The 106485-nt window shown below is 37.9% G+C and overlaps 6 protein-coding genes across 13 annotated transcripts; 2 read left to right on the top strand and 4 right to left on the bottom strand.

Annotated features, from left to right (window-relative positions):
- Positions 1-2127: 2127 nt before the first annotated feature.
- LOC117414190 (CCHC-type zinc finger nucleic acid binding protein) lies at positions 2128-7707 on the bottom strand. 2 transcript variants are annotated; one of them, XM_034023981.3, is made up of 6 exons: positions 7540-7707; positions 5906-5947; positions 5095-5262; positions 4838-4900; positions 4443-4641; positions 2128-3157 (listed from the first exon to the last, which is right to left on the bottom strand). In XM_034023981.3, the coding sequence occupies exons 3-6, from the start codon at positions 5237-5239 to the stop codon at positions 3040-3042; spliced, it is 525 nt and encodes a 174-aa protein (XP_033879872.1). In that variant the 5' UTR covers positions 5240-5262; positions 5906-5947; positions 7540-7707; the 3' UTR covers positions 2128-3039. The 2 variants fall into 2 exon arrangements, with proteins under 2 accessions (XP_033879872.1, XP_033879871.1); XM_034023980.3 differs by lacking the exon at positions 5906-5947 and having other exon boundaries at positions 7540-7702.
- Positions 7708-19438: 11731 nt separating this feature from the next.
- LOC117414023 (RAF proto-oncogene serine/threonine-protein kinase-like) lies at positions 19439-47518 on the top strand. Of its 7 annotated transcripts, none has more exons than XM_058999820.1 (18): positions 19439-19746; positions 31256-31488; positions 31662-31774; positions 31985-32087; positions 32292-32449; positions 33815-33907; positions 35265-35418; positions 36439-36498; positions 37170-37194; positions 38412-38518; positions 38881-38998; positions 39103-39187; positions 39402-39578; positions 41451-41497; positions 42003-42121; positions 43739-43885; positions 45738-45872; positions 46214-47518. In XM_058999820.1, exons 2-18 carry the CDS (start codon positions 31282-31284, stop codon positions 46352-46354), a joined length of 1989 nt encoding a protein of 662 aa, XP_058855803.1. In that variant the 5' UTR covers positions 19439-19746; positions 31256-31281; the 3' UTR covers positions 46355-47518. The 7 variants fall into 7 exon arrangements, with proteins under 7 accessions (XP_058855803.1, XP_058855802.1, XP_058855806.1 ...); XM_058999819.1 differs by lacking the exon at positions 19439-19746 and adding an exon at positions 19764-19927; XM_058999823.1 differs by lacking the exon at positions 19439-19746 and adding an exon at positions 19765-19927 and having other exon boundaries at positions 43739-43870.
- A 1027-nt stretch (positions 47519-48545) lies between these two features.
- Positions 48546-58365, bottom strand: LOC117414169 (E3 ubiquitin-protein ligase makorin-2-like). The gene is made up of 8 exons (XM_034023947.3): positions 58246-58365; positions 57379-57507; positions 56844-57148; positions 54988-55304; positions 53568-53782; positions 52935-53045; positions 50663-50807; positions 48546-49457 (listed from the first exon to the last, which is right to left on the bottom strand). The coding sequence occupies exons 1-8, from the start codon at positions 58269-58271 to the stop codon at positions 49308-49310; spliced, it is 1398 nt and encodes a 465-aa protein (XP_033879838.2). The 5' UTR covers positions 58272-58365; the 3' UTR covers positions 48546-49307.
- Positions 58366-58646: 281 nt separating this feature from the next.
- On the top strand, positions 58647-61162 carry LOC117971372 (MKRN2 opposite strand protein-like). The gene is made up of 4 exons (XM_034919608.2): positions 58647-58984; positions 59402-59451; positions 59983-60145; positions 60469-61162. Exons 1-4 carry the CDS (start codon positions 58767-58769, stop codon positions 60692-60694), a joined length of 657 nt encoding a protein of 218 aa, XP_034775499.2. The 5' UTR covers positions 58647-58766; the 3' UTR covers positions 60695-61162.
- A 493-nt stretch (positions 61163-61655) lies between these two features.
- On the bottom strand, positions 61656-70617 carry LOC117413687 (tRNA-splicing endonuclease subunit Sen2-like). The gene is made up of 12 exons (XM_034022931.3): positions 70594-70617; positions 68510-68608; positions 68339-68405; positions 68126-68165; positions 67266-67779; positions 66813-66890; positions 66246-66296; positions 65567-65705; positions 65054-65090; positions 64549-64660; positions 64085-64148; positions 61656-63847 (listed from the first exon to the last, which is right to left on the bottom strand). The coding sequence occupies exons 1-12, from the start codon at positions 70615-70617 to the stop codon at positions 63648-63650; spliced, it is 1425 nt and encodes a 474-aa protein (XP_033878822.3). The 3' UTR covers positions 61656-63647.
- Positions 70618-72331: 1714 nt separating this feature from the next.
- LOC117413933 (peroxisome proliferator-activated receptor gamma-like) lies at positions 72332-104667 on the bottom strand. The gene is made up of 7 exons (XM_058999826.1): positions 104384-104667; positions 85093-85326; positions 84528-84697; positions 82111-82249; positions 80125-80324; positions 78238-78697; positions 72332-75344 (listed from the first exon to the last, which is right to left on the bottom strand). Exons 2-7 carry the CDS (start codon positions 85316-85318, stop codon positions 75097-75099), a joined length of 1443 nt encoding a protein of 480 aa, XP_058855809.1. The 5' UTR covers positions 85319-85326; positions 104384-104667; the 3' UTR covers positions 72332-75096.
- Between the last annotated feature and the right edge of the window lie 1818 nt (positions 104668-106485).

The raw sequence follows: 106485 nt of genomic DNA, 5'->3' as shown, positions 1-106485 counted from the left end.
TTCCTGTCTATTTAAAGATATTTTAAGATACCTGTAAATTACTTCCTTTTCATTTAGAGATATCTCTAAATAATTTTAAGAAATATATATAAAAAAACTTAATTTAGAGGTATCTCTAAATCTTTTTAAGATATCTGAAAGTAACTTCCTGTTCATTTAGATATCCCTTAATCATTTAGAAATCTCGAAATAACTTCCTGTTCATTTAGAAATATATCTAAATCATTAAGATAACGCAAAATAACTGTGTTCATTTTAAGTGAACAAAGGTATTAAGAAATATCTGTAAATCAATTTGAGATCTCTAATTTCATTTTAGATATCTCAATTAAATTATCTTATATCTCTTATTTAAAGAGATCTCACATTTACTTAAATATTTCTGCAAATGATTTAGATATTGCTAAATATTTCACAATATCTTAAAATGCAATTCAAGATATCTCTACATGATAATTTGGCTTGTCATAAACACTGCTTACACAGGTGTCTGTTTCAGTTACTGGAAGAACATACGTGGTATACTGTGTCTACTGTGGAAAGCATTTTGCACTGCAAGAGCCCTTTGAAAAATGTATTTTAAGACCGTGCTTTTCACATTAGGTATCTAAATATTCAGAAAACCTTTAAGATATTCATCAGATAAAATAAACACTCTATTTTATTCAATTAAATAAGTATAATGACTGATCAGGTATTTTACAAAATATCAGGCATCTCTGTAGGAGCAGCTGCAAAGTGGAACAGTATTAGCTTACCTTTTTGTTCTTTGAGAACAAGAAATACTGACCAGCAAAACCAACAGCCCAGACAATCTATTCTCTTTATTACAAGAGAAAGTAGAACTCATTTTTCAACAAAATAGAAATACACTATCCCTGAAATGCAAATATGGTATTGACGTCTTAAGATTTAATTAAAGGTGAACAATAAAATGGTTAACTGTTCTGTATATTCTACATGTATACAAGAATAAACTACCAGCATTTGACATGATTTTAAAAATAATTACTGCAGACAGGGTAGTGGAAACTTTTTTTATGGTGACTAATTTTACAGTGTGTGTAATCAGTAAGAACTTCAGTGCTGAACCTGATCCTACAGATGAGATGAAATGCGTTGACTAATGCAACATTAGTTCAAATGGCATTTGGACCTCCTTTGCAACATTCTTATTTATATTTGTGGGCTTTACCGTAACAAGAACAGCGGGTTTCAAGAATCAATTACCACTAAACTTGGACTAACATACTAAACTAGTCCAAGATCAATGCTAATCAGGTTCTGAAACCACCCGAATAACCCATAGCATATTACACTGCAGTGGTAAAATAACCTAGGTATGCCGTATTCATGTATCGAAATTAACCAGTTATATTGTACAGGGGGATTAGAAAGTTAGTTTACCACATTAATGATATGGTGCGTTGATATGGTAAACTTACTTTCTAACCGGCCTGTATATAGAAAGGCATACATTTTACTTTAGGCGTAATAAATTACTATCTGTACTGCAGATTATATATATATATATATATATATATATATATATATATATATATATAATCACTTGAATTAACAGGAAACAAAGCAACCCCCCCCCAAAAAAAAAAAAAACTAGCTTGTTTTCACCCATTACCTGACCATATCCACAAACCTGCATAGGCTTTATTCCACAACCACCACAAAGATTATATATATACACAGTAAACTTATATGTTTGCTTTTATATTTTAAAAAAAAAGCACTTCTGCAGATTACAAAAACTTAAACATTTACTTTCTACCACCAGCTTTCATAGAACAGTGTAGTTTTCTACAGCAGAGAAATTTTCTGCATTCCAACGGATTGTATGTTATCCAAGGAAAATGTGCTTCACAAGACTCACCCCTTCTTACTGTTGTATGTTGAGTTTAAATTATTTTAAGTAACCTTATTTTACTTTTTCAATAATTCACCAGAGATGACAAAACAAGCATGTTTTCTGCTGCAGAACTGAATCCCAGAAGTGTAGTCATGATTTGATATTAATGTGACAATTCAAACCTTTTGTGATGCAGTACCGTGCTCACACAAGAAAACCACCAAATCAACAAGAATAAAAAAATAAATAAAACAGAAAAAACATTAGTCTTTCTCCCCTTTCTCCTCCAGCTTTATTGATAGTTTAAAATTACATTTCTATGTTCTAGGACTTCAGTTGCATTTACCTTCCGACTTAAAACTGAGTACAAGCAAATGATATTTTTTACAGTAGTCTAATTGATATATTGTACAAAAATAACATTTTGATTTCTGTGAAAACATTCTTCTTACTCAAGTAACTTCAAATGCCGCTTTCTGTTCTTGAAGTTTTGTTTTTTTTCCTCCCAGGGTTTATTCATCTAAACTACTTTGAAAATTGTGACCGAAACCATGACCTAATCTGTGTCTCCAACACCGACGCTGTAGCTGCGAGCGGCTTGCTTTTATAAAAGAATTGATCCTTTTTTTCTCCTGAAAATTAAACAGGTAATATATAACTTTCATATTCAGTTATCTCCCACTTAGCTGTGTACTGCTTATAGGGCCCGAAACTGATGTAACTCGTGTTGTGAACTGCTTCAGAGGTTAAACATTCCAAGGCCTAACATTTATTTTTCCACAAAAAAAAATTAAATCATATATGGAAGTTCCTCAGAAACTTCCAAGATTTATTTTTTTTCCCCCTCTCACATATGATCACTTCCAAGAACTCGGAGAGGGTTTTTTATCTGACATCTCTTTACACTCATGAATCCCTATTTCACCAGTGGCATGGAAAGGGGGTTCTTTAACAAAGCATTATACATAACACCTCTACCAAACTAAACATAAACATTTTGTATTAAATGCAGAAAGTCGATTTTTTTTTTCCACCCCTTTCCTCATTTTACATGTCAAGTAAAGCTCACTGGCCTGGGACTAGCCTCTATCTGCCAACCTTGGGCCAGTGAAGAGGATTCAGAGAAAATAATACAACCATCAATCAGAAAAAGGAGGGGCGACAAAGGAAAAGGATTAAGCTGTAGCCTCGATGGTGCATTCTCTTGCCAGGTGCCCAGACTCGCCACAGCGGTAGCAGTTGACTTCACTTGTCTTGCTGCAGTTGATGGCAACGTGACCGGTTTCACCACACCTAAACAGGGGAAATCACAATTAATCTGAAATTCCTTATGGCGAGTTGAACTGAAAATCCATTTTAAAATCATTAACCTTTAAAATGTTACTTAAAAATATATATAAAATTCAAAACATAAAAATAACACTTATTACCATAGGCCAACTCAGATGCTTACTTTGGGTGCTGACTTGTACCAAATTCCATAGGCACGGTGAAAGGACTTGTCCTAGAGTCAAAGCATGTCAAGCTAGGATTCATAATTAATCTTTTAGAGAAAGACGACTACCCCCTCAATCTCCTGAAAAAATGAATACCCATTATATTGTTTCGGTCAGATATTGTCTAGCCGTAACAAATATTCTGTTGTACGCAAAAATGTGCGTCAGATTGATCTTGGATGCATTCACAAAATCGAGTGGACCACGGTAATGAAACTTTTATGAGGGAGAGTATTTATCTATGTGTTGTTTAGTGCAAGTTCCTGTTTTTTTACTCTCATGTGTAAAGAGAGGGAAGAAAAACCTATTGCTTACAATAAAAAATAATAAAGCTGTTGACAGATCCAACTGTAAAATGTCCCAAGAAAAAGTTGCATAGTACAAATTATTTGAAGTTGTGTTTTACATCACCTTTGTGCCTCAAGGGAACGGTTACTTCTTGACAAACTGAATCTTATTATTTAAAACAATTCATACACCAAGGTACTCCTACAAAACACGAATATAAAAGGACCTCCACTTCCTAGGAGGTGCATCAATTGTCTATTTTCACTATTCTAAATTAAAAAACGTAGTTTTTTTAAAAAGGTAGAGTATACCAGTGAAGATAACTTAAAAGTTGTTGAATTCAGTAAATAGCTATTGATGTGGAGTTTATTTGCTAATCTGCAGGTTGTAACAGTATGCTAGGATTCAGAAGATTTGAGACCATGGGTTTACATGTAGGTCCAAAATCCCCAAGAGCAAAGTCACTGCTATAAAAGCAATTTGGCCTTAAGGGATCAACCCTTTATACAAAATGTGTTTCACTGATTTTAAAGCCAGGTTCTCTCCCCACCTGGACACACTTTCACCTTAATATATTACCTCTACATTAGAGGTAATTTTGTAATGTGCTTAGTATACAAAGCAGTCAAGTCATGTTGAGAAGATCTACTTTATTAAAGACACATTGTATTCAAGACACTCTTCAAAACAAAATTACAACAATTGAGATCACTGCAAGGCACTATCTCTTCCTGTATTAAAGCATCACTTTAGCCTGCTTTACTGTAGTCTTAGCAAATGGTATTCCCATTTACCTGTAGCACTTCACTTTGGTGCAGTCTTTCTGGATGTGCCCAAACTCTCCACAAGAATAGCATTTCTGCTCATCTGCATGGTCGCAGTCACGGGCCAGGTGCCCTGGTTTGCCGCAGTTGTAGCATAACTGCTCCCGCTCCTTCTTGGGCTCCTTGCAATCCTTGGCAATATGACCACCTTTGCCACAGTTGTAGCAAGCTAAAAAGAAAAGGAAGAAAGTCTTAAAATGAGACAAGTAAGCATTATTACACAATGGCCTTTTGAAAACATTAACTATACTAGCCAGTATATTCACCACTGAAGCCTACATAGCGACACAAGAACAAGCATTTATTTTAACATCAGTTGGATATGTTTTTGCTGTGGAGTTAAAACAGCAGGTAAATGTACCTACCATCCTCCTGAAGTTCACAGTCCTTAGCAACATGGCCTGATTCTCCACAGCGATAACAGATGTCTAAAAGAAAAGGAAGAAAGAAAGATAGTCAATTTATGCACAATTAACTCGACAGTGATCTATACAATGTGTTTTGGCTGTTGTAGGCTATTTTACTCTATCCAGATCTTCAGCAAGGAAAAAACATTTAGTAAGCTATCTAATGTCTTTTCAGTTTTAGACATTGGGAGCCAGCCAAGTCCCCCCCAGATTACCTCTTGCAGAACTGTATCCGGCTCTTCCGCGGCTCCTACCCCCACGACCACCACGTCCTCCGCCACCGCCAACGCCACCACCGGTGGGGCATTCACGGGCCCAGTGGCCTGTGCGGCCACACTTGAAGCACTCGTTGCTGCTCATTTCCACAGTATGTGAGCTGAAAACTAACAAGACATTCAATGAGATTTAGCACAAGTACCACGCTGAAACATTAAAATATATATTATAGAATGCAACCAGCAAAGTAGTAAATACAAGCTGCTGGCTTCTGTATTTTAATTGAGGGGCATGTGGGAACAACAAAAGCACAACAAAAAATAAATTGAAACAACTCCATTAAGACAATACAATGCTAATCTTCATACTATCCTGGGGTTCTTGGGGGAACATTCGTTTCAGAATGACAAAACGCATTCGTCTATAACCAGTTACAAGTATTTCTTTTACTCTTGCTGTCTTAACCAGTGCAAGGAAGGGCTTCTAATTTTTTTTTTAAACTTTGGATAATTAGACTCAAGATGCTGGGCAGCAGTGTGGAGTACTGGTTAGGGCTCTGGACTCTTGACCGGAGGGTTATGGGTTCAATCCCCAGTGGGGGACACTGCTGTTGTACCCTTGAGCAAGGTACTTTACCTAGATTGCTCCAATAAAAACCCAACTGTATAAATGGGTAATTGTATGTAAAAATAATGTGATATCTGTATAATGTGAAATAATGTATAATGTGATATTTTGTAACAATTGTAAGTCACCCTGGATAAGGGCGTCTGCTAAGAAATAAATAATAAAAGATGCTCATTAATGCACCTGTTTCTCAAATCAGAGGGTTCAACAGCTGTTTTTTCTATGCTGCAATCAAGAAGACCAAGGCAATAAAGTAAATCCATACATCCACCTATAACTGCACAACAATGGCAATTAAACTAAAGTGCAATAGACATTTTATACTTCTAAAAGATTCACAAAAGTATAAATACAGTAATGCAGATCAGCCTACACAAGCACAGATACTGGATGCAGTAGGTAGGAGTTATAAATTAGTTTTTACTCGTTTAAAAACACATACTAAACTGAGGCCTAATTATGTCCTTGTCCCTACATTTGCATTTCAAAATGCTATTTAGTCTAACCTTGCTCAAAAAGGCTCCAGGCACCAAAATGTTCAGGCCGAATTCTGAATCGTGCTTTTTAAAGTGGGCAGCTTTTAGATCACACAAGGGTCAAAGTACCTTTGTTTGACTCAGAAAAAACGATAACTACAATGTAGTAATGTTATAGTATTTAGAATATATACATGAATATTAGCAAACACAGCAAAACAGATGCACTTTTCACAAATACCAATTAATGTCAGCAAACATCGCGCTGTTAAAGTTACTATCAATTAATGTGTACATTTAAGAAACTGTATTCAAAGTTAAGCATTCGTGATGTGCCATACAAATTCTGATCGAAACTAAAACAAAAACGGATTGATTCCTTGATTAGAGTCGAACGTTGTAGGCCATACTAGGCCCATTTACTATCAATTCAAGAAAACTAACACTGCTGTATTACAATATGCCTTAATTTTCACGAGATTACAATTCAAGTGAAAATTGTACATCAGGCGATTCACGAGGTTAAGAAATATTATACATGACATAGTATTTACACGTGGTAAGATTATGTCCTGCTTCTGTAGTAGTAATAAGATCATCAGTGCCCAATAATAAAGACGTGTTTCGAGATATCCACGTCGAACAAAAAAAAAAAAGAAACCCGTAGTAAATGCTAAAGTTAAAATCTCGATAGTTTAATCTCACCTATTATTCCCACGGACGAACTGTGAGATCACGATGAGACATATGGTCAACACACGATGGTAAAAATTTGCCTTTTCGTTAGATTTACAACTTTTATCAATGCATACCCACATTTACCACAAAAAGCCTTGGTATTCAGTTATGTTTGTGTAATTAAAATACCACGATTAGTGCTCGTTTGTCCAGTTAAATCAACACCACGCCGTCTTATTGCAGCTAGTTCAGCGAATACTATCTGAACGCGCCGCCCACCCACGCCCGGGGCCTCACATAGTAGAATAACTCAACCTTTCAAATAAGTCACGGGCATTCAAATTCGCTTTTTAACTTATCTTCGCGTAAAAAGATAACACAATCTAACACAAATACCGATTACTGAAATGCAAAACTAAATTTAAACGGTGCTTGTAATCGGTTAAATTTGCCGTGTTTCCCGCGCGGAGCCTGACGCAGCAGGCCAAAGTGCGCCGTCAGAAATTTTAGTTGTTTACCTTCTAATTTTTGCTCGGTTACAACTCACATGTTTTGGCTTATTTCTTCGTGTTTCTCACTCGAGGGGTGCTACAATTAATGCGACGCGGAAACAGAATTGTAAAATCGCATTTTTTCGCGTCTTTTGGCCTTTGGTTCACTTACCTTTGCTACGTGACTCGCCGCTGTTTATTTTCGGTTCCTCCTCTCCCCTGCGCCACACGCGGTTTGCACACGGTCCTCCTGCGCGCCCCTCCCCCACCAAGTCTCACTCTGCACACGGCTCGTTGCTTCTCAGGTACCAATGGCAAGCGAGTGTTGTAAGACACAAAGGGGTCCAATCAGAGATCAATTCCCTGCCTCTAATAAACCAGCCCATGTGTGGCACCACCAAGTACGACTATTTGTAAATTAATCGCTGGTGCAGTGGTTAAGCCAAAGACATGAAGGGCAAAAAATCTGGGTTTACATTAAACCAAATAAACTCCAACATAACCCATTATACCGTTCCCATTTTCTTTATACAACAATGTATTAATCATAGTCTTTATAACAACCAAAGACGTGCTTATGCAAAACAAAGATGTGCTTTTATAATTTATTTATTTTTTGCTTTTATGTGTACGGTACCTAATTACGCTTTCGCGATTCTCAGCCTTAAAACTACACATTATAGGTGTGGTTGGATTTTTTTTTTTTTTTTTAAAACACAAGGGCTTTCCATTACAAACAATGTGCAGTCACAATGTATAGTTCTCCTGGCGAGGGCGTTGATCAGTCCACAGAATAAAAAAACGGTGTTCTAAATTTAAATAACCCGAGCCCTAAATCTACAGAGAAGTTTGTACTTGGCAGTGAGCACAACTTGTTACTTCCTATGAACTACAAATCCCACCATACTTTACTGAAAGAATACATTCCTTTGCGTAGTCTATAAGAGCAACGTGTAGTAGCTTACAAAACAGATTTTCTGTACATTACTGTGCATTTGACTTTGCACGTTGTAAATGACGGTCACGGAGAAACTGCCAACAGATGGTAACGTTTTACAGTGAGTACAAGGTACTGTAAGTGCAGTGCATTATCAAACAGCTCTGAAATCAGCAGTATATGACATAAACCCCACCCTTTGCTCTGATTAGATTTCAAGGTTACGTATTATACCACAGGCACAGATGAGTGTGATGTCCATACATATCTTTCAAAAATAAGTTTGAACTACACAACGTGGCAAGACCATCTCAGGAAGACAAAGTAAATACATAAAAAGGTTTCTAGGCAAACAGCTTCATTACACAGGACGAGTACTATATAGACACAAGTGTGTCTTATTAAACTCATGGTAAAACCAGGAGTGGATCAGTCTGCTATGCAACGGGAGTCTTATTTTCATCCTTGCATTTTGATCCAAATGCCTCCATTTGCACAAATCCAAAGACAAGAGCTGACAAACAAGATGGATGTGCCCTGATCGGTCTATAGCTCTGTATCTGGGGTACATTTTAAAGCAAGTAAAAAGATTCACTATGAGCGGTGAATAAATCAGCTCTCTGTACCCTACATTGTATCATATCCCAGAGGAAAATTACACTTCAAAGCACTTCAAGGCAGACGATGAGCTAGAAAGGGACACATCTCAAAGTTAAAAGTGAGGGTTTGAATGATAGTTTTCCTCTGAGCACTAGAAATTAAAAGTCAAGCAGTGTCTGCTTTTCTTAACATTATCCTTTTTACTAACAGTGGTAGGGAATATGGCAAATATGGTACAATTACGCATGGATCTAGAAATGTGTGGTGCATATATTCAACTTACTAGAATTACTGCATCATCTTCAATCCATGTAATAATCTTACTGTACACATGCTGTAAAGCTGCTTCATAAGTAAAGAATACGTCTTCCTTAGCAGCAGGTATTTGTGCAGACACAAGTATTAGTAAAGATTATTCAGAAATCAGCAATTAAAACATTGTTTTCTGATTAATAATTGGTGTATTGTTTTAATAGCATTTGTTTGGTTCAATAACAACACTTGCTTTGTGTCCACCAATAATAATAATAATAATAATAATAATAATAATAATAAAAACGCTGCTTAAAAAACCCCACAATATTCAGTCGAAAAATCACACAGCCAAACAAAATGTTTATTTTTTAAATCTGAGCTAGAATCGAGGAGATTGGAGTTTGGTAACAAAACAGCACAATGCCTTGTCAGCGCATGCAAGAGACCTGCTCCATCTATCTAAGGAAGGCAGAGTTGGGTTAGGAATGTCAGAGGGAGATGCGTCATTTAAATAAGAAAGGGGCCAGGATTATCTGAATACGTGAGAAGGGAAGGTTGGGGTGTGAATGGAGTGCACGTTTAGCATGGTGTTATGAGCACTTCCCCCAGTCCCGCCTCTGTACATGCATGAGGGCTGTGTGAGATATATAAGGTAATATTCAGAATTATAACCGCAGTAAATCATGGCAGGCTTCTTGCTAAAGTAGGCCAGAGGTCAGAAGGTACTGATTTTTCACATGCATGCATTTGACCACACTGGCAGCTGCAAAGCTTTCATACATCTGCTGCTATCAGTCTGAGATCTTGCTGGAGTAAGTGAAAGGCAGATGTTGTCATTCGACACCCCAAAGCTAAGAGATCCTCTTCTGTGCATACATTTGTTTATGGCGTTCACTAATTTGCGTACCATAGTTTGCCTAAAAGTGTTGCACACAGATTTCTTCGCTGCCTTCCAATAAAGAAAATGTTGCGTTGGTGATTTCAAATTAATACATTTCTGTAGTCTTACACTGACTTTCAACTGATTAATTTCTAACCAAGCAGGATTTTCCTGTTACCTAGACAGCCACGTTTTTGACTAAGCCACAGCCATATGTGCGTAGCACGAACCTGCAATTATGCATTAAGAAGTCACGCAGACTCATAGGTGTGTATTGCATTCCTAATTCAAACAGTTTATCGTTATTATTATGATTATTATTTATTTATTTCTTAGCAGACGCCCTTATCCAGGGCGACTTACAGTCGTAAACAAATACATTTCAAGAATCACAGTACAAATAATAATACAATTAAGAGCAAGATAAATTCAATGACTTTGGTTCAAGCAAGTACAAGTGTGACAAAATACGATTAAAAACATTATCATCATGTGACACAAGTGTCTCCAGTTTCTTCAAGTCACTTGTATCTTTACATTAATGATCATTTCACTGATTTCTAATTAGTGCCTTGACAGGGCTATTGTATCTGTGTTTTAAAGAAGGGCATTTTATTACATATCCTCATGAGGAAATCACGAATGTACCAGTAGACAGGAATAGCGTTTCTACTTTGATAAACATTTAAACAAACAGTGAACAATTTTATTAGATTTATAGTATAGCTATGGAATTAATTTAGTTTGCATATTGAATTAAAGGTTTTACTTTTAAAAAGTTTTACTGTAATTAACTTGTAAAAAAAATAGACAGACTTACTCTGACCTATAGTTTAGTGAAGTTTAACTGCGCTACAGTTACTATGCTATTATCTCCGATTACAAAGCAGTTTAACAGTAAAGTATGATGACAGGACTTAGCATCTGTTCATGGTACAGCTCTTTTGTATGTGTTCCTTTTTCCTGTCTTGATATCTCTTCTCATTTCAATCCATTTTTTAACAGTGACCCCTGCTGGAAAAGGAAGATACTGGAGCGGGCAAGAGATTTCTTGGCAAAAAGTCTGAGCAAGCATGTGGCACGTTTATGCCTTTATGCCTTAAAAAACAGGTGTTTGGGTGCAGCATCTGTACTCAGTTCCACCCTAAACCGAGCAAACAGGCTCATGAAATTACTCCACAAAGGAGGATAGCTTGTACCTGTAAACTGAACTCCAATACATGATCACAGACTGTTAAAATAAAATCCTTTCAGATTATCTTGGTATTTAATATTTTGCCTTTTTTTTTTTAGCTCTTTAATTTTGTATCTATTAAGATGGTCTTACAACACAATGGTTGCCATACCTCTCTCTCCATGAACTCATAAACAGAATGCAACATTGTTGTGTGATCAATACCTCTTAATACTAGTGTTACCTGTATGAAGCTGGAATGTACAGTTCTAGCAAGTATTTTCTCTACTATCTACGGTGCAATAGAAAACAGACTCTCAATTTTAATGGGTAGTACCTGCAAGCAGGCACTTGGAGGAGTTGAATAGCAAGCACACGCTTTTTAATGAATTTCCACAACCTCTCTTCGCAATTCATTATTTAATAGCATAGTACAGTAGTACAATTAAAAGCAAAAGATCTCTCTCTTGTTATGAATTATGAATTTCCAATTCCATTAATATTGTATGAAAACATTTTCTCTGTTGAAACAGGTTGAAAAAAAAAAATTACCAATAACCTTTTCAAGAAGGGCAGTTCATTATTGACTTACGTGAGTGGGAGAGAGGGATACTCTGGAATAAAAGGACACTTAAAATGTTGCTATCCATCCAGAACTGGTGATTATTTCACATGGGATGATGCTACTGATATGAAATGACAGCGTGTGAGAAGAGGAGAGCGCTAAGTGTCCTCTTAGCTCTGTAAATTGACTTTGTCTGACTGTAGCCAAACCCCCCCACAAGATAAGCTATATATTGAATCATCTAAAAGGTACTTGCCAGGGTTGCAGATTGCCAAGGAGAATCAGTGTAAAAAGAGCATGTCCGAAACCCCATGTCCTGAAGCTCTGCAATGCGTCAAGTATACCCTTCTTATTGGAGTCTGACTTACAGACACATTGGATTTGTGTACCTATATTATGCTTGCATAATATAATGGCCTGGAATGGGTTGATTACAGATCTATGGTTCTATAGACAACATGCTTGGAATACAATGATAATCATGCACATCATAGAAATGCAAATAATGCTGCTGTACCAGATAGGAGTGGTATTCATCTCACAGTATGGAGCAGTGCTTTGCCTTGGTCTGTGTAATTTCATTCAGCCATGAAAGAGTTAAAAGCCCTGTGTGCTGTTACTAGGCTCCCACTCTGGAGAGCAGTTTAAGTACTATGACTTGTTTATGTATGAGTCATGTCATTGATTGATCTTCAAGGAACCCCTTTAGTCTCTGCTAACCCTTTTCAACTGTTTGGAGATCAATAAAATTACAACGTGGTTGTTTAAGGTGGTTTGCATTCTGATGTCCAAAGTAACTGCACTGCTATGTAGACAAGAATGTGTGATCACTGTTTGCAGATCTGGAATTGAATGTGACTGCGCTGTATTTATTACTAAGATTTTTCAGTCAAAGACATGATTTAAAACATCTTCCAATTAAAGCCAGTGTATAATGCATACACAACTAGATTTGGATGATATACTGTACTGAATTGAAATGCAAGCGCATCTTCGATGTCTGTGTTTCCCTCCTTCTCCCCTTGTTGCTTCTGGAGAACTTGTATCCCGTGCATTTATCAGACTGAGAGGCTCAAATATATTCCTTCAGAAATCACACCCTAGCCTGAACACAGCTTGATTTACAAGTACCAGATTCATTTTATTGCTGGTTTTCAATGACTCAGCCTAAAATAGATTCCACTAAATGACAAGCTACATTTTGTTTTATATATATATATATATATATATATATATATATATATATATATATATATATATATATATATATATATATATAATTTTTTCCCCACACAGAATCCAGTTTACAGTTGTGTTACCAGCTGATAAAACGAAAGCTGCTGTACCCCTTTAAGAATGTACAGTAATAGGAAAAGCCATGGTTGGGGAACACCTTAAATATCCCCTCTGATTCTCTCTCACAGACAGCAGCTCATCATCATCAATCCATAACCATGTGAGCTACTGGCATTGTATCCTATGAACCTGGAGGATGATGGGTAAGTGAGACTCCCCAACACTTTACAGAGGAGATGACAAACGGAAACCTCTTTCATAGAAAACAGTACTTAACTGGCTCTGGTGTTCAGTCTGTGCAGCGTTCAGCTGTCTTTATTAAGCCAACGCATGCTTGAGGATGCTGCTTTGCTTTTGAGGAATCATTTGCCTGACAAGGAAGCAGAGCGAGTAATGCAAACAGCGGTTCTCCCTCAGCTCAACAATGCCAGAGCCCCCTGCAGTTTGTTATTGTCACCTGTTGTGGGGGGATTTCTTCACTAGTCATGCTTGCCTTGGATATTTCAGGTGAGTTGTGAAATAAACCTGAATTGCTTGTGCTACAGTGCACCTATTTAATTAAACCTGTTACACTAATAAGTCGCTTTTGACTGGCTAGCAGCCTAGAAATGATGACATCTGATATCTTAGTACTGGCATTCAGTTAGGGTGTGTGATAGATATCCCTATATTACCTACTTTAACAGTCCTGGAAGATGACACTGGGAGATATATTTCTTTAAGCAATTGTAAACAGCTGTGCGAAGGTGGGGAGAGATTTTTTTCTGAAACAGCAGAATAGGAGAAGGTTCTGGTTATTCTCAAAATGTCCTAGTGGATGAATTAAATGACTGCTTTCTTAAAATTAAATTGAGAGTTTTTTTTTTTAATTTACAGAAGAGGGCTGCTTTGTACAAGTAGGAGCTTTCTGGTGATGGGAGGAGTCTTGTTTGCTTTGTTTATTGTCTATGGTGTGCACGCACAGGATAATATGCCCACCTGCCTGCCTCTGAACCTGTTTCCGTCTCTAACCCCAGAGACGTGTCATTTAAATTAGTGATCACCAACCCCCTTTCCCTTGGGACAGCATGTGATGTCAAAGGCTTGTTTGATAAGCCTGTAAAGAACAGATGGCATTTATATAAAAAAATAAAAGCAGACAAAATGAAAACCCTCACTTTGATAGTGTATGCTCTGAACTGCAGTTCAAGTTTTTGAGCTGCATGTGTGTTACTACTGTCTCTGACTACCGTTACTACTGTCTCGAGCACCTGTTTGTCGCCATCCTTCAGTTTCTGTCTTGATAGACCATGCAGTGACATATCATGAGTCTCTGTAGGGTTATAAGGCCTGTGATTACCACATGTATCTTCAGCAAAATCTAAAGCTGCTTCGCCATGTGTACTTGCTGAACTGAAGCTAAAGTTCTCAAGGATTGCAAGCCACCTATATTAAACTCTTCAGCGAGCTGGATTTCCACTTGGTGTTGTATAAATTTGGGATTCTTTCCACACCAGGTGCCAAAACGATGCAATCGGATGAAGTTTGTGCAGGAAGACGCTGTAGAATTAAAAAAAGGCCCTGCTGAGCTACAGATTGAGAGTGATTGGATACAACACTGATGTTAGTTGGATAGTGAACAGATTCTATTATTTATAAACAGAATAATAATTGGCTAAAAAATAACTCGGAGACACTGGAGAGAGAGAGTGTGAGAGGAACGGAATACCTTTTTAAAACATATGTTAGATATTAAACCATTGAAGAGGCATGGTTGGACAATTAATCAGGTACTGTTGTATTTTGTATCCTAGGAAATAAAACTAGACACACTGAGGCTGTGTTATGCAAAGGTTACATGTAAGTAATTACAGTTTGCAAAGCACACAGCATGCTATGTAAATGTTACATGCCACGTGATTGTGCAGTACAGTTTACAAAGCACAGAGCAGTTAGGTGTTAATTAGCTGGACATAAGTTATGAGGAAGCACTTATTATTATTATTATTATTTGTTTATTTAGCAGACGCCTTTATCCAAGGCGACTTACAGAGACTAGGATGTGTGAACTATGCATCAGCTGCAGAGTCACTTACAACTACGTCTCACCCGAAAGACGGAGCACAAGGAGGTTAAGTGACTTGCTCAGGGTCACACAATGAATCAGTGCCTGAGGTGGGATTTGAACCAGGGACCTCCTAGTTACAAGCCCATTTCTTTAACCACTAGACCACAGCCACAGCAGCAGCTACAGACATGTGTGGGTTTGTTTTGCTACTTACAAGTAGGTGGGTTTGAAAAGAGCTTTCCAATATGCCTGTGGGGCTTGCTTTGCAGATTTAATTGTGGTTAATTACTGTGGTGAGGCTTCCAAAAGGTAATCATAGCAAGTGACATCATAAGGAGAGGAACACCTTTTATCTGTTTGAATAAACTGAATCTTCACGATCTGAAGTGTTACATTATGTCCTGTAAGTGGCGCCCTTTTTCATTCCAGTGAGCAAAACATATCTGTGTCAGCGTGCACTCTGTGTAAAAAGCACAGCAGCAGCTATAGACATGTGTGGGTTTGTTTTGCTGGGTTTCAGTTGAATGCTTGAACAGAGTCTGCACTGTACAGCCAACAGTGCTAAACACTTACACTGAATAGAGTTACCTAATACTTTAATCAACAACTCCTTATCTCTTCAGCATCTAGTAATACACTGTTGTGCTAAATGTAAAGAGCCCGATGTTTAGCTTGATCAGGGCATTTGGGGGGTGGGGGGTGAACACCCAGTCAAAGGCTGTGACACCTGGAAAGCTTTTTGGATTAGCTGGCCGATTTAAAATTGTTGTTACATGGTCTATTAAATAATGTGAAAAAATAAATAAAAAAAATAAATGATGAAAGACTTCACACATTTGCTGTTTTTCCATATTCCCAGCGCTTTACCCTGTGTTAACTATTATTCTCTACACTTTAAGGGGTGAGTTTGAAGTATTATACAGTACGGTGTCAGCATACAGGTACTGCAGTGAACAATAGGTGATCGCAGCCTTCAAAAGCTGCATGTAAGGGTTGCCCTTGTTTAGGCATTGCAGTTTTTATGACTTTGTATATTCATTTGCAACAGATCACACAGACACAGCCTTACTAGCCAAACATATGTTACATGGTTTAAAGGTAGTTAAAAAGAGATACACTTGTGACAGCCTAACACTTGAGAGAGGGTGTAAAATGTTTTCACAGTGGTAAAAAGTAACAGGGCTAGTCATCTAGGTGTGGTCCACAGTTTCTATAATTAGAGTGTTTAACTCAGTGGCTGGAAATTGTTGCGTCATGCCTTTACTAATCAGCATCTGCAAAATTCTCCAGAAGTTAAGAAAGCGTAGGCCCTTGCTTAATGAAACAGTTGATGAATATTGACAAATGCAATCAATATGTGTTTTTACTAACGTTGAAATTATATTGAAAACAATTTACCTTCAAGCTGAAATGTCATAAAATGACCCTGAACTAACACCTTTCCTGTTGAATTCATACTGAGTTTATATGTGTATAACATCATTCCGTGACACATTGCACATTCATATTGGTGACTTTTGAAATATGTGTTTATTCACAATGAACTGAAGCCAAACTGTGTATGTCACCTCTTCTCAAGTTAGTTTCAGCTTTAGACACACAAGCTTCCTTGTGCTTCATCTTAAGAAGGTTATACATGGGATCTGCGAGTTCTGTTGAAACAGATGACAGAAGTACTGCTAGTACGGCACCTGGAAAGGCAAAGAGATGCCAATGGTTGTCTGAACATGAAGACCGAACTGCCCCTCTCACCCTCGGGATATCTGCCGCAGGGGCTTTGGTTTCCTGAGCACCAAAATCCTTCAGTAAAATACAGGACCTTTATTTTTGAATGCCTGTACCTTTAAATAGCCTGATGACCCAGCTTAAAGTGGAACCGTGAGATAAAGTGCATTGCAAGGGGCTCTGCTGCAGTGTGCTGCTGAGTGTGGTGCAGTTGCTAGTCACTGAGCACTGCTCATGCTCTCTAATTGCAGTGCAGTGGTGGATGGGCTGTTTATAATGACAGCGTTCAATTTCATCTCCACAAGCTTTCTTGTGGTTCCTTGTTGCCCTGAAATGAACCAGAGTCTGTTTGTCATCTAGTGAAATTAGAAATGATAGTGTTGAAGTCTTGGAGCCTGAACAGCAATTTTTAAATGAGGGGAATATAATCATCTGCCATTGCATTATTGAAGAGGAAATCCCCTGGGTGTTTGTTGGGAATTAATATAGATGAAATTGAATTGTATGAATGGACAGCATGTAAAGCCCATCTGTGTTAAAAGCAACACATTGTACTGTAAGCGTGCTTTCTTTACCCATTAGTTACATGTTTAATGGGTGTTTCTTGAAAGGTTACATAAAGTATAGTATATCTATATATGTTGTTAACACTTTTTTTCAACAGTATCAATAATAATAGGTAGACCGATTGCAACAGATATATGATAGGCATATTTTACTTCAAACCGCATGAAATAAATCACCTGATTCACAGTCTATCTCTTTATTACAGTATATTTGAATGTACAATTTAAGTATAACATAGCAAGAAAAAAGTACAGTAAACTGATCATGTTGTCTATGATATGAGGGTAAAATTAACTATGCACATCTCCATGTCAAATTCTACTTGAAACTAAGTCATTGTAAACATTCTGTATGGTAAATGTTTACAATGACTTAGTGGGCGTCGGGTACAATTAGGATTACAATGTGTTCAAGTCGTGGAAGCATGTAACTCAATACATTGCCTAGTGTTCTGCATCAGGGCACAATGCCCAGCACTCTGTGCCAGCACCCTTTTAGTCCAGCAGCACAGCGCCTTTCAACTTCCAGCCCTCTGGTCAAGTCAGACCCTTCAGACAGCTGGCAGCAGTGTCTGCCTGTCAACAACAGTCAGCACCTATATCAGCACCACTTGCGATTCTGCTGATCTAATGTACATCTGCTAAAAGTGTGAAGATATGCAGGTATCAAGAGAAGCCTAAACAATATGTAAGCAGTGGCGGCTGGTGGGCAAAAAATAAAATAAAATAAACAGTGGGGAGGCACAAAAAACGGTTGTGGTCCCCTTAAGCCCCCAGCAGAAAAAAAAAAAATCTTCTTAACGTCATATCTTAACGTTTTACCCCAATTCAATGCTGTTAAACGCATAGAGCGTCAATAGTGTAGCTGAGGACACTATTACAGTTACCTTTTAAAGGGAGCCTCATTAAAGTGTCTTATCTTGAGGATTGACTTTATTCCCATGAACTGTATACAGTACAAACAATATATAGCTTGACTTGTAATGAACCGGCGATGCCTTTGTTTGGTTTAAATGATCTGTAAGACTTTTTATTTCAAACTTGACCACTGTCCGTCCACGGGCCAAAGCTGCTGTTGTCGAATCGGATCTGTATTCTGGTCAGTGCTTTGCGCGTGCGTGCTGCTTCCCAGGCTCTGTCCCCCTTTCAGACTAAGCCACTCCTGCAACACCTGTGTTTAAGATTACCAAACCATCTTTATTATGGTGCAGGCAGAAGACTAGACACTCATCTGTTATCCTTACATCAGTATGAGCAACGTTTGATTGTTTCTAAGTACCACCCCGAAGACTTTGAGCAATCTTTCTACACATTTACGTGATTTGCATGAGCTAATTCTATTGATCCTGCTGTCAACATTTCTGCTTCGGTACGAGTAAAAACAATAAAAAGTGGGGTAAATTTGGCCGAACAATAACAACACCACCATGGCAAATAATTACATGAACTACTGTTACACTAGCTGCTGCAATTGTAAATACCAGTACATAAAAGGGCTTAATCTGAGGATCATTTAATCAAAATGAGAAAATTGCAGACATCCTAAGAATAAAGCTCGAACGATTTACAGATGTATTTATTATTACAATATAAGTAGAAATATGCGTCTGTAACACATTTAAAAAAATATGATAGCCGATGTGTGTGAGGAACTACCGTCACATGTATATAAAGCAATGTTATTACTTATCCAATAACTAAAGAAAATATTCCTAATAACTGACAGCAATGAAATACAATATACCAACATATGAAGACGAAGCACTTGCAGTTTTTTCTTATGGATGTCTTGCACCTCTCAGCTATTTCCAACATTGCAAGAATTGTTCATCTATTTCTATTATTGCAGTGTCCAGAGTTCTAAGGCAAGGTAAACAAGAGAGATTGCAGTCGATAGCTTGTGGCTGGTGCCAAATTGTGTGCCCTCTTGTAACGTGCTGTACATGGCTGCAATTCTTGGTCCTGAAAAGTCAGGGATCCAATTTCACTGGCGTCAAGCAGGCGCACTAGGCTAACACACATAACCCCCGCCTAACCTTCTAAAAAGCGACCTGAAATGTGTAAATCGTGCAATCTTGGTTAAAACATTGAAAGACTGGATGCGACTCGAAATACAAGGATACAAATTGCTTAGACTCAGTTCAATACATTGAAACATTGAAATCCACACACCACGTAATTTGTTTTAGCTCCTGTTACCCATGTGACACACGCTCAAACCATGTATGAGGGCTCTTTAATTCCAATCTAAAAAAGTAGCGCATTGCAAAAGAAGCCAGGTTACAAGGAAGACAGATCAAGTCCGAAAGGAAGAATTAAGTACATTAAAAAAAGGTGATGCATTTGTGTTTTCTTTTCTGAACTCCCACGCGATCTACTTTATCTGGAGCTCTGATAAAAACAGTTCAATACACAGACGCTTTCTCTGTCTCTGCAAATATGATGACGATGATGTCACCGAGTCCTTACTTTTCCTTCTAGTTATGGCGGAGCTGAACTTTTCAGAGTTTCTTTGGTAAGTTTTCCCTTGCAGTGCCATTCAACGGTGTTCATTTATTTTGTTTGAATTTTTATTTTAATCGACAAAGTCGCTCTTGAGCTGGGGGATCGTGGACATATAAATGTCATAGACTTTTAGTTAGTAGATTAAACAAAAAAAAAAGTACTGTTGTACATAGTTTTATAATTGTCTTGGCTGTGAGAGTTTGGATCCGATATAAAAGGGCCTGTAGTGTTAATAAAGGCTGAAGTGCAGAGAAACGGTGTATCGTTTCAAGTTTTTTATTTGCGGTTTAATGCCTTTACACAGATAAAAACAACTTTGTTATCTTCACTCAACACGTTTACGCGTTACATAAATCGTTTTCTCACAAATCCAAGATTTTGGAATATATTATTACTGGACCGTGGGTGCTGTAAGCTACGCATCGTTGTGGTTGCTGATGTTTTTAACTATACGTAATATTATTACGTGTGTAGCATGGAAAAGTATTGTAAAGAAAGTAAAGTCGGGAAAGAGTTGGTTGTTTTGAGTTACCGTCTGACTCGATATTTAGAAAATAAATGTGACCAAATAAAAAAAGTGTTTATATAAATAGAAACTGTATACCGGCGTATGATGTAACTGTGTTTTTGGAATTACATCTTTTTTTATTTGACTGGTTAATCGTTTAAACATGATGGACTGTTTTGAACGTTATATTTTTTAACAGCATTTGTTTTTAGATGTTTGTTGTAGGAGTGTTCTTAAAATACAACAGTGGTGAATATCATTAATGTGACTCACTATTATCCCCAGTGTCGGCCAGAATAAACAGACTTGCAGGTATTGGCTCTGTGAGGTTAAAGGTGACTAATTGTGTTATTTAATGGGAATTAAAGACACCGTGGCTTTTTTAAATGCTACATTTACATTTTTTACCTATATTTATAATGATAACTGCACTACAAACTGAGACAAATTTTGGTATCGACATTCGTAATAAGATGATTTTGTTTTGAGGATATCATAGATAATGGTATCCTAGTTTTGCAAACAAGTTCTGTCCTCTAATTGGATTGGCTAATGAAGCCGAAAGTTTTTCTTTTGATGCATTTGCCTGAGTTTGATGACATTGCCCTTTACTTGTTTTGAGATTGTATTCACATGCTCACCTTTTTTCATAGTACCTGGAATCCATTGTTTACATTGTCGATAGGGATGTACAGGCTGTGTAAAAGATTGCTTCGCATGAGATTCATTGGTTTATAGTTTTGTCTCTTTTAAGACAGCCCAATCTATGCTGTCCTTTTATTATATAAACTTTTATCTTCATTAGGACATGCTTTTGCAGACTGTCCTTATGCACATGTGTCACACCTACATTTTGACTTGTGTGAAGAGAACCGATTATCCAGTCTTGATATACAGTAGATATGACGTTCTGCAGTAAGATAACTCCCTCTGAATGTGGTGTTCTCTTGATGTGCTGAACCAGCAGCTTTACAAGCTCAAAAGCACTTTCACCTCATTCAAGACTATGATTTTTATATTTACAGCTGTGACTGTGTTACTAAAGCATTTGTCAGGAAAATATTTCCTGCATTTACCATTTTTCCCTAACTCAGTACCTGAATGAAGATATTTCATTTTGATTTGGTCCCTGGGGCCCTAAGGGATCCCGTGTTGATGACAGCGGTGCTGAGCAATTCAGATGTCGATAGTTACTGATACCCTTTAGGAAATGCAGAATGTTGCGTTTTACAGTAGTCGTGTTAACACGAGTATACAAAGAGCTTTGGTTGCTTATACTGGACTAGAAGATGCATGTCATCAATATATTGTAGTGTTACCAATGTACAGTATTAGATGTTCTAGCCTTGTGTCTGTTGCTGTCGCATGTTGCTAGTGTTTTATTGATGTCTGGATCTATATGGTTTCCTGCGTCTATGTACTCGCTGCTTGTTTAACAGTCTCAGCAGAGTTCTTTCTGGACAATGTGGTTTTCTGTGCTACCATCCAGAGGACACAGATCAGTTGTGTTGTTTGACACCAGCTACCTAGTAAGGCTTCCACAATTGTTTCTGCCAACCGCTTTTGTATTTGTGGCTTTCTCCATTCTGACACTCTGTAGGCAGCACGTTTGTGTACAGCTTATACAGAATACCCACCACCACATTGAGTCACCACATTGAGTCAGGTGCTGGACTATTATTATTATTATTATTATTATTATTATTATTATTAATTAGTCATTTAGCAGATGCTTTTATCCAAAGTGACTTACAGAGACTATGGGGTGAACTATAAATCAACAACTGCTGCTGCAGAGTCCTTACAATGAGACCTCAGTTTTATGTCTCATCCGAAGGACGGAGCACAAGGAGATTAAGTGTTTTGCTCAGGGTCACAAACAGTGGTTGAGCCTGGATTTTAACTGGGAACCTCCTGGTATCAAGCCCCTCTCTTTAACCACTGGACCACCAGTACCTTCCTCAGTGCTCCCCTCCCCCCCTCTCTCTCTGTTGGCCACAAAGCAGGAGTAACAGTAAAGCAGGATATTCCCCTAAGCAAGACTGCCTCTTCATTGATGAGGTAACTTTTCAGCCTTTGCTGTTTGTCTACAGGTTGTTTCCACCACACAAGAGAACACGTTCTGCGGAATAGAAAAGAGAATTTTACCGATCGCACACAGCCTGACAAAGTCACATGGAGGAATATTAACACTATTTCCCACAGAATTCCCACAAGTTCTGATGGGGATCTGAAGACAAGCCTGAACATGTTTACCAATGAAAAGATATTGGACCTAGAGGAGATTATGCAGAACAACATGGCAACAGTAAAGGTTGTTGAAAGTATTTGAACTCCAATTTTTATTGCTGAAGTCATAAAAACCTCCCCCTCCACACACACACAAAACACAGAACAATGTGTTTGGCAAATTTCAGGCTGTTGCTTTTTCAAGTATAGTACTTAAAATAATTGTTGGTATTTTTTAAATGAGTGAAAGGTGAGCCAAAATAACCTTTCTACCTGTCTTTTCTTAATGGGGTGCTGCATTGTTTAACGTTGTGACATCTTGAATGGATGTTGAATACCTAGGTTTGCGTGCAGTGTTCATATATTTTCTGCTTGTAAACAAGGATTTGCTTTTTGGGAGACTGGTGGCGGTGAATCACTCCCATGAAATTGCAAGAGCAACTGCATTGGGACATTCTTGCTCTCTCATGATACTATTTCCAGTAACATGTACAGTACAGTGCAGTAGGCTTAGCATCAAATTGGTTAGTTTTTTCAGCAAGATAAATATTTATTTCAAGAACTGCTTGTCCAATCTTTTTTTGATTATATCAGAATCTGGGACTATGTGAAGGCTGCTCGGCTGTCCGTCTGTGTGTCAGTTTTTGCATTTTTGCATGTAGCTAGAGAAGCGATTGTGATGAAGTTTGTTTCAGAAATTCTTTAGCTCAGTATATGCTACTTGTTCATAAGGTAAGCCGTGGTAATTTTTACTTTTTTATGATACTGATTGCTCAGCATTTGCATTTACAGCCACAGCTGGGAGTGAATGAGAATGACATCCAATACATTTCTACCCATGTAAAGTACCACTAAGAATTGCCCATTTGCCCTGTTCACAACAAAACTGGGTCAGCCTGCTATTCATTGGGAGTCTTATGTCTATCAGTGGAGTTTTTTTTTTTAATAATTACAATACAAACCTCTGATGCTACAAGTCTTGTTGATAACAGTTTCAGTGTTTGTTTTGCCATTTTGTCTGTTTAATGTACACTGTTTATTAAAAGGTCAAACTGTTTTATTTTTCTCCTGTTCCCAGCAGTCGATGGGAACAAAAAACCCTGTTCTTGTTTGCAATAAATTTGTCTTGCTTACATTTCAGTTCTAGGAATCCCTGCTCTTAAAAATGAACTCTCTTGGTGTGAACCCAGCTTTTGGAGGTTTACATTTCCAAAGCTGCAGTAGTCCCGTCCCCCCCTTTTTTTTTTTTACTTCTCCTTCTAGGTAAACATTTTGGTAAGCAGTTAAAAAAACAAACCGAGTGGGGGTTTCCATAGCACCTACATTCTGTAATTTCTGGTAGGCTGCTGGGAAGTTAAGCAAGCTTCTGTATTGTAGTGTGGATACTGGAGATCTACTTTCCATACTTCAACAAAATCTAACGTTTCATAAACACAGTGTCCTATTATCAGAAACACTGTGCTGCTTTGCATTCATGGACCCAGGAAGAGCTGCTAAAGTTACATTTATAACCAAGCTGTCATAACCCCCTAACTCAAGATTAGTTTTGTAATTTTCTGTTTGTAATTTTCATTGCTTGCTCTTTTCTCAGGGATGAAAATAAGACTGCCATTGCATAGCATTTTGATCTATTCTGGTTTTTGCTATGAGTTCAATAAGACACACCTGAGCTTGTTACCAATGCACTGGGGCTAATCAAGCTCGTAGTAAAACCTGGATCGGGTGAAACTGGTATGCTATACTAGGAGTCTTATTTCCATCCCTGTTTCCAGTTAGGTGCTTCCAAGGAGTGAGTCTTTGCCATTTGTGAAACAAAAAAAGCCTAAGTTTTCACCTTAATAGCTCTCCGACTTGTAGTTCTGACTGTTACCAGATGTTCAGACCATTGGAAATATTAATAAAACTATAACCCCGACACATTCTAAGAATGATGGCATTTAGTATAATGAAAGTATTGCTTACCTCATTTTCGTAGAACGGCTTCTTTAAGAAGTATTTATGTAACGCTTATTGGTTGAATGTTACTATGATGGGTTCAATGATACATCTAAGTACATGACTTTGAAGGTGTTTTGTTTAACTTATGGTTTATTAATCAAGTGTGGCTGGAGCTGCTTATCCCTTTAAATTTCCACCCACAAATAAATACCAGTGATGATAGATAGACATGAGTGTTGGGAATTAAAAGCAGTGTATATGTGAAGTGTTATTAGCAGAGATTTTAGAGATCGTTATTCTTCTTCTTCTTATTTATTTCTTAGCAGACGCCTTTATCCAGGGCGACTTACAATTGTTACAAGTTACCGAAGTGAAAGGGCCAGAGTAAGCAGTTGTATGCTGCCATTTGAGAGGAGGACGTCTGTTTTCACTGTTTTAAAACTTTTACTGGCATTGTGGAGTGTCTCCATACTTGTGATCAACAAGCTTGTGCATGCTGAGTACCCATGGGCTTATACTGCTGCCAGTGGCTATCAACACTAGACTAGTTGACTTGGAAGGCATTTAAAGCAAATAGCACTTACAACCAGTGGTGTAAGAGACAGTGCTGGAGAAATGGTACATAGGCTTGTTTTGCAAAATGTCACTGTTTTCTGCTGATTCTGACTGTTTCAAAGTCTGCAGATTTCACAATAATAAGGTTTACTAAAGATTAAGAGGCTGTTTTTAAAGTGGGTGTTTGGGGGAAGTTAAAAAGTTCCTTATTTGTTAGGAGCTTGCAGTTAAAGAGCAAGTTCGTACGGGTGTGAGAGATCAGAGTTATCAAATGTATTTTTCCTGTTCCTCTGATTCACTTTGTATCGTTTTCTATTTCAGTCATCACATCCTGGTGACATTTTAAAACTTGAACACCCCTTGGGTCTAAATATACTGTAGCACTGTCCACCAGGTACATCAGGTACACAAAAGTGTATCCATGAATCTCTTCCCCAGCAGTACTCTGCCTCTGGTGGATGTAAGAAATAAACGTGTGAGTTGTACAAAAAAAAGATTTAAAGTGTCTAAATACAAGAACAATATATTAGTTAAGGTAACCAGGAGCAGAAGAGAATTTTTTGGGTTATATAAAAAGGGTGCACTTTCTGCACAGTGAACTTTTTTGGGGGGTGAATCTAACCCCTTTTTAAAGGTTCCTTTTGAAAATGCCACTTCCTAGTCCTCATGCACTTCAGCTTATAAAATGCTATTCAGGACTGCCAAGGTGAGACTGGATCTCTCCAAACTTCACTCACCAGCTGAGCAGGTTTCTTGGGTAGGTAGCTGACTGGAATGTTACTACACAGCAGAAAAGGTTTTCTTCTTTACTCTGGTAAGTTAATCATAGTTTGGAATGCATGTACAGTAAGATAGAGAGAGTTATAAGGCTGTTTTAAGGCATAGGCAAGACTTCATATGTGCATCCTGAAGAGGCTATATTTGATACATAAACTTTCTGAAGAGTGCATTAATACTACAGTTTGTAATGCTATGTATAGTAATGGAATGGTGTAGGATGCTGTAGAGGGATGGAGGCTGAATGCAATGATTTTAGAAGTTAGCTATCATTTAGCACAAGCAATCTAAATTTATAAACCAGCAATTCTATCTGTAATAAAAACAAAACCAGGAAGTCTAGATTTAATTAGATCAGTACTTGATAATAAATGTACACAATCTTTTCGATGAGTCTTGTCAGTGTCTTCTGTGTTGTATAATACTGATCTTGCATTCCTCTTTACATTGTTTTTGATATGTGAAGTGCAGTAAAAGTCTTAATTATAATAATGACCACATTCTTATTTCAGCATTGTTTCCGGGAGTGGTTGGCAAACGGCAGTGCCAAGTTGGGGTTAAGCTTTTCAGGTCCCTTGTTTGAAGTTGATATCGGCTGTACCGCAGCACACAATGAAGGGATATGTAAATACCGAAAATGCATCTTGGCAACTCAATAATTTCAGGGAATTTGTGACCCTGGTGAGATTAAAAGATTAGCCATAAGAAGGCTGATATTATGTGTAAGCCTCAGACAGTGAAGCCTAAAATTATGGAGAAAAAGGGAAACCATTTGTAGCACAGGCTAAAAAGAAAAAAAACAAACAAAAAATGTTTGAAAAACCCCTCCCACTGTTGGAATGCATGATTAATTAGCATTGCTAGCTATATTATTTTCTGACTTTTTCTCTTGCTTTGCACACCACACAATGAGAAATGTCCTCTTGGCAGAGTTAACACCAATACAGTGTCGAAACATGTTGTGAACCCACGAAACAAGGTTCTGCAGCTGCTTGTTGTCCTAGGCTGTCACATCCTTCAAAATGTTTTCAAATGGGCCAGCAATGGGAGGCAGTTACTGTAGCACACTGGCGTTGCCTAGCAACAAAGGCCTTTAAGACATAATATAAACCATCTAGAATTCCCCTTCCAGGACCACTGGCCTGAGTGGTTTGTGGGCTCATTTGCAGATTGTTCAACCATAACTGCACACACAGATATTATTTGTCAAAACTCGCTTAAATCCATGGGTGATAAAATAGGTGACTGACATAATTTTGCAAACAAAAAGTAAATAACACCACATGTTTGTGTTGCTCCAGCCTTAAGCCAAGCATCTATCATTTATTTATTTATTTATTTATTTATTGTTCTGTTCTAATCAATACAGAAAACCAAATTGGTTTGTGGATTGGCATTTAGTACTGACTTGGAACAGCTGAAGCGACTCTGTCTTGCAGATATGCCTTAAGCCTTTCAGCCTTTCAGACTCTCATGTCTGAGCTCTCCACGTTCACGACTGGCTGCAATGTTGCTCAGTGCCAGTTGTATTCAGATTGTGTGCTGGGGTGCTTGCTAGAAAGGAGACTACCAAATCCATCTTCTGGTGATTTTTCATTTTCCTGGGCTTTGGGTTTTCTCAACCAAAAAAAACAATTCCAGATGAGAGAATTAAATTCAGGCAACAGGGCGTGGCCCTGAGTGAAGAAGGGATTGTGGGCAGTGAAGAGGATTAGAGGGATATTAGCAGTGGGAAAGAGACATAATCCATAGAGTTGGGATCTGGAACAACTCCACTTTCCCAGGAGAATTCAAATATTCCCAAGCTTTAAATGATTGAAGTACAGCAGAGTTTTACAGGGGAGCAGGTCATTTCTGTTCTCAGTTTCTCTCCAGTCATGAAGACCCTGCACCTTAGTGATGTTTGGCAGTGCTATTTTTTTATTATAGTAGAGGGTTCTCTGAAAATGGCATGACATTAAATCACAACTTTGAAGTTGTGTTCACAGCTGTCTTCGCACACAGACACAAAACAAACAAAAAGCCTATTGAGAGCGCAGCCCCTCTGAATCTTAAACTAGACCCTATGCGAGTCTGAATGAAGAGATTAACGTTTTCAACTGTTGTCTTCAGATTTTGGTTTGACAGTAAATTATATTTGATCCGTCTCGGCCTCGTACAGTTGGCACATTCCATCGTTGTTTTCAATAACCCTCAGCAGTCACACAGATGGCTTTTATTAGAAAGAAAATATCAGCAATAGTTTGAGAGTATTAAAAACCGCTCCTGTTTTCCATTAGTGTTCATTCAAAACTTCTCGTCTGTCGGTGCAAGGATGAGAACAGAATGCCTTCTCTATGATTGCAAGCCTATTCACTGGATAGATTAAGAGTGCACAGCTCATTTATTTTTGATGGCCATCGTTTCTGGCTGGAAACTGCTGTATTAACAGATACATCGGTTTACAGCAGCTGGAGATCAGTGAATCTCTGGAGGAACTGTTATTTTAAAGGTATGTAATGTCTCAATGATTCTGGCACAGCTGTGTGGAAATTAAATTCTGCAGCATTTTAACTGGTAGATAAACGCATCTTAAGATTCAGGTTTGGATCCCGTTCTGACAGGTGAAATAAAACACTTCTTGACGTGAGTATTTTGAATATTCTGTTGTTCAGTTGAATCCTGCTTCTCTGATGCAAAAGCCAGTTTTCTGTTTCACGCACCAAGAGCTCAAGCACCAGTTTGCTAAAGAATTGTATTCGAGGAAAACAGAAAATGCAAGTTTTCTGACATGTTCTGCAAGCCACCATTCATACGTAGCTATGCAAAGTCGGTGTTACCTTTAAGTGTGTATCAAGGCATGCTATTGAAATGACAACATTTGTCTATAGCCTATATATTTATATTGGGCATTTATTGGCTTAAGACTTGATTTGAAGCAATTGTACTCAAAAACAGAAGTTGTATGAATGTATGTATTGTATTATATCAGTACCTTTTTGAATGACTTGATTTGTTTGGAAGAAATGGTAATGAAGTGTGAAAATGTGAAGTCCATCACGAATGTGAAGAAACACGAGAGATTGCAGTATGGTGCTCTACTCTACAGTCCCCACTGATTCCCTGTCAATTGCAGCCCTGTTAACATTTATGCTGTATGACTACTATGCTAGCTTAAAAAGCTTCTCCAGGGCTTTCTTGACTCTGTTTCGTGTTTCCACGCTTGTTTTAGGCAGCGCACCAACATAAACATTGGAGGGGCGGAAAATGTAGCAAATGATCAAGATGCTCGTGGCTGGATGCTTCTTCTGTCGAAGCTGTGGCCTGGCTCCGGCCTGTCAGTGGCATGTCTCTCGTGTCGTGTGTGGAGAGGTGCTGGCGAGCTGGGGTTCATTAAAGGTTCATCCCCCAGTTAATAAAGATCAGGACTGTGTGTGTTGGGGGGGGGGGAGGGAGGGGGGGATTCTTTGGCACACAGCCAGAGACCACACTGCTAGACGAAGGGCACTCTAGACAAAGCGTCATCTGTTGCATTGAGTGCTCTGCAGCTCTGGGTTCAGAGAAAATTGTGAATTCTTTAAGCTTAAGTGAGGCAGGAATCGTTTCTGGCTTTTGTATGATCATTTCTGTGTGTATTCTGTGTGTATTTCTGTGCCCCGTATACTAGAGTTTGCTTTATGAGATCATCCCGGAGGGGGAAAACCTGCAGTTAAGCTGTAGTAAAATCAAGATCAGTCTAGGTCTTCTCTTGAATCTCTGCCATTGCTGTTTAGTTGTTTTTTGTATTTGTTTTATATAAGCTGCAGATTTTATTGACTTATTTAAAAAGGGTTTTTCTTGGAACCAAACTGTTACTATGGACACAAATTTGATACACGTTTTAATGACTAGCTTAATAAGAAACAGTGTCCACTTGAGAAAGCCATAGCTCTCTAATACTGCAGACTGGAGAGCAGAGCCAGTCCCAAGCTCCGTCCAGCTGGAATGATTGGGGTGGGTTCTGGAGGCTGGCAGTCAAACTTCACAAACATGGCTGGTTTTATGAGACTGGTCAGCACTATTTTGGACCACCTTCCCTGGGGGGTTTTCATTGGTGTCCTGGGCTCTCATCCTAGGTGTCTGATTCAAGTCTGAATGCCTTCAATGTGCTGTACAATGAGCAGCTTCATCCTGCCCTTTCTGCTCTGAGTGCTGTGGGACTCCTTAATATTCTCTAAACAGATTGCATGTGTATTAGAACCGTGTTTCTGTCTGCGAAAGCAAGTACCAGCGAATGAAAGACGACATGGAAGTAGGGCCTACTAAAATGTGAGCCATTGTATGGTATGTTTTTCACTAACCTCTTCTTTGCTGGGATATGCTGACAAAAGCATCATGCCAGCACAGATGGCTTGTCTGAACGCAGCTGTAATAACATGGTGCATATATATATACAGTACAGTCCCACTCCTGAAGTGGTGTAATTTGGGCTCTGTGACAGTTTGCAGCTCACATAAACTAAAAGCTCCATTTATAGCAGTTGAAACATATACTGTAATGTTGCCTAAAGACTTTCATAGTTGACAGGATTTAAATATAAACATTGTCTCCTTAATAGTACGAAGTTCATCATTTAAATACATATAAAACATATAACTATAATAACCATCTACCTACAGTACTATTCCAGTCATGCTAGTTAACATTACACAGTTTCTGAGGCTGCAGTAAGACGAGATGTAGGTATAAAGTTGCACTTATCTTTGGACTTATATGAGAGCACCAAACTGTGTTCATGTACAGTACTGTGACGTTGCCACCTTACTTGCTTGCCTTCCTGTCTTTCCTTACTGGTGTTGTCCTCCTAAAGTGTACTTCTTCATGTACAGAGTGAGGCGTTGAAGGGGCAGGGGCATGGCACCCTTGGTGTAAGAGGCTGAGCTTTGTCTACTCCTCTCACAACTGAAAGGTAAAAAGTAGCAACACACTGAAGGGTACAGAGACTCTTTGAACCCAAGCACACAGTACGGAATTGGCAGCATTAGTTAAACAGTCTGTTATCAAATAAGTTCTGTGTTACAACATGAACCAGAAGCTGGGTCGATTTGAATCAAGAGCAGGGACTCTGAAGGGAACCCCTTTCAAAATAAACTTCATAAGGAACATTGTTGTGTGTGTGTGTGTGTGTGTATACTGTTTACAGGATTACAGAGATCTTGCCTTTTCTGCAGGCTTTGTGCTTGTCATTACTCCATCGTTTTTATCCATGGCAAGTTAAGATGAGATACATTCTTTTCAGCCTACCTGGGAAGCAACTGAACCAATTTCCACTGACTTTTTTTAACGTTTTACTTCCTTTTTTTTTTTTCAAAGATTTAGAAAGTCCTCATATATTGTGAATGGAGCACTTTCATGAAGCGTGGAAGACCCTTAGCAATGGGTTTGGGCTCAAGGATTCCGTGTTCGAAGATTCTCCTTGCATGTCTCCCACCATCGCCCAGCGGTTTCCCTACCAGCGGCGCTCTTCAGATGAAAGCAGAATCACAGACTCAAGCAAGACCAGCTGCACTATCCGGGTGTACCTGCCCAACAAGCAGCGCACAGTGGTATGTATTTTTAGCGCCACAGGAAGGAAACATTTGTAAAGGTTAAATGCAGCTTGAAATGGAATTCAGAAACTTTAGGCATGATAATTTGGTGGGGGGAGGTTAATGGACAAGTGAAAATAACGTTCAACTAAAAATGTTGTTGTTGGCGTGTTTCTCTTCTCCCACCGCAGGTGAACGTGCGGCCTGGCATGACCCTCCATGACTGCCTCATCAAGGCCCTCAAAGTGAGGGGGTTGCAGCCACAGTGCTGTGCTGTGTTCAGACTGCACCATGGGCAGAGAAGGTGATTCTTAAAAATGATCTCCGCTGGTATAGCATCTGATGTGCTTAGCTGTAGGAGAGCCATTGTAGAGGCCCCTTTCAGGTCTTTCCTTCTCAGATCTCCTTACAATACCTCCTGTTGGGATAATCTACAAGGTGTTTCTCAGACCTGTTAGCCTGGACAGACTGAAACTTTAAATTCTGTTATTGACTTTTTTCTTTCCCGATACAGTCGAAACTCCCGTATGGATTGGAATACAGACGCTACCTCATTGATCGGTGAGGAATTACTAGTTGAAGTTCTAGACCATGTTCCCTTGACAACGCATAATTTTGTAAGTTTTTTCTAAATTATTATTTCTTAATTATTATTTTTTTTATAACACAATTACTTGTGAAACAAATTTTGTTTTTCCCAGTCATTGGACAAACCCCGTACATCCGAAACAACAAAAACAGATGTATATGCCAAGAGCAAATTGAACCATTTATATGAACTTGCTACGTAAGAGTAATACATTTTCTGTTTTTGCCTTCAGGTTCGGAAAACATTTCTGAAGTTGGCTTTTTGTGATATTTGCCAGAAGTTCCTGTTAAATGGTTTCCGGTGTCAGACCTGCGGATACAAATTCCATGAGCACTGCAGCACTAAAGTACCGACTATGTGTGTAGACTGGAGCAACATCAGACAACTGCTGTGAGTGTCCTGTCACGCGGAATATTGTGCTAAACTACACTATCTAAACGAATCGTTATATATTTGCAATTTTGAAATCAGTTGGAGCTCAAAGGCCAGCCAATGTGGGATCCACGCTTGCATTACCCCTCCTGCACTATCAACAGGGCCCTTGCTAAGTCAACCAAATTCTTCAAGCATTAGTGAAAACAACTAGGTAGAAAATACATAGCAATTAGTATGACATGATTCTGTGATTTAAACTAATATGGTATTGCAATCTGCTTTCTACTTCCTCATGTCTGTTTTATTACTGTAGAAAAAAAACTGTCTGGCTGTATCTTTATACGTTGAGGTTTACTAGTACCACCCAGCATAGGCACTGTGGATCAAACAGACCGCAAAGGAGAAAGCAATGGAAAGCCTTTATTATGGAAAAGAATGAATTCATTTCTTCACCATTAAAGAAGTGCTAACCAAGGCTTTGCCGTACGCTTTCTTACCTCTTTTAGTTGTTTGTTTGTATTGTATAATTGAATTTGAAACATGCAGATCTTTTAAAGACCTCCCATTAGAAGTTACCTTTGCTGCAACTGTGGATCAGTTTCACTCCTGTGGTCTAGCTGCTGTTGGGTCAAGTGAACCGCCTACAGATGATCTTCAAAACGAGAAAATGGGGAGCAGTGACAGAATGAATTTTAAAAGTTTAGTTGGCACACATTATACTGACATTATACTCACTACTACCAGCTTACCTAATGGTTGCTATGTATGGAAACTATGCAAGCTGTTGTATCTGTGGTTTATAGAAACTTGCCATATATATTACAGTATTTAGAATCACCAGCACGTTTTGATATCTCTCACGATCTCTGTGTCCACAATTTAAATTGTGGCTCTGTGTGTGTGTGTGTGTGTGTGTGTGTGTGTGTGTGTGTGTGTGTGTGTGTGTGTGTGTGTGTGTGTGTGTCTAGTCTATACTAGACTCTGTGGGGGATACAAAAAAAAAGTATGTATCTGTGTTCTGCAGACAGTGATGGAGTTCAAAAGAAGTTTGCATAAAGGACTTCTATTGATAGCCCTGGTTCTTTGCACATTTTTATCAATGGAAATCAGGAGGCCTCTGCATAGTGCTCCTTTGTGCTCCCTGCCTCCATAGGCAACACTATATTTCTATGCATTCTGATGGAGACTGATGACTGATTTGATTTCCCCCACACAGACCAATTGCTGAACTTTATTTCTCCAAGATATATTTTTAAGAGTACCTCTGTGCGTTTTAAATCGGAAGCATCCCTTCCCTATACACAACATGTTTATAAAGCTTTTATCATGAGGTATATGGCCTCAAGTTGTGTGTAGACTCTGACTGGTTCATTTCCTCAGGTTGTGTCCGACACCAGGTGAGAGTGGAGGCCCCTCCCTGCCACCCCTGTCATCACGACGAATGCGAGAGTCTCTCTCCCGATTCCCTGTCAGGTAAACCTTATCTAATATTGTATTTAGGAAGGTAAACCGGGAACAATTACTCACTGAGACTAAGATCTCATTTCCAGTGAGGTACCGGGACAAGAGGCTACACGTTACAACAGCTCCAAATATCAGAAAATAAAAAACAAAATGCATTGTGACAAGTCCTTGTTTATTTAACAATTAGAATTACATTTTAACCTAATATTCAAAAGAAGGAACAGAGCATGAGTGAAGTTGAGCCAGGTTTAGTTCCGGTTCTTGGGACAGAAATTAGTTTAGCTCTTCTTAAAGCGTAGGTCGATGTAGTATGAGACATGAGGCTGTTTCACAGACGCACCAGTTTTTGTCTTTCCGCACTTAATAACCCTCAGCAAGAGAGCTGCCTGAGCTGCAGATAAAATGGTCTTTACTGTAGGGATGTATCCTCTTTGTTATTAATTATTAATGAGTCTTAGCTCACGCTTTTATCCAAAGCGACTTAGAGACTAGGGGATGAACTATGCATCACAACTGCTGCTGCAGAGTCACTTGCAATAGGACCTCGGTTTTGCATCTCATCCAAAGGATTACACATATGCTCCGATAAATGTGCCAGTTTCTTCATAATTTTAGCAGATTGATGTCGTGCATGTATATTTCTAGATTGGAGAGAGATAGCATTTAGTGTTTCCTCTTTCATGTTTAACCACTATGGTTGGCCTGCTTTATCATAGTTACAGTGGCACATTGCGACCGCATAAGTAGCTAGTGGCATAGTAATAGGGGAAGGGTGTGACAAACAAAACAAAATTGAAAACAAAGCTGTTGTTAGCAGCACTAACAAAAGCTTTTGAGAACGGGGCACTTATTACTTAGTACAGGATGTGGTATTTTGTCTAAACAAATTCAAAGCTTTGACCATAGCTGCATGTGCACCAGTGTGGAGTAGTGGTTAAGGCTCTGGACTCTTGACCGGAGGGTTGTGGGTTCAATCCCGGGTGGAGGACACTGCTGCTGTACCCATGAGCAAGGTACTTTACCTAGATTGCTCCAGTAAAAACCCAACTGTATAAATGGGTAATTGTATGTAAAAGTAATGTGATATCTTGTAACAATTGTAAGTCGCCCTGGATAAGGGCGTCTGCTAAGAAATAAATAATAATACTATGGCTGTTAACCACGCTCTTGTCTTGCAAAACTATATCTACACTGCCGTAGTTCCTTCCTTTAATGGGGATTAGTACAATTTAGTTCTGTTTTTATTCTCAAAAGCATTCAGCTCCTGGCTCTTTTTAATGCTGTCAGTTTATCTTGCTTTGTTCAAACTTGTATTCCAAGGGTATTGCTGCTATTCTCTCACCATTGCTTTGTTTGTGTCTTCTAGCTCCCAGCACAGACATTCTACCCCCTATGCATTTAATGACCTCACAGCCTACCGTCCCACAGACTGCTCCCTTTCCCAGAGGCAGAGGTCCACCTCTACTCCCAACGTTCACATGGTCAGCACGACCATGCCAGTCGACAGCAGCGTCATAGAGGTAAGGGTCTGTGTGAGCTTCAGTGCTTCTCTTCTTGGCTCGTTGTGTCCTATGAGAAGCAACCCACAGAGGCAAGGCTTAAAATACCAGCAACGTGAAACTGAAGTTCTATTTTAAACGCAAGGAATTCTAAGGGGATAGGGAGCACAGCAGAGTGATTCCTTGCTTTACATGATTCCAAACCAAAGGGACTTCTGCAGAAGACAAAACGCTGCAAGATCGCTGAACTACTAAGCTAGTGTGTGTCTTCATACACCTCACCCCAGTCGTATACACCATTGTAATGGTCTTTACATTTCTTGACATTTCTTGAATCTCCCTATTCTATTGCTATTATTTCTTTACAGTTTTATACAGGGTTGGGGGGGTACCTGGGTGTCCAGCCTTTTTTGACCTCACTATCTGATTCTTTACAAGGAGTCTAGCTGTCTTCATTTTTAACAGACAGAAATTATAATCTTAACTCCTTTCCCCTCTTAAGAGAAAACGTGCTAGCTTTTTAAAAGCCATTGTCCTGCTTCACATAGGCTTCAGTGCCATTTTCACGTCGTGAGGCTTTCGTTATAATGCATTTTGTGTTTCATAGACTGATTCAGATCATACAGCGGTGTGCCCTACTGGCAGTTACTATGTATACTGACTGTGAGCAAGACCCGCTTCCCAAAAGATGGAAATCCTAGTACAATTTATTAACAGCAAAACTATAGCAGAGTTAAAAGAAATAAGGAAGATTACAGAAAGCACATCTTGAATGCTGCTGCTGCTGCTGCTGCTGGAGGTCATGTCTATTCTATACACTTTGTACAGGTACCAGAATAGTTTGGGTGCAGAATGCTCCTTCGGCAGTTAGATTTACAGGGGAAAGGGGTTCAAATGTAACCTCCAAGATACACCCTGCCCCCCGCCCCCCTCCCCTCTCTCTCTTTTATTGTTTTCCTTTCTTTCTTTCTTTCTTTCCTTTGCCCTCTTCACTGGCCTCTTCTCTCCTGTCTCTCTTGGTTGGTTCCCTGTGTGGAGTAGGTAGATTGCCTGAAAGCTTCCCCCAGGTCCTGGTGCCGGAGGTTTTGCATGAGAGGAAGAGTAGGTATTGTTTGCTTCTCTGCTTGAGTAGAAGTTGCCCCCCCCCCCCTCCCCAGTTCTGTCAAGTCTGTAATAGAATACTAATAAAAGGTGACCAATGGAAAGCAAAGATGGTGAAGGCCTTTGGTAGTGTAGTAATAAGTCACATAAATTGCTAAAAGGGTTCTTGATCTGATTTACCCAGCATACACATGGGCATCAGATGTAGGTTAATGATCACTTTCAGATTCACATTACTGCTTTAAAGCAATTGTTCCTGTCAGTGTACTGCTTTCAGGGAGAGAGGAAGTTAAAGAACAGTGTGTGTGTGTGTGTGTGTGTGTGTGTGTGTGTGTGTGTGTGTGTGTGTGCGTGTGTGTGTAAGCAGCATTACAAGTACAATAATTCAAAATCATCTTAGATTTTTACTATCTGTGGTTATCATTTGAGGCAGGTTGTTTGATAAAATTGTGACGTTTTACTTGCTTTGACATTCATGCACATGTTGCATTCATCTAAGTATAAACTTACAGAAATAGAACTTAAATTGTTCTTCTTTTAATGCCTGATTTGCATGTTGAATATGTTCTTCCAAACCACTTGGGGGGGGGGGGGGGGGGGGCGGGGGGGAATGAAAGTATAAAACACCATAGAACACTTAACTTCAGTTTTTTTTTTCTTTATTTTCATAGGATGCAATTAGAAGTCATGAATCAGGTGAGTGTTAGGAAAACCTTTTAAACTTAATTTGTTCAGTAAGTCTGTGACTCACTACCACTGTGTGAAACACTCTGCCCCCTGTCGGTGAGATGAGGTTAAAGCCCAGGTCACACCTGGAACGATAACGATAACCATAAATCGTTTACGGAGCCGTCACACCCGAACAAAAAAGGGCTCCCATATATTGTACAGCAAATGCCAATCAACTTTTTAGTACAATCCCACTGTTATTTCCAGCAAGATGAGGGACAGTGATGAGAAACATTAAGAAATACTCCTGTTGTATTAGATCAACAGAAGGCATGGAAGACTGAGAAGACGAGTGTGGGTACACAGAATGCTACAGAGTAGGGAGGAGTTAGGGGAATTCCACACGCTCATTGGTATAGTCAAGTGCTGAAAATTACGCCGTGGTATTGCCTCAAGGAAGTATGCACGGTCGCCTTGGGTACAACCACTTCCCATTAAAGTAAAACAGACAATAAGAACATGGTATGTATCGTTCATTACACCTTACTTAATATGACGTTAGATGATACTCCATAAATTATGTATATATTTATACTTATTATTATTATTATTATTTAAAGCAAAAAAAACTACAATATGCGGACTGACATGTCTTTATGGAGTATATAGGATCATACATCGTGCTTGTTCTATAATTATACATTAATGGCTGTTTATCAAATAATTTATAACACAATTCAAAAATAATAATAAAAAAAGATTCCTGATGTATACTAGGACCAGTTTTCCGACATGATGTTCTGTGGTGGAACACTGGAAGGCAGTCTTCTTTGTAGTAAATCATTGCAGTGCCTGTATTTACTGTTTATCGTGTTTAAAATAATATGTAAAATAGCACCAGGTAGGTGGTGATGTCACATTTAATACAGCCCTGATTGGCCAGGAACATTTATCGTTATTGTTGTAGCAGGAAGAAATTGCTCTGAAAGCGATGGAAACGATAGCTATCGTTATCGTTTACAATGATCGTTATTGTTATCGTTGTGGTGTGACCACCTCCATTCATTTGAACTGGAATGGTTTTTAAAAATCATTATCGTTATTGTTCCAGGTTTGACCGGGTCTTAAAAGCTCTAAAACCACGAGTGCAGACAAGCCTGGCTCTCTTGCATAGTGGATAAGAAGCTTGCTTGTGGTTTGCGCCCAGCCTCAGCCCTCTTACACCTCCCTGACATTTCTTTCAGGGAGCCCTCCCAATCTCAGTCCAACAGGCTGGTTCCAGTCAACAATGCCAGTCCCTGCTCACAGAGAACGAGCCCCATCATCCAACACCCAAGAAAAAAAAAAAATTGTGAGTACTACTTGCTACTGTTTTGCTTTATTGTCTTTGAAATTGGTGTCCCTTTTAGTGGTGAAGCAGACATTTGTCATTACCTTCTAACTGTAATGCTTGGTAGTAAATAAATAGTGAAGACTAAACTATTTGCCCTAAATAAGTACTCATTGTCTGTTTATAACGTTAATATGAAAGAAACTGCTCAGTGTCTCCAGTTTTTTATTGATTGTTTTGGATAGAATTATCAAGCTCCAGTAAGTGTAATTATATTTGCGCTATTTATAATCAGCAGTGCAACCTGCTAAAAGCACTGGAGCTAGTCCAAGAATCTGTTTGATATGCAAGCACATTTACATGTTGGCTACATTCTGTTCCAGAGGCAACGAGGTGAGAGAGATTCCAGTTACTACTGGGAAATTGAAGCTAATGAGGTCATGCTGCTGTCCAGGATAGGGTCTGGCTCGTTTGGGACCGTGTACAAAGGGAAATGGCACGGTAAGTACATCATTCCAACGTCCAACGCATTCGATTCAAGGTGGAACAGCGTGTGCCAGGCTAGAATCAACCAAGCACAATCAATTCAAAACTCTTTTCCACAGGAGATGTAGCTGTGAAGATTCTAAAGGTGACCGATCCCACGCCAGAACAGTTCCAGGCCTTCCGAAATGAAGTTGCAGTTCTAAGGTCAGTGGAATGAAGTTTGTAACACAAATCAGTAGTGAGGGAGGGTGTTGTGAAAATAAGTTAAGTGACCTTAACTTGGCCTTCAGTGGACAGGAACTTGTTGTCTGTTCCATATTTAGAGCAGATCTGCCTTTGTCCTATTTGGAATGCCCAGTAAACTGATCCATAGATCTCGAGCGTGTCTGAATAACTCCTCTTTTTATTTGTGTTACAGGAAAACAAGACATGTCAACATCTTACTGTTCATGGGTTACATGACAAAGGGAAACTTGGCCATAGTGACTCAGTGGTGTGACGGCAGCAGTCTTTACAAACACATGCATGTTCAGGAGACAAAACTCCAGATCTTCCAGCTGATAGACATCGCCAGGCAGACTGCGCAAGGCATGGAGTAAGTGGTGCATGTCCGATACGTGTGTGATGTTCAGAACCTGTTTGCAAAGTCAGTGTTAGTCTGGTTCTGTTAGCCCTGCTTTTTATAGCATATATTTTTCGCAAGTGAGTTCATTAAGGCTATTGATCTGTCTCACACATACTGTATCAGAACCATCAATTGCACTTTTTTGGAAATCAAGGCTTGGGTAGACTCACCAGTGTTGTGTTGTTTTTTTTAACTTGGTGAAGTTCTCCTTCATACACAACAATATCGAGCTGCATTTTTGAGTGGAGTTCTCTTTCCTAAACCTGTGTACAGAGTTATTGGTTTTGATAATTTATCCAGTATCCAACTTTGCTTGTGGTACTGCTGGATTATAGGTCTTTTATTTTACCCAAGATATACAATTAATAAAATAACAGTATTCCAGGCGCTAAAGATTTATGGCAAACTTGAAGAAGAACTTCACAGAGTTCATTTTAGGACACATCTCCATGCAAGTGCTGAAATGGCCAAAAAATATATGTGGAACAATTAGGAATGTTCAGTGATGGTTTTATGCCAGCTTGGATGCCAAGACATTCCAAATTATAAAATACCATATCCACGAATAATAATTTTACAGTACTTTTACAAACCAAAATGTTTATACTTCCGTCTTATTTAACTTTTTCTCCGAAACGTACACTACACAAAACTACAAAATGTAATGCCTGTGAAACGCCTGGGCTTCAGAGCGCTTGTCAAACACAATATTCCTCGCAGGTTACAAAGTGTGTTTCAGGTGGACATTTCTGGCTTAATTGTTAAGGATCATTGTAAACCTGATCAAGACGTTTAATCTGCTTCCAAAGTACCAGCCACTAATGTTTCACCTTTTGATAACTGACACAAAAAGCGCTGTTTGGTAATTTTTGGTACATTTGTTTTTGCTTCACTCTCTAAGCCTCCCCTTGCGTTCTGTGTCATGCATAGTTTATAGCTGAGTCACATCCTATTGTAAGACTCCCTGCCATTCAGTATGGAAAGCCAAAGTCACTAAGCAGCACATTCACTGTACAGGAACTGCAGTCCCTCCCCTTCCGCCACACAGCAGACCTATAGACTACAACTGCTGCTGTTTCCTGGGTATTCTTTGTTTGAAAGGCTCAGCATTGCAGTGGACTGGCATACAGTACCTGTTTTGTTTTGCACAACCTTTATTCTGTCTCTTCTATTCATCCAGCTATCAATTATTATCAGAATGAGAAAATCTGATATTTTAGGTTTGTTAGGGTCCCCGGTTTCATTAGTAAAAATGCTTTCAAAATCTTGTCCAATGTAAGACTCTAAATATATGTTTTAATAAATTAAACAAGCAACAAACGTGCTGTGAACAGTGCTTTAAATGATTTAGCGCTTTGTGAATGCAAAATAGACCTCGTAGTCATCTTTTGTTTTACTTCTGTATTTTGTTTTTAGAATTACATTTGTTTTCAAAAAATAATTTCACTGCTTTACAATGTATTAAGATGCAGTACTATAAATAGTGAAATTAACATTCGTAAAAGTCTATGCTGTTAAGGTTGTTGTTATTTTACCATTCTGTGTGTAATAAAGGCTGAATCCATTTTTTATTACCACCAGTCCTTATTCTGCATTTATGCACATACAGCACCATGCTGATGTCAATCTATTCTGTGCAAATGAAGTGTTGATAGGATTTGTTTTCTAACATTTGGAGTTGATTTTGGAAATGCTGGTGTGTTTTATAAGTGCGGTTTTTCTAATACTTCTTAAAGAGGAGGAAGCTTGCCTGCCTATCTTCTCATTACTCTGTTTTTTTGTGTATTTAAGAAGCTTGTGGTGTCATGTAACTGTCAATGTTTTTTTTTTCTGTCTCTACAGCTATTTACATGCAAAGAATATTATCCACCGGGACATGAAATCAAACAGTATCCTTTTTAACACAAATGCTACCATGAGTCGACCCAGAAAGATAACTTGATCGTGGCAGCCAATTGGCTGTTGTGTAAATCCAGGAAGTGGAAAAGTGAAGGGCTGACTGTGTAGGAGACTGGAGCACACTAGAAACTGCAGAAAATCTATGATAGTAACTTTACAAAGACCAAAAAAACTCCCAGTAGAGGCTTATTACCCATATACTTTGGGCATTAAAAATCACATGGCACAATTTCCAAGAAGTTCTCCTATAATGACACAAAAGACATACCATGATGGTATAAAACCAAAAATATATTCTGTATATTCCACATCACCTAAGCCATTTTTATAGTTGATTGGACTAATGCAGCTGCTTCTTATTCCTAGCCTAGTCTTTTATTTAATGCTGTGGCTGTTGCACATGTATTTGTTTGTATATATTCTGATCACAGTGTCTTCTGTATAACTTGACTCATGTTCTGGTTTTCTGTAATGTTTCCCTTAACTCATATGTAGATATATTCCTACATGAAGGCTTGACAGTGAAGATAGGAGATTTTGGCCTGGCCACTGTGAAAGCGAGGTGGAGTGGCTCCCATCAAGTAGAGCAGCCGTCAGGATCGATCCTCTGGATGGTATGTGTAAAAGGAGCCTGCTTCAGCCTTGTCTGTCAGAGACACGGTTTGACCAGCAGTGGAGCTTTAAATAGGGTTTTATTTTAGGTTATTTATTTATTTTGAGCAGCTGTTCTCCATATAGGCTGAACCAGAACCAAGGAATACAAAATCCGGATGTGCGTACCTGCTGCCTCTCTCACACCCTCCTGAATGTCGTTCCTGCTTCAAAATAAGCATGTGTACGACCCTGGAGATGGGCCTGGCTAACTTTCATTGGGGGCTCAAAGAGAGCAGCTTTGAGTACGCATCTGAGCTTCATATGAAAGAAACCTCTGCTTTTCTGCATTGTGGGTGAAGTCCTGGAAACAGTCCAGAGCTGCTCCTTTAGCCTGGATTCTAAATTCAGTACAAGGCCAGCTACGTTTGATCCAAATGAAATAATTTTGTTTCAGTAAAGATTTGTTTTGTTTGATTTTTTTACATTCTGTAGATTTAGGGTAGCATGTCCACCACCTTGTTTTTCGCTGTCATTCTGTGTGTGTGTGTGTGAGTGTGAGAGTGAGAGTGATGTGTATAGCACAGATCAAATCTGGCCAGGGCTTGGAGTCCTGCCATTGCCATGGTGCAGTCATAAGAACACATGCTCATTGTTTTGGTTTTTAACTTGGACAACATTTATCAGAGCGCCAAGAAAGTCTCCATTGTCTGTTTTGCTGGCAGTTTGGTGCATCGTCCAAACTTTTTCTTCAGAAACTGTGGGTATTTATTTTCAGTTCAGAGTGCATCTTATTAAAATATTTGCAGAAATGTACAAGGTGATTTTAACCCTTTACCCTTTTCATAGCTACTGCTACTGCTAGGCGATGCATTTCAACACAATAAATCTCTACATGTGGGTTGGGCAATCTCCTCACGCTTGCATTTGTTAACCAAGTTCAGTTTTTAACAAGAGTAACAACTTATTTAACCAAGGTTTCTAAACTATCCCAATGCCTGTTGGATACTTTATTTATGGCTGTTTTCCACACCATGGGCATACTCATCCATCTTTGTGGTTTCGGAGTCTTCGGACACAGTGAGGCACTCGAGAGTGTCTGGTTCTATAGACAAGTGAACTAACTGGGAATATGGGTTCTATAGATAAGTGAACTAACTGGGATTATGGGTTCTATAGATAAGTGAACTAACTGGGAATATGGGTTCTATAGACAAGATAACTAACTGGGAATGTGGGAGTTGGAGGATCAGAGGCAAAAGAAGCACCAACAGGTTATTGCTGTTTGAGCTCATAAGCAGTTTAATGTAGGCTGAATGAATAGCATCCATTCCTGGTTTTACTACTACTGGAGTGGGTGAAACTGCTATGCAATAAGAGTCTTATTTCCATCCCTGCTGTGTGTGTTTGAAGATGTAAACCAGGTTATGGAAGGAGGGAAGGACAGCTGTCGGATAAGCAGGCTCTGTAAAATAGTTTCTTGATGGCAATTTCTTCCCTTCCTCAATATAGCTAGTCTGCAGGTAACCTTAGATTTTAAACTCATTTTAACAAGCTAACATAATGACCCTTTTTCACAGTGCAGAAGAAATCTGCCTGCATAGATAATGTTGTAAAAGTGTGTGTTTTGTCTTTCATAGGCTCCTGAAGTCATTCGGATGCAGGATAACAACCCATACAGTTTCCAGTCGGATGTCTACTCCTATGGGATTGTGTTGTACGAGTTAATGACCGGAGAATTGCCGTACTCACAAATAGCCAACAGAGACCAGGTAACGACATTTACTGTAAGCCCTATTATATTTTTCCTAACATATCAAGTTTAAGTAATTTTAAGGTATACATCATTTAATAAAGGTGCTGAAGTGTTGGGTATTGTGGGGTAGTAAAAAGAATAAAAATATATTCGAGTTACGGATAATAATAAAAACGTCCTGTCGTTACTGTATGACTAAATAATACTGATCTGGTCAAATGGTTTCACTGACTTCAGCTGACTTGGCTCTTTCCAAACTGTTTCCCCATTATAAAAGCACCACTATGCTTTTTGATGTAATCATTATCAGAGTTACACTTTGTTAAAAATCTCCCACAAGTTCCTATCATAACTTTGTTTGGTTTGCTGTGGCTTTTGACAGAGATGGAAATGGAAATAGAGATGGACTCCTACTGCATAGCACTTTCACCCATTTCAGGTTTTACTACAAGCTTGATGAGCCAGTGTGTATAGCAAGGGTAGCCAACGTTGGCCCTTCCACTCCTGGTCTTTGTTCCAGCCCTGTTCTTAATTGAACCAATTAAACCTCGATCCAGACACTGATGTAGTTATTTAAATCATTTTACCTGTTAAACCTGGAGTGGAATGGCATTCCAAGACCGTGATTGGACGCCGCTGGTTTATAGGTAACAAGCTCAGGTATGCGTTATTAAACCCATACTAAAACCAGTAATGGATTAACACGCTATGCAATGGGAGTCTTATTACCTTGCCTGAGGATTGGAGTTTGGATTCCGATCTGTAAAATATTGATCTGTTCAATGGAATGCTCAATTCTTAAGGGTCTTATAGACAATGACTCCTGTCTTATCAAGCAGGAGTAGTGAAACAGACTGGGGGCCTTCTGGACCTCCTCCAGGTCTCGTGAGTAGAAGTGTTACATGTGCCGAGGCAGTGCAGAATGTGTCACCCTTGTGTCCCTTTTCTCGCATTTCACTCTAGCGTCTCCTCATATGATAAATGCAGAGGTCACATTTTGTTTTTGCAGGTGTATGGGATCGTTCTCGTGAATACCCAGTAAAAACTGACAAGCATCGTACAGTAATTGCACCAAAAACCAATGACTGACCGACATGCAGAGAAAATAGATATCTTGAAATTGTTTAAACTGCTCCAGTAACTGCTGTCTGTGTTTAATCATCAAAATCAAGTTTTGTTTGAAGATTCTATCTGGAATTTCCCTTGTAGAGCCACTGTGTACCACATACTATATACGCAGTTAAAGGCGCAAGATGTTTTTCGCATTATTACTGGATAAGCATGTTTAGCCCAGTGGGGGTGGATGGCAATTTATTATCTTCATGCTCATAAAATGGTAAGCAATCGTTTGGCTTAAGTGTCTGAGTTTGAGGTAAATTTTGTTTTTAAAATTAAAAATAATTTGAATTGTATTTCTGAGGGCAGAACACCATTATTTTACAATATCAGAGAATCTCTTGACTTGCTTAAATTCAAACAATCAGACATTGTTTGCAGAGACTGATCCCTGTCCAATGAGAAAATAACTTGCTGTCCGTCAGCCCATGATATGGCTAAAAACTAAATTTAGTTTAATGAGGTAAAAATGCTGTGGCTGTGTGAGATTCACAAGCACAGTGTAATGACCCCAGATTGCTGCCTGTTGGTTGTATCGCTATTCCCACAGAACCTTCACAAGATCTTTTTTAACTCTTGGCTCAAAACCTACATGTTGTTGTTGTTGTTGTTGTTAGTAGTAGTGTTGATGGAAGCATGCATTCCAAAGCCTTTATTTACTTGCCCCACTCACTCGGTCCCCCATTGCCATGGTTAAACTACTGACTTTACTCCTTGCAGTGAGAACATATAAATCAATGATATGCCCCATTTCTGTTTCCGTCCAGATCATTTTCATGGTTGGTCGAGGGTATTTATCACCAGACCTCAGCAAACTATATAAGAGCTGTCCAAAAGCCATGAAGAGGCTTGTTGCAGACTGCATCAAACAGAAAAAGGACGACAGGCCTCTCTTCCCTCAGGTAAGGAAGAACAAAAATAAATCCTTCTGACAAAAAATAATCTAATGTTCTTCTGTCGGAAACCCTGACGACATTGGAGTCAAGTTAGCAGATTTATTTTCTTCCTACTTGTTTTAACCTTGTGTTGGTATGCAGTTATGCTTTCTATTGTTCTATTATTTGTGATTGTTGGACCGGGCCATGATTTGTTGGCTGGTTTTGTGGGTAGGCCTAGTGTGCATTTTTAGAATAATTCAAAGCAAATCCTGTTCGCTGGTGTTTTTTTCCATTCACCCTTGTCAGTATGATTGTTGAAAGAATGTTTAGAATAGTGTTTGAATCATTTTTTTTTTTTACCGCAGATTTTGTCATCTATAGAACTGCTGCAGCACTCTCTTCCCAAAATCAACCGCAGTACCTCGGAGCCGTCGCTGCATCGAGCCACCCACACAGAGGACATTAACTCATGCACTTTGACCTCGATGAAGCTGCCAGTTTTCTAGGACACAATCACCCCACCCCCAGCCAAAAAATAAAATAAAAAAACTGCAAGTCTGCTTTATATATTTTTAAATTACTGCACCCAAGGACAGCAACGCAGCACCAGCTTATATATACAAACCCTAAAGAAAAAAAAGCTGCTATCAAGATCAGTAAAGGAAACCTATGTTTTTGTTCCTTCAGTCTTCATTTTCATTTTGAAGTGTGTCCCCTTTCATAGAGTCATGCAAGCAACTGATGCAACACAGATGGATTTGCATGGATATTTTTGATTGATATTCTGAATTGACAGAGGAACAACTGCACGTTTTTTTCTGTTGGGAGATGAGAAAAATGGTTGAACGCTGCAATATTCTATTTGTTGTACTCAAGAACCAGGGAACTATAGAGGAGAAGCATACATTTTGTTTTATACATTTTTTTTAAACAGATGTGTACTTAACAGAAAACGTTCCTCGTCTCATACTCTGGATTCTTACCTTTTGAAAAATGAAGCAAATTTGGATTTAGGCAGAAATCAGCATCTCCTGGAGCTGATTTTAAATAGAAGGGACATGTTTTTTTTAGTGTAGTTTAACAGTATTGCATCTGCTGTCATTCATCAAACTGTTCTAGAACTAAGATTCTTGCTTAACAGTAACATTCTGTGATTCACCAATACGTGTTTATGAAGGGGGCAACAAAACTGTTTTGAGGAGCACTCTGCTTATTCAATGTTCTCTAGCTAATTTTCTCCCAGATGCATTTACAAGTGTACCAGTTTTTCCATACACAATATCTTAAAACATATTGATGAGATAACTACAGGCAGATGCAATTACTGTAGCAATCTCTCTTAAAACTTGAAAAGGTTTTCTCATTATTCTCTTCTGTGTCTACCACATGGAAACAAAAAGCTGGCATTTAGTTTTGGAATTCAACTATTTCTTTTATTTTTAAATTGTACTGCTTCTAGGGCTGTCTTAAGTAATAATCAGTGCAGTCTGTTAGAGGTGCACTGTATTGGGAAAATGTAAGAGTATATGATATGGTTTTCTTTAGTGACTATAAATGATTTGGCTTTTTTTTTTGGTCTTTTGTTGCTCTTGACAGAGGATACACATTTTATTGTAAACCTGAAGATTGTTTATCCTACTTATTTTAATAAAACTAAATTAAATTTGCAACTGTGTACTGTGTGTATCAAGTGGAATGGCTGGAACACTTGAGCAGATGAAGTGCAATAATTTGGTTTATTTGGATAATGGAGCTGAGGTTTCACAACCGCAGGGTGGATGTGATGCCCGTTTTTAATGCTTTGTTTTTGTCAAGTCCGTGGGATCAAGCTGAAATGGTTTTGAAATCAGTTCTGTTCATTTCAATAAGTTTGTGTCAATCTGCTGTCACTACTGTTACATCAACGACATGCTGTGACAGAGTATAAAGCAGTCTACCAAATGTAAAGACAACAATATTCTCTCTTAAGTTCCATTACAGTCTGTGTTTAGTAAACATCAGCCATTTCACTGCCACATTTCTGCATCTCTAAATTTCAATGATCCAGATCTTTACCACAGATCCATTTGACTTCATGTTTACAAACCATTTGATCTTCTGTGCCATTCCCCTCACACTGTGCCACCAGGGATTATACATTTTTGTTCACAAAATCTCCCATTTCTAGTTTTTGTGAGAGGTACTGTGAGCATAGGTGAACATTAACGATTAACAACACAGCACGCATTCCCTTATGACTTGTAAATGTGCTTTCAGTGCTGCTGGATAAAGACATTCCACCTCCCTTGACTTTAATGAACAGCCAAGCCGGTTTCCCAGGGGACAAGAAAATCAGTTTCATAGGATTAGTAAACACAAAGATGGCCCACATTGCATCTCAGTTCTAAAATATATTTACACCCTGGGAAGGGGAGGGGAGGTTAAACAAAAACACTGCTACTGCCACAGTAACACATTTATTCACTTCTTCTAGTGATCAAAAACCAAACCGCGGAGATGGATTTCAGCAGTTGCCAGGTTCAGGGTTCTGCTGAATATGGGAAGTGAAAATTTAAAAAAAAAAGCTGTGATACAAATACAGAAAAGGGCTTAGACCATCCTGTAGGAAAATGTAATACTATTAAATCCCCCTACTCATGCATTTTTTGGACACGTTTTCTGCATCCAGTAAGTATACACTACTACACCACGTACATATTAGAAACTCATTTTAGTGTGATTCTTTAAACAGTCTGTCTTCATCACACAACACAGAACATTTTGTTTTCCCTACAGTACAATGCAGTTTTTATTTTTATTTTAACCCTACAATTAGACACTGATGCTGTAAAGGCTTGCCATTATCACACAACAGTTAAGATTTTAATTACAAAGGTCAACACTGCAGAACAAAATCTAAAATGTTGCACTTCAGAATTTATTGACAAGGAATCTTTGTCCACGCTCAGTGAACGTTATAGTAACACACTTGGAAAGCATTCTCTCCTCAATGCTTAATTAGTCATACACAGGGCTGTCTACAAAGGAAAGAAGTTCTAGGAATTTATGTAAATTTTACTTAGAAATTCATTGCTAAAGGAAGTTTATTAAACACTATTGCAGAATTGGTGTCACCCTAAGAAGTTACCAGATTTGTAGTATATAAAGCCAGTTATTTAACATTTAAATAATGGGTGCATTAACAAACAAAATCAATTTTAGGAAGTTTTCCCAGGATTTGTATATGCGTCTAGCAAAATATTCTAGAAAAAAAGGCTCCAAAACCAACATTTGGGTCGCAGGAGCTTTTTTCAATTGTTGTTGTTATTATTATTACCCCACTATATGAGGCTGCTCTTCTGAATCTTAACATTGCCCAAATATCTAGGTAATACACGTGTGTATTAATGAACAGGTCTGACATTTGGTAATGAAGATTTGCTGGAGGTAGCAGGAACATTTTCATCCAGCTGGCAGTGGTCACTGTGTGGAGGTAACGCTTGCTTCCTGGTCGGCCCCCGAGAGCTGCATGAAGAGCTCCCCCAGCTCTGAGACCTCATCTTCATGCTGCCGCTCGCCCCTGTGCTCCCTCTCCTGGATGAAATCCCACAGCCGCACCGAGTTCAGGAACTGCAGGGGGAAAGGAAGGGCTTGCAAACTGCATTTCATCTACATAAATCATTTCAGCATGGATTTCAGGAACCTGTGGCCAGTAAGGTAATTTTGCATTTTGAGTCACCTATTTACAAAAAGCTGTCATGTAATGGCAGTAACCAGAATTACCCATGTCAGTAAAATTGCAAAAGGTTATGCTTGGATCAAGCAAGGGTCACAGAAAGGAATCTGCAATACTGACTTGCTCGGTAGAGTATATTGTATTAACTCATTTTTCAATTTAAAATACAAATCAACTGTCACAGTACTCTTTAAATCCATACATACAAATTGATTTTACCCCAGCGCAAGCAAGGAAGGCCACATAAAAGGTCACATTTCCTGAAGATTCAAAATCAGTAAGAAAACAAAAAGAAGTGCTTCATTTGATCAGATAAAATGTGATGGGTTTGCTGACAACATTGAAACTGCTCAACTGGTTTGTGGTTTGAGCATTTTTTTCTGCAGATAAATTCTAATTTCTAAACTAAAGAATAATAATAATAATTTTAAAAAATGCCTGTTTGACTTACCCATACTGTACAATTGACACTTCTAAAACACAACTTAATTATTTTGGTGAATCGGTCAATCGACATTTTAATCGTTAGCAGCTCAAAAGATCAAAATGTTGTTTAGCGAGGGCTCAGAGACTGAGATATGGTAAAGGCAGCAATTAAGCCTGCTCTGTGGTTGCCTATACTGTTGGCAACCTGTGAATCACTCTTGTAATGGAGTGTTTTTTTTCTGTGAACAATGAAAATGGAATTTTAATGGAGCATATAAACAGCATTGCGCTAGGTCAACTGTGTGTGCCATGTTAGCCAAGAAAACATCAGTAATAGCACTTCTGAAATATGTGTTTTGCTCTTTTCTTGTTAATGCACAAGGGAAGTGGGTGGTCCACAAACTGACTTGTCAAAATGTAGCGGCAGACCACCCAGCATGATGGAGTCATCACATTCACACTGAATCTAAATATTACATGCAAAACCCCCAAAGACCTAAGACCGATTCAATGTCCTTGAAATGCTCTGTTTTAACTACAGTTAAAAATGAGGGTTTCAGCAGCCAGGTAACAATGCACAATACAACACAGCCAAGTGGATCACAGTGTGTATCTAGAAGTGTCTGTGGTTAGGATTGCTGGATCCTGCACCACACATACAAGAAGATCTTACCCGAACGCTCCCCTCTGAACTCATCTGCTTGCGAGGCTTCTCAGGCTCAGCTCTCGTCCCATCCGGATAAGCATGCATGTAAAAGCACTTTCCACCAAACGGGCACGTCCCTCTTCCCTGGTCAAAGTACTTGCAGGCCTTTTTGCTGGGAAAGAAGATGGAGTCGCATGATAAAACGTTTATCCATTTTTTGACACTTCAACCAATATACCGGTGTTTAAAAAAAAAAAAAAAAACACTCTTCTTACAGCCCGAGTCACCTTTAATACTTCTCTTCGAGAGCATATGCACTTGGTTTTTTGTCTTCCTAATGCTTCTTTATTCCTCATGTTCACTGTACTTCCAATGGTTGCTCACCACGGGATGGTTTATAATGACTTGCACCTTCAATATATTTTAACAATGCAATATATGAATGTATTTATTACCATGAGTAATTTGTATTAAGTACCTTTATGCTGTCATCTCCCCCCCCCCCCCCAACGCTTTTACTAACCTGGCTAACAAAGCCAAATCATTCAAAAGTTGTTTTTTTGGCCCAGCTCCTAACAGACTTGATCCCACTATGAAACTGGAAAGACTTATTAAGTAAGCGATTATCCTGCTAACCGTTCAATTCCATCAGTGAGTGTGCTGGTCAATAATGCTGGATGCCAGAAGAATAATGTAAATACAAAATCTTGAAGAGTAAAATACCCCACCCCTCTCTACTGAAACAAAACACATACATATATGATTGTTGCAAAGAAGAAAAAAAAGATCCACTGTGGAATAAAATGTAAACAAGAGAAAATGGGCTCTGCAGCAGTAAAACTGAAATGGTACTTATTCAACACAGCGGCTGAGGACACATCGGTACAAAGTTTAGTGTGCACTGAACATGAAAGAACTGTTTGTTATAGAACCATCACTCTGAACTCTCTAACACCACTTGCATATTCAATCTATAAAACACATGTTCAGGGTATTTTGGTTTTGAAAACAAGGTATTCTTTCATAAAAAAGAAATACCAGTGTACATCAATTTAAATTAAAGTGATTAAAAAATGAAATCACAAATAATGTAACCAGATATACATAAATGTGTCACATAAAAAATAAAAATTAATCTTCCAAGCCATAAAAGACCAATGCAAGACACTTAAATACTAGTGAAGTCCTGCCAATAGCTTTGCAGTGACCTTTGTGGTTCTATTTTTGTTAAGGGTTGTTAAAAGGCACAGTTAACCTTGAACACACCTCAGTAAACTCTATGCATGTTTAAACTCTGGCAATGTTAACCATAATCTCACATGACATGGCTTAAATGTTGTCTACAATGATGGAAGAGCCTTCAGCCAGAATGTGGAACTCAGTAAGAGGCATCTGTGACAATGCCTCGTATTACAAACTTAAATCTGAACTTCTGTTGGCAAGGGATTAACAATGAAGTGTTATGGAACATCCCATGACTTTTAGAACATTATCCAGAGAAGGTTGCTGCCTCCCTTCTGTGATGTACTGATCAATGCAAATTTCTTTTGATAACAAAATTGTGTTTAAGAATGCACCTAAAAGAAGGGTTTATGATGAAGGCCACTATAGACCCCACAGGCTAGGAGTCTAGTGGCCACATTCGTGATTCGTGAATTTCAAGCAATGATCTGTTCTAAGATGGGTCACCCCACAACTCTGTGAACACATGAGATTAACATTAACAAGGAAGAACAGCTAAATTATTCACTGTAAAAAGCTACAGCTCGTTCTAGATTAATATTTCTATCCTGTTTATCAATTTAGTATCTGTGACCTTCTCAGCCACAAACTACGTGTGTTACTGACGGATCACTGCTGCAGTTACCTGGCACATGGCAGTGTGTATTTTATTGCTTGGATTGTTTTTCATGACATGCTTGTTGTATTTGCATAAATTGTTGACTCTCTTGCAGTGATTTTTGTCTATGTATGACCGATTTTGATTACATGCCGTTTCTGATTTCTTGTCCAGGTCACAATATATGAGGACTTGTTCTCTATTGGTTCTTACTTGGTTATTTAAAGCTACAGATTGATTCATGGTATCTAATTTAGGTCCTACAAAAAGGACAAATTAACTGAACCAAAGGCTCATAAGTGATCAGAACATTACAATTACGAATGTGCTTTCTTGTGAATGCATAATAGCCAATTTAGCTTCTGTATGTTTTTCAGCACAAAAAAAATTAATCCAGATATATTTACTTTGGGTATATGATTCAGTACTTTCTAAACAGGATACAGTGAATCCTCTTACCTCACTCCTGTTTTGAATTCTTCAATAAGTCTGTTCTTCTCTTCTTGGTCCTCTACCCAGTAGACGCTGGGGATAACAAACTCCGATACCACACGGCACTCAGGACACGATCTACCAAAAACACAGCAATACAAAAATAAGAAGTCAGCATTAGTCAATAAAAGCATGCCAAAATCCCGATCTGTCGTGACAAGCCTTTATTCCATGCAAGTTCTGTTTACAACCTTTCAGTTTCACTGGTCTCAAAGCATTTCCTGACTCCACTATATACCATTTCCCTTCGCACTGGTTATGAATGTGTTATTTAGACCTGTCACACCGGACAAAAAAAGAAACAACATGAAAGACAATGACAAAGACTTCTTATCAAAATGTTTGTCTAATTTTGGAATCAAGTTTCTTTTTAGAACTGGAGAAGGGGAAAAAAGAACAGGACATGTCACTAATTTTAGATGAGGGTGGTAACACCCCATATCATAAATTTGACGTGGTGATCGGCCATTTCTTGCAAGCTAACTCTAAGGCGCGCAACCACAATTTAGCAATCTTGTAAAACAAAGCCAACACCAACTTAAAGCGACGCTCCATTGCATTGACTTATGTTTTGAATTGTGTTGTATGCACAGCACTCACTTGATGATCTTGTTCTCAAACTGCTTGGCGCACCGCCATTGCCTGATGCAGGGCAGACAGTAGGTGTGATTGCAGTTCGAAAGGATTCCGAAGCGTCTCTCTGAGGGCGATGCTTTCTCATACACCACCTCCATGCAGATGGTGCACACCTTGTTCTGGCTGAACTGCACGGCAAACGCCTTCTCCATATCCAGCTCAAATGCCACCATACACATCTAGGGTTTTTTGCATCAAAAAGGTTATATAAAATAAAAAAAATAAAATAAATGGGGAAAGGGGGTATGTAACTTTTCCAACCTAAATACACAAAACAAAATGCCAGTATCTATCCATTTCTGATATGTGGACATTACTTTTACAAACATCAAGGTGTTACGGGTCTAGGCCATCTATCTCTACGTCAAAAAAGTAATCCATCAATTTTAAAATATTCCAAGGTAAATTCCACATCAAATATCAATTTGGGGGAAAAGTTAACTTGGAGTAGTGAAAACCTGTGTTTAAAAACAAATATTTGCCTCAAAAACAGTTAACTAAAAACATCAGTCACTGTCTATTAAAGTGCAAAACATATTTTCTTTGGCACGGGAACTGAAACTTTTAGCATTTACAGATTTGGTTTGTTTTCTACTTCTGACCATAACAGTTTCTAAGCGTCTGTATTTTATCTACATCAGATTGGTGCTATGGAGACACAGGATTCCGTTTTGCAAGAGCAGCAGACAGAAGAAACACATTTCAAATAAGATAGCATCACATTTCTTTGCAAGATAAGTATGTTTTCTTTTAGACATGGTTAGCAGCCTCCTCCAATACACTTAATCTTTTCTGAGAAACTGCAAACTAGAAAAGATTCAGTTGCACACAAGGTTTTACTTAATAGTAGGTGTCCTCTGGACAATCCCACCAATATGAAACTATAAGCAGATTTTAATTATTTTTTTTTTTTTTGGAAGTAGCTCTTTGCTGCGAGTTACAGAGTACGATTAACAATCTTAACAATGAAACTTGTTCTTGCTGCCACAATAAATAAAAGCCGAACAAGGTTTTGATTAAAAAACATTTACAGGTCTAACATGCCAAAACATCAGTTGGTAGACTGAAAAACATTGCCCAATTACAGGACAAAACTAGGACAGAATGTTCAAACAACACGACTGGCATTCTGGACTGGACATTCAGTCTTTGCTAATCAACGAACTACAATGTGTGGCCAACAGCGGAGCTCAATTGCAAACATGTTCTGTAATAATAAAAAAAATATATTATATGGGGCACTGTTCCTGTAGTGGCAATTGTATTTGCTTGACACTTTAAAGCTGAAGGTTTCAGGCGGCAAATGAGATCCAGAATCAGCAGAAGCTATAAATATCTATCACTCCCTCGTGTAGCCTGAAGCTCACGGCATGGGTCTCCTCACCTTCTCGTGGGCTTTCCTCTGCTCTAGGTCAAAGGGGTGGAGCACCTGCAGCGTGCAGATCTCGCACACCTCTCCATGCAGATAAGCACAGCTGCTTCCAAAGTGGCACTGGCCGGCAGCTGCATAGGGACACAGCTGCTGGGGGTCTGCAAAAGAGCTGCCTGCAGCTGAATCCTCCAGCCCGCTTCGAATGGCTTCCAGATAAGAATGGGGTTTGATGTTCAAAGCCTCATCCTGGTAACCCCAGCATCCAGACTCGGGCGTCTTATAGTTGTCTGCTCTGTACTGTGGTGTCCTTTCATCTGAAGTGCACAGTGCTAAAGAAAAGTTCAAAGAAAAAGCAGCATTTTTTTTTTTAAATTAAATCTTAAACAATTAGAGCGCTGCTTCATCTCCATGTGACAGGGATGGGATTTAACCTGTTCTGGACCAAGCTCGTTTGGCTTGTCATCACAATTTTACCTTTAAAAACAAAAGTAAAAAAAAAAGTGTGTGAAAATAGTAACTTAATGCCATCTAGTGTCAGTTTAATAGATTTGTAATTGGTTGAAATAAACTTAAATATAATGGTTAAAGAAATTACACAAATGTAGCTTAAGTTCGCAGCCACAGATGTTTGGGATTTTCCAGCAGCCAGTGGGAAATGTCTGAAGCAGTTCAATATAAAATGCTCGCCTCTTACAGCATTATGTATTAGTGCGTTTTAAGTATGTTGATTTCTGTCTCTTCTCATAGTAGATTTTTGAAAGATTATATGCAACAGCACTGTTCGTATTTACACTTGGCAAGGGTAATACAAAAGGGTATTGGGTTTTACAATGTTTATTTTTAGAATTAAACCCGATCAAACTCAAACGCAAGACATTGCTCAAAAAATGTGAAGAAAAATACCTTAAAGCCATTTGCTACCATAAAATTCCTGCATTTATTATCCGAGTCCTTATAATTGTATTCCTTCCATACCGACAGAACATTCTTCCCAAGTGTATTCTCTCTCATATATACACAGACACACACGCTTTTATATTTAATTGCTGGGAAACACACATACAGAGACCGCCTTGAATCTGACGACTGTATCTTCGGTTCAGTGCTTGACTGTCGGTTTGTTTCACTGGGAGGTTATTCCTCAGGTTCTCTGTCAGTGACCTCTGGGGTGCCCCAGGGTTCTGGGCTGGCTCCACTTCTTTTCAGTATTTACACACACTCCCTCTTGGGCAGGTAATCCGGAAACATAACATGGGCTTTCATTTCTATACTGATGACACTTCTGATAAACATGCTTCTTCTGCTCTTTCCCTTTGTCTCAGTGATATTAAGTCCTGGATGAGTAACAACTTTCTCCAGCTTAACTGAGGTAAAACTGAAGTCTACCATATCACGACTTCAGCTACTACAAATCTCTGCTGCGTGCCTCCTAACTTGTACCAAATGAAGACAGCGCATTAGCCCTGTCTTGGCTGCCTGTAAAGCAGATAATTGATTTTAATGTCCTAATCCTGACACATAAGGCTTGTAGCGTCCAGATTACATTCGTGAGCTGGTGACACGGTACACTCCGGGTCGCTCCCTGCGTTCCTCCAACTCAGCTCTGCTCTCTGTTTCTTCCTTCCACCTCGTCTCTACAGGTAGAAGAACTTTTTTCTAATTATGCGACCAGACTCTGGAACTCACTCCCTGAGAATATCCACCAGGCTGACTCGCTTCTGATTTAAAAGTAGGATAAAAACGTTCCTTTTTGATATGGCTTATTCTTGATTGTACAGCGCTTTGTTGTGAAAGGCGCTATATAAAAACCAGTTGCATCGCACTGTATTGTAGCAGTGGGAAGAAGAACCTTAAGCAGCGAAACTCACCTCTGTCCCTCAGCACCAGTGGTTTCTTTCCATGTTGCCCAGTTTCTACTGGGTTGCTGCCAATGATTGGGGCTGAAATGTGGCTTCCTCCTAGGATAGGGATGCCTATGCTGTTTCCTCCGATGACTGGGATGGCAAAGTTGCTTCCACCAATGCCGGTGGCTGCAATGTGGCTTCCTCCAATGATGGGTGGTGCAATGCTGCAGCTTTGTGGGATAACTGGTGGAAGGGGTCGATTACTGTATTCTCCCTGTGCCCCAAGGACACCTATGCCCCTTCCAGCAGAGGGTTTAATATGATCATACCTACAAGGCAAATTCAAATCAAGATGCTATATTAAACAGGTAGATTCTACACTGCAGATTCCAGCTCTTAAATGACTGTACCTTGACCCCGGTGTGCTGTTCGAACTCCAATTCTGGCTTGATCAATAATGATCACATTTCTTATATGAGACTAGGGCCAATGTAAACTTCAATGATGGGGGTCTTCTGTACAACAGAGATGACAGGAGGCCATAATCAGAACTCCTTACCTGCAACGGTCTCCATAGGCACACTGTCCTTTCTGGTAGAATTTGCAGATGGTGGATGGCTTGCTTGTAGTTAAATCATGAGAAAATAAACATCTGCTCCCCTCACGACATACACCATGCAAAAAATACCTTAAAAAAAATGTTGACAGCTATTATCTAAAGTAAGACACCCGACACTATGACAGGAATTTTTTAAAAAAGCAACACAAAGCTTGCACTGAAAGTTAACTGCTATAACAATGTTAATGAATTGAAGCCAAATCAATAGGGTTGCCACCCATTCTGGTTTTGCCTGGATTGTTCTCTTTTTGAGGCAACTGTCATCAAAGTATATGATTTTATTTTTTTATTTTTTGTACGAAATGACTCTGGTGTCCCGGTTTTTTGTAAATCAGAGGTGGGAACCCTACAAATCAAGCATCTCTCAAAAAGAACTATATTCAGTTCACGTTATACCATCACAATGTGTGTGTGTGTATATATATATATATAATTATATATCATCACATTTAACAAAACGTCAGAAATTCTAAAATTAAAATGACGTATAAATACTTCAGAATTAAACATACACAGTACTACACATCAGCAATTAAAGCTCACACATTACGTAAATAGAAACTAAATAAACAGACGTGTACTGGGAGAAACAAATTAACTTGTGGGTCTTTTTCAGTAACGTACATGAAACAAGGGCATGGTATTCCATTTGACAGAACGCACATCGTAAAAAAGGTGTCAACTGGAAAAAGTACGTTTTTAGAAATAAGATATTCACTAACTACGAGTATATGTTTTTTACAGTAAGTATTTGGTAAATAAAAAGCAGGGATAGAAACATGTTTTAGTTGAAATAACGGCTGTTACCGGCAGGTGACTTGCTTTGTGTTCATGTTGCGTCTTCCATACGTGCATCAATGTTTTAGCTCCTCCAGTTACTTTTGGTGCAACCTTCAACCACCCCCTCCAAATCACGGACGCAATAAAAAAAAAGGTTCTGCTTATGACAACCGACAGTGGAGCGAATGCGTTTCCTGAGCTATTAAATTAATGTACAGATGACTGTAATTGACTTAAACGATATATTTAAAGGATCGATTTAAAGTTTTTTGAAGAAAAAAAAAATATGTGCATCATACATGGTTTTGGTATTTCGGTCAATTAACTGATGCTGATAATTTTGTCAAACAAAACTAAAAATAATGAATGATTTCAGCCCGCTATGCTGGAGACGGCATATCATATTTAATCCCGGGCTGTGTGTGTGGTTGATTCTATGTCCTCCTGAATGACGTCACTAAGGATACATTACTTTCTCGGAGCCACAACAAGCCACTTGTTACGTTACGTTTGTATCGCCAGTTCCAGTAAAGCGCCCAGGAGCCCAAATGGACATGGACAAAGCCGGCGTGATCAAATTCCGTCATTGTGGAAAGGACATTTACTGTTTTTTTGTCCCAGAATATTGTCCTGTTTGTCGGGAGAGTTTAAGCTCCAGGACTCGGAGGCTAGAAGAAGCACCTGTCAGCATTCCTAATCCTTTTATCAACGGACACAAGGTAACAAGTTCATTTCTGGTAAAGCCTACCAAAGGAACATTTCTCAGGTAGGTTTTTATTTAAAATTATTATTATTATTATTATTATTATTATTATTATTATTTGCTAAACCCTGACTTTGCAGCAGCCAGCCTTTCTTCCGACTCTTTAGACTTTGTTACAGTTTGAACACAGGCTGTTTTTACTTTGAACTTCACAAACATTAAATCTAGGCGTGTCTTCGTCCGAGAAGTTTACAACAGCGCCACATGTGATACGATATATCTCTCAGGAATGAAACATTATTCATTCATTTAACTATGGTATGTTTTTCATAATAGCTAGCAACAATACATCTGTGTAGATAAAAAATATCTATTCTGTTTGTGTTGTGCTGACAAGATACGTTTTTTATATAATAATAATAATAATAATAATAATAATAATAATAATAATAATAATAATAATAATATATTTTTTCAAAGAGAGTATGATGGAAGTTCAGATCTTCATGTGGGAATCACATGTACTAAAGGTAAATGCATTTTATTCTTAAATTCTATTAAACAGGAGACAGATGAAATTAGTATAATTATTGACATCTGGTTTAATAAAAAAAGTTTAACCCATTAAGCGCCACTGTCCTCTACCTGTTATTTAAATGTTCTCTTAGTAAATATATTGTTATGGTAGCCCCACATTTATTAACCGCAGAAGTTAGGTATAAATGTAATGTATCTATGGAATTGCATAAATACAGATTGTATTCAGATTTTTTAAAGACAAATGGATTTGGTACCTAACTGGTTAATACAAAAATAATAATATGAATAATTTGCTAATGCATAGTTGTGCCACAAATTCCTTTTTTTTTTATCCAAGCACAGCTGTTTCTTATACGTTTTACCCTATAGTCTCTACATGGACTACATTCATCAACTTTTACATCAGTCTTGTTAAATATCAAGTAATATTTTTTGTCTAGCAAATGAAATAACACTGTCTGCACTGGCTTGAAATATACATTCCTTCACTGTACCACTGTGTGTGTGGGGGTTTCTTCCAGGTGTGGTGTATAATTATAATGAGGCTGGAGTCTGCAGAGATGAGCATGGCTGGGAGCAGTCTGTCAGCATCCCCCTGGTACAGCCTGATATGTACAGTCTGATAAACCAGTGGGATTGCTACCTGGAGCAGTTCTCATCGACTGACATGTGGGATCCTCAAAGGTTAGAAAGACCAGAGCACATTTTCAAGTCCACGATCCCTTTTCGCTTTTTATTTTATACTAAAATATCCTTGTTGGCGTTTGTTTATTATATTCAATTTCAAGTTTAGCCTTTTCATGCAATCATTTTCATCAGCAGTATACATCTGTCATCTACAATCTCCTGGATAACTTTGCAAGCCAAATAAAAAAAGCAATTGGTGGTGCTGTCTTTGGTAACAGTAGAAGGATTGCAACCGATCTATCCACATTTTGAAACACTTCATACAACACTGACTCATTAGTAACTAAAGTCCATTATACTGTATGTTTTGTGTTTTACAGATATGAAGAACACGAACACAACTGCTACACCTACGCCCTGACATTTATAAACTGTTTGCTCGCCACGCAGGGAAAGCGGCAGCTAACGAAAAGTGACTTCACAGAGAAGTTTGTTCTTCCGCGAACGAGGAGGGCTTCCAGATACATCACACTCTATCAGGAGATTTCCCACAAGTCTTTCTATATTGTGGACAGCTCCCAGCGAGAAGAAGACAGCTATGTTTGAATTGCAGGTCGATCTAAACAGCGGATATTCCCCTGGGTAGGAATGCATTGAAATCACTGCTGGTCAGTCACAAGAAGCTGAAAACTGAAAGCATGTGTATAATGCGTTGTTCTGGTGTAACTGTGCAATGTTTGCTGAGACCACAGTGCGTGTCAGCTGGGCACATTAATGTACAGTACTGTATATTAGTGTATTGTATGATTTTATGTTAGAGTTAATCTAAAAGCAGCAGTTACAAAAAATATTTCTTGCTGTTAACATTTATTGTAATATTCTCTGAACTATTATAACAGTGGACCTAGGCTAGGTGACATTGTACTAGTTATATCAAAAGTGTTTATGTACATGTAGGTCTTGTGTTTAAATGAAACTACAAATTAACCAGGTTTACCTGACCTGCTTGTGACTGCTGCACTGTGTTCAGAACCTTCTTGTGATTGCATAAACGATGTAATGCTTTTGAAAGAATTGAATGATGTTGTATTTATCTAAGGAGAGCTGAATGAGCATGGAGTCTCACAGAGTCAACTTGAATTAGGGTTTTGAATCTGATCTGGGGTTTCAAGAGATGGTACAATTGATTTCATTAGGGGATGTGCTTAGTTTTAACAATGTGGTGTGACAATTCAGTGTATGGGCGGTGGTGAGTAAGAGATCTCTATGTATGAGAGGTATGGGATTATGCCCTGTATCCTAGTTCATTACGGCTAATTGATTGATTAAGATTGACAGGTCCATTGTCCCATCTCTAAAACCACACACATCTTCACATACAGTCAACACTGGGCTGCTGTAACCAGACCTGATATCCATTATCAGTAATACGTTTGTCACAATAAGAGTGAATTGCTGCTCATTGCAACTTTTGACACTCTCATGGTAGAGTTTCACATTCACAAAAGAAGATGCTAATTTAAGTAAGGAAGCATAGAAAAAACATTTAAAAAGAATAGAGAAACAATTGTGCAATGGTCAAAGAATTTGGTTTGTCAATTTAGAAGAATACTGAAAAGTCCAGCATTGAATTAAATTTTTTACAAAATGAACCTTAATGTTAACACTGTGCAATCTGTAAATACATTAGTTTTTCATATTGAATTAAAAAAAAAAAAAGTTGCCTTTCAAATCTGGAAACAGGTTAACATACCCTTAATAAAACAATTAACATTTTTTTAATAACAAATGGGAGTTTCCTTACAGATTGTGTTTCATACTCTTATTTCAGTAGGTCACGTTACAAGCTATATCACCAATATACAGTAGAAGTTTCCTGTAACATCGTAGCAGAAAAACCCTGTTTGGATAGAAGTTTTGTTCTCAGCTTCTAAGCCTCCTAATTCTGAACTAACGTAACATCAGTCAGCAGGTTTCATTCGACTTTATGAGGTAATTCTATAGGGTGATGCAAAGCTTTTGGCCATAGCTGTAATTTAAAGGGGTGCTCCTCTCATGAAAGGTTCCATTTCAAACTGTTGTACTACGATGCCACACAATTAATTAAATGACAACAGTGGGCTGTAGCAGCTGTGCATGTCTTGAAGTTTGCTTTGGCAAGCCGTAAACATAGCAAGGGAGTTTCAATGTTTACACAGGCACACAAGATCATTTTTGCTTTATTATTCCATCATCTCCGATCACAAAAAAGAGAAACTGTAGTTACAAACCACGTATCATTCTTCATTGTGTGTTTCAAAAATTCTAGGCAGTGAAAGTCTTGTTGCTTAATATGTGTATTACTTGGAATGCATCTATCAGTGTGTGAACAATGGCTTGTTTGTATATTAATTGGACCTTATTTTTGGTTTCTTCAAATCATTTCCAATTAGTTTCAATTAGAGTTCAACAATCCATATACTAGCAACAGTATCTAATGTAAAGCAATTATCTTTCAATTCACATTGTGGTTTTCTTGCAGGCCGGTAATTTGCCCGTCTCCAGGTTAGTTCACGTGGGACGGATATGAAGCTATAGAGTTACTGCGAGGATTCTTTTGTCAGTCACAATGACACTTGTGTTTTATAGATTGCTCACGTTTCCTTTGTGACCATGAACAGCCCAACAAGAGTCCCGTGTCCTTGTCGCAGCAGGTGAAGTGTTCTTGATCATCCAATGACATATCAGCTGTCACAAGTTTCCGCCGAGTAAATTAAAACCGATAAAACTTGATTTCAATCAAACGGTCCATTAGGATTAGCGGATTAAGAATTAAATATACATTAAGATATACGATGTCAACTTGTCCAGGGCAGGCTTTTCACAAATAAAGAAAAGTAGGAAAAGTATCACCGTACTTAATTTTAATACATGTCACAGTTTCTGCTAGTCAATCTTTTTTTATTTTATTAATACTGTATTATAAAGTACACTTTACAAGCAGATAACAATTATTTTGCTAATGAATCAAAATAAGCTTTGAAGTATTTATTAGAAACCAAAATGATGCAAACTCAGACACCTGAAACTTTAAACATTTTAAATTTTCTTTTCTTTTCCACAAGAAGTATTTTGCGTGCCGAGTGTGCATTTTCTTCTAAATCATGTTCAACTTGCAAGCTGGTAAACACTCAGCTCGGTAGTGTGTACTGTCCTCTAATAGGGATAATAATACTAATCTAATATCTAATAATACTTCAACAGCAAGTTCCAGTATCACAAAACCCCTTGCAGTGTGTACAACACACATTATCTTTGCTGTATCCCATTTTTCCAACATATTATGGATAGTTTTGATAATTGCGTATTTACTCATCACAGGTAAATCAACTAAGTCATTGCATTTGGAATGAGTGGCGTATTGTGGGAACAGAAAACCATCTTTACTGCAGGAGGGAGTGTGATTTGGATACACTGCGTCCCCTGGAAGATTTTTGTTTTCTCCTGTCGAACGCTCCCGAGTAAATGTTGATAATGTTTTGCCCAGTTGATAAAAGTTTCTAAAGAGTTGGCAGTAAGTTCAATAATATAACCTTGCGATACAGACAACAAGGGACACAGCAAAGGTAACATAATGTACTTCTAGTAAACTTTGCAGGGTGTTCTGTAACCCTAATTCAACAACCACCACCACCATCACCACCACCATCACTCTGCAATGTTTTACATCTCTTGTTCTGTACGTTCTCGTGAAGATATCCAGCGACTCACAATAAGCTCCTGAAACACAAAATTCAACCAATCAAAAAAAAAAAAAAAACCTCTAGATGCATTGTAAGGTTTACATACCTCAGATATAACATAATAACACAATGAGACACTTTGGTTTTGGGCAGACATACAGTATGCATATTACTGAGTGATACACTACTCTCTTTGAAAATAAATATTTGGCAATGGAACCTTTTGGGATTGCACCATTCGCCTTTATTAGTACAATAAAAAAAATCATCACACCTGAACTTTGATCCTGTTCATACATTCTGGGGAAGACATTTCCTCCTCTGTCATATCTGATGGTCTAACCACATAACAAAACATCAGCTCCTGAAAGTAAAACAGAACAGAACCAATATCCTATTTAAAGAAAGAAATATTGCACACAATTGGCCTTTAGAGGAATACAAAAACAGGCAAAGGCTGAAAGGAATGAAAAGGAATCAAACTATCCCAACAGTATAAAACTGCTCTCAACAATAACTGACCTGCTCCTAACTAAATGGTACAAGAGTACATAAATCTGGACAGACAAAAAACAGAAAGTGACCCCGAGCCTAAACACAAAGCAACTAGTTTTCTTCGGCTGTAAAATTAAAAATAGCAATTTTCTCTTGACATACATATTCCAGAGTTTCATTTTCCATACTGGCGTAGTCATTTTAACAAATTGCAAACCACAGTACTATTGCATGTTATGTTACCTTGGAAACGTTAACTGTGATTCTATTGAGAGCAGCAAGGGACCTCCAGCTGAACGGTCTGAGGGGTTTTCCTTGGAAAGTATCGTCAACCATCTCCACCACGACTGAATAGCTAGAGGAACAACACAACCTGGGCGTCAGACCTTCGAAGAGCACGCTGTGCGCAGATTCCATTTGTATTTTCTTATTGACAGGAAGGCAGGACGGTGCAACCCAATCTATTAACCAAATCATACAGTTTACTACAAACTGGACTAAACAAACAATTTCTGGGATAGTGCATATTTTCTGCTTATGTACAGTACTACCAACTAAAAATATCCTGGTTTGCATGTCCAGTTGACCAAAAACTTTGTTATTAAAAAAAATTAATTGTGCATTTAGTTGCATGTTAAACTAAGTAAGAAGTGCCAGGAGAATTGAATGGCTGCTACCTGCACATAGATAGGATAGATAATGCATTCCCCCACAAATCAGGTTAATAGTGTATTTCAGAGAAACAAACCTTGCATGGTAAAATGGAGGTCCTTTTCGATACAGCACTGTCCGAAAAAATAAATTGGTACAATGAAATAATCATTAGTCATGTTTGTTATTGTGCAGCTACCAAAACTAAGAAATGGACTCCCTGCAAGCAGCAGCATGCAAGGACAGGATTGTTTGTGATCTAGGAATGTAGAAGTTAGTAATTCAAGCTGCACATAAGAAATCAACAACCTTTGTTCTTGTTTAAAGTAGGTCACCGGGAGTCAGTTACCAGGAGATACTTAAGTGGAGGAAAGCATTGATAAACAGGAGTCAATTATTCAACAGCAACTGAGCGTTTTGTTATTTAAATCTCCAGGAAAAATATCTGAAAATGTTCAGGGGTGTGTCATCTCACACACTGCTTACAGACAATCATTTCTTTAAAATAATAAGTAGTTAGATCCATCACTACTGTTAATCATTCAAACATAAAGTAACGCAGAAACTGTCTTCTATTGGGTTATCCTGGTTTCTATGCAGGTTTACTTACAGAGGTCTGTTCCATATTTCATTCCCACTTTTGGCACCCATCCTTTGCTCCTGAAGTGGTGGTAGGCCATGTAGATTGTTTTAAAACTAGGCTGAATTACACTGAAAGCTTGCCAGAGCTTAACAATGGACAAAGGCTCCTAATGTTGAAGAAAGAATGTTAGCTGACACATGAACGCAACACAGGAGCACAAGTACAGTGTACATCAAAGGCAACACCTGAAGATTCAATTCTTAAAATAGAACCCATGCAATAACTATACAGAAACACACTACTGAGTGAAACGCAAACTGTAGAGTCTGATTTTCAAATTCAACAAACACAAAATACAAAACAGTCACTATCGCTTATGCCTGCCTAGTGATTCAGTTACCTTGGAACCAATTTTGGAGCCACAAGATTGCCTGGTAGCCATATATCAGATACATAACCGTGTCAGATAAACCCTTCTTACTCAATGTAAGCTTTTACTACACAAGGTTAGGTATCTGAAAATGAAGCTATTAACCTTATTTAACCCGATTGGTCCCTAATCTCTGATAAAGGACTTTGAATGTTGTTGTTCAAATTATGTTTAATATCTGTTCCAAATCAATCTGCTGGAAAATACACAAATAGAGTATTCATTAAATCCCTGTTGGATTTAGAAATGTCATCAGCCAACATAAAAGCGTCTCACCTCATTGTAATAAATGGACAAGCATCCCAAGGCGTACGTCAAGAAAAAGGCCTGAAAAATAAAGTAACAATTGGTAGCAAAGACACAGTTGCCAAATAAGCAGGTATTTACAGCATTCATGTTCCTAACACAACTCAACACTGACCCACACAAGCACCCCTTATATTCCAAACAGTATTTCAAGTTTCAAAGAATGCTAAAAGCAATTATTAGAATCATATACAATAGTTAAAATAGTTTTCTATTAGTTTAAACCATGTTTTCATTTACTGATAATGATGTAATATCGAAGTGTAGTATGTATGTACCTGCTTTATTGTTACTGCATTGGAATCTACAGTATCAGTCATATTTTTTCAACCAAATACTGTACATACAATATATCCTCTCTGTGGGCTTCATCTTTGTATCTGAAGAGCCCATCAATTGGCCTGCTTCTTTTGAATTTGTGATTTCTACAAGACACAACCTATATAAAATACTTTAGTAGAAATACCTAAACAATAGTGATTTGGCTACTAGACTACCACCTAATCATTTGCATGTGGGACAGACAACTCCCCTTACCTCTTCTAAAGTAAGCTGGAGGTATTCAATAATTCGAAATGGGTTGATTCTGCAGACTAATCTTGGCGTTTTCTCCGACTGAAACAAACAAAGCCTTATGTTTACCAGGTGATCATTTTAAAAGGTAGCACTGCATTTGAGTTTTGAAGAATAACGGCAATGGATTGATTTGTACTGTTTGACAAAGAAATAAAATACATCCTTACACCCTCATCTTCTTTATGGTCTTACCATCACAGGTCCCAAACGTAATTCCTTCAAGGAGTGCTAACCAATCTTTTTCTTACCTCTTAATTATGTTTGTATTGTGCTGTAAAGCTTTTTTAAAAAAACATGAATTCAGAATATTCACATATTTGAAATGCAATTCTACAGTTAAATGTACAATATGGTAGGTCCTGATAACACAGTGATTCTGGATTGAAAATGGAGCTGCAGCGTGTTGATATTTACACTGTCACAAGGATTCTCCTCATCCTCCTGCACCAGCACGTACTCATGGCCAGGGGTGAAGGATGGTGTTGGAGGTGCCGTCGCATTGCTGAGCATGTCGTCTATGATGCTGTCCTTCAACCTGCACCCACAGTGCATAATCAGGTCGTCATGCTTATGACACTTCACAGTAGATAGGGCCTCTTTGTCAAGCACTGCGGGCTCCTCTGGATAAATGTCAGCCAGAGGATCGTACTGCAGATCCCCCTGTCTCCGAGGCTTCTTCCTCTCTGGACTCCCTGACTGGAGTTCAGAATCTGAAGGTTCCAGATCTCCATCACTATGGTGAGTGGATCCCTCTGCCTGCCCTCTGTCTGCTGCAGCACAGCAATCCATTTGCTCATTTTTGGAGGTGCTGCCTGCACACTCCAGCTCCACCGGGTCTGTGTATTTTTTAAGGGTCTTTTCTATTGAGTCTTCATCTAGCCCCTGCCCTTGCAGAACTCCTCTAGCCCAGTCCAAATGCAGCTGGTACCTAAATAAAACAAATGACAAATTAGCGCAAATATTCAAAAGGGGTATAACATATCACATAGTTCCCTCTCACAAGTTATAGATTGTTATTAGTAGGTTATTTGTCGTCCCACCAAAATTACTTGGAAATACAAAGCAAAGTTTGTTACCACATGCTAAATTTGAACCATTTTATGGTTGTATGAAAAATGTTACAAACCTGCAAGAAGCAACCAAGGGGCATATGTTTATTTGAACAATGTAACAGAAAAGCTGAAGAAAGTTTTCTTTTCTTATTAGAAAAAAAAAAATGTCAGGAAATTCTTTGTGAATATGGACCTTGTACTGTCATAGATGAAAACACTTACTTGGCAGAAGAAATTACAGGCATGCTCATGAAATTGGCATCTGTAACAAAATAAATAAAGACACATGGAAAAATGTAAAATCTGGTTATTGTTGAAAACGGTTTCTTAAACAACAGACAAACAAAACGTTTAATTCACCTCTATCAGCAGAACTTAATCTGTCCATGTCTAATAATAAACTTAATACCAGAAAACACAGTACAAAATACCTACCGCTCCATTTGTTTGAAATTCTATATTCAGGTCTGCTTCTTGACAATATACCTTTCCCAAAATAGCCCTTTAAAAATATAAAATTTGAAAGAATATACTGTATTTAAAACAGATTTGAACAAGATATGAGTTTTAAGTTATAGAACATCTGTTAATAAATACAATAAATACCCTTCCATACAAGGCCTCTATTTCTTCTGGATCTCTCACAATGACATGCTGGTTTATAATCTCAGCTCTGTAAACCCTGAGCTCGGTTAGGCCCGCTTCCTATCATTACCCCAGACTGCATACCAGCATTTGTAGCCCTATGCAGACAAAAAGAAGAATTTATGAATACTATATTTTAACTAAATGCAACAGAAGTTTTTATTTTTAATTTTATATAATTATAGATCCCGTCCATATAAATTTGAATACCCCATTTTGTAAATATTTTAAAAGAAATAGAAAAGGACAGAATGCACATTCTTAAAGGACTTAAGTAACTTTCATTCATTTTAATTAAACCGATGTTTCATTTATTATTTTTGCCTCACTAGCAGTTTGCAGCTATACCAATTATTTTATTTATGTAACGTTACATCACAAATACCTCTCTCTCCCCCCCCCCCCCCTCCAAATAAAGTAACAGTACAGCCGTAGTTTGTAGGGATTTTACAAACAAGTACTTTGTACATTTTTGTTTTATAAATAGCAGCAATACAACTGTTATCCTGTGTAGAAACTATGACGTTGACATGCTACAAGTTTAAAATAACAACTTGAAATCGTAACGTGCGTCTATATCGTAGTTATTAAATACTATAATTTGTTATCCAAAATTCAGTGTAACTAACTGTATGTTTGGGACTCGGTATGTTGCCTGCACGTATTGAGTACAGTATTAACCAGTACAAATAAATCATGTTTTATAAAACGACAGATTTATTTTATTTTACAAATTAAAATCGAATGACAATTTGACAAAAAGTTATTTTTAAAAAAATTACCGGTACGCCCAGCAACCAAAAACACACGTGGGTATGTTGTTGCTACAAGAAAGTACCTCCGTTCAGAAACAAACTTTTCAACATTGGTTCCCAATCTATAGCTGTCTTATTTTAATTATTGTATGTATTTTAAAATATGATATATTATAATTGTTTGACGATTATAACACATCAGAATAAACGGCAAGTTTTGATCTGCATTTCATGCATTTGAAAATGTACATTCTGCAAGTAAACAGACTACTTCCATATATTGTATTGGTTAGAGTTGAAAGACCACTTGCTTGCTACTTATTTGAGGCATGAAGTAGCAGATAAAGCTGATGTTTAAATAATAAAAAATGACGACCATCATCGTGTAACGCAGCAGGGTTTTGTTTTTGACAGCATTCTTTCATTAGTTCTACGGTCGCATTACACGTGTTTTCTCAGCAGATGGAGCCCTTGAGTTATTATAGCATCCCAAAGGCTCTGTTCAGAGGTTTTGCTAAATTAGTTTCAGGATTTGATGTCAATTCGGATTTCCCGGGTTCAGGACAGCAAAATAGTCTAATGTACTGATGAAAAACCACCTGACCCACTTCCTGCAATTACATCCTGGGGCTAGCAATTCTGGGTAGCTGTCTGCTAAATTCAATTCACTCTAAGATAGCTTGCTAGCCGAAGTGCTAGCAGTGTTTTGTGAAACTGGCCCCTGGTTCCTAGTCACATACATGTTGTATGTATGGATGAATAAAAACTACTTGCAGTCGTTTTTAAATGAGAAATTGTGACTATACCAGATTAAAGTTTGAAAGGTTCTGGGCCACTGAACGTAGGAAACAGTAACTGAGATAATAGTTTATTGACTGAGTCTCAGCCAGTGCTTGATGTATGAACAGTGGTTTGCTTTCTGTGGGTAGAGGGTGTTGACTGCCACTGCACTGGTCTGTTCCATTGAGTCAGCATGTCAATCACATAATACATATTAGATGGTGCGTCTAAATTTGGTCAACAGTGGTTTTAAAATCTTTCTTGAGCTATCACATCAACACCAACATTACATTAATCTATGTATATCCCACTCATTGCAGAAGCTCGTTGAAATACCATAATTACAGTGGTCGTAGCTAAAAAAAAGTCGTATCTTCCAGTTCATGCACATCCATTTGCTTTACAGGTCTACAATGTGCAGTTTTCAAAGAAACATGTTATATTACGCATATATCAAGCATATTGAACATGATATCTGGCACTATGGTAGTTTAAAGAAATTACTGTTACCGCAAAGACAGTGTTTAATGACATCGCCTAGGAAATAAAACAGCAACAGACTTCCTTTTGTTAACCTTGTATCGTACCAGTTAGTATACACTGTTAAAAAATAACTTCATACAAAGTATTTATCTAAAGTTAGTGGATAACATTTTAAAGCAGTAAAACAAAACCATTTTTACCCTAAAATAATAATTTAAAAAGTCTTATTACATGGGCACTTGTAAGCCATTATAAGCAGAAGCACAATTGGTCTTTTCTCGGCACAGGGTTTATTACAGTTCTTATTGCAGCTCTCCTTAGTCATCACTGAGTCCTGTCTCTCTGTCCAAAACTCCAGGCTGAGCCAAAGCATGTGCTAACCCAGCTGTGGGTGATAGACTTTCCTGAACTTTTTATTTATTTATTTTTTTATTTCGCAAGATTTCACTAATTCTGATCATTCTGTAAACATCTGTCCTGTCCTGTAAACCGCGTGTTGCTTCTCGGCAGTTTTTCCCTGAAGCACTGTGGCATGCATTTGTACACTTTGTAAGTTTCTCATGTGTTAAGATTGTAAACCAAAGACATTCCACAGCCAAGGGACATTCTACCGAACACAGTGAAGTCAGAGTGACATTCTTACTTTATTAACTAGAGAATTATCCTTCTGGGGTGTGTGGGAGGAGGACAAGTTTGCTTATAGACTTTTTACTTATCTTGTCTTCAGCACAGTTGAACCTAGTCAGTACTTTTATAGGAAACCACAATAAACCTGAGGTGTTATTGGTATCTTAAAGGCCAGGTTGGGGTTCTGCATCAGTCTAGTTTAAATATTATTTGACTGTATATGCTGTGATGAATTTTGGCACACAGAAAAGTACCTGATTTACCCAAAGATCAAAGACAGCATAGACAATGGCGATGTGAGTTTCGTAACCTCTCCCTGCAAGCGTCAAGCCTTCCGCCCTCTTACAGGGTGTGGGATGGGAGTAACTCAGTCTCCAAGGCAGCCCGGCCACCAGACACTGCCTGCAAACTGTTGAATTGTGGGATGGTAAATTGCCACTACCAAAGCCATTTTACTAGCATGCCGGATTTGAACCTTGGTCTTCAGGTGGAAAATACTAGCATCTCTTGCACCACTAGCCTGTCCTGGCTGGTTTAATTAAAGAATACTGCCTGTCCAGAGCCTGTAGAACTGGGAACTAGAGATTAGACTTTAGGTTTATTCCCTTATTAAAGGTAGTGGATATGACAGGATGTGCCTTTTTAGTTTCCATGTACCTGTCATCAGGTACTTAAAGATTGTAAAATGTAGTTTGGCTTTTCCAGCAAAACCAGTTTTTAATGTGTGCATTTTTTCGTTTGACTGCAATGCATGACCTGGCAAATCAGCATACAGGCTAGCTGTTGACTTCAGGGCATGGCAAAGGTCCTGACTGCTGAATGAAATGAAGACACTCTTTCTGAAACTGCTACAATTGAGGCTGAACCTTCTTTTTCATTGAATCATGACAAAAAAATACATTGTGCTCTAATAGTTGTTCAAGTGGGTGTTGGATTAATATGCGGCAGGGCCAAGCATTGCATACACATTGCAAATCATGCTAAGCACCCACTAATTCAGCATAGTTGGTGTCACTTAGTAAAACAGATTAACAGAGCGAATTACTCAAGAATACAGAACCTTTTTAACCTCAGTAATGAAACCAAGGTCAGTAATTTGGCAGCAATGTGTGATAGAAAAAAAAAAAAATCCACACAGTTTTGTTCGAAATACAATTTTTATATTAAACATTTGGCAATAGAGATAATTCTTTATTCTAGTTATCAATAACAAATAAACATCTGCAACAGAAAAATTGATTTTATAAAGTCCCAACAATTGCAGTATTAGATTTGCCCTTTTATTTGGTTATCTAAATTGATCCCTCCATCCAGTTGTTTGACTGGTACATATGCCATATTATTCACATTAACAAACACATATGAAAAAAACAATTAACATCTTGTGTGACCATTCATTTATGTTCAGATTACACTATCCCTTTAAGAAGCCAAAGTCATTTTTTTATTAAATTGTAATATTGGCAAAATTCCAGTAAATGTGACAGAAAAGGATTCTTTTAATGAGACATAACCATTACAGGATATTTCTACTGCTTTTGTTACAGTCAACCCTTTTTATATATTAAAGGTATCCATGTAAACACTGAGCACCAATACATATAAATATATATTTTTTGTAACTTTTTAAACTGGACAATTAGACTGTGTAACAGGAATAGCACATCTTTCAGGAAGCTGCATTTCAAAAGACTATAGAAAATGTTATCTTAATACAGTATTGGGCAAGTGCATATTTAATACCAAGTATGCATACATTCACTGAAAACTATGATTAAAGAAAAATCCATTATACATTATAAAAAAGGGTACATTGTAAGCCCCTTTTTAAGTAAAGCATTTCTTAAGCAGACTGATGTGTACAGCATTACCCCTTGTTATTTTGTGTACTTCTTTTTTTATTGTTTGGCAGAGTTTATTTGAAATCTGGCAGGATATATCCAACAGAGAATTAGTACTAACAAACTAAGGATATGCTGACACAACAGAAATAAACCATTTAATCATCCTCACAAGCACCAGGATCATGTCCAGGCACTGCATCTGCCAACTTTCAACATTCCCTGCGAGAGCCAATCGTTTGCTTTGTTTCCCTTTCCACCCTGTCATTGGAGAGCAGTCTTGGTTACCCTGGTCTCATTTTCAACGTCTGAACTCAAGTAAATCATGTATTCCATTAACCCCGAGGCTCACTGGGCACCTGGCCAGTAGGGGACGCTGTACCGCATGGTAAGCAGAAACGGTCCCTGCCGGTTTTGACTCCCTAACCCACTGGAGTGCCAGAACCAATCCGATGACCCCCCTGCTGGCTCACCCTGCCGGTCACAAGGCCACGCCTTTACCAGTGAGACCCTCTTCTTTGACAGTACTTTGGAAGAGTGGGTTGCAGGATGAGTTGAAAGAGTGACTGGTGACTTTATTCACAGCATTCTGTGTTGATAAAATAGCAATAATAATCCAGTCACTAGGGAAGCCAAAACCAACTTCCTTTGAATCTCAAGCTTTTCCTCGCTCATGGAATATTTTTTGCTTTCACCACCATCACAGATCCCCCTTTTCATAGAACTCTGTGCCAATCCAAATAAATCTCATCAGTTACTTCATTTTTTACTTAGCTAGAATCAGGCAGAGGAACAAACAGCCCAATATGGTTGTGACCCTCAAATTCTTACACCTGCAGCCAGGCTTGACTCCAAGCTCCACCTGCAATTACACTGGATTTTGGGGGCCTCTATAGACTTCTGAAAGAAGAGAAATAGAGGTTTAGCCAACTGCACTATTGGCATCACTGATAAGCAGCAATCATTGGCTGTGGGTTCTATATAAATCTGCCAGGCAGAGTTTGCAGACAGATATCAGATGGGCACCAGTGTAAACGGGATATTCTTGTAACCTGACCAAAAACACCTCTTCAGCTCTCCCTGTGTTGTTTAGTAGTATGACCTACAATTGTCTAGATGCTAAGAAGACACCTTGTCAAAACGCTTATCTCCTGGAATACATTTCATTAGTTTCATTCACATTTTTTGGTTCAGTACTCTATTACCTACACTGTACCATGCATTTTAGAGCATTAGTAAACTCTCTTTTGTTGAACAGTAATAGTCCACTTTATTCTTTGGGAGAAGTAGGATTGTGATAGTACTGTAAGTGCTTAAAATGGCATTACAAGTCCTGTGAATCATAAGATTGAAAGCATTGTAATACTACTTCCACACAAATATCTTCTTATTTACTAAATTAATGTATATACTTTATTGGACTGGATCATTTTCTGTGGAAGTAATTTGAAGGAATTGTTGTTCTTAATTACAGCTTATGAGCTGCAAGACAAAGTTTATTGTAAATATAAATACATAAAAAAATTATAAAAAAAAAATATTTAAAAAGTCCAGAGAAAAGTTCTGATTAAGAATGTTTTTGAGGAACCACTATTTCATTTTACCAATAAAGTCTGTAAATATAAGGGGATTAACTGAAGCACACGCACGCACGCACACACGCACGCACGCACGCACGCACGCACAAGGAAGGTCTGGGGGCACTTATTCAAAATAAATTCTGGGTGATTCCCCAATGCTGTAAAATGCTCCAAACAAATCCAGCAGGTTACCCCTTGCCATTTCATTCTGATATTCAATTTTTTTATCCATGTTTTAAGACTCATTCGAATAAGCTGTTACAGAAACTCATACAAACATGGACAGAAACTGAAGCTAACTGCACCCTATGTCTTAAATGAAAAAGGGTCATTCAGCATTTATATAAACTATTTACGTATTCACAGTAATTTCACAGGCATGTACTATGTTTCCCTCATAATGACATAGTGCAATTTATTAAAATCAAAACAAAAGAAAGGAAAAGGGCTACAGAGTGGGCGAGGAGATGGAATGTAGTCTTCTAGTACAAGTCCTTGATTATTTCCTGCAGAAGCGGGTGGATGTCCATATCCAGTTCTGTTTTCTTGAGGAGCTGCAGAAGCTGCACATGTTCTGTTACGATCTGCCGGAGGTCTGTCATTTTCTGGAGCAGTTTGGCAAAGAGCTGGGGGGAATCTGGGTGGTTCATTTTGAGCTGTAGCTCCAGTGCTTGCAGCATGTTATCCTGTAGGTCCTCGATGGGCTTTACATTCACCAAACCTGGGCGATCTGAGAGACAGACGAGGGAGAACAATTCAATTAGGAATGGTGGAAAGACCTTTTAGCTTTCCATTGAAGCAAACTATAAGGGTTTCAATTTCTTTTTTTCAGCCTCCTTAAAAGTGGTTAGAAATATATATATTTTTTACGCAGTTGTACTCATATAGAAAACATTTAAAAGATAACTCAGGTAAGGTTTCAGTATTACTCAAAAAGTAGAAAAAAAACTGAAAATCAACTATGAAAGCACGAAGTGCCAAACATTGCTGCTAAATTTGCTACTGCACGTAATGTGTTGGTTGAAAAGGTATGCAGCAAATGTACAGTCCAAACATTTCTATTAAGGTTGAGATATCTAGAAATAATAGAATAAACAACAATTAATCATTTACAAGATAAGATAATACAGTAATTATCAGATCAACATTATCTTGATTATCACAATAATGGGTATTGCATTTCCCAACGCTGCCAGAGAGAGACAAACACAAACACACACTCCTTCAGTGGCAGTCACGAAATACCCTTTCAAGTTTAATGTTAATGTTTAACAGGCCTTCGTGTAACGGCTGATTTCTTTCAGACAGTGGACCTGGTTCAAGGACAAAATAAAACGTCACAACAAAACACTGCAGTCACCACCCATAAATGTAACTTAGTGAATAACGTTTCGGTAAATATCAGAAAGGACTGTAGCCCTTTGTTATTTTAATGATTTACCTTTAAACAACATGGTATTTCAGTTCAGTTTGGTTCAATTTAAATAGCCCCCAAATACGTCTTTGTGTGCTTATATTTTATACCAAATTTACTGCAGGGTTGAACATTTTTACTAAACACCCCTTATACTCATCTCTGTAATAGAAATAGTTTAAAAAAAAAAGGAAAAAATAAATCATAGTCTCTTTTTTTAATACTTAAAATATAGGGCAATTTTGAAGTTCAGTCACAAATCCTTCAGGGGCCAGAGGTGATCAATCACGACGGACTAATGGGGAACAGGGGGAACACTTCCAGCCTGTTGACCCTCTTCACCACGGGTCAAAGACTTGGTGAGCGATGGATTTTGAAACCTCCACTCTTCTACTGTACATTTCTTATACACAGCCACGCTACAGGAAAGTCACATGTCATCATGGGTGAAGCAGTTTTCTTGTAGATAATATTCTGGCAGCGAATCACGCAAACATATATTTGAAGCACAACAAGAACAACCCAAGGCTGGTCTGGATGGCACTCCTTGATGATTTGCTGTGATAAGAGTATTGTAAACATACAACGTGAATACATGGTTCATTCATATTGCACTCAGCAAAGAGAGTGACTAATGAGACTGCTAACGCCACTGTGGACGTGGGGTTACTTTGTCAGGCTAGAAATAAACAATCCAATAGGATTATTATACTTTTGCCTGGTTGGTGTATTTCTTTACTCATATTTTTTGCAATAATCTGAGCGAAATTGATGGGAAAAAATAGTTTGTACAACGATAAAGGCTGATATAATAAACACTAAACAACTAACATAGGCAACTTCGGTCTCTATTGTATGCATTGTGTTCCCCCGTATGTTTCTAACGCAAACTACCACCTGTGCATGTTTCCTCAGTGCCTACAACTGATAAACTCATTCACCAGATCAAAGTACACCGTTCTCTAAATACACAACTGTATTGTAATAGCCTTAAACTACTTCCCACGTGGGGCCCAACATTCAGTTTGATACTATTTACATTATGTTATAAAATACTCATGTATATGCACTTCTGAATGCTTACAGTTCTGAATGATGACAGTTCTGAATGCTTACAGTTCTGAATGATGACCGTTCTGAATGCTTACAGTTCTGAATGATGACAGTTCTGAATGATGACAGTTCTGAATGCTGACAGTTTTGAACGATGACAGTTCTGAATGCTTACAGTTCTGAATGATGACAGTTCTGAATGCTTACAGCTGCTTTCTATGTCAGTGAATTTTTTCAGGGAGACAGAGGATTATAACTTGATATATGTACCGTAATAACCCTGTTTTTAGTATGATCTTGCCTGACCACCACTATCACTTATCTTATCACTGTACCAGCAACAGTTTCTAGAACAGATAATTCTAGAATAGATAACTCTAGAGTAGATGTGTGTGGCAGGGTGGAACAGAGCCTTGCATGTAAAGAGGGGGCAGGGCAAAACCCTGCTTGTAAATAAATGTATTGTGGTGTATTGCATAAATATTTAAACAAAAACAAATCTTGAACACAAACACGCAAACAAATGCCTTGCTGGTCTGCCCCGCACGAGTAGCAATTCCTTTCTTTTTTTTTACTTTCATTTTAGATTTTCATTCGCTCATTCCTCCTTCCAAACACCCACCCATTTAAATAAACATAAACACTACATTTGAAATCATAATACATTCTCCAGTTCCCAATAAACACCAAACAATACATTTATTTTAAATAATAATACAATACACCACAACACATTTGCCCTGCCCCCCTCTTAACATGCAGGGCTCTGTTCCACCCTGCCACAGATACTCATAGAAATCTAATTCTAAAGACATTTAAAAGCGATACCTAGAGGATCCTTCGGCTGACATGTAAAACCAAGGTCCTATTGTCAATGACTCTGCAGCAGCAGTTGTTGGTGCATAGTTCAACCCCTAGTCTCTGTAAATCGCTTTGGATAAAAGCCTCTGCTAAATGACCAATTAATAATAATTTATTAGCGATCCACTGTAACTTTCTGTGGGTGTTATACAGTATGAAGCTTACCCAGTATGAAAACTTATAACACTGTATTTGGCGATGTTTTTGCCACCAATTATTAATCACTACGATAAAGTTTAAAGGCTTCCCCCAGCTTCTTCCTTCTTAGAAAGCAGCATGGGGAAGCGGTTCTCACCTCCACTGAGAATGATGACAGAGATGAACACTGCTAGGTCGCTGTCGTCCAGCTCCAAGGCGTTGAACTTCACAGAGAAATCAAACTTGGGCTCCATGAGCTCACAGAACGGCTTGCGGAGGCTCTTGAGGAACTCGCGGGTCATGAAGCCCTGTCCGCAGGAGACCAGGGCCCCGTCCTTGTTCATGAGGGAAGCCAGCATGCTGAAGATCACCTCGTGGACACCGTACTTGAGGAGAGTCACCTGGTCGTTGAGATCCAGGTTGACGAAGCCCGGGATGCTCTTGGCGAACTCCGTGATTTCCCGGACTGCCTCTACTGAGCGGAACTGACAGCTTTGGAAAAGCCGCATCTCCATGTCCTTGTTCTGTTGCTGCCCCTGCTCTGGAACAGGGGGCTGCTTGAAGCTGATGTAATGCTCTCCAGCCTTCAAAGAGTTCATATCGTGAATCACAAAAGGCTGTGAAAAGACATTGGAGACACATCAGGATACAAAGTAACACATTCCAGCTGTCTGTACCATGCCTATCAATATAGCTGTTTGTCTATCTATAAACATTTTTTTTTATTACATGTACAAAGTTACATTTGCGGTACGACTGTATAAACAATGCAGAAAATAGAATCCATTTTAGTCAAATGTAAGACTAGCCCGTTTAAAGAGCTAGAACAAATCAACTCCATAGAAATCTCCACTGGTAAAAACAAGTTTTGACATAAAACACCATGGAACGAATATTAATAATAATAATACCAAAAAAAAAAAAAAAAAAAATCAAATTTGTCATAATTTAAAAATAATGCTGTTGCTTTTTTCCCCCCTTCATAACTATTTTGGCATTATAAGCAGTCCTTAAACAAACAGCTGTTCAGTCTCATCCACCCCATATCTTTAGTCCAAGTAGTCAAAACAAGCTTAAATAAAGGATATTCAACAGCCTTGGCCGAATATCTTCTCAGTAATACACTTAGTCATGTGTTATCATTAACTGCATGGAATGAGCCGTTACAATAATATGAAGCATCTTCTTTAGAGGACACTGGTTACCCCTCTACAACAACCAATCAGTGTCTTCAATTCGAAGGTGCAGTTTAGTACAAGGTTATGTGCAAACGATGGTGTGTTTTAAAATCTAAACTATATTTATCAAAGGGGTTATCTTCCAAGTACTTTATCTGAATGCTTGAAGTCTCATTAGGGTTTGCTACGTCTTATCAACTCCCGACTACAGAAAAATATGTATTACTGTACTTTAGAGGCTTGAGAAATGCGACACAAATTTTTTTCGGGGAATCCGGGCCTTTAAATTCAACTGTTCTCAATTTATTTTTAAATTTAAAAAAAAAAAGAAAGTAAGGTATTACCAATGCAGGAAATTATATGTTTCTGCTTCTACATCAAAAGTGAGTGCCTTTTTAGTTAATTGCATTGTTTATATTTGAATCTGAAGTGTCTCCTTTATAATGTATGTTAGGGAAAAATACAGTAAAACAACCACGACAAGCAGAAGTTTAACTTGCTGTCCGTCTTACTGGAACACTATTATTCACACAGTCCAGACACAATGTCTAAACCGCAACAAGAAACAGCTTAATGTTTGCTTAAGACAAGCAACATCTCATTCAGCCAATCAGAAGACAGGGTTTCTAGGTTGTGTGGCATGGCAGTATTGATAACCATGACATTTTGTGATACCAGACACATGCACTAGACACATGCACCTTTCTTTTCAGTGATTTACAACATGAACTTTAGCTCATCTCAGTCCATATTTACTATCCAATCCCGTTATAAAGCTCAGCTCATAAAATGTGTAGCGAATTGCAGGCCAGATCTTGATATCACTGGGTCGTGAGGTACTCTGAGGCAGCGTAAGAGGTACTCACGGCTTTATCTCCTGCCTTTCCCGTCAAGATGGCCCTTGCCTTGGATTTGGTGAGAGGAAAGGACTTGAAATATGAGTCATACAAGTGCTTGGCAAGGGCTCGGAGATCAGCAGACTCGGGATTCATCTGGTCAATATCGCTGGAGATCTCTGCCAAAAGCTTCTCCTTTTCAGCCTGGGGCATTCGGCCAAATCGTATGGCTAGGGAGAAACACACATCAATTCGACTTCTATGTCATTTTCAATTTATTTGAAAGTAGAAAACGGAAGTATTTATTTTTTTGCTACCGCTGTGGTGCTAAAAAATAGCACCCAAATGGAGATAATGAACTACCTGTCGCTGTTTCCATTGCACTTTTGCTAGTATTGTAATATATAAGGGAAAGCAAATGACATGCTGCCATAGCCTATGCTCTATTTCTGAAGTACTTGGTAGTTTTCGCCTTTGAGAAATGTGTTTTCCACTGCCATTGTACTGTATGTTTCACTTTTCTAATATGTTTGTCACTTTTTAAACAAATTAGCCTTTCAAAACTGTATTATTCATTCTAGGGTTCAATTTCTTTAAGGGAGGTACCACATGCAAACCCTGAATCTATTTGTCACTTGAGGTTTCAGCTGAGATTTTGATTCTATTACATAAGGTTAACATAATGATGCCACATCAATTCAGGCTACCTGAATCTTTAAAAAGTTGTATTCCAATTAGTGATGATGGGTATATTCTGTTTTGTTTATTTATATATATAAAAAAGGTCCAAACATTGTCATCTTTACACTGTCTATGAAAACAGTTTCCATTCTTCAATGGATAAAACTAAACCCTCCCCTAAAATCACTCTAGATTCTCCTTTTAGCACTGGGAACGTTCACATTGTCCAATGGTCTAATTACATACTCCACACATAATAACATACTCACACCTTTATTAAACTTTTTCAGCTCATTCTAATCAAAGCAACATGTGTGGTCCCTGGCAACTCTCAGATAATATTTTAGTTTCAACATAATCTCTGCTTTATCGTGGGAAGAGAACCTGATCACTGACTCATAGAAGTTACATTGAAAGAAAGCTTTGCTTTACTTCACAGAGAATCTGTTACTATTATTATCACAAGAAAAGTGGCTCAAGAAACGTCTTGCACTCCTTTTTCAGATTTTGTGTAATCTGAATGGCATTAAAACACATTTATCACTGTCTGATAAGTCACATTGACAAAACTAAGGAGTGCCTTGCTCATTCATGCGATTCTTTAAAGCATTTGTTACATTTGAAAGCTACAGTACATACAGTAAGAAACATGATGGGGAAACATATTTATCATGTTAGTAATTGACAGGGTACTCCAACACATGGGGGAGGGGAAGGGGGAGAAAGCAATTAAGCTAATATTTAATTCAGAGGCTTTTTTAAAAAACTTGTTGAATACTGTTTTATATTCACATAAACTTTAAATATTTTAGGACTAACTTTAAAAACAGTAAGCCTACTATAACTAATTCATCTTTTGAGTCATATAGGGGCATAGCTGAGGGTGACCAGTTAGCTGCTGTGTTGATTGGAGTTATTTTTTTCCAAGTCTGTCGTTTATTCATCTCAAGACCTCTGTAGAGGTCTGCAGTGTTTAAAGAGTTAGAAACAACCAGCTTCTGACTCAGCCCTACACAAATGCCACTTTTTACCTTTGCTCTGTTACCAAGCACTGACAAACATATATATATATATATTTTTAACTAAGACCTGCACCTGTTTTTGAGAGACTGGCACACCAATTCTGCTCTGTAATCAGCCACACAGGAAACAACATTAGCTTTTATGAGAATGCTATCACTTACATATGTGACACTCAAAGGTGTGAAAAGGAAATCGCAAGTAGGGCACACCTATATTCTCTAGGACATGAGGTGCCTGAGCAGCATGTCTGCAAAAACATTTTGTAGTTTGCTTGAGCATGAAGCTCCCTTCAGCCGACACTTGTATGCCTACCGTTGTGTGACATGCCCACCATGAGACACTTCTGGAACCTGCAGTACTGACATTTGTTTCTGCTCTTCTTGTGAATGCGACAGTTTAGGTCACACCTGTCATATACCAACTTCAACCTGATTGTTCTGCGGAAGAAGCCCTGTTAATAACAAGAGAAAGAAAAAAAAGGTTTTAGCAAACGGTCCATATTAACAAAATCTCAAGACCATGGCGTCGATATTCCACAAGGGGACAAATTCCCCACGTCATACATTTACTATGGAGTAGTCAATTTGCCTGCAAGTATAAGAAAATATTTTATTAAAAAAAAGACATGTCAGTAACATACAGTACATATCCCTCACTAATACAGATAACACATAAAGCACCTGTAGTAAATATTAGAAAAAGAAAGTAGAGAGCAATATCTGTATTCAATTAACTGCATTTTGCTGTGCATGCATAATTGAAAAGCTCATTATCAATGGGTTTACAAAAAAAAACACATAATATGGTAGACAATATAAAACACTCCTGATATCTGGGCCCCCTCTGTGTTTACTTCATAAATCTTCCACATGCATGTTACGAAGCAATGATATCCATATTGAGGAGGAGACTGATAATCTTACAGATGGAGAGATGTGGGTGTGGATTATCACCCCACCAACCACTTATTCTCACTTCATATTCTGGTTGTGAAACCCAAACAGCAAAAGCCTATGTCTGCAAAGTCATCTGGAAACTCTCCAATCGCTTGTGGTTAAGGTGACAGACTATCGGCTACTGGCTACCATTGTTTCAAGTTTCCAAAAGAAGAACTCATTCGCATTTTTTTTTTTTATCGCATACATTTTCCACCTTGGTCAAACATGAGGGCTGGGCAAGTTTCTCGCAATCTTTAAAAAAAAACAAAAAAACAAAGTGGAAGGAATACAACTAAGTATTTGTTCTTACGGACAGTTCAGATGCAGACTTAACAGAATAATCTGCACATTTAAGCTTTTTTTTATGAAATTGCTTAAAATCCATAGCTCACATTTCCGACAGGTTTACAGTGTTTGCAGTAGAATTTGCCAATCTGGACTTGTTACACAGTCAGAAATTCTTCGGTGAAGTAGTTTACATTAACCCATTGCCCCACTCCCCCCATCCCAGGACTCATTAATCTAGAAAAAGCTGGAGAAAACACATAGGTTTGTAGTTTTGATTTAAAAGGAGGAAGTGTATCATTGTTTCCTATTTCTCTAGACAGTGAGTTCCAGGGAGGTGCATATTGGGCAAACCCACCAGAAGTGATACAGTTATTCACAGGAACAGACAGAAAACTGCCATCTAAGGATTGCAATGAAAATGGGGTCAGCAGTTCTAATACATTTTGTGGCTCCAGGTTTTATAAGAAGGATCTTTTAGTTAATGCGAGAGTGAACTGCAAACCAGGGTAACTGTACAACAGGGTTTAAAAATGCAGTCATCAAAAAGACTACTTTTTTCAGGATCCAACTACAAAATCCCCTTTTTTTACTGCATTCATTTGCAGACAGTTTTCAGACAACCAGGAGGTCAGAGATTCCTGCCCATGACTAGAGGAGTATGCAAGGCACACAATATAAAATGAATAAACAAGGCCAGAAAAGTTTGAAACTCAGTCTTTTGGCATGTCACTTTCCAAGTGTTTTGAAATCAACTCGTCAGGCACCGAATTGGGTAAACATAAGGGACTTTCTCGTTATCCAATACAAGTGAGATTACAAATATGTTCCAATGGAAATGTCCAGAAAGGACCCTTTCAGGACAAGAAAAACAATGTGTATCCATGCAGAGATTTTTTCTTGATCGAGTTACTACTGTGCAGTAAACGATAAATATTTAACAGATGTTTTTTTAATACCGGTATGACTAGATTTAGACACTAAAGATAAGCCGGGTTCGACTAAGTAGACAGGAGGGCTCTGTAGAATATTTCACAAGTAATAGGAATTACCTTAATAATTCTTCCCAAAGGTACAAAAGTCTGATTAATAAAAGCCACCAGTGCCTAGATAAAAAAATGACTGGAAGGCCCCTCCTTGGAATGAAACTGTTTAAAAATGGCCAATCCATACAGTATTTCAGCAATTTTAGCAGAATGCACAGAGATCTATTTCACAACGCATCTCATGTGAAGAAGGACCTAAAGGTCGGATACAGTGGGAACGCTCACTGTATTTCTAAGGGAAGAAGATGTTAATGTTTACTGTTAAGTTGCATGTTTGAATGCATGACAATATATTTGAATAATAATGGCAATAACCGTGATTCCGCTAGCATTCACATGGATTTTCAACCATTATTATATATATTTTTTCACTACATATTTATTATTTTTAATAATACTGATTATCACTATTATGATTACACAATGCATTAAATGAGACTATGCAATACTGAAGCCATACCTTGCACCCTTCACATGCATGGACTCCATAGTGAAATCCTGAGGCCTTGTCCGCACAGACTCTGCACTCTACGGACAGTGTGGAGTTCAATGGGTCCTCATGCAGTTTTGTATATGGAAAGCTTTTGTCCGAGTACTGAGGTGGAGATGGTGGTTCAAGTTTTATTGTGCCTGGATACAAAAATAAGAAAAAAGGTACAGTGACTTTTACTCACAGTAGTTAACAAAACCTTAGAAACAATGTCATCTTTGCCAGACAATTCATGCATAAAAATACTAATATCCTGGTTGTATAAATACACTAATACAGTATAGGACCTGTTAATTATCCCCTAATTTTGTGGAAAGCTAATGTAGAAAATTCAAGAAAATAAATAAATAAATAAATAAATAACTACTTGGTCACGTGTAGATTAATTGATTCTGGCAGGGATCTGACAAAAAATTGTTCAAAGCAACAATTAATCACCCCGATCCAAAGATACTATTGGATATTGATCACACTACTCTTAACATGATGGCTGAGACAATTCTTGAAGTTTATATATGAAAAAATGGTGGCATACTTGTATGATGGTATTGTTGTAATTTAAAATCATATTTGCAGTCTAGCTCTGTCAGGTTGCCTCTCTCGGGAGGGCTGTAGTCGTAAGGCCGGTTGGAAATGCCGGAATAATCCACTGTCGTGTAGGGCTTGATGTCAAAAGAGTGGGAGTGGTCATCTAGCTCTGCCATGTCCACTGGATTCAGCCCAAAGCTCACTTGCCACATTGGCAGCTGTGTATCTACCATGGCTGGTCCTGTAAACAAAGGTACAAAACAAAAAAAAAACTTTTTTATAATGCTCTGGAGAACATCACACCATTGAAGTTACTGCACAGATGGCCATATTTATCAAGCAAGAGCAACCTCAAGGTTATGAGTCATGGTGCACAGCAAGGATAGCCAGGACTTTGTGATATTTGCCAAAAAACAAACTGCATTGTGTAAGCTTGAGTTTGTGCCAAATTAAATTAGTTGGTTACAACTTATTTATTGGCTGCCATAGTTTTGAAATAGAAACTTTTTATTACTCTTAAATTTTAGAAAAAGTAGTGATGGCATGATTGTACAATGTGCTGCATAATCAAATCAAAGCTAAAAAAAGTCTTTGTAGTCATTGCAAGTTCTTACTCAAACTAACAGTGCACAGGACAGCCTAAAAAACACAAACAGGTTACTACTGTCCATTGACTTCTCCGATTGGGTGGGTGCTAAAACTGTACTGTCTGAAAAAAACAGCTAGCAACCCATTGCAACAATGACATCAGCTCTAGCAATCTTTTGTTAACTCAAAATGATAATGGTTAGGAAATATTATATGATTTATAGTTCACTTTATTAGGACCTAGTAGCAAACAAATTTTTACACCACAAGAGGCTATGATGTGCCACATGCTCCACTGTGACATACACTCTGCAGGTCTCAGAGAAGTTATAGCTGCTAATTAGTTTACTTGTGAAATGGGTACAAACAAAATGGCCGGTGTGCCAGAAGACTGGACTACTACTTGGATGAGGGAATCCAAACAAAAACAGGACAAACAATAAATTACGAAGCCATGACAACCCCAGTTTTCACCAAGGGTGTAGTGTAGTGTAGTGGGGGCTGCATGTGTAGCAGATTGGTTTTCCAGCATTGGTTGAGCAGGACAGACAATATTAGCTTTTTCTTGACCTCAACTGAAAATTGGTTTGTCCTAGATTGCATAATAAGGCCATCGTATCATCTATACAAGTCCATCTTTGTTATGATTGTATACATGTTATGATACACGTGTGTGACGGGGTACGCCCGCCCCTATGTTGATTTGTTTTATTTATTGTGAATTATTATTGCTATTATTTAAATGTATTTTGTATTGTTGTTGGTGTGGTTTTGGGTTGGCAGGGAAGCAGACAATTATCTTCAAAGAGAACATGTGCAGAATGTGGCCGTCTCCAAATTGGTTAATTGCTTACCAACTTGAGGACGGCCACCTGTATAAAAAGTGTAGCAGCTGAGCGCTGCAAGAATGAGAGTTAATAGGAACACGAGAGTGCAAGAGAGATCCCTCACAAAGTAAGATAAACAACTGCTATCCGGCTGGCTGCATTCCGGACGATATTTGTTTTATTTTCCGTGGTCTATTTGTTTGTTTGGCCATCGTGCCTTTTTGTTTGTGTGTTCATGTTATTTTTGGTTAGTTATTTAATAATAGTCATTGGCGACTCACCCCGTAGTGCTTTGCCTGTGTATTTCCTGGTCTGACGTCACTCACCAAGCCAGCCTGCCACAATAACTGTTTTAAATAGGTTGTATATTATAAGGTTACTACAGTATATCTCAAACTATTACGTACATTTGTAACTTTTTTTTTCCAGCCATTGACAAACAAGATCTTTCTGTTTATCAGGTTCTACCAGTTCACACAAACGCATAACTTATTAGTAAAACTGCTGTGAGTGGCCTAGATTCCTCTTTGTTATTTTTCATGGTGCATTCCTATACATATATAAATGGATTCATGCTTGGAAATAACAGCACAGCTATCTTTATTTTGTGTATAACAACACCCTCATTTAAGACCATTTTTTTCCTCTGTGTTGAAATGCCTGTACTTCAAAATATGATTGATATTGGTACACTGATGATGCTAAAGAGCCAGACTGGCACCTTTTCTGTTGGCTCGCACATCACTTCCTGTCTGTCTCTACAGTTTCCTGTTGCTGAAGCAGGAATAAAGACACAAAAAGAAGGGGGAACCCACACTGGCGCCCCCCCACCCCCACCCACACCCATTCATTAAGTTAACTTACAAGTTTAAACCTCTTCCAATACTGTACAAAGGTAACACACATTATTGGATAGTCTCCTTAATTAGATTTAAGCAACATCTTGAATATCAATCTGAATGTTAATTACCAATCTAAACAGTGCCAGATAGGAATGAGAATTGTAAACAGGGCCCTTTACTCGTAACATACAAAACTACACTGAAGCACTTCGGAAAATAAAAATAAAAATAAAAATAAAGCTCAGTCCACAAATAAACAGAAAACTATTAAATCATGAAATCCCCAATGTGATTTTTCAGGGTGAGGACACAATCAAATAGTTTCGAGGCAGAGGTGTGTGAAGCAAAGCCTGAATAAAAACGTTCTTATCCGGCAGGATGCACAAAATTCAAAAGGAGCTGCTAGTCTCCGAGTTCCTGATTCCTTCATGTGGGCATTGTAGAAAAAAGAAGGAAGTAGAAAGAGATACATATCAGTATGAATATCTGCGTTTCACCTATTCTGTGAACCTGCAAGCAGAATTTGCGAGGCTGTGTGGTCCAGTGGTTAAAGAAAAAGGCTTGTAACCAGGAGGTCCCCGGTTCAAATCCCAGCTCAGTCACTGACTCATTGTGTGACCCTGAGCAAGTCACTTAACCTCCTTGTGCTCCATCTTTCGGGTGAGACGTATTTGTAAGTGACTCTGCAGCTGATGCATAGTTCACACACCCTAGTTTCTGTAAATTGCCTTGGATAAAGGCGTCTGCTAAATAATAAGAATTTGCACTTCAGCAACCCTGATACACTCATCTGACCTCATCCTGGAGTATTTATATAATGCAAGGCCACCTGTGAGATTGAGAAGAGATAAACCTGGTATCTCACTTGCTCCTTTGCCAGGATTGTGAGTTCATAACCAGTATAAAAAGATGTAAGCCTAAAGCCATGCTGACATTTAAACTTGGTCAATGGGTATTTTTGTTGATTAGTTGTTTTTTTTTTTTGCTTCATAATATCTGTAATATATTGATTCACTTTTAAAGCAGTGTTTTATTGGTTGTCAAAGCCTGTGTTTTCCTATTGTACAAAGTGCAACCCCAATAGAAAACAATGGCAAGTATTCTATAACAATTTACTCTCTATAGAATATAAAAGAAGAATCATATAAAACATGTATTAGCTGCTTGGTTGACCCCAGGTGTGAAAAAGGGGCATTCACAATTACAATGTGTATTAAATATATGTTCATTTATTTCCTTTAATTAGTTACTGTTCAACATGTTTACTAAAAATACTTGAGTCTAACATACACGATGAACTTACTTCACATAATACCGTGTCATATATACAGTGTAATATATTATGTCTTTGAAAGGCCAGTTGTTGCACTTTTACTTAATTTATTTATTATCATCAAAATATACTCTTTATAAATCAAATGCAAGAAAATGCTAATGATAATTTAGCAATAATAATTTACTGTTAACCTAAACCTCATCATCCTATTGGGTCAACACCTGTTCTGCTTGCATTGCATGTCCACTATTGAAAATGATGGATTCAGTATCTGGAATTATACTGACTCACGTGGATAGCAGTCTATTAAATCACCACAGCCCAGTGATGGAGATAGCACTTGCCTTATGCTGAGATTTACTCGCTACTTTCTTTTTGGCAAGCACATCTGGATGACATTCTTCAGTGAGATGGAAACCCTCTCTTTATCAGCTGGCTAAGCACAGACAGATGCAGCACCAGACAGCACTATGTCATTATGGCCCTGACCAGGGGGAACGGGACAGGGAACGGGGCAGTCTACAACTCTGCTGTTTAGGGGTCCACATGCCTACTCTGTCACGGAAAGTTCATGTTACATGTAAGCAGGGAAAGTCAGCAATGCCAAACCAGTAGCGTTTAGAAGTGAATGGAGGAGACTTCAATTCTCTGCATGCCTCGTACCACACCAAGTCATCCTGTGAGCTTGCTGGCAGACTATTGTAATTTTCAAGCGATATTAACTTATCTCATTGTATTACTGTTCCTAAGATTAAATTATAAATACATATAGAGGCTTTTAAAAAGTCACAAATACAACGTTTAATGTTAACACTGCTATTTTTTAACCCAGTTGTTTTTATTTGGCACTTTACCAACGCCTCGTTAGAATACAGGCACAATAATTAAAATAATCAACCCAAGGGCAAGTTTATTTTAAGGAACAACGATATTTAGTATCGCATTTAGCAACCTCACCTTTGCCAAAACTGCCAGCTGCTAATTAAACCTTAAAAAAATGCATTACCTAGAGCATTTTGTTATTGCCATGTACTTTTCTATTTAAAATTTTTAATTTTTTCCTCTTCCACCAATTTAATGCAAGAGAGCAAACTTCCTCTGTAACCCATTCGATATCATACCAAAAATCCTGAAGGACATTTTTACAAAGGAAAATAGTGACCAGTGCACTATAAATAGTACGAACTGAAGGCTCAGTAGATTTCCGGACCATCGATTTCCATTTTGCAATCAGGAAAACGGGCTCCTTGAGGAAGACCTTTGCTCTGTTTGGCCGACGCCAGGGGCTAGTGGTGCCAAACTACTAGTGTGGGAGCAAGCCTCCCCCAGCCGCACCAGCGGCTGAATCAGACTCTAATGACTTGTTTTTCAAAGACACACTCCCTGATCAGATGATGAAACATTCTTAACCGCTTCACTTCCACAAGACATATCTGTCATTTTGTTAGAATTATGCAATTCTGAATCACGCAATCATGCACTGCAGTTCATACCACATTCTACAACAGGTGAGTTTCTTTAGGTTTCAGGGCAGGGCAGGAATAAACCACAGGGTTAAGTAAACTAAACTGAAACATCTTCATGCATAGTTCACCCCCTAAGCTCTGTAAGTTGCTGTGAATAAAAGCATCTGCTAAATGATTTATTATTATTATTATTATTATTATTATTATTATTATTATTATTATTATTATTAATAATAATAATAAAGTTTTTTCCCATGTAGATGGAAGTAAAACAAAAAATAGGTAATTGATGTATTAATTAAAATATAACAATATACAAATCTGAAGATAAATATAGAGGTGAGCCAATTTAACATGTATTTGGTTTTGTCATTCGCATCTTTTAAAAACTAAAGTTAGTAGCCCTCTGAATGCATTTGGCTTCTGTGCTGTATATAAAAGAGAAAAGTGTTTCTGGTAATGCGATCAGTAATGTGCTGATAAAATACCATTATGACCACACTTAAACTTTAAGTGTTAATTAACATGCACAGTCAGCACAGCCAAAAAATGGTATGCATAATTTATGTATTTATGTTTGTATGCAATTTTCTCCATAGGGATAATCTTGCAGCATGTTTTTATATATATTTCCTCATATGTCTAAATCTCCTGCCAGAAAGCCATGGACACCGGAAACTAATCCTTCAATTTCAAATCACCACATGTTTTATTAAAAAATAATGCAATCATTCATTTGTACGATTTTGTTTCCCCTATTGGTGTTTTCCAATTGTATTTCCTAATGAAAATTAACTCAGAAAAGTGAAGGATAGACCCAGTGGGATGATAACAAATAGTTATATCAATCGTGCTTGGAATGAACTACTGTACTGTCAAACTACGCATTATATATTGAGTAGCTCATTTACTGTATATGGGACAGATGAATAAACTGCTAATAATTATTAGCATATTTAAAATGTGGCAAGTCTGTCTTGTAATCAGGTAAAAACACCTTCTGCTGATGTTTTACAAATGAATGCAATAGCTTACAAATATACTCAGGACTGATTTCACAAATCTAAGGCAACATCAGGGTCTTTGAAACCTATGTAAAATGTACCAGTTTGTCTTTTGGCACCCAAGCAACCATATAATTCTTAAGCGCAAACAGGAAACTTAAAAAACAAAACCCTAAACGTTGGCATGGCCGAGCGATATAGAGAGAAAAACTGTCAAACAGAAAGTGCTTGAAATGCAACAGAAAGCAGCTTTAAATAGTAATTGTTTATAGTTTTGTCACTCAGAAGTAACATTTAAATAAAATATGTTTATTTGCAGAGTTAAATATATTTATTTAAATGTTTAGTAGTTATCGTAATTAGAGACGCAATGTAATGTTTTACCACCTTTGTAACATCTCACATACTCAATTTAACGCCACTGAAGAACAAAGGAACATAAGAAATTTACAAATGAGAGAAGGCCATTCGGACTATCCAAGCTCTTTCTGATGTTTCTGCCTCAACAACATGAATAGGTTATTACAATTCCTAGTTATTACTAGTCATTCATAATTACACCGTACTTTTACAATGTTAAGAAATGATTAACTGGAGATTGCAAACATAAAACCTAAATGCTACGAGTCCACATTAAGGTAACATTATTTTTTTTATTTTTTATTTTTGTCAAGTGACATTTTCAAGCTGTTTTCAACATGTGCAAGTTCAAGAAACTTGATAGGAGGAATCTGGTGAAAACTGCTTGTTACTTGAACAGGTGCCAGAAGAAAGTTGCTTAAAGATGCTTTATGTTTCACAGCGTTTAAAAAGTTACAACACACCCACCCAGAGTCTAGTCCATCTAAAATAGCATATTCATTTATTACAAATGATGACACAGGAATGGAAACCCTTATGAATCACCTCAATCTCAAGTGTGCATCACACAACTTTATTGCGTTATACATCCCCACATGTTGCTACAACTGTTTAAATAATCTTTAAACTGTTTAATACCTGTCATTTTCATTGTTAACATCCTGGAAACCTTTTACGTTTATAACTTTAAAGTCTGTTTCAAAGCTCTTTTCAAAATGTCAGTTTAGTGCACTGGGGTTTGAGATCTGTCCTCTAAATCACTGCAGGCAGAGCAATTAAAAAAACCACAACATAACAACAAGTGCTCTGGCTTTTCTGTTCCGTACCACATCATGGATCGGTACTGCTGTGTTACCTGTTTCACAATGTGGGCAATAATCCTGACACTATCAGTGCACTAGAGTGGCCATTTTGAAAAGAGCTTTGAAACAGATTTAAAAGTTCTAAGTGTAAAAAGTTGTCAGGATGTTAACAATGAAAAGAAAAGTCACAGGTACGTTATTTGAACAGTTGTAGCAAAGCTCTATTTTTCGGAACCCCACTACTTACTCTTTAATATACAGAATTAGATAACACAAATTGCCACGAAACCCGTTTACTATAGAAATTTTAAGCAGCATTAAAATCAGGTCAATATAGAATGCAATATACTTTCAAAATTAAAAATCACAAACAAATACGCTATTGCAATAATTAGAAATAATGTAAATCCAGTACAACCTACACATTCAAGTCTGTTATTGGCTTACAAAATAGCTGGACGATTTCAAAAATAAATAAATAAAATCTCACCACAGTAATCAGAAACAATGACATTATTTTCTTTGCTAGGCCATGTAAGATTAATTTTCTTCATACAATAAAACTAGGTAAATAATAATATTTGCAAAAATTGAGACAAGTTTGCTGTAGTAGTTACTGCACTTGCAAAAGCATTTATTAGCCGTTCTTACCCTATGATTGTCAGCCTCTTCTCACCCCTAACGTTTACTAATAAATGTCTACGCCAGTGTCAGCACAAGGGGGAAACACAAGTGTAACCTGCCTAACAACATTTACTGTCAACCTTTGGTGCAACTGCATCTTTAAATAGGGACACGTAACTTGCTAGAGCATAAAATCAGTCAACTTTTCTACTCCTAAGACCTGCCCCTCCTTAGCTCTCTTACATACCCAATCACCAATACAGAAAAATCAAATGCAAACACCTGTAAAAAACTGGGAACTTTCCATACAAAATAACTGTGTTGGATGCACTGTATTGCTGGAAACCAGTTATAAAGTGCATGTTAATATCGTAACAGTACATAAAAAAGTAAAGTAACAAAAGTTTATAACAAAAGTATAGTAACAAACGTTTTCAATTATTATAACTGCTTGCAAAACAAAAACTAGGCTGTTTTACTTTTAAATCAAGTCACAGACAACAATACGTTTTTGATGCTATATGCAAATCCAATTAATCTGCCCCAAAGCAAATCAAATGAGCATTTATTTATTTTGCAAAAAAGCTTCAGCTGCAGATGTTATTGACGTGAAACTTGCAAAGTGTCTGTGTGGCTAGACTAGCAACCAAATAAACACACACACTGCTAAAAAACTTAAAATCTTAAAGAGAACTTAGAGGTAATAATAAAGAAAGCTTTGGCAAGAGATATAACAGTGTCGGTGTGGCTAGACTGTTAACTGAAAAAATCTACACCACAAAAATATGTTATATTTTAAAAGAACTTCAGGGTAATTTCAAAGCAGATACAAACATGATGTCCCCTTGGACCCCTGGCTACTGCCATTCAATTTCATGATTTTTAAAACTTGTTTAAACATCTGATCTTATGGTACTTTTAATCACAAGTTCAATGAATGTAAAATTGACAGGGCTGGAGTTTTTTTTCTCTCCACATTAAAGTAACATTAATTAAAGAGTTATTCCCATGAGCACACAAGTGTTCTAATCTCCACTGACACAGTCATATGATTGGCGGCAGGTGGTCTCACATGACAAATACTTCCTGTAATGTACGGCAGTCAGCACACATAGAGTAGAAGAATGGGTGAATCCTGTTCTGAAGGCACAAAACATTAGTCTGTAGTTTTACCGGACATTGCTTTTCTCCTGCACTGTAGTCAAGGATTGCATCATGGGAAAAAAATAAACTGCAGCAACGAATATCGCAAGTACTGTTTCATGCTATAGACATCAGTGTGCCGGTACTGCATGTCACATGCATTGAATTCTGTTTTAAGCACCGTAGGTTTACAGTTTCAAGTCTTTTTCTGCACCTCTAGGTTACAATGTATAAAACGCTTGTTTCTATGGCTTCTGTGCAGAAGCAGGTAATGTTACCACAGTCATGCAACTAAACTTCCCTGTTTCACATCACATACCTATTTCTGGATGCCTGAACCAGGATTTCCTAAATCTAGGCACAACCCTTCATTAACTTCCCTATTTCACTTCATTAAACAAACATCTAACAAGTAATTACAACTAGTCATAAAGAACGTCTAAAACAAAACAAACACCAGCCATTCATATTTCTATAAAAACGTGGTTCTTAACTAAGCCAACCTGTTAATAAGGTCACGGTTTTGTTTTTTATGTGTCACGCTTTGTTGAAGTTAGAAAGAAATTTTAGGCAAGTTCAAAGAAATGTCACTTTGCATAGTTACCACGACAATGCAAATCTGTTTCCACTCAGAAGGGTATAACTGTCAGGAAGTGGGTAAAGAACTTAATGTTTTTTTTAAATCTAGGAACCTAAATAGTTTTAGTCCTGTAGTCTCCCTTTGGTCTAGGTGAAGTCCATATCTAACGTTTACATATTGTACAGTTTCATGCAAAAACTGCAATGTATCCACTTTGCTTTTGTGTTTTTTTTCCTCCAACATGATCTGAAAGCCCAGAGCGGCAGGTACGGCACAGACTGACAAACCTCAAAGCCGGAAACAAGGGTTTTATGAGTTGAAGAGATGAATTTGTGAACTCCTGACCCTGGCAGTAGTTTCACTGCATCACAACGAATCAAACACATATTCTGTGGTGTGCCCAGCTGGATCATTATTGCAACCTTTCCAAATCACCTACCCTGGTTAAAGAAAAGAAGTCAGCAAAAGTGTTGTTTATGTGATGGAAAACAAGGTATTAAATTCAAACAAGAACCTCAATAGTACACTCCAAAGCATGTGTTTTGAGTATAGTAACGGCTATTAAACACAGTGAAATACAGTATGGCTTTCAAGTTAAATGTATTTTGTGTCTAGCAGGCTTGGTCTGGAGGCATCCTTCATTTTTACAATATTGAACAGCTTCTTCCGCCAGTACCCGCTCCCTTGCTAGTCTCCCTAATTCTAGATTTCCTCTGGAAGTTGGTGGGAGTAGTCTTAGGACAACATGACCTCATTTGCTGTGTAACTTCAAATGTCAAGTTTCACTGTGAATTATAGAAAGATTAAAATGAGTTATTTACTAATTGCACAATAATAACCATCAACATGCCACTCTAAGGCTAATTCATTAGAGCGTGTGTTGTACCCAAACTAATACAGCGTGGCTTTTTTAACAACGGTACTGTATTGAAATTACACAGCGACGAAAGTCCTTGTATATCATTATTTCAATGGTGTATAAATACATATTTCATGTTTTGTGAAGCTCAACTCTATCTAGATCAGAAAAGATTACAAATGGCTATATATGACTACACCCAAAATATATATGCAGAAAAACAAATTAATATAAATAGGGCAGCCTTGGAAAACAAAATGTAGCCTTCACACATGAAAAAAAAGAAATATAAATGGATTACCTGATTGTGGCAGTGATCTTGGAAGTTTACAAGACTTTCTGAATGAATCACACTTTATAGATTTTTTTTTTAAATGTGTTTAATTAAAAAGTGTTTTTATATTTGTATTACATGACTACAATAAAAGCTAACATCCAGAAACATGTCAAGTATCAGCACTCACCGTTTCTTGACTCTTAGGTTCCTTGACGTCTGGCAGGCGTTCTTTATAACTTTTCCATGATACCAGGCAGCATTGAACTTTTGGCACTTAGCAGTGGCTCATACCTTGTGGTTAATTTGCCCAACTAGAGGGAACTAAAACGCTCATTTTCTGATTTTGACACAGCATAACCCCAGAAACACTGCAGACAGCTAAGAATCATGTGTCTCTTGTGTGGCGTATTAGTGACTTCCTGTTGCTTCACTGTGACTTGAAACCATTGAGTTGTACTTCTCTTGATGAGCCTGAAGATATTTTAGTTTGGTGACATCAATACCCTGCAGTAGTCTGAGTCTGATAACTGATGGCTTCAGAATTAAAGTGTAAAGCTTAATTACAAACACTATCTGTGCATTTTTTCACCCTGAAAATGCTGTTCAAGAGTTCAAAGAAAAGCGACAAGATAACGGCTATGCTTCAAAAGGTGTTGTTTATTAAGAGACAATTTAATTACAAAAAAAATGACTTGAATTCCTTCTTAACGAACAACACCCACTTAATACAGTCTTGTATGATTTTAATTTTCAATTAATTAAATAATAATAACAATATACACCCTATGCATCCATATTAGACTAATCCTTAATTCAACATGGACTGCATCTATATACAGTACACAAAATAAGAGGTTTCAGCAAAATCCAACCAGGATATTGTTTAATCTTTCTTTTTTTATGTCATTTAAAATTCTATATACCCTCCCCCCAAAAAAAAAATTGTATATAAAAGTTTTTTACTAAGTAGCACTAATTACATTGTAGTTACACACATATTATTTGATTAGATTTTTATCTGGTATGACTCTTAGTAATTATCCAGTAACTAAGTAAATTCATATGCTAGTACCATGCAAATAATGGCACCAAAAAGAAAGTGGGCCTGACATTTGAATTCATTGTTTTAATATGACTCTAGTAGATCATGGCACAACATAGTATGACCTTCTTTAGAATGGTACACGATCCAAGTTCCTACAAAATTACATCATTAAAAACTTCCCTGGACGTATGTCATGGAGCTAGATTGCAATAAACTCAGTGTCGTAAGAGGGACATGGACATGAATACCAGTTAAAATCGCACAAAAGATCATTATTATGAAGAAAAGTACAATACCTTACAGCAACCTGGGATATACAGGCATTTCAAACTCCAGATGGTTTAAGTACAGTACCCCCTCTGTAGGTATGAGTTGACTTTACTACCACAAGGCTGTAACCACACAAATCTATATTTATAGATGCTATTCTTTACCAAAAAGGACTCCTGGGATTCCAAAGAGCCTATTGGAAATAATTCAATAACACATTTTTGGCAAGTGGTAAGCATCCCAAGATTGTTATTGTACAGCTCCATGGGAATTTAGGTTTGCACAATATTTTAAGTGCAACCTTTTCCCTAATTTCTTTTTTTAGAAATGATTTAAAGGCTTGATTACTCTACTGGGAGCGGCTGTGTTTCCTTCACAGATGAGGAAAATAGCAATAGCAGTCAACGGCCTTACACTCCTCTCAGTGATGCAACTGGCACTGAGACCTGCAGGACCACGCCACAGCATTCCTCGAGGTTCACAGGAAAGACATGTGCTGTATGAAAGCTATACACAGAAAGTTAATATACACCCTTATTGAAAGGTTCATTTTTGACCTCACTGACTGCAATTATTTATTTATTAATTTATTATTAGTTTGGATGTGTAAATGCTGGCAGGGTCTGCTTTTCTGCCTGTTAATTCGCTTCAATCCTACTCTACTTGAAGGCTATCAGCTTACAGTGTTGTATGTCTTTGCTCTGTTCTGCTGCCTATTGTCTAAACAGGGAGAACTGCCCACTCGTTTGTCACATTAAAACATGGGTCAGTTACGTTGAAAGATTCGGCTGTGGTGCGTTAACGTAAGCCTTGCCAAAACTGCATTTTGAAAGCCTGGCTTTTGAAAACCACACAACAGTGCAACCCAGGAATCCAACACCTACTATTACATGTGAGGTAATGCTTTATGAAACACCAGCTTACACAAAGGAAATTCTAGTCAAAAGAGTTATAGAGAAATCCACAGCATATCCGCAATCCGCTAACTTAACCCATCGAGTACCAAATGAGGACAACGGCACTTAATGGGTTACAGAAGACTCCTTTAAAAGTTGATGTCAATAATGGCTCTATTTACAACTAAAATAGAGGTATCACGCTATGATAACAGCGCTATTATTCCTGATAAAAATCCCCTTGACATTGTCCTTTTTTATTTTGACATGGGTTTACAGGAAACTGCCGCATCAGTAGTGGTGCGGCACCAGGTTATGATGAAATAGCCTTCTTCCATACTCACACAATACTACTGTGTTCCAGTTTGTATGTTAGAGTGCACAAACCTGGAGACCTGGTATGAACATGGTTCTATCAGATAATCACCTTACAAATACTCTCCATTCATTACATAAACCATACCATATGCTCTACTGCACTTTATTCTTAATATTGGTCTGGTTGACATAACCTGCTTGAAATATCCTATCTGAGTTACCTCTTGGAATTCCCTTCAAATACAAAGCAAATTTAAAACAGTTCCATTACCACTGGCCACATAACTCATGCCAGTTAACAATATTCATTACATCAGACTTTTCCCTCTTTGCAGTGAAAAGGTTTATTATGAATAGAAACAATTGTAATTGCAAATGTAGCAGCATATGACAGAGTTATATACTATAATATACTGTATATAAAAATATATGCTAACTACCATGCAAGACTCACATATGGACTGAGTTTTACTGGGGATCTATTGCCTTGAGGTTCCAGGGTAGTTTACAATGCTGAAGCCAAAGGCTTCATAAGAGCATTTTTTTTTTTATTAAAACACTTTAATAAAACGAAAAAGGAAAAAAAAAAGGATTTGGCAGTGAAACCCATGCAGTAGTTTGTTAAGACTGTCCTCAGTGTATTATTCAATGTCCTCCAATGCCAGCTGTCTTGCTTGTAGGATTATGTTTTTATAACCACTGCAGTGTTCTTGGAGTCCTTTTCGTGTATAAGAGAGTTTAATTCCTCTCCCGAGAGATATCTAAATCTTTTTGAAATCCAGAATTCAAACATTCTGGAAAATGCATTAGGCAAGGTGGTGGGGGTTTGCCATCAGAGGCGTGTAGTGTGTGGACCTGTCTATTGGAGCCACTGCTTTCATTAACATGCAACTGCAACCAATCACATTACACCTTTAAATTACATGTTTAATACATTGACAAGGGTGTTACCAAAAATCCCAAATTCTGAAGTGAATTACATGTAGTATCTACAGGAAGAACGACAAAGAATAATGCAGATAGTAGCGGGCCAAGAGTGAACTCACTCAAGCAGAACGAGCTGCCAAGAAACTGATTCACCGCAACGAGGTGTTTAAATTATTCTGGATGGATATGTAAACATAGCTTAATGATTTAATACTGGCTAATTCCTACAGGGAAATTGGTGGTTGGAGTCTGTCATCCAGAATGTCCCATAAAATTAGCACTTTTTGTGAGTATTCAAATAGGAAGTTACAGCCACCCCTTCTCTTATAAATCCTGAGGAGAATCGAATTTCTAACAGCAGTGCACAGGCATTCCTGCTATTTCTAAAGGGGATTCAAATCTGTTTCAGATCAGCAGTTAAAATATATTACAGTGACTCGTAGGATATTTAGATGAGTTAGACTAATTGTCTCTATGCTCAGTATTGTAAGAAACAATGTAAAATCCAACGAGCAAATGCTTATACCAGTTACCAAGCTCCCTTTCATTTGGAACAGCTTACCCCTTTACAATAGAGATGGGTTTTCTTTAAATGTAACTGAATGTTCTTTACAGACATTGCTTCCCCAGTACTGAGTGTGATCGTGGGCTGCTGCCTACGTCTTTCAGAAGCCTGTAGCCAGATTAACAATGCAGAAGTGAATTTAAAACAAAGCTGTGGGACTGATTCAAGGCTATAAGGTTATGCGCTTTATAACGTAATGCACGCCTGAACATTCAGTCTCCATTTCTACTAACAGGAGGCTCTGCTCCCTGCAGGTAACCCACATTATTGATCGAGGGTGGTTCAGAAACTTGCGTGTGAGCTCAAACATAGTGTGAGAAGGACTCGGAGGCCTCCTTAGTCAGACTCTGAGCTGGGATTTGCTACAGCGGACACACCTTTCATTTACTGCTGCATTTATAGTTATAATTCACAGAAACATATCTCTCCTCTGTGTAAGAGACGACTTAAAGAACACTGGTTAAATAAATATTGCACAATATTTGACATACACTTTACAACATAATTATATACATATATTATTGATCTTACTGCCCTTCCCAAGAAAAACTTGTGCTTTCCCTTTACCTTTTTCTTTATTTTAAAATATATATCTCAGGAAAATAAGGCGGCTCCTATTGCAGAACAGTTTGGAACATTCCAGGTTTTAATAAGCACTCGGTTAGGCTAGCCCGAGTTGTTTTCTCTCTATAGTTATATTACGCTCCCCGAAAAACTTGGTATGACTCAAACTGCTATACAATTGGAGTCCTATTTCCATCCCTGTATATTTGATTTGGTATAATGAGATGTGTTTGTGTTTGAAACTAGTTTTATGTATATTCTGAATACCTGAACAATGAACCAATGTTATACAGGCTCTTAATTAATAATGCATGTTTTATTTCAATTAACATTAGTCTCAGTGCTGTATGTTTTTATTTTTACAATAACAAAAGAAACATTTCAATCTTAATTAGTGCAGTAGTCAATTACCTCTGGAGTCTGTTTCTTTAAATGACTTGGGGGCAAAAAGCGATTAGTACTTCAGTCAGTGACAGTGGGCACTTTAATAGGCCAAGTTACAACCTACAAACAGAGGCAGCAGTGGAGACAGCATTGTTTCCTGAATCCAGTCCTGGGTTCCCCCTCCAGGTCCCAACACATTAGTGTGAGTTAGTCTGCATTACCCCAGACCACACTGCATGACGTCAGTCCTGTGCTGTGCTTCCCTAGAACGCCACGTTTACTGACGATAATGTGTAAAACTATTACAGCAGCAAAAGATTAAATTAGTCATATGAGCCACTATAATCCACGTGTCTATTAGTCTTAGTGAAAGGGTGTTTATTTATAGGAACGTTTGGATCATTCTGACATTTATAAAGAGAGTAGTCTCAAGATAACATCATGAGGCCAGTTATTTTCAAGGGTGGCCTGTTTTTAAAGTTCATGGAGGAACCAGATAAAGAAGACAGCGTACACAAAGAGGAACTTGTAGGCCATGTGGTCCCCTGACCAATGATTTAATTTGAAACATAAGTCTGATTCATCACAATGACCTACAACGTGAAATAACTTTCACCATTTACAATAGAAAAAACAAAACATGGTATAATTCTAGTACTCATTCATTAATTATATTTATTATAATCATTATCACAGGGAGTTTTTGAGGACTTACAATTTTAGGGCTATAGGAAGAAACTGAATGCAGTATTTGGATCAGAAATTGCAGTTGTACACCCCTAGCGGCCATTTTGAAAACCAACTCCCTTCAAAAATTCTCCCTTTAGAAGTGGTTGCATCTGCTGTAATAGTTAGTAAGCGAGGTAAATAATGATCTAAGCAAAAATAACTATAGAGAAAAGCACATACTAGGATATTAAACAGGTAAGAAATGAATTATAATGGTAATATAAAAATGGTATAAAGTATCCCTTTAATCAAGTTCACAATCACATCTTGTCATTTTAAAGCCATGAGAAAGGCAGGATGGATGGCAGCACACAGTCTAAATCCCATGACCATCCCTGAATAAGAAGTTCCTTGCCAAGTGGAGCAGAGATTTTAAACAAAGTTAATAAATTCATACAGAAAAACATAAAGTACAGCTCAGAATCTAGTAGCACATGACACTGCAAAAAAAGGGTCACGTTCAAAAATTATTCATATCAAGAAAATGGGAATTACGCAAATCCACTGAAAGCACTGAAAATAGAACTTGTAAAAACAGCGTCATAGATATCCATAATGGGAAGTCCTAATGTAGAGAATGTCTTACTTCTTGGTAATGCAGGTTTCTTGTTTATTCCATTACTTCTGTTTTTGACTAGCAGAATCACAAATTTCCTCAGAATATCACAATGTGCGTTTTAATGTTTTAAACACATCAGCAAAACTTTAAAAGATGTATTCAAGAGGCTCAAAGGGTTACAGTCAACCCTGCATTATTTAAAGGGGAATGGCTCATTTGTCAAAGCCATGGGGTTAGTAGTTGAGATGCCCTTACAAAGTTAAGCAAGTATCCAGAGGCACCAGTATCAATTGTACTGTCAAAATCAACACGATAAAGTGTTCTCTAAAGTACTTCGTTGATTTCATAACATACATAAAGAAGGTTTAAAATAGTTAAAAACAGCCTGATTTAAGCCCCCTTTTTAAGGGTTTTCTATTCTAAAATCCAATTTTTATATATACTCAATACTGGGTGCAAACTTGCACTAAAGTTTACGAAAGGAAACCGACACAGAGTAGAAAGTGATTTAAAAATCGATCCTGCTTGTTTCCAATTGCAGCAGATAGATATCAACTCAATCTGAAGCAGGAATCGGACAGTATAAGCTTGAAATACGCAGTGGGAGAATTCGCCCAGTCGCTCTAATGGATGACGTTCTGACAGTGCAGTGTTGAGGACGTTAGAGGCAGGTTTTAAACCATGGGCAGAGGAGCTCCTATTTGAATTATTTAAACATGTCTGCAGCACTTTGATCTGCGGCTGTTCGGATCAATTTCTGAGTGGGAAGTGTTGCTGTGTCTGCCAGTTTCTGGGCACCGCAGATCATTTGCTGCGTATCTGGTACAACGATTCAGGTTCACTTCTGAAATGCATCCAAATTAGGAGGGGAACGTCCTAGAGTTCTGTCACTTGGCCCAGAACCATTGTACCCAGCTGACGTTCCTTTCAATATAAATGTATAAGACCTGAATACAGAGGGATACAGACTGACCCACCTGATCTATAAGTGTCACTAAATATTGAAAGTGTCAATATTACAGATTTTCATTCTTTGCAGTTATTTGTTTTGTGATTTTGGATTTGAGGACTAAGAACAGCAGTAGATTTAACACATTGAAACTGCATGCTCAGGGCAGAGTCTTTGACATTGAATCAGAAGAACACAACTTTGTATCAAACTTGAATATTACAAAGGCACTTGCTTTAACCACACACTTAAACTTAGTTCCTGGCTTCTGCTGTTTATAAATCAGGTTTAAAATGGCCAGACACTGCTTGCTTTGAAAGTTTGGGGCAAAAAATGAAACATCTATAATGGGCTAATCAGCACAGCCTTCTGTGCTTAAAGTAATATAAAAAATGCATAGTCACTGCTGTGAAGCACTTTCTAACTAACCATTGCATAACACCACCAGAATTCCAAGCCAGCAGTATCTGATCTAATTTAACCAAGAGGTTTATCATTGGAACAGGGTCCAATGTAATTATAATAACCAACGTTTTGTCCACTGTTTTTGCCAGCAACATCAAACACTCAATATGGGATACTTTTGCACTGCTACTTTTTTTTCACCGGGATTCTTAAATTCCATCTAATTGGAACAGTCCATATTATGCTGAGTCATCATTGGATATTAGTCATTTTTAGAATTTAGAGGGTCAACCGACTGTCTTACTCTTGTAAACACCATGCTGTAGTTGCAGCCAGAACCCTATGGCAGGTACAAATACATTGAATTAGCATGTATAATACACTCAGGTGGGAGTCTATTAATAACTGTTTAAGATGTAAATATTAATCTTTAATTTTATTTATTTTAAAATAATTACACACATCAGAAAAACCCTGCAGGTTGGCACAGCTAGCTTTGTAGTAAAGTTGCCTCTTGGTTATGTATTTGGTTAATCACGTCCTTAATGTTTTTGTATACTTTTAGAAGTTTTGCTTTCTATATATTACATACCTACATACCTACATTCATCATACATACACAGGTTAATGCATTTAACTGGTATACAAATACTATAGCTGCATAATCAAGTTAGGGGTTACTCTACCTATTACAAATTAATGCATAACTGAATTGCTAGAGTAAAAGTTTTAACAATTTGAGCACAATATTACTTACAAAGATTAAAAAAAACTTACCGCTTAATGAAATATTTGGATTGCTGACAGTGTAATGACAATCCTGCATGTGTTAATCCTACCTCGCACAAACATACACTAAGTTCTATGGTAATAATATAATCACAACTTGTCAGTGTCAGTTCCTGAGACACCACTAAGACGTACTGTTGTTGGAAACATACCAGGTGATGCAGTGATAACACCAAGCTAAACTCGAATACCAACAACTTTTACATTAAATATCAGGTCACTTGTTTAAATAAAAAAAGGGGTACTAACCTGCCCTGGTGCTTTAAATGTGGGTTTAAAAGTCTTTCACTTCCTCTTTCAAAAGCAGTCACTTCTTTTCATTCTAAGTTTCTTCAGAAGCCCAGACCACCACGCGTGTTCTTAATTTTTTTTTTTCTTAAGTGTCACTGACGGTTGCACAAATGAAGGGTTATGGTAATTAAGCGAGGAGCAGCGACGTTGACTGATCTCAAGTTGTGCAGCGCTAATTAGTAGCCGATTGACAGAGCGGCCGCTGGACGTCTCAAAGTCCTGAAGTTTTTTCCTCGGTTTCTCCTCCCAAGAGGAGTGTTGTCAGGATCACATGCAACTCGGTATCACATGGCTACAACAAACTGCGGAAACATGAAGTTTTATCCAGCGCATTGAAACAAATCATCTCCTTCTTCCCACAACCTTGCCCCCTTTAAAAAATAAATAAATACATTGCCAAGAAATTAGAAACAACGTACCGTCTTGTTTGGATACATAAAGTTAATTTTCAAATTAGCTACTACCGTGACACATTAAGATATACTAGTACATATATACAACAACATAGTATCTAATATTTTACAAGTTCAGCTTTTTGCCAGTTTACCAGTGTATTGCAGAAACATGTTTCTGCAATAAACAGCTGTCTGAAATAATAATAAAAATCACTATAACCTTCTTCATCATCATCATCATCATCATCATCATCTTCAACCTTTTCAACAAACGCTTCTATATTGTGTGCCATTTGAAACACTAAATGCTCAACATGTTAAAATGATATTGCTAACACAAGCAATTTGCCTGTTGTTTCACACTCTAGTTCCTGGAAAACAATGGGGGTGATGTGTGGACAATTTGAAGATGAATTCTTCAGTTAAATATTTAAATAAGTGTTGAAAAAGGGCAACACTGTACAAATGCCCACTTTGTGGACAGCAGAAATGGTGCCAGAGTGTCAACGAACAGCAGCAATGGAGAACAGTTTTTATAAACAGTAAACATGAAATCAAGCACGACGACCCGGAATGTATTTAATATAACTCACACGTAGTATCTTGGTATTGTAGTTGTTTTATTTGATTTTGAAAAAATCTGTGAGGATATATCATGTTTGTGTGTGGGTACCTATGGCTGTAACAGTAGAACTATAAAATGAGTATATCACATGCTGTTGAAGACTTGTGAATGGTTTCATGAGCAATATTATGTCTGGTTTCACAGATAAAGAATTGCACTAAATATGTGCAGTTTTAGTGCTAATAGGGATGTGTGTAACCAAATGATTGTATGAGTCAATCTGAAACCTTTTTGAACGCCTGGCTAAATGTAAAAAAAAAAAAAAAAAATACGTGTATTATTCGTTAGTGCATTATGAAAATGAATCAACTGCCACAGTTTTACCTTCATTTATCAGTTTCAATATTTTATAACAAGAAAAGACAATTTACCTGCCAAGAAATTGAAATGTAATTGAATACAAACCACCATTCCATTCCATTAAAGGTTAGTAAAGAGCTTTTTTATATTTAACATGAAAAATAAACTGGTTGCCAAACTTTTGTTAAAGAATGATGCAAGAAAGACTTTGTTCTGTTGTATGTTAAAAAAAAAAAAACAACAGTAATACATATTATCAAGCAAGGGATATGTGACTGTTTGAATGAAACCGTTTGTACAGCAAATTTAAATCAATAATTAAGAATGTCTATGAATAGGTTTAATAAACAAGTGTTAAAACTCACAGGAAATAAGCTACCAACACAAATACAGCAAGAAGAAAACAGCAGGCTGTGTGATACTTATTTGATGACTTATTTTTATTACCTGATTTTCACAAATCCTGGACTAATCCAAGATTAGTGATAATGAAGATCTGGCCAATTGTGTAACAACTCTGTAAATAAACTTTACTGTTTAATGTTTAAACGTCTAGTCTAAATTAAAAGTCCTTGTTTTTGGATCACTGTACAAGCGAACACATTATATTTGTAGTTACATTTTTACATTGTGCATGTTGTTGATTTCTAAGGCTGGCAGATTATTTTACACCTAATTGTACAACAGTGGAGAGAGTGACGTCTTAATAGCTTGGTTTTACAGTATAGCCAATGACTCGT

This window comes from Acipenser ruthenus, chromosome 25 (assembly GCF_902713425.1).
Source record: "Acipenser ruthenus chromosome 25, fAciRut3.2 maternal haplotype, whole genome shotgun sequence".
In the NCBI taxonomy this organism is placed as follows: Eukaryota; Metazoa; Chordata; class Actinopteri; order Acipenseriformes; family Acipenseridae; genus Acipenser; species Acipenser ruthenus.
Note: the sequence above shows the minus strand (reverse complement) of the source record. Positions and strands in the feature narration are given on the sequence as shown.

What these genes read in the sequence shown, in the direction of transcription:
- LOC117971372 (XM_034919608.2), top strand. Translation starts at nt 58,767, where the DNA reads ATGGACATGGACAAAGCCGGCGTGATCAAATTCCGTCATTGTGGAAAG. An exon ending in ACCAAAGGAACATTTCTCAG is followed by an intron (nt 58,985 to 59,401) that starts GTAGGTTTTTAT and finishes ATTTTTTCAAAG; the next exon opens with AGAGTATGATGGAAGTTCAG. An exon ending in GGGAATCACATGTACTAAAG is followed by an intron (nt 59,452 to 59,982) that starts GTAAATGCATTT and finishes GGTTTCTTCCAG; the next exon opens with GTGTGGTGTATAATTATAAT.
- LOC117414023 (XM_058999820.1), top strand. Translation starts at nt 31,282, where the DNA reads ATGGAGCACTTTCATGAAGCGTGGAAGACCCTTAGCAATGGGTTTGGG. An exon ending in AGCAACATCAGACAACTGCT is followed by an intron (nt 32,450 to 33,814) that starts GTGAGTGTCCTG and finishes TCATTTCCTCAG; the next exon opens with GTTGTGTCCGACACCAGGTG. An exon ending in CCCAAGAAAAAAAAAAAATT is followed by an intron (nt 38,519 to 38,880) that starts GTGAGTACTACT and finishes ATTCTGTTCCAG; the next exon opens with AGGCAACGAGGTGAGAGAGA.
- LOC117414169 (XM_034023947.3), bottom strand. Translation starts at nt 58,271, where the DNA reads ATGAACACAAAGCAAGTCACCTGCCG. An exon ending in ACAAAGCAAGTCACCTGCCG is followed by an intron (nt 57,508 to 58,245) that starts GTAACAGCCGTT and finishes ATTTTTTTTAAG; the next exon opens with GTATTTTTTGCATGGTGTAT. An exon ending in GTTCAGAGGGGAGCGTTCGG is followed by an intron (nt 49,458 to 50,662) that starts GTAAGATCTTCT and finishes TTCCCCCTGCAG; the next exon opens with TTCCTGAACTCGGTGCGGCT.
- LOC117414190 (XM_034023981.3), bottom strand. Translation starts at nt 5,239, where the DNA reads ATGAGCAGCAACGAGTGCTTCAAGTGTGGCCGCACAGGCCACTGGGCC. An exon ending in CTGTGAACTTCAGGAGGATG is followed by an intron (nt 4,642 to 4,837) that starts GTAGGTACATTT and finishes TTTTCTTTTTAG; the next exon opens with CTTGCTACAACTGTGGCAAA. An exon ending in ACCAAAGTGAAGTGCTACAG is followed by an intron (nt 3,158 to 4,442) that starts GTAAATGGGAAT and finishes TCCCCTGTTTAG; the next exon opens with GTGTGGTGAAACCGGTCACG.
- LOC117413687 (XM_034022931.3), bottom strand. Translation starts at nt 70,617, where the DNA reads ATGTCATTAAACACTGTCTTTGCG. An exon ending in CATTAAACACTGTCTTTGCG is followed by an intron (nt 68,609 to 70,593) that starts GTAACAGTAATT and finishes GGGTAATGATAG; the next exon opens with GAAGCGGGCCTAACCGAGCT. An exon ending in GAAATATGGAACAGACCTCT is followed by an intron (nt 65,091 to 65,566) that starts GTAAGTAAACCT and finishes TTTTTCGGACAG; the next exon opens with TGCTGTATCGAAAAGGACCT.
- LOC117413933 (XM_058999826.1), bottom strand. Translation starts at nt 85,318, where the DNA reads ATGGTAGATACACAGCTGCCAATGTGGCAAGTGAGCTTTGGGCTGAAT. An exon ending in ACAACAATACCATCATACAA is followed by an intron (nt 84,698 to 85,092) that starts GTATGCCACCAT and finishes TTTTGTATCCAG; the next exon opens with GCACAATAAAACTTGAACCA. An exon ending in GGTGGGCATGTCACACAACG is followed by an intron (nt 80,325 to 82,110) that starts GTAGGCATACAA and finishes GTTTCTCCCTAG; the next exon opens with CCATACGATTTGGCCGAATG.